Genomic DNA, 144,179 nt, shown 5'->3' on the forward strand with positions numbered 1-144,179 from the left:
TTCATTGAAATAATTGAATTAAATATAAAAAGTTAGTTTACAATAATTTTGCAACATCTAGCTAAAGATTGAGGGTACTTGTAAAATCATATATTCTCCTATCTGGGAACCTAAAACATACTTTTATATATTGTTGGCAATGCTCTACATCTAATTCTGGAAATTTCCTCAAGAAGCAACTAAAACTGACCAACAATATTGTACGTGGTCATTTAAACATCAATTATGGTAAAACACAAAAAGGCAAAAGATATAATGGCACCATTTTATGCTCTTAAGCCAGAAAATCATCTTTCTAATTACTAAGTTGACCTTGGCTACCCCAAGAATCTTTATCCATTGAAGATTCTTTGCACCTGTAAAATGAAGATAGTAATGGTTCTTAGGCATGCAGTATTCTTGTGGAGAAATAATCCGGAAAATTCATTTAAAGAGGTTAGTATGTTGCCAGCATGACCATATGTATCACCTATACTAAACTATGTCAAATCACACTATTTGAAAATTAAAGTAGGAAAATGGATGCAAAAATCCTCAACAAGCCAAACAGATCCAACGATACATTAAAAGAATGACTCACCACAACCAAGTGGTATTTATACCTGGGATGCAGGGCTAATTCAATATCCACAAAACAATCAATGTGATACACTACATCAATAAAAGAAAGGACAAGAACCACATGATCCTCTAAATAGATGCAGAGAGGGGCTCCTGGGTGGCTCAGTCGGTTGAGCATCCGACTTCAGCTCAGTTCACGATCTCGCGGTCTGTGAGTTCGAGCCCCGCGTCGGGCTCTGGGCTGATGGCTCGAAGCCTGGAGCCTGCTTCTGATTCTGTGTCTCCCTCTCTCTCTGCCCCTCCCCCGTTCATGCTCTGTCTCTCTCTCTGTCTCAAAAATAAATAAACGTTAAAAAAAAATTAAAAAAAAATAAATAGATGCAGAGAAAGCATTTAACAAAATACAGCATCTTTACTTGATAAAAGTCCTCAAGTAAGCAGGGATAGAAGGATCATAAATCAGGATCTTAAAAGCCATATATGAAAGACCCACCGCTAATATTATCCTCAATGGGGAAAAACTGAGAGCTTTCCCCCTAAGGTCTGAAACACAACAAGGATGTCCACTCTCACCACTGTTATTCAACATAGTATTGGAAGCCCTAGCCTTAGCAATCAGACAATATGAAGGAATAAAAGGCATCTAAATTGGGAAGGAGAAAATCAAACTTTTACTCTTTGCAGATGACATGATAATCTACATGGAAAACCCAAAGGATTCCACCAAAAAACTGGTAGAACTGATCCATGAATTCAGCAAAGTTGCAGGATATAAAATCAATGAACAGATATTGGCTGCATTTCTATACACCAATAATGAAGAAACAGAAAGAGAAATCAAGGAATCAATCCCATTTACAATTGTACCCCAAACCGTAAAATACCTAGGAATAAACCTAACCAAAGAGGTGAAAAATCTATACACTGAAAACTATAGACAGCTTATGAAAGAAATTGAAGACACACACAAAAAAAATGGAAAAACATTCCATGGTCATGGATTGGGAGAACAAATATTGTTAAAATGTCGATACTACCAAAAGCAATCTACATAATCAATGCAATCCCTATCAAAATAACACCAGCATTCTTCACTGAGCTAGAACAAACAATTCTATAATTTGTATGGAACCAGAAAAGACCTTGAATAATAAAGCAATCCTGAAAAAGAAAACAAAAGCTGGAGGTACTGGTACTGGTCCAAAATCGACACTCAGATCAATGGAACAGAATAGAGAACCCAGAAATATACCCACAAATATATGGCCAACTTATCTTTGACAAATAGGAAAGAATAGCCAATGGAATAAAGACAGTCTCTTCAGCAAGTGGTGATGGGAAAACTGGACATGCAGAAAAATCAACCAGGACCACTTTCTTACACCATACACAAAAATAAACTCAAAATGGATGAAAGCCCTAAAGATAAGACAGGAAGCCATCAAATTCCTCGAGGAGAAAGCAAGCAAAAACCTCTTTGACCTCAGCTGCAGCAACTTCTTACTCAGCATGTCCCTGGAGGCAAGGGAAACAAAAGCAAAAATGAACTCTTGGGACTTCATCAAGCTAAAAAGCTGCACAATGAAGGAAAAAATTAACAAAACTAAAAGGCAATCAACAGAATGGGAGAAGATATTTACAAATGACAGATCAGATAAAGGGTTAGTATCCAAAATCTATAAAGAACTCATCAAACTCAACACCCAAAAAACAAATAATCCAGTGAAGAAATGAGCCAAAGACATGAATAGACACTTTTTTCAAAGACAGCATCCAAATGGCTAACAGACACAAGAAAAAATGCTCAACATCACTCATCATCAGAGCAATACAAATTAAAACCACAATGAAATACCACCTCACACCTGTCAGAATGGCTAACATTAACAACTCAGGCAACAACAGATGTTGGTGAGAATGCGGAGAAAGAGGATCTCTTTTGCCCTGCTGGTAGAAATGCAAACTGTTGCAGTCACTCTGGAAAACAATAGGGAGGTTTCTCAAAAAATTAAAAATAGAACTACTCTATGACCCAGCAATTGCACTACCTGTATCCAAGGGATACAAATATGCTGTTTTGAAGGGGGACATGCACCCTAATGTTTATAGCAGCATTATCGACAATAGCCAAAGTATGCAAAGAGCTCAAATGTCCATTGACTGATGAATGGATAAAGAAGATGTGATATATATATATATATATATATATATATATATATATATATATACACACACACACACACATACATATACATATATATGCATACATACATATATACACATATACACGATGGAGTGTTACTTGGCAATCAAAAGAATAAATCTTGCCATTTGCAACTATGTGGATGGAACTAGAGGATATTATGCTAAGCAAAATTAGCCAGAGAAAGACAAATATATGACTTCACTCATATGAGGATTTTAAGATACAAACAGATGAACATAAGGGAAGGGAAGTAAAAATAATATAAAAACAGGGAGGGAGACAAAACATAAGAGACTCTTAAATACAGATAACAAACTGAGGGTTGCTGGAGGAGTTGTGGGAGGGGGGATAGGCTAAATGGGTAAGGGGCATTAAGGAAGACACTTGTTGGAATGAGCACTGGGTGTCATGCATGGGGGATGAATCACTGGAATCTACTCCTGAAATCATTATTATACTATATGTTAAATTTGATGTAAATTAAAAAATAAATAAGAAAATGAAAAAAAAAAGAAAATTAAGGTAGGTATTTCTATAGCTATTCATTTTGAACTTTGTATATCTTGGTGAGCACACTGAGATATGTTTTTTCTTGTCCAATAGAATTTTTTATAATATTTGTGATAATTTTATGTGTCAATTTGAGTGGGTTACAGGGTGCCCAAATATTTAAACACTTTTTTGGGGTGTGTCGGTAAGGGTGCTTCTGAATGAGATTAGGATTTGAATTGTTGGACTCAGGAAATCAGATTACCCTCCCCAATGTAGGTGGGTGTATCTTAACTGTTGATGAGCTGAATATAACATGGCAAAAAAAAAGGGGGTGGTGGTGGTCAGGAATTCATTCCTTTTGCTTAACTAAATGAGTTGGGGCATCAGTCTTCTCTTGCTGCAACTATTATTTATACCATTGGCATCCCTTGTTCCTAGGCCTTTGAACTAAGACTGGACTACACTAATGGGCCTCCAACTTGCAAATGGCAGATAATGGGACTTTTCTCTCCATAATCATATGAGCCAATTTGTTATGCTAAATCTATCTATGTGTCTGTCTATCTATCTGTCTCAGTCTTTTACTATTGGTTCTGTTTCTCTGTTTCTCTGGAGAGCTCTGACGCATACAATAATATAGTAATGTACTTACAATGCTTAAGTACCTGCTCTGCATTAGATGTTTCTATTAAGTGCTATATATACATTCAAACATTCTTTCATTCATTACTCACTAGAACACTCTGAGGTAGAGTTCACTATCATATTGCACAGGTAAGATAACTGCCTTGAGAGAGTATGGAAAAGATCCAAATTGAAATTCATGCAGTGGTCCATATAATATAAGATCTCACTCTCTTTCCAGGAGCCCTGGTGGTTTATTATACATATTTGCCCATAAACTTTTCTTGGTCATAGACCCATTATTACTATGCTTTCTGGTACAAACTTCAGGTCTTTAGCATGTTTTTCCATTAAAATCCTTGGACAGATTTCTGGTTCTTACCAGAATGGAAAAATTTTCCTACTGATTAAAACTAAACACTCTGGATAAAATACCAAAGTGAGTAATTCAAATCAAATCAGGATTCTGAGAAAGAAATAATAGCACTCAGAAGAGATAAATCAAAACTTGAATAACAGTGGTGATGGGTTGCCTGTTTTTTTTGTTTGTTTGTTTTGTTTTGTTTTTGTTTTTGTTTTTCATTTATCTCCCTACTTTTGCACTGAGAACAAGCCAAACCACCAATTTTGTAGAAATTGTGGCCAGCAAAACCTGACTGGAGGGCCAGGAAAAATAATGGTTTTGGTGAGCTTTTTTCTTTTTCTTCTTTCAGCACTGACCCCAAACCAGCCTCAGGGATATAGTTGTACTTATTTAGTCCAACAGGTGCAGGTGTGTAAGATCCAAGAGGAAACTCCTACCTTTAGGTCAAAGAACTAGGAAAAAGGTCTTCTGTTGGGCTAGCAGTATGGGGGAGGGAATCCATATTTTCCTTTCACTTGTCTCACTCTTTGGCTTCTAGTTGTCCAGATCTATGCAAGAGTCCAGAAGGCTAAATCTCTGAAAGAACTCTGTATTTTGGCCAGATGAATCACCAAAAGAGGACTCTGTAATCAGAGAGTGAGGAATAAATACACAAGAACAGAGAGCTGGAGAAGGGGATTCCTAATTTGGTGTATAAACTAACACAAGTCCCAAGGTTACCCACCCCCTGGGCTGTGCTTGGGCAGAACACACCCTAAGTAGCATAGCAAAGGCTTTGAGAACAAAAGGAATATATATAGTCCCATTCAAGTTTTAAGCCAACTCCTGAGTGGCTCCTGTGATAAGCACTCATAAACAACACAGCAAGAGCTTTGAAAACTAAACAGATATTCAAATCACTTTCCATAAAAAGCAAAACAGCTTTACAGCCTGGATTTAACCAGGTGATTTCTTGCTACAAAAAACAAACAAATTAATAATCTCCACATAATTTAACAGGACCCAGAGGCTAAAAACATATTTTAAATGTCCACATTACACTCCAAAATATTCAGTATTACTGACAACTAGGGGAAAAAAAATAACCAATTCTCTAGGGAAAAGACAATAAATAAATGTAAGCCTGAAATGATCCAGTTGTTGGAATTACCAGACAATGACTTTAAAGCAGCTCTTGTAACCATGCTTTATGAGGCAAAGGTAACCAATCACTTATGAAAAAAAAAAAAAAATAGAAATTCTCCACAAAAAAAACACCACATTTATTTTTAAAAATGGAAATTTTAGTATTGAAAAATACAGTATCTCAATTTTTAAGAATTTGTCAGGTGGCTTTAGGAGCAAAAGACAGTTGACAAAAAGAAAGGTCAATGAATCCTTCAACATGAATCAAAAGAAAGCATCAAGCAAAGGTAGGATGGCTGGACCTTAGTTAAGGAAATCATGCAATGTTTAATATTAGTGCATGCTGTCACTGAACCAACTATGTAGAATTCATGAAACACAAAAATTAGGACTGCATAGTGAAAAGGTGAGGAACTTTACATTAGAGACAATGTGATTTCAGTTTAAGCATAATTAGCTTTGAGATTATGTACAAGATAGAAAATTCTTTGAATCTCGGATTCTTCATCTTCACTACATAAGTTGTAAGATTTCAAAGAAATATGTCAGCTATTAGCTCACAGGGTCCTAGTATTTTGGTTTATATCTGCAGTCAATATAAGGAACAAGTTTATGTAAAATAAGTCTATATTTATGTGAAAATTCTGAAGGATGTTTTATTACCCAGAATACATTATGAAAATACCACCATCCCCCAGGAGTGTGCTGGGGGCAGATACCTGGTGTGGCTTCAGGCACTGTTCACCAATGAAACCTTCTCAAGATGACACAGGGAAGGCCCCCTGCCATATGGTAATAGTACATCTCTTGCAAATGGCTGATCTGACTCAACTCAAGCCCATGGCAGCCCCAGACTGAACCACTAACAACAAGGAGCAAACCCCGCTAACAGCAAGGACCAACAAGAACCACCACAGGCAAAGACAGCCTGTACAGACGACTGACCTGAAGGATAGAGTGTCTCAGGCACAATAGCGGGACACATGCAACACACATAAGTGACACCCCTGAAGCCCTCAGTTCTGGTGAACAGGGGACATTGCACTCTAAGGAACTATAGGACCTTTTCTTTATAAGGCCACTATTGTGAAGAGTAGGAGATGTAGGTGACTTTTATACTACACAGAAACAGACAGAGAGAGACAAAGTGAGGAGACGGAGGAATATGTCCCAAATGAAAGAATAGGGCAAAATCATAGCAAGAGACCTAAGTGAAACAGAGATAAGTAATACACCTGATAGAAAATTTAAAGTAATAGTCATAAAGGTACTCACTGGACTTAAGAAAAGAGTGGAGGACCTCACAAAGTGAGACCCTTCACAAAGAGATAGAAAACATAGAAAAGAATTACAGATGAATAACTCAATAACTAATAAAATATACACTAGATATAGATATACACTAGAAATAAAAAATACACTAGATGGAATAAATATCCAACTACAGGAAGGAGAAAAATGGATCAGCAATCTGGAAGACAGAGTAATGGAAAGCAATCAAGCTGAACAGGAGAGAAAGAATAATAATAATAATAATAATAATAATAATAATAATAATAAATGAAAATAAATTTAGAGAACTCAGCAACACCATCAAGCATAGTAACATTCACATTATAAAGATTCCAGAAGAAGAGCAAGAAAAGGGGGTGGAAAATTTATTTGAAGAAATAATAGCAGAAAACTTCCCAAATTGATGGAAGGAAACAGAAATCTAGACCTAGGAGGAACAGAGAGCCCCCAACAATATTACCCCAAGGAGGTCCACACCAAGACACATAATAATTAAAATGGCAAAAAGTACGGATAAAGAGCATTTTAAAATAGGCAAGAGTAAAGAAAACAGTTATATACAAGGGAACCCCTATAAGGCTTTCAGTTGATTTTTTTAGAAGAAACTTTGAAGGCCAGAAGAGGGTGGCATGATATATTCAAAGTGCTGAAAAAAAACCCCAAAAAACACACAAAAAACAAACAGGAATACTCTATCCAGCAAGGCTATTATTCAGAATAGGAGAGATAAAGAGTTTCCCAGAAAAACAAAAGTTAAAGAAATTCATGAGCATAAACCAGCCCTACAAGAACTGTTAAAGGGGAATCTTTGAGTGGAAAGGAAAGACTATAAGCAAGAGTAAGGAAAGTAGGAAGTACAAAAGCAATAAAAATAAGAATATCTGTAAACATCAGTAAAGGAACCTACAAAATAAAAGGAGGTAAAGTATGACACTGTATGCCTAAAAGGTGTGTAGTAAAGAGGAGTAAACAATGGATTCAAACTTCAGCAACCATCAACTTCATATAGACTGCTATATACAGAAGATGTTATATACAAACCGAATGGTAACCACAAATCATAAAGCAGTAATAGATCTGCAAAGAATAAACAGAAAGGAATCCAAGTATATCATTAAAGAAAGCCAACTTATCATGAGAGAAGACAGTAAAGGAAGAAAAGAACAGAGAAAACTACAAAAACTAACATAAAACAGATAACAAAATGGCAATGAATACATATCCATGAATATTTACATTGAATATAAATGAACAAAATGCTCCAATCAAAACACATAGCATGATGGAATGGATAAAAAGAAAACAAGACCGATATATATGCTGCCTACAAGAATCAAATTTTAGACCTAAAGACACATGCAGATTGAAAGTGAAGGGATGGAAAAGCATTTATCATGCAAATAGTAATGAAAAGAAAGCTAGGGTAGGGACACTTATATCAGATGCAATAGACTTTAAAACAGACTACAACAAGAGACAGAGACAGACACTCTATAATCATAAAGGGTACAATCTAATGAGAAAATATAACAATTGTAAATATTTATGCACCTGAATTGAAAGCACCCAAATAAATAAAATAGCTAATAACAGACATTAAGGAACTAATTAATAGTAATACAAAAATAGCAGGAAGCTTTAACACCTGACTTATATCAATGGATAGATCATTTATTTATTTTATTTTATTTTTTAAAAAAATTTTTAACGTTTATTTATTTTTCAGACAGAGAGAGACAGAGCATGAACGGGGGAGGGACAGAGAGAGAGGGAGACGCAGAATCAGAAGCAGGCTCCAGGCTCTGAGCCGTCAGCCCAGAGCCTGACGCGGGGCTCGAACTCATGGACCACAAGATTGTGACCTGAGCTGAAGTCGGACGCTTAACCGACTGAGTCACCCAGGTGCCCCCAATGGATAGATCATTTAAACTTCTCAGAAAATCAAAAGGAAACAGAGGCTTTGAATGACACATTGGACCAGATGGATCTAACAGATATATTCAGAAAATTCCATCCAAAAACAATAGAATAGAATACACATTATTATTATTAGAATACACATTCTTTTCAAGTGCATATGGAACATTCTCCAGAATAGATGACATTTTAGACTGCAAAACAAGTCTCAACAAATTCAAAAAGATTGAAGTCATGTCATATATCTTTTCTGACCACAACACTAAGAAACTAGAAATCACAAGAAAAAACCTGGAAAGAACACTAATATGTGGAGGTTAAATGACATGCTACAAAACAATTAATGTATCAACTAAGAACTCAAAGAGTAAATAAGAAAGTACATGAAGACAAATAAAAATGAAAACACAGGAGTGTCTGGGTGGCTCAGTTGGTTAAGCCTTTGATCTCAGCTCAGGTCATGATCTCACAGTTGTGAGATTGAGCCCTGCATTGGGCTCTGTGCTGTCTCTCTCTCTGCCCCTCCCCACCCTTAAAAAAATAAATATACTTTAGAAAAGGAAAAATAAAATAAAAACATACAATCCTAAATCTGTGGGATGCAGAAAAAGGTGTTCTAAGAAATTTATAGCAATACAGGCCTACCTTAAATGCAAGAAAAGTCTCAAATAAACAACCTAACATTACACCTAAAGGAGTGAAAAAAAAAAAAAAGAACAAAACCCAAAACCAATGGAATAAAGGACATAATAAAAAATAGAGCAAAAATAAACAAAATAGAAACTAAAAACAAAACAAAGCAGCAGCAGCAACAACAACAACAAACCACAGTAGAACAGGTCAATAAAGCCAGGAGCTGACTCTTTGAAAAGATCCACAAAATTGATAAACTTTTAACCAGACTGATTACAAAAAGAGAGAGAGAAAGAGAGGGAGAGAGAGAGAGAGAGAGGGAGGGAGAGAGAGGACTCAAACAAAATCAGAAATGAAAACAAGAAGTAATAACTGATACCACAGAAATATAAAGGATTATAAAAGAATATTGTGACAAATTATATGCCAACAATCTGGACAACCTAGAATAGATGGATAAATTCCTAGAAACACAGAACCTCCCAAAACTGATTCAGGAAGAAATAGAAAATTTGAACAGACTGATTACCAGCAATGAAATTAACTCAGTAATCAAAAACTCCCAACACACAAAAATCCAGGACCAGAGATCCTCAGGTGAATTCTACCAAACATTTAAAAAAGAGTTACACCGGGTCACCTGGGTGGCTCAGTAGGTTAAGCGGCCAACTTTGGCTCAGGTCATGATCTCGCGGTCCGTGGGTGTGAGCCCTGCGTCGGGCTCTGTGCTGACAGCTTGGAGCCTGGAGCCTGTTTCAGATTCTGTGTCCCCCTCTCTCTGACCCTCCCCCGTTCATGCTCTGTCTCTCTCTGTCTCAAAAATAAATAAACGTTAATTTTTTTTAAAAAAAGAGTTATACCTATTCTTCTAAAAACATTAAAAAAAATAGAAGAGAAAGGAAAACTTCCAAATTACTCTGATAAAAAATACTAGATGAAGACACTACACAAACAAACAAACAAACAAAACCACAGGCCAACATCTCTGATGAATATAGTTGCAAAAATCCACAACAAAACATTAGCAAACAGAATTCAGCAATATAATAAAAAACTCATGCATCACGATCAAGTGGGATTTATTCCTGGGATGCAAGGGTGGTTCAATATTCAGAAATCAATCAACATGATACATCATATCAATAAGAGAAAGGATAAAAACCACATACTCACTTTAATAGATACAGAAAAAGCTTTTGACAAAGTACAACATCCATTTGTGATAAAAATCCTCAACAAAGTAAGTTTGGAGGGAACATATTTATAATAATAAAGGTCATATATAAAAACCCACAGCTAGCATCATACTCAATGGTGAAGAACTGAAAGCTTTTCCCCTAAGGTCAGGAACAAGACAAGAGTGTTCAGTCTCACCACTTGCACTCAACATAGTACTGGAACTCCTAGCCACAAAAATCAAACAAGAAGGAAAAGAATAGAATGCATCCAAATTGGTAACGAAGAAGTAAAACTTTCACTATTTGCAGATGATGTGATGGTATATGTAGAAAACCTGAAAACCGAAAAAACACTAGAACTGATGAATGAATTCAGTAAGGTTGCAGAACATAAAATCAATGTTCATAAATCTGTTACATTTCTATACACTAATAATAAAGCAGCAGAAAGAAATAAAACAACCCCATTTACAATTGTACCAAATATAATAAAATACCTGGGAATAAACAACCAAGGAGGTGAATGACCTGTATTTTGAAAAGTATGAAATACTGAAGAAAGAAATTGAAGATTTCCACAAATGGAAATGCTCATAGATTGGAAGAACAAATATTGTTAAAATGGCCATGCTACTCAAAAGAATTTACAGATTTAATACAACCTGTATCCAAACACCAACATAATTTCTCACAGAACTAGAATAAACAATCCTAAAATTTATATGGCCTCCCAAGAAATCTTGAACAACCAAAGAAGTCTTGAAAAAGAAGAACAAAGCTGGAGGTATTACAATCCCTGATTTCAAGATATACTGCAAAGCTGTACTAATCAAAACAGTATGGTACTGGCACAAAGACTAGACATATAAATCAATAGAACAGAATAGTGAGCCCAGACCCATGGTTACCTGATCAATTAATCTTTAGCAAAGGAGGCAAGAGTATGCAATGGGAAAAAGATAGTTTCTTCAACAAATGATGATAGGAAAACTAGATAGCTACATGCAAAAGAATGAAACTGGACCATTTCCTTACACCATACACAAAAATAAATTCAAAATGGATTAAGGACCTAAATGTGACACCTGGAGCCATAAAAATCCTAGAAGAGAGCATAGACCGTAATTTCTCTGACATTGGTTATAGCAACATTTTTTATAGATATGTCTCCCGAGGCAAGGAAGATAAAACCAAAAAAAAAAAAAAAAAAAAAAAAAACTATTGAGACTATACCAAAATAAAAGGCTTCTGCATAAAAAAGGAAACAAGAAAATTAAAGACAACCTGTTGGGTGGCAGATCTTTGAAAATGACATATCTGAGAAAATGTGTGTATCCAAAATATGTAAAGAACTTAAAGAACTCAACACCAAAAAAGTGAATGATTCAAATGAAAACACGGGCATGGACAGATACTTCTCCAAAGAAGACTCCTCATGGCCAACGGACACAAGTAAAGTTGTTCATCATCAGTCATCATCAGGGAAATGGAAATCAAATCGACAATGAGATATCACCTCACACCTGTCAGAATGGCTAAAATGAAAATCCAAGAAACAAGTGTTGGCAAGGATGTGGAGAAAAAGGAACTCTCTCGTACTGTTAGTGGGAATGCCAACTGGTGCAGCCACTGTGGAAAACAGTATGATGTTTCCTTTAAAAATAAAAATAGAGCTACCATATGATCCAGTAATTCCACTACTGGATATATTTTTTAAATGTTTATTTATTTATTTATCTATTTATTTATTTTGAGAGAGAGAGTGAGAGAGAAAGTGAGAGTGAACGTGGGAGAGGAGCAGAGAGCGAGGAACAGAGAGAATCCCAATTAGGTTCTCAGTCTCACAAACCATGGGATCATGACTAGAGCCAAAATCAAGTCAAATGCTTAACAAACTGAGCCACCCAGGTGCCCCTCCACTACTGGAAATTTACCCAAAGAATGCAAACACTAATTTGAAGGGATATATGCATCCTTATGTTTATTGCAGCATTATTTACAATAGCCAAATTATGGAAGCAGCCCAAGTGTCCATCAACAGATGAATAAAGTTGTATATTTATACAAGGTAATATTATTCAGTCATAAAAAAAGAATGAAATCTTGCCATTTGCAACAACATGGATGGATCCAGAGAGTATAATGTTAAGGAAAATAAGTCAGAAAAAGACAAATACAATATTATTTCACTCATTATGTGGAATTTAAGGAACAAAACACAGACAAAAAGAGACAAACCTAGAAACAGACTCTTAACTATAGAGAACAAACTGATGGTTACCAGAGGGGAGGTGGGTGGGAGGATGGGTGAAATAGGTGAAAGGAATTAAGAGTGCACTTACCTTGGGAAGCACGGTAATGTATAGAATTTTAATCACTATATTGTACACGTGAAACTAATAAAGCACTGCTGTATATTAACTACACAGGAATTAAAAATCAATATAATAAAATACCACCATAACTGATTGACCTCAAAAATCAGAGGCAAGAAAATGTGTTCCCTCATGAAATAGTGTGGTTTCTAGAAATGGAAAATTCTCTTACCACATTTTTTCTTTTTCAACTCCATATTAGAAAAAAACTCAGAGGTATTACATATCCTGAAATGTGAAAATCTCACTCAGCTAGAATTTTTTTTTCTTTTTTGTCTATGGTTTATAGTAGCTGCCTTTATATTGCAATGATTTTATTGTAATCTGTCAAGAATGCTTTCTGGAATTAATAAAAACAATGAGTCCTCTGTGACACATGTTGCGTCTCCAAAACGGTTTTTGTGTTATATATTCTTTTAATTTTTTTCTGCCTTCCTAGCATAACCCCTGATTGGTAACTTCTGGAAATCAACAGTATAGTTTAGTTTTCATTTCTTCTCTATGAAAGCCCCCTCTTTGTCACTATCACCAACCCTCACCCTTGTATCTAACAGGACTGATGATAAGTTGTTTCATATCTTGAGTAAATAGTGTGTAAAATCTCTGAACATTGGACAATTTGCATTATTATATAGCCAGCATATTTTCAACTGACTGGTATGTTCCAGGAGCTTTGTCAGGTACACGATACAAGGATCAATAAGACTATTTTATTACTTGTAAGTTGTTGATTCAATACTTTGTGGACAGGGACTAAAATTACAGTAGCATATGATAAACTTTTAAACTAAGTGAGGTTTGATGTGCAAGAACACAGATGGTGCATTTTTATATTGATTTGAAACTGAATTAAAAATACTGATATATGTGGAAAACAGATTAGAAATAGCTATATCTGAAATCTGAAATCTGAAAAATGGATCCACTAGGAAGAAGGTATTAGATTTCTTAGAATTCTATGTTATCTGGGAGACAAATCAAAATACTTTGCTTTTTGCATTTCTGCTTTTGTAATGAAGTCTTCTTTGCATGTTTATTATTTCATTTTTTAAATTATTTCTTGTTAATGTTTATGTTTGAGAGAAAGAGACAGAGCGCAAGTGGGGGAGGGGCAGAGAGAGAGGAAGACACAGAATCTGAAGCAGGCTCCATGTTCTGAGCTGAGCCCAACATGGGGCTGGAACCCATGAACTGTGAGATCATGACCTGAACTGAAGTTGGACACTCAACTGACTGAACCACCCAGGCACCCCTATTTATTCATTTCTGAGAGAGAGAGAGAGCGAGAGCGAGAGCGAGCGCAGAGGAGGGGCAGAGAAAGAAAGGGAGAGAGAGAATCCTAAGCAGGCTCTGAACTGTTGACGCGGGTCTCAGTCTGATGAACCCTGAAATCATGACCTGAGCCAACATTAAGACTTGGACTAAGCCACCCAGGCATTTCTGTTCTTAATGTGTACGTACATTTTTACCTTATTTCTTTTTACCAAATAAGCATAGTAAAATGTCATTCAATAAAATTTCACAAAAATATATTTCACTGTTATTACTCTCATTAAATGTTTATAGTCACCCAATAACATCTATTTATTATTCCCATTTTATAGAAGAGTAATCAAAGAGGAGCACTAGGGTGGCTCAGTCCATTAAGCGTCTGACTCTTGATCTCAGCTCAGGTTATGATTCATGAGTTTGTGAGTTCAAGCCCCACATAAGGCTCTGCGCTGATGGGGCTGTGTACTTGAGACTCTGTCTTTCCTTCTCTCTTCCCCTCACCTGCTTGTGATCTTTCTCTCTCTCTCTCAAAATAAATAAATAAGCTAAAAAAAAAGAGCAATCAAAGATAAGTTAAATGAATCGTGTACGTAAACCTATACAGCTAGTAAAGGGGGAAAGCTGAAATCTGAGTCATGCTCCCCTGATTTAAAAAAAACTTTCTTCTCAGTGCTTTATATTATTATAATTGCTCATCATTTTAGTATTTGCCACAGTCTCCAAATCTTTTCAAAAAACAAAATAAATATTTCTTCAGTAGAAGCAATTTTAGCTACAAATGTCTGTATTCTTCTCAGGGTGCATTCCTAGTTGTTCTGGCTGGTTGCTGCCTTCTGTATCTAATTTTATAAAATGTTACCTAATTGATAAAAATTTTAATGAAATGATCTTTTATTACATAATGGGTACTTTTTCCCCCTTGGAAGGAGATGAGAAGTATGTTACATTGGGAAGGATAAACATTTAAAATTACTGTGTAGTTTATTTATACTACAATAAATAAATAAATAGAGAAAATAAAATGCAAGTTACATTTTGGTACCTAGCAATAACCTGTGTTTTCAAGAACAACTGTACTTAATTCTATCTGTTCAAATTTCTACTCAGTTGAAAGAATCTAGTCCTAACTCACTGGAAGTTAAGTGCTGAAGTAATATGATGCAGTAGTGTTGACTTGCTTGGGCTAACTAGCTGTCGATGACATTTTGTGAATATCTTGTTTATGAAAACGTTGATTGGAAAATACAAGGCTTGCTCACCCTGCTGGATCATCTGGAGGGAGTGTAATTTATTTCACGTTTCGTCTTAATGTTTCTTTCTATTTTTGTTTTGGGCTTATCACCTTTTTCTCCTAGCCGACTAAGGAGGTGTTCCAGTCTACATGCTAATTGTAAATGCCCCCTCTCTCCGAAGTCAGCCGATTTCTTTTATATCTTCCCTGCCAGATGCAAGAGAAAGACAGACAAGATGAAGCCTTTCTACTGTCAGACACTGACAGAGCAGAGAAATATAGACAGATGGATAACAGATAGTAGGGTTCTAAGTACCCTACAATTTATTGAGGCAAATAGAGGAGAGTTGAGTGGCAAATTACCTACACTGTTCACAAACCAGCAGGCAGCCCTGTTTGCCAGCTACCCAAATTGTTTCTGGGTAATTTGGCACATTTCTACTTTGTTGTGCTGTATCTAAAGGTATGACTTTGAGTTTTGAAAATCCCCTGTTGTGAAAGATCTGCCCAATAACAAGCAATATTTGGAATGTGATATTTAGGGAAATACGTACACCTTTATTTGATAATCCCAAAAAGAAGATTAAAGGTATGACCTTTTAAAGTATTAAAAGGAAGACATTATTTTAATTAATATTTATAGAGTTTTTGTTTCCATTTTAAAACATCATCATGTACAATATTCCCACATCTTGGAAATTTGAATTTGATGATGATATTGATAGATCTCAGATGTGGAAGTTACTTGTTTCTTTTCAAACCAGTGTGTGTGTGTGTGTGTGTGTGTGTGTGTGTGTGTGTGTGTGTGTGTAGCCTTGCAGCAGATATAGTGGGAATCATGTAGAGCAATGCTATAGGCTAGTGAATAAAAAATTGGTGTTCTACAGAAATAGTTTAACAAGATACTCTGGGGAGAAAAAAGGAGAGGGTAATGAGCAAATCTGGAAATTAAGTTATTATAGGAAAAAACAATGTTAAGCAGGTGTTTATGCTATACAGATTTTGTAGAGCCTATTACATATTATTTTTCATCATGAATCTCATGGAAAATCACTGATTCTATCAGACATCATAATGCATGGAACATTCTTGAATAAGTGCCACAGACAGTAATGTGGCTCAGTCATTTTAGTAGTTTAGTCTTGTTTCTTTTTTTCATAAAGGACCCTTACCCTTCAGAGCTTTGTGTTCACACTGAAAAATTTTATTCAAACATAAAGTATATTTTAAAGTGGAAAGTTATTATTATTATTTGCATGATAGGTCTTTCAAACGAAATGCTCCCTAAAGTATTGCAAAGCAGCTCATGCAGAACTAATAAAACATAGCTTTGACGGTCTGTCACCTATCAAATGGTATAATAGGCATTTGGGATGTAATGTTGAACAACAAGGAAGTGATCATTAGGTTCATGGTATCTCCTGCCTAGTTAATACATTATTACAGTTTATCTACTGACTTCAAAAATAAATGCCCCAAACTCAAGTAATCCTCTTTCCAACCGCAAACCCACTCCTCTCCCAGTGTTCCATATTTCAGTTAATGTCATCATCTAATGAGTTACTCAAGTCAGAAAGCTCAAGTAATCCTGACTTTTTCGTCCACCTCACCTCCCACTGTCAGTCAATCATTAAGCCTTATTAGTTTTAATTCCTTAGTATCTTTCAATTTCTGGTACTTCTTTCAGTCATCACTGCCTCCATTCTAGTACATCATCTTTTATTTAAACCGTTTTCTGTAGTCCCATATTCAATCCCCTCCTTCCCATTAAGTCTTCCAGTTCTAACCCGGGTTGTATTCTGATATTATCTTCTTTTCTTTGTAGCTAACACTTGGTCATTTTACAGTTTTCATCTGATACTTTACTTCCTCAGAGCTGTAATACCCAAACTTCAGAATAGCTTGATTTTTCCTACATTACCCTCCACACACTACCTCAAATGTTTGTAACAGTGGTTACACTTCTCATAAACTGGTGCATACCTGTCTGTGTCACTAAATTTTAAGCTCCTTGAAGACAGGAAAGAGGTCTACCTTTGTCCACAACTCTAAACCTAGTGTCTGGCCTAGTTACTGATCTACAGAAGTGCCGAGAGGTTATTTATTCATTCCATGGCATTGCTTCTGCTTCTCCAGCAGGGTGGAATGTCCATAAACCTCTCCTATCAATACCTTCTCCCAAGTTAAATATCCATCCTTCAAGATTCAGATCAATTTTACTTCCTTAGTGAATTCTTCCATTATTATTGATGCCCCTAACATGGTCAGAACAATCACCCAACAGAATATTTTACTTCCATTTGCCATCAGTAAAAACATATATCCCCGACCACAAACACATACAATAGCTATCTTGTTTAAAACAAATGCCTTGCAGGGGCGCCGCCTGTGTGGCTCAGTCAGTTAAGCCTCTGACTCTTGATTTCACCTCAGGCCATGATCACAGGGTTTGTGAGATCTCTCCCTTTCTCTCTGCCCCCCCCCACCCCCCCCCCCATGCGCACATGCATAGGCATTCTCTGTCTCTCAAATTAAATAAATAAACATTAAAAAATAAATTTAAAAAAATGCCTTGCAGAGCACCTTGCCTAAAGAGAACTTTCAGTGAGAACTTACTCAACTGAAATTGTTTATGCTGATTCTAACTTTATGCTATTATTTAGAAACTGATCTTTCTCTGTCCTGAAGACACACACATCCCATTGTCTACTTTGATCCCACCAACCAGAGTCTCACTTCAAATATTCAAAAGAGAGTTCTTTACTCACCCCAATTCTATGCCTCCTTAATCTTCCTTCTCTAATTAAATGGTACCACCATCCATTTTCTCAAGTGGAAGCTTTGGCATTAACTCTGGATCCTCTTTTTCTCACCATCCCTATCCCTTCTGTGAAATCTAACAGCAAGCTCAGTTATTACCCTCTCCAATCATTTGATTCAATGTGCTTTCTGTATCCACTGCAAATATATTATTTACACCACCATCATTTTTCCCCTGGCTCTTCACAGTAGTTTCCTAAATGGTTTTCCTGAATTTGTTTTCACCCTTCACCAATCCACTCACTATATAGAGCAAATGAAATATTCTTTCTTTTTTCTTTAAAACAAGTTTTTTTTAAGTTTAGTTATTTATTTTGAGGAGACAGAGAGCACAAGTCGGGGAGGAACAGAGAGAAGGAAAGACAGAATCCCATGCAGGCTCCACATCATCATCACAGAGCTCAAAGAGGGGCTGGAACCCACCAGCCATGAGATCATGACCTGAGCTGAGATCAAGAGTGAGATGCTTAACCAACTGTGCCACCAAGGTGTCCCCAAGCAAATTAAATATTCTTAAAACATAAATTAGGGGCATCTGGGTGGCACAGTTGGTGAAGCTTCTGACTATAGGCCATGATCTCGCATTTCTTGGGTTCAGGCCCGGCAAGGAGTTCTGCGCTAACAGCTTGGAGACTAGAGCCTGCTTCAGATTCCATGTCTCCCTGTCTCACTCTGCCCCTCCCCGACTTGTGCACTTGCAGGTGCCCACAGTCTCTCTCTCTCTTTTTCAAAAAGAAATACTTAAAAAAAAAAACAAAAACATAAATTAGATCATAAGGCTCAATTGCTTCAAAACTTTCAGTGATTTTCCTTATCACAATAAAAAGAAAACATCTTACCATGCTCCAAGGCCTTGTATTATAAGATCTGTAGCAGCCTGTAAACCTCCTCTCAGCCCCCTGACCCCATCCTACATCTAGTTCACTGAATTTCTTTCAGCTCTTGGCACAGGTCAACCTTTTTCAGCCTTTGTTCCTGCCACTCCTGGAAGGTACCTTCCCTATATTCTACAGTGACCAGCAACTTCACTTCCTTCAGGGCTCAGCTGAAATGTCAACCTCCCTGGATTGCTCTGACAATACTCCCTGAAATAGGTCACCTTCTTCATTTCAATATCGAATATTTGGTTTTCTCCTTAGCCATTATTACAATTTGCAATTACTTCTATTTAACACATACTTGTTTTTTGCATGGATTAACTCATGAGATGTAAGATTATGGAGTGCAGGATCAATGATTTCTATGAGAAACTATGAGAAAATTTTAGTTATTCTGGACATTCAGTAAATAAAGTTGAATGGATTAAGGGATTTGGTTGAAATAATTAAGATCATTATATGCAATATAAGTAAAATGACGTTTAATGGAGAATGGGTTTAGAGACTGATTTAGGAACTTAATAACCTGTGCTCTGGGCAAGTTATGATAACATTTGGAGCCATACATATTTTTTAAATGTTAGATTAGAGTTTATTATTTTTTGTATTTGCTGTGTGTTAAAATCACATGGCAATATTCCTAAGAATATATTTACTTTTAAGAACAATGAAAAGAAATTCAAATGAGTACACTCAGTAAATTCTGCCATGATTTCTGAAATATGACTTTTTGCTCTAATGGGAAATTAGAGCTCTATAACTCTCTACCAACTTTCATGCTTTTAAAATGCGACCCAAGCATCCCTGAAATATGATAAGTAGTGCACATTCCCCAAGATGTGTTCCTTAGTGTGTGTTAATTATATTTGAGATAATTCCCATGCTTCAAATAAAATATTTCTACTACTTTTCTTTCAAATAATCACTTCAGTTCCACTGCACTATTTTAAAAAGGTTAAAAACTTTCTTTCCCTCTTTAATAGTCATTTCCTCATTCTCAAGCTAGCTTTTAACCTCAGTGCTATTTTGACACAGAGATTAAAAATATCCTGCACCAATCATAATATGTTTGACCTTTTATGTCCTAAAAGAAAAGGATATAGAAAGAGATGATATCATCTGCAGGGGGAATATGTTCGACTCCATAAAAAATCTCTGTGTGCCACATTTTTATTATTTAGCTTTGTTCCCAGACCGTTTCCCCCCCTGTGTATTTGTGTCATGAAGATGTTTGATTCAATTTTATGTATTTGTATGTCTCTTTTTACTTCTGGCAGAAATAACTAATAAGCAGGAAAGATTAAGAGTGAGTTTTTTATTTTGGCATATGAGAACTAGGACATGTGTGGCATACTTAGTTTGAAATGAAGAAGGGTCAGGATCATTAGATGGTGAGATAATTGAGTCATAGTAGCCTAAACCCTGAATTAATATATTTGCAAGGAAAAAAGAGCAATGGCATTTCTTGTGAACTCTCTGCAGCTCATAACCAGTTCACGTTGCCTTTTTTTCTGAGGCAATTTGTTTGTGTAATGGTTTATTTAGCCATTGCAATCTGTCTTTTACGCTTTGTGATAACCTTCCTGAACACATCCATCCTTTAATTCATGATCCAAAAACCTGAGATTCATTTTTCTCCATATTTCTTTCTCAAACAGCAGAAAGAAAACTATTGGCTCAATTCAGGGATTATGCTCAACCGCTGTTTTCTGGATCTGGAATGTGATGGGCTGAGACAACATGGGAATAGGCTCAATTCAGGATTAGGTTTTGTTATCCTATTTAGTGATTATAACTTCTAGGCCCTGCTAAAATATTGATTAACCCCTGTGTCCTCCAGTAAGCCTTCTAAATGCTCTGCAAGCTGATGGTTCCATATAGACTATATTGTGTGCCATAAGACTTCTCACTTGTCAGCTTGCTTACCACTCTGTGAACAACTGCTGCCCTTTGAATAACTATAGTAAACCTAAATGTAGGGACCATGCAGTGGAGATTCAAAGCTAATATTTTTGGGGCACTAGGTGGGTCAGTGGGTTAAGCATCTGACTCTTGGTCTCTGCCCAGGTCTCCATCTCAGGGTTGTGAGTTCAAGCCCTGTGTTGGGTTCCATGCTGGGCCTAAAGCCTATGTAAAAAACAAAATGAAAGAAAACAAAACAAAAAACAACTTGCTTGGATTATACACTATTCCTTTTGGAGATAGGGCACATATCCTAAAATTATTTCAGTCTTTCAGCGGTTTAAACAAAAAGTGATTTTACAATTTTAACTACCACTTAAGTTGGAGACAGTTATTACCTTTGGAAAAATTTCCCACCTGTTCTTGGTATCTGTAGCTGTATAACAAATTCTGGAAACTCTGCAGCTAAACATACTGACCATTTTATTATCTTATAATTTTGTGGGTCAGGAATTTTGGCGAGAGCTCAATTTGGGTGAGTTTTCTGTTTCAAGTGATGTCAATTGTTTCCTGTTCAAGAGAGTCTGAGAGGTGTCACTCATGGATGTAGCGCTTTTGCTTTTTACCTAAAGCCGGGCAGGTTCAGCAGGGACTGTCCATCAGAGTGCCTGCAAGTGGAATCTTTAGAACAGCAGTCTCAGGCCCTTCCAACCTCTTACATGATGGCTTAGAGCTCCTCCAGTGTTTGAAATGGTCTGGATGAAGTTGTGAGGCTTCTTATGACCCAGCCTGAAACTCCTAGAATATCACTTTTACTCCATTCTGCTGATCAAGTCACCAAGGCCAGCCCAAATTCAAGAAAGAGGAATAGGACTCCACCTCTCAGTGGGAGTAATAGATAGCAAAGAATTTGTGGTTACCTTTAATCTCTCACATTGCCCAACTCTCTGTTAGCTAACACATACATCAGATCAGTTCTACCATACTTTACTTTTTGTAAAGTTTATTTATTTTGAGAGACAGAAACAGTGCAAGTGGGGGAGAGCAGAGAGAGAGAGAGGGAGAGCAAGAATCCCAAGCAGGCTCCCCGCTGCCAGCACAGAGCCTGAAGCAGGGCTCGAACTCACAAAACTGTGAGATCGTGACCTGAGCCAAAAACCAAGGGTCAGATGCTTAACCGACTGAGCGACCCAGATGCCCCTACCATACTTTAGAACCATTACAGTGGCAAGATAATAATATTAAATTATTATTTAATAATTAAAAATTCATCTTCCTCACCATTTCTCCCTTGTTCATCTGTTTGTTTGTTCAGTCAATAAAAAAAAAAAAAAAACACAAAACTAATTGATGACTATCATATTCAGGTTTTGTCCCAGGTGGTGGAGAAACCAATAAATCCCTTATAAAACTGAAATTCTAGTGAAGGCAAACAGGACATTTACAGAGACAATCTACTTTAAGTACTCTGTTGGCTGATTTTTGAAATCTTCTTTGTAGCCCTATGAGGTAGATGTTTAGAATTAATGCTTATAAATCAAATTAGAAAAATAAAGTTCGTAAAGGTTAATCTTGCTCAAGTTCACACAGCTCATAATCAGGTCAGTCTGACTTCAGATTTCGTGTTTGTGTATTAGGAAGATTAATTTGATCTTAAGAGCAAATAACTTTTGTTTTCTAATTATAAAATTACAAGTTGTTTCTGGAATAATTTAGAAAATACAGTAAAACAAAAAGTGGTATTAAAAACCACAGACCTGTATTTCTACAGCTCAGATATATTCAATGTGATCACTTGGGTGTATCTCTATATCTGTTCACTATTGCTGTGAAAACAATTATTCCCAATACTTGGCAGCTTAAAATAAAAGCCATTTATTTGGCTCATTGTTGTATGGGTTGTTAATTTAGACTGGGCTCAGCTGAGCTCTTCCTGGCTCTACAGACGGCGTTACGTGCTTCTGTGTCCAGCTATGAGTTATAATGCCAACTCTGCTTCCGGGTGTTGACTAGCTGATTGCTGCCATGCCACACATGGTCTCTCTTGCTTGTCAGCGTACAAATGATGGCATTGAAAGACAGAAGGCAGAAGTATGCAATCCTCTTGGGGTCAGGATTGGCATATTGACACAAAGCAAGTTACGAAACCAGCCCTGATTTCAGGTAGGGAAATTAACCCCAACTCTTGATGAAGGGAGATGCCAAGTTGTATTTCAAAGGACATAGACTCAGAAAATGTTAAATAAATAAATAAATAAATAAATAAATAAATAAATAAATAAATAAATTGTGGCCATTTTTTCAGTCAACCTGATACAACTCTTCCATGTATCTTCCTGATACAACCCTAAGCTTCTATAAGTAAACACAAATATAAACATAAACACATATGTTTTATTTATGCATATTTATATATATTAGGTATACTCCCAATAATGGCTTGCTTAAAAATTACTTGCTACTTTAAATTTTTAAGCAAAATGATCTATTACCATTGCTTTAACTTGCATTTGTTTGATTACATGTGAAATTAAGTATGTAGCATGTTTTTTGGTTACCTGTTAGCAGAATTTAGAGTGATTTGGTGGGATGAGAGAAAAGAGGCAAGGAATTATTGGGGAAAATTTTACAATTATACATTAGGAAGAAAACAAACAATAGAGCACTACTAGTGGGGAATATAGGAACAGAGAAGAAAATCATCATGAGCAGAGAATGTAGATGGCATGGCTCCTGCTTGAATGTGAAGGGGAAGAAGAATTAAGCATCAAAGACACTCTGGCAAGACTGAAGGAATGAAGGTGCCAGTAACAGAGATTGTGAAATGTGGAGAACAAAGTAATTTCATGAAATATGTTCACTCTTGAAGATTCTGACAATAAGATACAAGAAGAACATCAAATGAAGATATTACACATGCATTTGAAAAACTATGGAGATGAGTTAAGCTTTTTATTTTTTTTTAATAAAAGTGATGGTAAGAAAATATTTTATTTTCAAAGGGGATAAATATTATTTCCTAAGCAAGAGAAACACAGATGTTTGATAATAACACTAAGCATACTGCATTTAAAGGACAGAAGAAGTAAGCGGGATGAGCAAAAGATATGCTAAGGATTAAGCAATATCATAGACTAATTTCTTTCTCACCCCCTTCCCCCAAAGCCATTATTTCATTCCCTTTCTTATATCAACCACCTATTGTACTTGCTTCTCAACAGATGATCATTTCTCACACTTGGTTATTAACAGTAAAATTTCTCAGAGGATCTTTAGGATCATGAAAATATTCTGTGTGAATCTATAATGGTAGATATATGTCATTATACATTTTTCCAAACCCACAAAATGTACAACACCAAAAGTGAACTCTAATGTAAACTGTGGACTTTGGGTGATAACAATGCATCAATGTAGGTTCATCAACTGTAACAAATGTCCTGCTTAGGTGACGGATGTTGATAACGCATATATATATAGGTGAGGGGTATATGGAAAATCTCTGTACCTTCCCCTAAATTTTGCTGTCAACCCAAAACTGCCCTCTAAACAATAATATCTGAATAAAGAAAAAATAAGTAGTTCCATATAACAATCTAAAATCTGGGTATGGTTCATTGGAAAAAAAAAAAAAACACATTATGGCTAAAACATTAAAAAAATAAAAAGTAAAAAAAGAAAAAGGTAAAACAAAACGCCTCAGCTACCTTTATGTTCCACCCCCCAACACCAAACACACCTGGTCTTGCACCCATCTTGTCTTTGTTCTATCCTTTACAATGAAGAGAGAAGCCCTTTTTCTCTCTGAAGCATTGTCCAAGGGATTCCATCCCTTCTTAACTTCCTCAATGACTCACCCTTCCCCTTGCCCTCCCTCTTTGGTACCATTTGCCTCTCTTTCTTCCAAATCATTTCCATTGGGAAAGAAATACTCTCCAGTATATCCCATCTGAAATAATGAAATCATCTTTTGCTCTCATCTGTCTCCATATAGCAACAAAAAATGGATTCCCAAAAGCTTAATTATTTCACATCAATATCCTGCATAATTTCTAACCCGTTCTAGTGCTACTGTTCTTATCTCTGAGGATAATCTCAGCATTGAGTTTTCTAACTGGTTTTCTAGAGGAATTCTCTAGGCCTCTCTTTGTGTCTACAATGAAGTTTTCCATCCTTCTTGCTATCTACATGGCTGTTTCTTATATATGTTTTGTAATTGTCATATCCTCAGAGGGCCTATTATGAGTTGTATTTTTTTAAGTTTATTTAGTTTATTTATTTATTTTGATAGAAACAGAGAATGTGAGTGGGGGAGGGACACAGAGAAAGGAAGAGATAGCTGTTAGCTAGAGCCTTATGCAGGGCTCAATCTCACAAACCATGAGATCATGACCTGAGTCTAAACCAAGAGTCAGACACTTAACTGACTGAACCATCCAGGCACCCCTTAAGTCGTTTTCTATTAACAGAAGACCTCGTATGAATTGTGTGCTTATTCTATGCCAGGATCTGTCCTAAGGTTTTTAAATATACTTTATCACTTTTCCTTTGAAATAACACAAACAGATGTATTTTGTATCTCTATACAGATGGAGAAACTGAGGTTTAGAGAGATCACTTATCTAAAGCCACACAAAGAAGTTGCAGAAATTATAAGCCTGCCTGTCTGCAGAGCCTCTGGCCTTAACTTCTGCATTATTGCAAAAATAGATAAATAAAACAATTGTCCAAAAGAAAAATTTAGTTGTTTATGAAGCTGTATTTTTCATTTTATTTCCTGTTAAAATACTGTTTCCTGTAAGAGTAGTAATAAGCTGTGTCACTACTGACTTTGAAACTGGCTGATGACTGGCTGTATAATTTATCCCACAATGTCCTATCTATACTGACAATTTCCCATTTTGTTGATTTTTTAAAAATAATGAATGTCAAATTTAGTATCAATAAAACAAAATGATTGACAAAAGTATTCTAAGCAATAAAATCTCCAATTTCCTTGTTTCCGGTATCTCTTCCAAAGAGATTCTTGGCAATAGTGAATATCTTTTAAATAAATATTGATGTGTCCATTTGGAAACTAATAAAACCTAACGCCTTGCACACTTGGTAGCGATAAAAACAAAGTGTATATTGTTCAAGGTGGCCTTAATAGCTAACACTGAGGCTGGCTAAGATTTTATAAGCATTTTAAATTATATCACTCAGCAATTATTGTTAGCATGGGCATTGGTGTGTGCAATTATCGCATTATTTAAATGATCCAAAATCAATATGTTGGTAATAACAGTTTAGACATACAACTTCACAATGCTACACATGAACTCGTTTAACACTATGTTAATGTATCTGTCCTATTTAGCCTATGTTTCCACCTTATAAACCAGGTTAATTTAAAAGTTTAAGATACAGACTGCTATAACATTACAAAATGCATGAATGCTGCCACTACAGGTAATGTTATGGGTAATAGAATCTCTAAGGTTGTTGCATGCTTTCCATTGCTGTCTCTGTTGTTTGCCCTTCTTAAATTCCATGTCATCCAAATGATTGCAGAAAGGAGCTATGTTTGTGCAGTCATTAGGTAGCAAATGCAATGGTTCTTTTCACATAGTCCAAACTGGATTACTTTTTATTTTTTTATCCTTTTTTTAGGCATACAAAGATTTTGCACGCTTAACGTGAAACAGTCCATATTCTGTTTCTAAGGAATTTTCTTTGTATGGGTTTATAGCAGCACATTGAGAGCAATTAACATTGAAATTACAGTTGTGTCCAGACAGCAACAAGTGAATACGCTATTTGACAACTGTTAAGTGGTGCTAGTGGGCGGGTTTAGACCACAGGCCAAGGAGAATCTATAAGTGCAAATACAAATCTTGTTACATATGATTAAGTAAAATGTGTTGGGTAATTAAGAAATAATTCTAGGCTTAGATATTATATACTACAATCTTAATATGCATGTAGTACCTAAAAAGATCATTTCACAGCCTCATATCTTCCACATGTGAAACTCCCTTTGTGGTCAATAGGAGTTTCAGGTTTATTCATAATGACAGCTGACTTGCAGAGGGTAAATAGCTTTGTAAAGTATACCTGGACTGAGAAGGCCATTGATAGGTTATTTTGACTATCTGCTCTCCAGCAAGACCAGACTTAAATCATTGGAGTAACTCAGATATCTTGACTGTTAAAAGCTTGTCAGGAAAAATATTTTTTAGCCTTTTTTATTTAATCATATAATATTTAACATCTCTCATTAGTATAATTCATTCATCCATCCACTCTCTTTAGTTCTATTTTGTATGATAAAGTCCATCTCCTAATTTTTATTTCTGCAGGAGACGAGACCTGTTATCTGCAAATTATTTTCTTCCCTCTTACTTCCTTCATCAGGATCCAGAGCCTGCTAAAATAAGAATTTAGGTGTTTTTGTTTTTTGAACTAAGCATATGCGTCATTCCTTTTGATATAAATATTTCTCTCTGTAATGTTTCTCACACCCTCCTAGATGTTCAGAATAGTTTTCGTATCTGTCAAACCTTCTTCCTTTATTTCTTTTCCAATGAACTTAAATGCAATTGTTGGTTACTCCAGCTTTCTCATGCTGATAACTCCAATTCTTCCTGCCTTTGTGTGTCCAGTGTGTGCGTGGGGAACAACTTCAGTGCAGAATTTATCCCTTTTTCACCTTCTTTAGGCGTGATACTGGAATGGTGTTTGCCACTCTGGAAAAATTCTTGGTTTCCAACAGTAATTTGACCTTCAATATTGCTTGGAAATTGTACCATTTCTCTAGATCGCACTCTCTTGTTTTCTAAGGTAACTATTTCAACCTTCTCACTCTTCTCAAATCTCCTTTCCTAGAGCCACCCTCTTTGCTACCAGGTGAATGAGCTTAATTTCTACACCACACAGAAAAAGTCCTCAGCAACTCTTTGAACTTCATGTCCATTTCCTACCCCTACCGCTAAAACTGCTCCTTCCCTTCTGTTTCATAGAAGTTATTCTTCCTCCTTACGGCTAATTTCTCCACATCTGGATGTCATTCCTTCCCACAAGATAAATGATCTCTGTATTGTTTGTAATTCCAACTTCTGTTGGTGCCATCCTGTCACCATTTATTAGTCATGTTGAAGTTTTTCCAATTTAGCAAATCAAACAAATAATAAAAATGTTCAGACCATCTCTCTTCAGCTCTGCCTCCTTTTCTTTCCCTCACTTGACAGTAAAGCATGTATAAGAGCTGCCTACACTTGTCATTACTTTTCATCTTTCATTCATAGGTCGACTTGTGCTGTCTACCTTTAGCTCCCTACAAACAAATGGACTACCTTGTCAATTGTAACTTACAATTTGCTTGTTCGTAAATGCAATGAATACTTTATTTCTTGTCTTATTTCCTTTTCCAGTAGAGTTTCACACTGTATATAATTCTCTCATTGAAACCCATTCATTCACCTTTTGTAGCAACGTGGATGGAACTGGAGAGTGTGATGCTAAGTGAAATAAGCCATACAGAGAAAGACAGATACCATATGGTTTCACTCTTATGTGGATCCTGAGAAACTTAACAGAAACCCATGGGGGAGGGGAAGGAAAAAAAAAAAAAGAGGTTAGAGTGGGAGAGAGCCAAAGCATAAGAGACTCTTAAAAACAGAACAAACTGAGGGTTGATGGGGGGTGGGAGGGAGAGGAGGGTGGGTGATGGGTATTGAAGAGGGCACCTTTCGGGATGAGCACTGGGTGTTGTATGGAAACCAATTTGACAATAAACTTCATATATTGAAACAAAAAAGAAAAAAAAAAAAAGAAACCCATTCATTCATTGGAATCTATAGTACCATGTACTCCAAATTTTTGGCCATTGCACTAAAACCTTGAAGAGGTTCTTCTTTCATTTTTTTTTAATTATAAACATTTTAATGTTTTTATTTATTTTTGAGACAGAGCATGAGCAGCGGAGGGGCAGAGAGGGAGGGAGACACAGAATCTGAAGCAGGCTCCAGGATCTGAGCTGTCAGCACAGAGCCCGACGTGGGGCTTGAACTCATGGAGTGTGAGATCATGACATGAGCTGAAGTCGGACGCTCAACCGACTGAGCCACCCAGGCGCCCCTAAGAAGTTCTTCTTTGTTAAATGTTAGTGTCTGTAAGAATTCTGTTCTACATACGCTTATGTGGGATTGCTCTTATCTTTTCGCATGGCTCCAGTTATTGCCTTTATAGTTCATGATATCCACTTTTTGTTATGTTTCTGCTCTTTCAATGCTTACATCCAGCATGTTATTGGATATTTTAGTTGATTATGCCTCAAACAGTTGAAATTTGGCGTGCAAAATTACTTGCAAGTGATTATCTTCTCTTGTGTTCATTCTGTCAAAGAATGGTGCCACTGTCATGCATTCAGTTGTCCAAGTCAAAAACCCAGGCATGACATAAATTCCTCAGTCACCAAATCCTGTTGTTTTAATCTCCCCAGTCTTTACCCCCTTCTAGTCTACAATTATTTCTTGCTTAGATGATAGTTTACTCATTCATTCTTCCAATTGATTCTCTATGTTATGAGTAATGTTTTTCTGATCTGATCATTTATTTTCCATTTTTTAAATCCATTAGTTGATGAAACTACACACTGAGTTGATGGTATAATCCCACAGAGAAAATTATCCATAAATTATTATTAATGAATGTAAAGATCAGCAATTTGTCAATGAGATATATTTTAAGCCTTCATATCACATCTGAAATGACTTCCTAGAAAATACCATGCAAGTCCAGGGCTACCCTTGTCTACCACTGATCTTTATTCAGATTGTGAATTGATTGTGTGATCTTTACTTCGCTTTTTCGGTATGATAGATACTATACTTTTTTTTTTTATTATTTTACTGTTTCCTGTTTTGTTTTTCTCTTGTTTTTAAGAGAGTACTAGAGAGAGGACATGAGAGCTGGAGAGGGGCAGAGATAGAGGGGGAGACTGAGGATCCAAAGCAGGCTCTGTGCAGACAACAGAGAGCCCTATGCAAGCCTTGAACTCATGAACAATGAGATTATGACCTGAGCCGAAGTTGGATGCTTAATTGACTGAGCCACCCAGGCACCCCAGTGCTTGTATAAATCTTTTGAGTATTGTTTTATTTGTTTCATTTCTCAGATAAGGAAATTGATACATAGAAAGTTTAGGTTACAGCTAAAAATTATTAGAGCAGATTATAAATGTATATCTTAAATAATACAAAATACAGCTACATGTTTTGAATAAAACATGCTCACTTTCCATGATAAACTCAGAGTTTAACTGACATTTAACAGATGTTTACAGAACAGTTTATAAGTGCAATTATAGTAGGACCAAACATGGAAGACTGACAATCTTTTACGTAAAAAGAGGTAGGATATTGACAATTTCATAGGAATAAACTTTTTAAAAATGCACAGTATACATAGTAGTGATTAGAGAAAAACATGATTAGTTGTGTCCAGTTGGGTCAGTGAACTCTTCAGAGAAAAGATGTTGAAAGGTAAGCCTGACAGAGTTCAGTAGATAGATAAATGATGAAGGATATGCTTAGTAGTTACACACCTGAAATGCCGAGACATAAAAAGAGTACTGTGTACCCAAAGAACTCCAAAAGGTTTGTAATGCTTGAAACATAGGAGAGGGTGCAAAGGGCCGTTGCATCTGGATTTAGTTGTCCAGCTTGGGCATGGCACAAGGGCTTGAGCTTTAATTTGGTGCCACCCACATAATAGGCATATATTGACTTTTATGATATTACCAAGGCAGACTTAGAGACTCCAGACTTTGTGGCTGGGACTTGAAGCAGCCAAAAGTCCCCTGAGGATTCTTCTCTTTCTCGCTGCTACTCTGAACCACCTGATTCTTATCTCCTGCTGATATCTACAAACAGCTAAAAAGTTTCAAGTAGAAGAAATGGTTAATGATGACGAAAGCTCCATAAGGATGACAATGTTGACTCATGATGATGATAAGATTGTCTGGCTGTAATTGAACACTTTGTATTTTCCAGGCACTATGCAAAAAAATGTGTGCCCATTATGACAATATGAGAATAGGTATTTATTATTTCCAACATATAGTTAGCTTTATCTTCAGTGAATCTTTTGGGTGCATGCGTGTGTGTGTGTGTGTGTGTGTGTGTGTGTGTGTGTGTGTGTGTACATGTAATCTCAAGAATTGCCACAGAAAATCTTCATTTGGGTTTTTTTTTTAGTTTTTATTTTTCCTAAGTGAACTGGTCATCGGAATCTCAAAGGGTTAGTCTAAGAAATGAAAAATAAAGCAGCATACTCCAAATGATATTTTTCTTCTAAAATTTATGTTTCCTACATGAGATTTCTCAAAGGTAACTGTAATTCATTCATTGCCTTATTCTTTTTTTGTTTTGTTTTGTTTTGTTTTACCTTTTTCCTTTTTTTTTCATGAAGAAATAGTAAATACTATAAGGAAAAACTTGCAAAGTTCAGGCAAGTCTTGAAAACTCAAGATAATCTAATTATGCATAAGACATAGAAACCATTGCCATTTACCTTATCCTGCTTACTTTCTAAGGGTCATATAACCAGAAACTACCGTTCTGAATAAGTTGATATGTAATATTAATTGGAGGAAACAATTTACTTCATTATATATAGTAACTAGGTATTAAGTAAACAAATAATCTTTTGTGACTTAAAATGATCTCCATGGTAGGCATCTAATTTAGTACAGATAAGTGATGGCTTGAAGCTGAATGATGCCATTACTTTGCACATGTTTTGGATGCCCCTGGTGTAAATTGAAATGTGAAATTGATAGTTGCACTGACATGCCCAGCTGAGTGACAGCCTGGCCTTCATCCTTTCCAGGAGTGAGGATTCACTGACTTAATTGATCTCTCTGTACATTTGGATCTAGAATTGGATATAATATATTTTAGGTATAAAATAACTTTATTATTGTAGTATTCTTAGGTTTTTCTATGCAGTGCAGCTACATTTTGCCATTTAATGCTGACAGCATGAGTGCAAGTTGTGGTTATCTGTAGCTCACAGACAACAAATGGAGAATCCACAAAGTTAAGTAAATTGACCAAGGCAATACAGTTGATGAATGGCAGAAACAGAATTTGCATTCACCTCTAATTAATTCTAAAGCTAGGGTAGTTTGAAATCTGCTGTTGCTCATGTATGTATGAACAATTGGTATGCCATTTACTTTTGCATGTTAGGGGATAAAAATCTTAAACCCTAAGTAGGACAAGTGTCTTAGTTTTTTCCTGTGATGACCATTGCAGTTTTGCTCTGTGCCACTCCTTACACTTCAGATTCTAGCAATCTCCAGCAATTCTTAATTCCTGAATTCTGCTCTTGCATGCCTCAGTGCCTTTGCACATGCTACTTCCTTTGTTTTGAATGCCCTATCCCCCATCCCCTGCTACCTAAGCATTCACAATCTTCTAATAACCCCCTACTCATCCTTTACATCTGTATTAGTTTTTTATTGGTACCATAACAGTTTAAACAACACGGAGCCCTTTCTTGGCTTTGAAGTTAAGAGGGCCTTGAGCTAAGAAATGCAGTGGCCTTTAGGAGCTGGGAACTACCCTTATTTTACAGCTAGCAAGAAAACTGGAATCTCAGACCTATAACCACAAGAAACTGAATTTGGCCAACTATCTAAGCAGGGAATGGATGCTTTACTAGAGCATTCAGATTGTAATATCCTTGGGGTGTCTGGGTGGCTCAGTGCGGTTGAGTGTCTGAGTCTTGATTTCAGCTCAGGTCAAGATCTTGTGGTTTGTGGATGCGAGCCCCTCATTGGGTTCTGCGCTGATGGTGTGGAGGCTGCTTGGGATTCTCTCTCCCTCTATCCCTGCCCCCCCCCTTTCTCTTTCTCAAAATAAATAAATCAACATTAAAAATAAGAATGCAACTTTATGACTGTTAGCTCTGAGACCCTTAACCCATAGAGTTGTGACACAATAACTTTGTATCACTGAAGCCATTAAGTTCACAGTAATTTTATGAGAGACTGAATATACAAATGGACAATAGCCACATCATATGTAAAAATAGAAATCTGACTCACAACCTCTATAGCAGCCAGTCCAGGAAGACGAACCACAACCCCTGCAGCAATTGGCTCAAGAGTAGCATCAATAACTTCCAGCTTCTCTAATTTTTTGCCCCATTGTCTGCTGAGGCTCAACCAGAAAAAGCCATATATGATTCTGTAACCAAACACATAGGATCCATTATTTCTGATTAGCCCTCCTCCAGCTTACCCTTGCCAATAGCCTCCAATCAGGACGCATGTTAATTAAGCTTTCTCTCTCTTCCACTGTAAAGCTTCTGTACTCACCTGCATGCCTCAGAGTCTCTGCCCAATGCAAGTTATGGCGGCTGATTATCTTACAGTGACAAACTCTGTAATAATAGCCTTTGTTTCTTTTCATGTGGATGGTCTTCTTTGGCTTCTATTTTTGCCATGGCAGTGATAGAAGACTAATAAATTAACCAGGAGGAACAACTTGGACAGGTTCAGTGGTCAGGGCAGGGATGAAGTCTATGAACAAAGGCTACAGTTGGCCTTAGAGAAACATGCACCACTGAGCATCTGTACAATGGAGGCTGACCTCACTGATAGTGCAGAGAGGGGCAGACTTCAACGAATCCCAGGGGGGAGTGGAAAAGTCACCATAGCACCAAACAGGGTTTGGACGAGCGTACTCTCTTCACATTGTGGATTGGTCATAACTGGGACTACTTAGCTCCTAAGAGTTATGGCAGTTTGGGGCCAGCCTCACAAGGTAGATATCAGGCTCATTATAAAACTAGCACGTGGGTTCTCGAGTAATTAATTGGAAAAATAAAAGTGATTTATTGATGTTTGTTCCTCAGGTTTGTGGAGCATGAAATCATGGCTGCCTTCCATTTCCACTTTATGCATTCTGTATAGTTTGAATTATTTATATCGAGCAAGCATTACTTTTATGACCAGAGATAGAAAACAACACAAATACATGCTAATTTTGTGAGGCAAAACAAAACCTTGAGGTCTTTAATTATTTTTTGCTGAATTAGTCTTCATAAAACAAAAAGCTCCTCAATTATTTGTGAATATGAAAAGGGCTAGTTCCTGAAGAATCCACACAGTTTGCTCTGGATTTCCTCTCAACGTCCAGTTTTTATACTTAATTTTATAAAAGTGCATTACAACCAACTTTAATTTCTTATTTAAAACACTGCCATTTCCAGTCTCAAAGGTATCTTTCCATTACCCCTCAGGATTGTCATATGTTTGAACCACATTTCATTATACCTTAATTATTTTGCTCTTTCATTGAGAGGATGAAGATTCACCTTAATGTGGAGTTTTAGAAATCATTAAGAAATACTCTCTTCAAACTATCCCTGAACAAAAACAAAGCATGTCACTGATGAGACATCATTGCTGAACTGTGTCCCTGTGGTCATTGCAAACAATTACCAGCAAAATGGCAGTATGTTAATTCAAAGGTTGCAGTTACCCTCTCCAGAGCTGAGGTTACAGCTCTTTCCCATCTGTTAATTTCATATTATTAGAATTTAGATTTCTTGAGGAAGCAGATGGCTATAAACTTTAACAGGTGTTTATGCCGCACTGCCTTAACTTTAAATGCTGAACAGGTACAGCTTGAAGTTTGCTGGGCTGCACAGGGAATTAGTACTTTAAATGATGTGTGGGTAGAGAATTAATTTGTTTTGAACTACCTGAAGAAAATTCAATACATTGTACACAGAGGTTCATGCTTACCTGACATGGCGAAATACAATGAGAAATGTCAAAGAAAAAAGAGAGAGAGAGAGAGATTTAAAGAAATCCTGAACTGTATTCTTCAAACCAGCCCACCACTTTTCCTGCTAATAAAGTACCAAACAAGAACATGGTCTGAGTTACTGCAGTGTATGAAAATGGAACAAGTAGGGAAGCATTCATGCATCGATAACTGTTTCAACAAATGTGTGTGTAGCACAGCTCATCTCAGCTACCCTGAAGTAAAAATAAAATGCAAATCTGCATTCCTATGCTGTACATCTTCACGAATATTTTAAACATTACATCATGTTGTGCTTCACTTGGCAGTGATCTATCTCACTTGAATGGAACACTGTCTCCTGCTTTAGAAATTCACACAATGACAATAAAAATAAAAATAAAAATGAGCAGAGCACGATATCATGCCTAGACTTGTATGTGTTCTCTGGGAAAATATAAATTCTTTTTTGTGATTTTTAAATTTTTTTTTGTATTTACTTTTTATTTTAGAGAGGGAGCACACATGGGCCAGGGGGAGGAGCAAAGGGAGAAGAGAAAGAATATTAAGCAGGCTCCAACACTCAGCATGGAGCCTGTCACAGGGTTTGATCCCATGACCCTGGATAATGATCTGAGCTGAAATCAGGAGTAGGACACTCAACTGACTGAGCCATCCAGGCACCCGTTGGGAAAACACATATTCTTTAAAACCAAAGATTATAGCTTTCCACATATATGAAATGAATACAAAACTCTGAACAATGACTATGTTATAGTTTTATTTGATCAGTTATTTAATGATAATTTTTACCAAAATCATACATTTTCTCTAAGTTGCCTGGTGTTTTGACTGCAAAAGTGCTTCACACTTTGACTCGTAAGTCCTGTGTGGATAGGACTTCACTTCAGTTGCTTTATCCTCAGAACACAGAACAATGCCATGCACATGTAATTACTTGATAAATATTTGTTAAATTTATTAAATGTGTCATAGATGCAAAAAGACTAGAGAACACCAAATATTTGTACTTTATAACTAGTGGTAAACTGCAGAAAAATTGAGACAATATGCAACTGTCTCAGGGATGGAAAGGTGCTGCTTTATGCAGAATTAATGCTGTGCTTAAGAAAAGAAACAATGTATAAATGTATAAATAATGAGGTTAAAACTTACCAGTGGTGAAGGTTATGGAAAAGACCGAACATTTCCATTATGCTTCTGTTTGTTCTGGAATAGGTTGGTGTTCTTTGTCAGTTATTCTTCCCAAAGTCTACCAGATGCTATGTTGGTCTATCTTCTCCGAGCTTTGTTGGATTTTCTAGACTGTCAAATTGGCATCGCTTTCATTTCTTACTGTGTTGTTGAAATACTTCGGTAGCCATGCATGGCTCACGAGTACAAACTGGATCATGTTATTCCTTCCTGAAATACAATTTAATTATAGAATGCCCTTAGTCCTAACACAAATGTATGTACTTTAAGAGCAGAGGTCAGCCAATGGCAATAACTGAAATGATTGCCTAAAAAAATGTCCCCCTAGATATATTCCATTTACCTCTCCAGATCCGTTCTATCCTTTTCCCAGTCACTGTACTCAAGGAGGATGACTGAGAACAGACAGCATTAATAGGCTCCCAGTTGCTTTGGTTAACAGGGAATACCACCCAAAAACTCAGAAAGAGGAACAAAAGAGAATCCAAGGTAGTAATTTTCTCTACTTGCTTGCTCAAGCTGAGTGCTTCCCTAAACTAAAGATCACTTCAACTAGATCACTGATCCCTCTCTTGGTCTCATTAGTCTTAGAATATACTGAGATGCCCTGCTGTTCCCATCCCCAGGGAACTAAACCATTCGTTGTAGTTTTCTTAAACAACAGCCTTCACTTTTATAAATAGCGCCTTTATTAAATTCTCCTCAATTTACCCATTTGGAATGTATGCCATCTGGATTTTTTTTTTTTTTTGCCTGGACCTTGACTGATACAGTCTCTAAGTGATAACTAAAACATTTTAAAGGATTCAAAGTTTTAAATTGCATCCAAATTACTTTAAGTTTCTTAAGTGATAGAAGATTGGAAGAAAGTGTGTAAGAAATTCCTCTTTACCTGTTTTCTTTTTCTTTTCAGTAGAGAAGCTCCCATTTACTTGCAACTATTTTAGAGTTAAGTAACTACTTAGAATTGAGGAGAAAATAATAAAGCTGTTCTTTTGAGAAATGGAAGCTGTCAAGGCTTTATTACCAAGAGGAAGCACCAAAAGTAATCAAGGCTCTTTTTGCAAAATGTGATGTGTACCTTCCTGTCAAACTCCATTAACTTAGAGGTTTGAATTATAGTTCTATTTCACAAAATAGTATCGTGGAATCAGACATAATATTAGAAGCTGAGAGTTCTGTTTAAAATTGCCTTTTCTTTGTTCTAGAGAGAAATAGAACATTCTGAAATGTATCCTCCTAATCAACTGTTAATAGCTAATTCAATAGCCACCTGCATCAAATTCTGCTGTTCTCAGAATAGAACACCTTGATATTCCAGAGGGAAATGTTTACTCTATTTGTGTGTAACTAAGCTACAAGGTGAATTCTAAATGAACCAATGGGGAAGGTGATATCTTTATATGTCCTGTAAATTGGGCGCTTTTGTCCTCTATTGGCTACATATCAGAATCTGAGTTCACCCCCACAGATACCCAGTTGTGTGCCACAGAATCAGGAGCATATTTTTAAAAAAGCTGAAAGATGTAATGTAAATACTGTGTATTATTATGGGTTTGTTTTCTTTAGACATTTTTTTCAAAAGACATAGAGAAATGACATTGTACAGGTCAGTTTAGTTGGATATTGGTTCAGTTAGCTCATTTTTACAAAATGTGAAAATAATTTTTAAAATATTTATTTGGAAATATTGCTTGTATAAAGTCATTCTTAGTTTTAATACCTTTGGTAAAAGTCTGGACAACTAGTATAATTAGTTTTTTTTAAGTCTTTTCTCCTAGTAAAATAGAGATAACCTAGTATTGTTTTCAGAGGGTAAGGTGCTTGGCATAAAACACTTAGCTTTTGTTATTTTGTACCCTTGTGTTCAACAAAAGTGATCCTTCTTCCTCTGCAAGTAGGAGTGGATTTTTGTAAAAAAGAATAAGCCTAGGATGGGGGTGGGGGAAGGCTATTAGAAATTTTGAGGCGAGAAATTTCAAGTGTGCAAGTAGAGCAGAGTAGAGGAACCTCCTAGATCAAGACACATCTCACTCTTGTTCCTGAGGGATAGGTGCCCTTGAGGTGAAAAAAGAAACCTCTAGACGTGTGCTACATGCCTGTGTTAGTTACAGCCCACCAATAGTAGCAATAGTAGTAGTATTCAGATTCCTTGTCTTTGGCCATCTAGCTCCTTCCAATGGAACAGTTTTATCACTGAAAAGAGAAGTTGAACTTTGCAAGTTCAGTTTCAGATATTCCCTCCCAACTTTTTGCCCCTTCATGCCTGGAGTATTATACTGTACCTGGGAGCTTGATAATTCTCTGCCCAAATTACCCCCTTTATCAAATTCTAAGTACCCCCATTGAAGATACCATGTTTCCTGACTGCTGACTGAGTGATGTAGGAAGCATTATGGGTGGGAATGGGCACACCAGCATCTGGCCAAACCAGGACTGAAGCTAACAGCTTTCTAGCCATGGACTGGGAGTCGAATTTGCACCATTCAACTCTTTACTGGTCCACTACTCCTGACTTCCAGGGTTGGATCTGGAAGCAGGGATGCAAAACAGACAGAGAAAGGAGTGGCTTCTTGAAACCCAGTTCAGATATTTTGCTGTTCTACTTCTCCAGATGGAGGTATACAGTTCTCTGCACTCAGACAGTTTACCATCACCTGCAACCTGCTAAGCAATGGGAGCTGCCCCAAAGGCACTCCAGGGGCAGTTTTCACTAGTTAAAACATCGCTTTGCGATGATATTGTCTAATAACTGTCCTCATTTATTATTATCTGAATAATTTAAAAGACTTATAATTTGGGGTGCCTGGGTGGTTCAGTCGGTTAAGGGTCTGATTTTGGCTCAGGTTGTGATCTCGCGGTTTGTGAGTTTGAGCCCCACTTCAGGCTCTGTGCTGACAGCTCAGAGCCTGGAGCCTACTTCAGATTCTGTGTCTCCCTCTCTCTCTCTTCCCCTCTCCTGCTCACACTCTGTCTCTCTCTCTCTCAGAAATAAACAAACATTAAAAAAATAATAAAAGACATAATTTTTCTGTTTGAAATTTTAATTAATATCTTTCTGCATTTTTGGTATTTGCCGTTTTATGTCACATTATATTAGGCTGATTTGAAGATTTCTATCCTTAACTAATGTCTTAATTATCATCAGCGCTTCTCAAATTTGAATATGCAAAACCAAAAAGGCAGTAAATCCTTTCATGATGTATTCTGAATTGCAACAAGCATATAGGCATTCTCTTGTGGCAAAAGTTCTAAGCACCTTTACCCCCTACTTGAGTATTAAGTCAGTCTTGGACTTTATCTTGGTTGGATATTCACTACCTGTTTTACCTTGGAAGATATACTGGATCTCTCAGAGTCTCACTTTTCTCATTTAGAAAAGAGAGCTCTTTACATCCCCATAGGATGTTGTGAGAATAGCATGTAATGATATGGAAAGCATTTCTATCCATGATAGTACATACTAAACATAGCATTAATGTTAGTCAACTCCTGTTAAACATCAGTATTAATTTGTACAGGTTCACACTCAGAGCAACATGATCCCAACATCTAAGAAAGAAAAGACTGGACATTATTTTCTTTTCTGAGAGCTTAGTTTAATACAAATTCTGGATATAACAACTAAAGCCATTAATATGCAAGATAACTTACCCTAATAATTCCCTTAATAATTATATTTAGCTCACAAACTCTACCAGATGCAGAGTTTGGGCAAAAAATAAACAGTAAGTTAAACAAGGATTTAAGCAGTTTTATTTTATGTAAGGAATCTTACAGCTAGGATAAGGGGACAGGTGGCTCATATAAAGTCAATGTAGAAAATACTTTATCTTCTAGTATTATTACTATAATATATCGAATATAGAATAACATAGAAGGTATATAATGTGTTTATTATTTTAAGTACTTTCCTGCAAGTTTAGCTTTATTATTAAATACTATTTATTTACAAATTCTTAGTAGTTCAAACCTATCTTAAAAAATATATTTACGACATGACCCAGATGACCCTGGAAATACAAGTAGGTACATATACTCAAGAATTTATGATACTTTTAGTATTTTCTCTGGTGTTTATCATCACTTAAGTTAATTTGATATATTAAGCTCCTTATTCAAAAACAAGAAAGAAGGCTTCAATTAATTTCATTTAAAAATGAATTTGTCAATTTTTTCAGTATTATCCCTTTTTGTAAGTTTATTTATTTTGAGAGAGACAGAGAGAGAGTAAGTGGGGAAAGGGGGATAGAGAGAGGGAAAGAGAGAGAAAGAGAGAGAATCCCAAGCAGGCTCTGTTAGTGCAGAGCCCGATGTGGGGCTTGAATTCACAAAACCCTGAGATAATGACCTGAGCTGAAATAAAAAATTAGACATTTAACCAACTGAGCCACCCAGGTGCCCCAGTATTATCTCTTTTTATTCAGGTTTTCACCAAATATTTTTGAAAATCATATATAGGATAAACAGATGAGATACTGGAAACACAGGGATGGATTAGATGCAGAGCTTGTGTCTAAAATGGTGAAATAGGTAACACACAGGGCATTAAGAGTGGATTCATGCTATCACAGCAGTGTCTGCAGAGACAGTGTGGACCACTTAGAAGGAAGGAATGAAGTCTCTCTTGCAGTTTGGGCTTTTTTAAAAAGATGATGCTGGAGTCAGATTTTGAAAGTGAATAATGTTCTTAAGAGTTCAGGATTAGGGTAAAATTCCTTGAGGAATTTACTACTTTAGTTTTTTTTTTGTTTTTTTTTTTTTTGAGAGAAAGCTCAAGTGGGAGAGGAGCCGAGAGAGAGAGAGAGAGAGAGAGAGAGAGAGAGAGAGAGAGAGAGAGAGAGAATTCCAAGCAGGCTTCATGCCCAGCTCAGAGCCCTGCTATGGGCTTGATCTCACAACTATGAGCTCAAAACCTGAGACAAAATCAAGAGTCGAATGCTTAATCGGCTGAGCCACCCAGCTGCCCCAGGAAATTTGCTACTTTTGATGGAAATGACCTGTTTTTTGCCATGTGTTGGCTTTGGAATTAATCATTTTAGGAATAAATTCACTAAACAATTTTTCCAAATAGCTCTTATGCTTGAGAAACATCCTTTTGGACATCTCAGAAATACTCAGTGAATAATTTCAAGGATTTCTCAGGTACTAGTAGAGCATAATTGCCCTATTTCTTTATCATTTTAATACATACTTTGTTGTAAAATGTAAGTTTTCTTCAAAGATTTTTTATTAATTCTCTTAGAAAAAATTGTGAAATACTTGAAAATGGGCAAAGAAAAATAATACATTACTGAATGTCTGTTCCCCTTTCCAGATTATCAACTCTCAAGATTATCAACTTGTCTTTGAACTGTTTTGACTTGTGCTATTAAATAACAATGCATAGGATCTTGTTCATAGATATGGAAAATTTATGTCCCCTCTGATTGAAAAAGTCAATTTTCTAACTGTTTGTAAATTCATTTTGCTCTGTTGAAAGACCTAAATATATATGGTACTTTGAATTCTCCTATGAGGCAGTAATAACATCTTAGTGATTCTTTCATTAATTAAGGAGTTAAGTAAAAATTTTGAAAAGTGTTCATTTGTATGAGTTTTGATTTTAACTGTTCTTGGAAATATCCTTTAACACTACTGTTATTTGTAGTGAGATTTTCTTTAGCCCTAACTGAGGCAATCAACACATAGTTGGTACAAATATCAAACATTCTGTAAGTGATATAGGCTACTCAAGGAGAAAAATATGTTAATATTTTTATATTTATATATGTATGTATGTATAGCATATGTTGTGTGAGCATATATTATATATATGTTATGTAATAAATATATTGGTATATGTAAAATATTAAGAGTTCCTAGGGAAGATGGGTCAGGAAGGGCAAAGGCATCTGTGTTTATATTTGAAGAGAGTTGAAATCAAACAAAATTTTAGGAATAGGACTTTATTCTTTTACAAAAATGTGATAAATAAAAGTGAAAAAACATGGCATGCCTGTGGAATTAGTTCATGACAGTTGTCAATTAAACTATATACCAACATAGGGAAGTAAAGTGATTAGTAGTGAGCCTCAGAAAATTAGCCTACTGAAAGATTATGAAGATCTTAATTATTGGATAATTTAGAATATATCCTCTATGCATTGCAGAGACATTTAAGAGGTGACATGATCAAAATTTTTTTTTTATAAATCAAGTAATTAATGAATTAAATCATGCAATATTGTAGTCAAAAAGAGACAGTATGGGCTGGAATTTAGTTAGTCAAGTTGATGAGACACTGTTTGGTCTAGACACTGGAGATAGAGCAGTGAGAGGATAATCTATTAGAAAGAAAAGTAATGATAAAGAATTTTGTCTTCTACTTTATGTAAATTTTGGATATGAAAATTACCCCCAAGTCAAAAACAGTAAAATTGGGTTACTCTACATTGGACAACAAAAAATAGTAGATTGTTTTTTTGTTTATTTTGATGCTTTCAAGATAAGCCATGTTTTAAAATTTTAATGTATATATTCCCAAAATAAATTTAAAACTATTTTAAAAATCATAGATTTTGGGAATCTTTTAATTTACTGTTTTCTAAGTGGGTTGCAGTTTGAGTAAGCTATACAAACTGCTAAAGTACTCATGAAGAAATGCTCAAAAAATCAGTGCATTTTTTAGTTATCTGAAAAATAATATTATGCACATGGTATTTTAAAATTATTGAATCATAGTTGATATCATTTTTGTCTACTAGGGCCAAATTATTTTCAAAAAGTTTGAGGACATATTGCCTTAAAAAACTTTCAATAGGTTACATTGGGCTTTGATTAGTAACTGTAAGAAAATTTATACCAAATACCAAATAAATACCAAATTTATTTTTAGTCTGATTAAGAGCTTCCTCTGTGTGCTATATTTAAATACAGTTAATAAATATAAATACTGTTTTGATTAAAAATTTCTACCTAGGTTTTAATATCTTTTTTTCTTCATTTCAAAAAAGGGCAAAGAGAAAAAAATACTGATTTTCAGTATACAGTATGATTATTCTCATAATCAAGTGTTTATAAAGTGCCTAATTATGCATATTGTGCAAAGAACTACCTAAACCTATTTTTTACCCTGTAGGATTCAAGATTCTTATTTATAGATATTCAGGGATAGCCCTAGATGAACTATCACAGTTATGATATCAAGTATTTGTGTATAATGTAAAGTTTTCTAATACTGTCTCTTGAACCTTCAAAATAAATTCTCTGCTCAACACCCTGAATTAGTCTTCTCAGAACTTGCTGATAAGAAAATTAACTCAGAGAAGTTAGAGCATTTTACCCAACATCATGCCATAAGTGGCAAAGAAAAAAAATTCACTTAAGCCTCCTGATATCAACTTGAATGCTTCTCCTAATTGTCCATCCAAAGTTACTTGCTTGTTAGTTCTATACATACTCTTGCAAACTCCAACACTCATCAGCAACACCAACAGTTTTTGCCCTTCTCTGAGGTGCTTCACAAGACATAATTACCTCTGCAACTTCTCCCCTTCTTACCATTCTTTTGGCAAGGCTGACTTGAGTTCACAACCTGCTAACTTAGAAGATTTCATTCCTAGGGGCACCTGGGTAGTTCAGTCAGTTGAGTGACTCTTGATTTCAGCTCAGGTCATGAACTCATGGTTTGTGGGATGGAGCCCCATATAGGGCTCTGCACTGACAGCACAGAGAGAGAACTCTTTCCCTCTTTCTCTGCCCCTCCCCAGTCCTGTGTGCGTGCGGTCTCTCTCTCTCTCTCTCAAAATAAATAAATAAACATTAAAAAAAAGGAAAAGATTTCACTCCCAGTTAAATATGTAGGATGAATAACTAATAGTTTTGTTTTTTTTTTTTTTTTACTCTTTACAGTGCGTCTGATTTTAATAAAAAATCTTACCTAACATAAACATGGAATTTTAGACAGAAAAATTTTAGATAATAGAGAATGAAATTTTATGACCAAAAAAAAAAAAAAAAACAAAAACTTTTCTTTTAGGGATGTGACCTACTGTTTTAGGATAAAAAATTTGACTTATAGGAATGATATATAGGAAAAAGAGATGTCAAAATAAAAAATGATTTGGTGAACAAATGATTGGGAAAAGAGGTACATTTTAGAAATCCCTTTGAAGCAATGCTTTTCCGTACTGTAGAAAAAGTAATAATTAGAAAGAATAATTAAGTGCCTATCTACAGAAGGTGTATGTCCAAATTGATGTACCATAGAGACTTTTGAGAGTACTTTAAAAATGTATTTCCTGAAGTGTGTAAATGTATTGGACACTGTTTCATTCCATAATAAAGATTTTTATCTGTCAGTATATAAAAGATTAGTCAGCTGTTTATGTGAATTCAAGATTATTCTTACCTTTTATTTGATATACTTCAGGGATACCAAGGTGAGTAGAAAGTAACTGCATTCAGGATTTTGTCTGGTTGATAAAAGGTAATGAATTGCTTTAGATACTTTCTTTTAATGTAAAGCAAGTGAAATGACTACAATTAAGTCAGTTAATAAGAAATTTCATACTTGATAGGTTTATGATTAATTTTAAGGTAGGTTTCTAGAAATGAAAGCATGCATTTCATGTTTCTGCAAATTACCTAGAATAACTATAATGAGTATATTTAATGAAATAACTATTGAATTTATTTCTATTCCTTTTATAAGTTACCCAGTTAACCTCTCTAACAGTATACAATATATGAGTTATACAAGATTCTTTAATTATTTCATTCAAACAGTTAATCAGATTAATTTTGTGTTCAGCATTTTACTAGTTAATGAGGACAGAAAAATAAATGAGGCATGGTCCTTCTTGATGGTTTTATAGTCTTATGGAGAAGACAGATGAGTAAATAGATAGATGTAAATATAAATGAATAGAACCTATTGTGATATTGGAGTTTCTATTTTGTTTATAAACAATAGGGAAGTGACAGAAAATGTAAGAAAGGATTATTACAGGCTAAAATAGGAATCTGAAAATATAATTAAAGTATATGTTGAAACTAAACTTCTAGTTCACAAGACAGACCTAAAGTCATTTATTAGAAGACAAGATCAAGATTAATCCCCGGGTAACTTGTAAGTTTACAAGTCTATTTACTTTCTAATTAAGTCTGATTCATTAACATCAGGTTTCTGCCACCTAAATTTTCTCTGTCCATTTAGTGCTTTGCTTTTGTTTCTCTGTAATCCTCTCTGCTAGGCTAAAATATCCCTGTGTTCTTTGAAGTAATCTCTTTGAGTTTCACATGCCCAGGCACGTTGGGACTCATCCATTATCCCTCTTCCCCCTCCATGTGACTACCTTGGACTTGCTCACATCATGGTGTTCCTAAGATAGTCAAACTTTTTAAGTAGTATTTAGTTTTCAAGAGAAAGCTTCCCAAGTGGTGATAGTGAATGCTACAGATCTCTTCAGGCCCATCTGTGTAAGTTAAACAGTGTCTCTCCTACCGCGTTTCTATATGTCAAAACAAATCACAAGGTGGACACATTTACTACTTGGTAGAAGGAGAGCAAAAGAATTTGCATCCTTCTGTGATCTAATTTTTTATTTTTTATTTTTTTTAACGTTTTATTTATTTTTGAGACAGAGAGAGACAGAGCATGAACGGGGGAGGGGCAGAGAGAGAGGGAGACACAGAATCAGAAGCAGGCTCCAGGCTCTGAGCCATCAGCCCAGAGCCTGACGCGGGGCTCGAACTCACGGACCACGAGATCGTGACCTGAGCCGAAGTCGGCCGCTTAACCAACTGAGCCACCCAGGTGCCCCTGTGATCTAATTTTTTAATGTTTATTTATTTTTGAAAGAGAACGACAGTGTGAGCAGAGGAGAGGTGGGAGAGGCAGAGAGACAGGGAAACACAGAATCTGAAGCAGGCTCCAGGCTCTGAGCCGTCAGCACAGAGCTTAATGCAGGGCTTGAACCTATGAACTGTGAGATAATGACCTGAGCCGAAGTCAGACTCTTAATTGACTGAGCTACCCAGGTGCCCCTTCTGTGATCTACCATGGGAGAGAATGTGGAAGACATGGGTAGAATTTCAGTGGATACGAAGTAGAAAGTTTTCTTGAGAGAAAGAATTTTGGTTAGCCATGGTATCCTTAAAACAAGCAAAACCTAGTACATTCAACAGGGATTAGGAGTAAAGATACCTACTTCCAGAGAAATAATCAGAATGAGACAGAAGAAAATTGAGAATAAGAGAAGGAAGGGAGAAAAAAATTAGAAGAAATGATCTGATACTATCTTAAACTGGGTTTTTAATGAAATAGGGTTAAGATAGTTAGAAACAAGGACATGGGAAGATACTTAAAGGATACAACTGTTTGACCAACACTAGACTATGTCTTTAGTGTTTATTTCTGAATTTTATATCATTAAAAGAAAACAGAGAATGAATCAAGAGAAAATATTACATCAAATAATTTTTTTTAAAAATACTACAATCTGTAGTCTAAGGAAATCACAATGTTGATTCACTTTCATACACTTTAAATAAAGCACAAAGGTATTTTCTTAATTTATGGAATAGTATTTTGCTTATATTTTGCCTTCCTCATAGTACTGACCAAAAATGTGGAAAATGATGCACATAAAAGTAGAAAACCAGCCTTAGGGATGTAATGGCAAAGAATGTTTACTCTTTAAATTTTGATTTTGAGTGCTAAGTCACTATTAGATGCATATTTTCAGGTTATTCATTTGACCATGTCCTGAGGATAAATTAAGTCACAGAATACAAAGACATAGACTACCAATATTGGCCTCTCCATAAGATGAACTTATGTCACCTAATTGATAGCTTTTTTTATGACTAAGTTCTGTTCATCCTCAAATTCTGAAGATCCCCAAACTAACACATTCCTGTTCTCGTTTCCTAGGCTCAGCTACTTCCCTTCTTCATTCCAATTATACTCTTTAGTCATCAGTACAAATACTTCAATCATCCTGGCATTTTTATTGGTTTGGTTTAAAACTTAGGCTGGTAATTAATGCAGTCTTGTTTCCTCCTTCCTCCTGTGACCAGGAGTGTCACAATATTAACTCCTGATGATCTTTTTTTAGAGTCAATAGTACATTTTATCCTACAAAAGATTAAAAGATTTGACAAACCTAAAAAAAATAGATTTGAAAAACTTCAGGCTCCATTGTAGTTTGTAAATTTTCTCACTTCCATCTAGCAGAAAGCAACTCTACTTCTTAATATAGCCATTTATATAACAATGATAACTAGTAAATATAAATTATTTCTTCAAGTCATTTTAATGTAAGTTTTTAATGAGAAATTAATTGGGTGTCATTCATTCAACAAATACTCATTAAAAGTCTATAATACAAATAGCCGGTGCTGAATATTCTACAATGCCAAGAAAATATCTAATTGAAGTCAGAGTTTTCAGTGGCCTCTCAATATTTTAGTATATTTCAAAGCAAAAGTAGATTTTAAACCAAGGTCAATGTCTTATGTTGTAGCCCATTGCCAAAAAAATATTACTTTTCCCCCTAAGGTGTTACTTTCCTAATACATTTAGTTATTTTCTTTCCTGCTCATTTAAAAAAAGAAGGAGATGATGATGATGATGAAGAAAGCAACCTTTATTTTTAGAGCAGTTTTAGGTTCATAGCAAAATTGAAAGGAAGATACAGAGATTTCCTATATACCACCTGCCCCACATATGTATTACCAACCCATTATCAACATGCATCAATCAGAGTGTTACATTTGTTACAATTGATAAACCTACATTGCCACATCATTATCACCCAAAGTCCATGGTTTACATGAGGGCATACCCTTGGTGTTGCATATTTTAAGGACTTGGAAAATGTATACAGACATGTAGCCATCATTATGGTTTCAAATAGAGTATTGTCCAAAAACTCCTCTGTGCTCCTGCTGTTCATTGCCCCTGTCTTCCCTGCTCATAGTTATTACCCCCCCTTTTTTAAATGTTTATTTATTTTTGAAGGAGAGAGACACAGAGTGTGAGTAGGAGAGGTGCAGAGAAAGAGGGAGACACAGAATCCCAAGCAGGCTCCAGGCTCAGAGCTGTCAGCACAGAGCCCAACGTGGGACTCGAACTCATGAGTTGTGAGATAACCAGAACCAAAGTAGGGAGCTTAACCAACTGAGCAATCCAGGTGCCCCTGTTATTTCTTAAAATTAAAACTGAATTTAAACTTACTATTTGAAATAGAGTCTCAGGATATCATTTGTTTCAAGCTTGTAATTTCAAATAGTGAGGACTACAAGTCTCATATATATATATATATATATATATATATATATATATATATATATATATATATTCTAAGATTTTTCTCCAAGTTGAAAATTTTATGATTATGGCAAATATGGATTGAGTACCAATTAGACATTTCTTCTAACCTTGAAGATGTGCTTAAAATTTTGAATGTACAGTTTGAATGTAAACCCTAAAATAAATAGCCCACCCTGAATATAAAGTTTTTAAAATGAATTCAGAAACCCTGAGATTCCTTTTAAAAGGTAACTTACTACTAAGAAATTCAATGGAGACTATCAAAGCATTAATTTTTTCTACTTGTAAAATAGGTCTGAAAATCTGTTTAGTATCAGATGGGAACAAATAAGTGTCACTAATACTAAAGATATACTTGGAATAATTTAGGGAAGATGGAGACTCTAGATGTGATACATTAATTTTGAGAAAATAATGAAATTTTAGCATCACATGATTTTTCTGAGTCCTGAGGTCTTTGTGTGTGTGTGTGTGTGTGTGTGTGTGTGTGTGTGTGTGTGTGTGTGAGCTCTGTGTCTTGAGAATTGTGGTAAACAGATGGGGGGTGTTCTTGTCAGAATTGTCATGTATTTCTAAATACCTTTTACTCACTTAAAAATTGAATAAAGTGAACTACATGCTCTCTAAGGCTTCTTACAGTTGTAATAAGTCTATTAAAAGTTTGAACCAGTTTTTTAAAAAATCAACTGCCGTATATCTCCTCTTCTCTCAAATCAGTTCAGTATCTGAATCCTCACTTAGCCCAGACAAGGGAAAATATGTCCCTTTAGTGGTCACTAATAGAAAACTAGCTTCAATTCAGCTATCTTCATGTGTCTCCTTTACTTTTTACTTATTTTCATTCAGTCATTTTCTTCTCTCTAGAGATGAGCAAACCACTTGCCCCAGGCTTTGATAACTTTTAAAAGCAATCTGAGCTTAAAAATCAATTTAATGACATGTTCCTATAGCATTAAGCTCCATTGCTTGCCTACATTTGGCTGAGTTAAATGAGAAGGTGATGTGTTATAACACCTATAAAAATAAATCTACTTGCAGCAATGAACGCCCAGTGACAGTCCAGAAGGCATCGCTATCCATCTCAGGTCTAAACATTTGTGCATCACCTGACTCCACAATCCACAAGAGATTAAAGAGGCCTGGGAGTCAGTGTTCACCAGCATTGCTATTTTCTTCTGCATTTGGTGTTTGGTAATTTTGTTTACTACTTCATTAGAATGTATCTGGAATGGCTTAGAGGCTTGATTTCACGCAATATGATCATGCTTTTCTCTTTCTGGAAGTTATATTTGGTGAATGTAAAGCAAATCTGAGACTTTGGGGGGAATTCTGGGCTGTTGAAACTGCCGTCACATCACTGGTCTGTGTGTCCTTGCTTCCATTCATCTTTCTGTTTTGCCATTAATGTAAAGAGCACTGAATATAAGAGCACAAAGGCAGGATAAGTAAATTCCTGTTTTTCAAAATTGTGACCCATATGTCACTAGTCCTTCATTCACTGTTTTTCTGAGAAGACAGAAATGTTTGTCTCTTTTAAAAAAGTATTTGTATTTAATTTTGACTCAGCTTTTACATTCCTTGCACCTGAAATAAATCACAATGGCGAATAAAATACTCTATTTTTAAGGACAGTTTTTTTTTTCTTATGTAAGTGTCAGAATCAGCCTTAGTATTTTTTATTTCGTTTTTAATAATATCTATGATGTTTTGATTTTTAAAACCATATTTGTTCCTGAATAGTTGTGAAAATAAACTTATCATTTTCAAGGAATGTGTACATCTAGTCCAAAGATGAAAGGAATCTCTCCTACTTTGCTGCCTCATGTGGTATATTCAGAGGGCAAGAATCAGCTCTATGTTAGAGCTTGTAATACCTAGAATCTCAGGCTCCACCCCACGCCTTCACTTTATCACATCCCCTGGTGATTCTTCACATGAATATTTGAGAAGCACTGCTCTGACAATTCTTTGACTACACACATAATAATTTTTTTGATGCCAAGCTTTTATTTTTATCTCCAAATCCTTACCTAGGTGGTTTTTAGATGTTGTTTAAAGATATGGTCTATCCAAAAAAAAAAAAAAAAAGATATGGTCTATCCTTTTGATAATATGCTAACTATACACTATACAAAAAAAAAAAAAAAAAGTAAGGATTATTTTTTTAAAGAATACCTTGCATTTCTTTAAAGTACTAACAATCTTGAATAACTTCAAGACTGTTTATGTAGCAGTCTTGCCATGGTAAGGACCTGTGGATGAGCTCAAATTCTCAAATGTATCTGAATTTGAAAAAAAAAAAGTGTGAATGTGGACAATATGCAAAGTATCAGGTGCTAATTTTGTGAACAGCTTATCAGTCTACCAAAGGATTCTCCATAATATCTCCTGTTTCCTTTATAATAATTCAATTTATAAAGACTTAATTTATACACAATTGCAGAAGCTTATATTCAGCAGCAAATGGGTAATGACAGCAACAACTGGTTAGGGGTTATGACACCAAGTACGGTTCTATAAATAGACTACCCAGGGATCCTGCCATGTCTTCCTCCAGGGTCAGCCTGAAGCTTGAAGCATTTCTCCTCATAGATCATTAAATCTGAGGTACTTTCATCTTAGTTTTACTAACAGAAATTTATAATAATTTTTACATGTACATTATTGACATTTTTCTGGGAAGAAAGTCCATAATATTTGAAGAAAGGTATACACTAAATACATTTAATGTTGAGTTCCTATAAAACTAATGATTTCATCTTTATGAAAGATTGACTATTTATTCTTATATCCTTATATTGTAGCAAACCAGAATTTTATTGGTCCCTTTCAGTTTTTGCAATATTTTATTTTAAGTAAGTTTTACCCATGCCTCAGAAAATCTAAAGACTCTGATCTAAACCAGTTTACAAACATCAATGAAATTTTGATGAAAATTTCCACACTTTAACACTGAACTAAATAACTCACAGTATCCATAAGTGAATAAATGAATGTTGAATTCACTTTTGGAAATGGAGAAATATCTAGCCATTTGAAAATATTTTAAATTAAATCTATTTTTTCTTCAAACTAAAATTACTCAGTGACTCATGTAGTTGATTTTATATCCGTAGGTGTCATTGTTTCAAAAGCAGAACAGGGGCGCCTGGGTGGCTCAGTCGGTTAAGCCGCCGACTTTGGCCCAGGTCGTGATCTCGCGGTCCGTGAGTTTGAGCCCCGCGTCGGGCTCTGTGCTAAGAGCCTGGAGCCTGTTTCAGATTCTGTGTCTCCCTCTCTCTGACCCTCCCCCGTTCATGCTTTGTCTCTCTCTGTCTCAAAAATAAATAAACGCTAAAAAAAAAAAAAAAAAAAAAAAAAAAAAAAATTTAAAAATTCAAAAGCAGAACAAATGATGGACAAAGAACACTTTATATTATTTTGTAAATTACATAACCATCATGATATATATTTAATTCATTTTCTTACTTATTCAACTAATGCCAATCAAATGGAAGGATTACATAAATGTTTCTATATATATTACAAAATTAAAATTTTACGTAAAATTGATAGGAATTATGTAGGCTAAAATGAAATATAGATACAAAAATATCTGCCTTAAAGCCATTTACTTTAGGGCGCCTGGGTGACTCAGTCAGTTAAGCAAGTGTCCAGCTTTGGCTCAGGTCATGATCTCATGGTTCATGAGTTTGAGCCGTGTTTTGGGCTCTGTGCTGAGAGCTTGGAGCCAGGAGCCTGCTTTTGCTTCCGTGTCTCCCTCTCTCTCTGCCCCTCCCTTGTTCATTCTCTCTCTCCCCACCTCTCTCTCTCTCTCTCTCGCTCTCCCTGCCCTCTCTCTCTCTCAAAAATAAATAAACATTCTTTCTCTACATTCACATCAGGACTAGCAGTTATTCTTTTTATCCTAGTTTCACATTATAAAAGCAGTAGGAAGTATTTTGTTTTTTAAATGTTTATTTATTTTTGAGAGTGAGAGAGAGACACAGCACAAGAAGGAGAGGGGAAGAGAGAGAGAGAGGGAGACACAGAATCCAAAGCAGGCTCCAGGCTCTGAGCTGTCAGCCCAGAGCCCCACATGGGGATCAAAACCAGGAACCGTGAGTTCATGACCTGAGCTGAAGTCAGACACTTAACCAACTTAAACACCCAGGTGCCCCAGGAGGATGTATTTTAATATAAGTTTCTAGAAGCCTTGTTTATAAATTCATGTTTATGGAGAAATAACACCTAGAAACATTGACCAAAGGTATTTCTATGGTAACTTTAGGTAACAGAAGTTAATGAAACTGACTCTTCTGAGAGGAAGAGGAAACATCCCAGCAGCTCTGGTGGCTCTTTGTGCTGAGATATAAATAGCCCCTACCTGTGCCAGCATCTCAGGAGGCTCCAGCCTTAAGTGACCTCAGAGTTGGATGGCAGGACGGTGAGGAGACTGTGAGACACTGCCTAACCTTTCCAGACCTTTCTCTAACAGATTTAAGGAGCAAATAATGAGGGTTTTAGGTGTCCATTCCCCCCAACTCTTCACTCTTCCTCCAGTAGCTAATTTATCTTAATACTCACACATAGTTACATCTTCCCCTCCAAATACAAATGGGGCACTTCTTCCTGATGGAGACCAATGCTCTCAATCCACTATCCCATAGTATCAAGGGCTCTGTCTTCTATAAATATGCATTGTCTTGTGTCTCACATTCTATAAATGCCTTTTCTTAACACAGCACCTCCTTCCAAAGTTACTACCGTGATGGTCTACTGAAGGCCAAAGACCTTAAATGGCCCATTAATTGTGAGACTAATGACTATTTCAGTCTTTTCTCCTCAGTCCTCTATGTTTTGTTTCATAAGCATTAGCCAATATCAGCTTCTCCCCACTTAAGATGCATTAGGTCTCTGTCCCAGTTCTCTTCCTCTGTATTCCTCTGTATACCCATGAATGTGCTTTCCATGTCCTTCTTCCTTCCTCTTCTCATTTAAAAACTTTCCTCTGTAATCTCACCTTTTGCTGTGTTTTTAACTGCTGTATTTAATTATCTACTGCCCTTAGAAGGAATTAACACTGTTGACATCCTGATTCCAGACTTGTAGCTTCCAGAACTGTGATGCAATATTTCTGTTGTTTGAGGCTGCTCAGTTGGTGTTTTGTTATGACAACCCTAAAAGTCTAATAGGCACTCACCCTCCTCCACTAAGAAATGGGGGAACTAAGTGCAGCATAAACTTCTCAGCATGATACTTAAAGACCACTTGTAACCGTTCCTTGCTTTCTTTCATTGATTAACATTTCTTTTTTTTTAATTTTTAATGCTTATTTGTATTGAGAGAGAGAGAGAGAGAGAAAGAGAGAGAGAGAGAGAGAGCACAAGGGAGAAGGGAAGAGGCAAAGAGAGAGGGAGACAGAATCGGAGGCAGGCTCCAAGATCCAAGCTGTCAGCGCGTAGCCCCATGCGGGGCTGAAACTCATGAGACCAGGAGATCACGACTTGAGCCAAAGTCGGACACTTAACCTACTGAGCCACCCAGGCACTCCATTGATTACCACTTCTACTGCATTTTTCCCACTTTATGTACCAGAAGGAAATCCTATGAATCTTTCCCTTGGCACCCCCTGCTCTCTCACCCTCCTGCAGCTTGGTATATACCATTCACTTTGTCCTTAACGCCCACTACCTCTTGCTTGAGAAATGAATGACTTTCTGTTCTACAAAAGCCAGTTGAGATTTCATTTCTTCTTTATTGACTTCTGTATCCCCTCTTCTGCAACTGCCCATCCATCTGTAGTTTCATTTACTATTGTCTGCCTGTGCCTGTTATGAGATTGGGGTTTGGGAAGGTGTTTATTTATCTCTGTATCCTTCACCTTTAACACATAGGCTGGCCTAGAGCAGTTAGTGACTTTATCATTCAATTGAATTCAACAAACATTTGTGTACTTACATGTTCAAGCAATCTGATTTCAGGCCTAAGAAACAAGAGTGAGACCGTCTTCTATAGAAGAGTTTGATGTTTAGTAACAGGCTAAGGCTTATTGTAATGTATAAACAAGTATGTAACATAGTGCATAGTATTCAAGCAGTGACAAGTAGAGAAACAGATTAATTCTACATCAAAGCCAGTGTCCTTACACACAGTACTAAAATGTATTGACTCAATCAAGGTACTTGGCAATTTTAATGTGTTGTTAGCTCTTGTCTATGCAGGATGTTTTTTTAAAATAATTGTGAGTCTTCATTAATAAAATAAACGTATAGATTTAAGTGCTAACTTGGTCAATATAGACTGCTAACATCGTAAATATTTTATCCAACATCGATCCGGTTGCTGCCAAATATCAGTCAGTGAGGTCGTGGTCTGAGTGATCAGCTGAAGGTACAGAATTCTCAGAAGCAGTACTAAGAAGAGAAGAACCTTTTGAAGTTTTTACATTTTTTTTTTAGATTTTTAAAATAGTAACAATCCTCAAGAATTTCATCATAGTTATTAGAATTTTAGGCATCTCCATGGTACATGGCTCATAAAGACTAGCAGACTTGAGAGTGAGAGGATGAGAAGTCCACAGTTAGGGATATTTTGGATGTATCTTGTCCTTGTTCCAGACTTCAGAAATTTCATTTCCTGAAGGCATGCTCAGTGCGGATCAACTAACTGGACACCTCCTGCAGTACAGTAACAATGTATTTGGACCTGTGTTCATTTATACGAATGAGATATTTTGTTTGAAATTTTCATCCAGGAGAAGAAGATATATTTGAATATAAATGTTTGAATGAGGGCAAGTTTGAAGCAGAATTGCACTCAGGGCATGGATTACAGATATAAACAGCAGTGGCACATCAGAAACAATCATTGTATCTGAATTGTTTCTTATTCAAAGGTCACACACAGATCACTTAAACAGTGACTCCATTTTAATTGTGGCTGCTGTTAACATATATCAATGCTGTTTAATCCTTCTTACATATTTCATGATCATAGATTTCTACAAGGCTTTTCCAATACTGCTTGTCAATCCTACTACTTTCCTCTCGTGGGTTCTACTTTTGATGTTCTACCTGCCCCCTACCATTTAGTATATAGACCAGCCTTTTATTTCACAAATAAAGATAACACTATGCTTCGCTACCATCTACAAAATTGGCTAATCTACTTGTATCTCTACTAGGAAGAACTCCTCTAAGGAAGAACTGTCTACCTTTCCAAGCCTTCCTGAAAATCTTGTGTCTTCTTTCCTCCCTTCCTTCCTTCCTTCCTTCCTTCCTTCCTTCCTTCCTTCCATTGAAAATTCACTTGTGAGTATTATTCTATTATTGATACAAGGTTGGAGATGAGGGTCCCTACCCCCCAGGTAGCTGGCAACCCAGTGGAGTTCTCTGGAATATAATATCTACTGGATCCTTCCCATCAGCCTGTACACATGCTTTAGCCTCTTTTATTTGAAAATAAAACAGGCATGCGTTGGTGGCTCAGTTGGTTGAGTGTCTGACTCTTGATTTCAGCTCAAGTCATAATCCCAGGGTCGTGGGCTTGAGCCACATGTCAGGCTCTGTGCTGAGTGTGGAGCCTGCTTGAGATATTCTCTCTCTCTCTCTCTGTCTCTCTCTCTCTCTCTCCCTCCCTCCCTCCCCCTCTCCCCCACTGACAGGTTCTCTCACTCTCTCTCATAAATAAATAAATAAATAAATAAATAAATAAATAAATAAAAAACACAACCTATACATCACTCTACATTTTCCTCTAGTAATGTCTTATCTCTTTTCTCCAATTCAAGAGTAAACTTTCTTAAGTTTATTAAATTCATTAACTTCCTTTTCTCACTCCCCAGCTGTGATGTTTAAGTTTATGTGTCAACTTGACTGGGCTAATTGTCCAGATAGTTTGTAAAACATTATTTTGGGTGTGTTTGTGAGGGTGCTTCCAGAAAAAATAAGCATTTGAATCTGTAGACTGAGTAAAGAAAATTGCCCTGGCCAGTGTGGGTGGGCACCATCCAATCTGTCGAAGTCCTGAATAAAATTAAAAAGTGGAGGAAAGGGGTGGCTGGGTGGCTCAGTCGGTTAAGCGTCCAAACTCAACTCAGGTCATGATTTCGTGGTTGTGAGTTTGAGCCCTGCGTTGGTCTTTGTGTCTCCTTCTCTCTCTGACCTTCTCCTGCTCATGCTCTGTCTCTTTCTCTCTCAAAAATAAATAAACATTAAAAAATTAAAAAAATAAATGGGACGCCTGGTTGGCTTAGTTGGTTGAGAATCCGACTTCAGCTCAGGGCATGATCTCACAGTTCTTGAGTTTGAGCCCCGCATCAGGCTCTGTGCTGACAGCTCAGTGCCTGGAGCCTGCTTTGGATTCTGTGTCTCCCTCTCTCTCTACGCCTCCCCAACTCATGCTTTGTCTCTGTCTCTAAAAAATGAATAAACCTTAAAAAAATTAAAAATAAATAAAAAATAAAAAGTGGAGGAATGACAAATTTCCTTTTTCCTTGTTTTTGGACATCCATCTTTTCCTGCCCTTCTAAATTGCTTCTCCTCATTCTTGGGCCTTCACATTCAGACCAGTACTTACACTGTTGGTTTTCCTGGGTTTTAGGTGTTTAGGTTTGGACTAGAAATATACCACCAGCTTTCATGGGTCTCCAGCTAGAAGACAGCAGACTGTGGGACTTCTCAGTGTCCATAAGTACATAAGCCAATCCCCCATAATTAATGTCTTTTTATATAACTCTCTATATATCCTATTGATTCTGTTTCTCTGGAGAACTCTAACTAATATGCCTACTTACACTTTAGCTCATTTCAACCTGATTTTTATGTTCAGCATGTTACCAAAAGTACTTAAACTATAAACAAACAATCCTTACTTTGCAAATGTAAGTAAATGAACAAAAGTACTTTTCTATGTCTCTGGACATTTTACATGAATTCTTTAATGCCTGGATCTTCTTACTAGTTCTTTGGTATTTCTAAATTCTCTCAAGTCCTATTTTTTAAGTTACATTCTCTCTGTTTATATTCCTTCACCAATGACTTTAATTAATACCTTGAATCACTGACCTTCAAGCCTCTTCCCTCCAATCCAATCTTGAAGGTCAAATTAAATACCCATTACCTATACTTGGGTGTCGCACAGACACTTCACACTTACTCATTCGATGTTTAGTGTGTAATCTTTCCTACCAACATTGGTTACTTCAAGAGCCTTTCTATTTAACCATAAACATGACCTCAATCCATCCTTTCCCTTTATCCATAAATTTAAGCATGACTTTTAAAATGCCCTCATGTTCACTTTCTGTATTGAATCAGGTATATCAAATCATTTTCTTATCTTCATTTTTTTTGTGTTATACCAGTTGAGCAAGCCACTGTAATGTCAAGGGATTATGATCTATTTAATCTTCTCTCATTAAATGTGTTTGACTTTCTTCATTTTGCTCTCCACAAGGAATATACCAGACTGATAAGTCAGATGAAAATATCTGAGCATGTTAGTGCCATGGTAAATACTCCTTTGGAATCTTCCCATCGCTTATAAGTTCCTACATTTTCTGGACTCTTTTATTCAGCAAGCCTTAGCTCCCATCATTTCTTCCATCTCCTTCATTATACACCAGCCGCACTGGCCTTCCTATCCACAACTTTCCTCTCTACTGCGAACTCTCTTCTCCATTCTGCCTCTACTTATTTGTCTATATAACCACACTCATTTTTAGTTCTCAGCTTCAGTCTTTAATTTACACTCAGCTTCAGTCTTTAATTTACACAACATTGGTGAGTGCCGTGTGCAGGCAGTTGTCCATCTTGACCCTCCAAAAGAAGAGAAGCCCTCCTGCATGTTCTCAAGCCATGCATCTTAAAAGCACAGATTATGTCACTTATCTTCTAGAGTATAAATTCCCTAAGAGCAGGCATCCTTGCCAATTTTCTTATGAGTATTTTTTTATAGCAACATGTGAAATGTTTGGTACATCAGAAGTGTTCACAATAAATGTATAATGACTGAGCAGAAAATAAAATAATGTCATCAGAGAAAATGTGATAAAAACTTTATTATGAGAACTGAGTTATTCCTAATGCTAGAGGAAAATATATTTACTTAAAACTTCTCACTGGATTGCATAATAGATGGATAGTTATATATGTATATTTTTTTAATTTTTAATTATTTTTTTATCTTTGAGAACAGAAAGAGACAGATCATGAGTGGGGAAGAAGCAGAGAGACAGGGAGACACAGAATCCGAAGCCAGGCTCCAGGCTCTGAGCTTCAGCACAGAGCGCTCTCAGCACAGAGCGCCATGTGAGGCTCAAACCCATGAACGGTGTGATCATGACCTGAGCTGAAGTCAGGTGCTTAACCATCTGAGCCACCCAGGTGCCCTAGGTGTATACTTATTTTTTAATACAAAAGTGACTAAAGGAGCACTTGGGTGGCTCAGTTGGTTAATTGTCTGACTCTTGGTTTAGGCTCAGCTCATGATCTCACAGGTTGTGAGATGGAGCCCTGTGTCGGGCTCTGCACTGAGAGCACAGAACCTGAATTGGACTCTCTCTCTCTCTTTCACACATGCGCGCGCACACACACACACACACACACACGAAAAATAAATAAATAAACTTTAAAAAAAAAGTGACTAAAGCAGTCTAGAGATAGTTTTCCATTCCCCAGCATCTGATTTATTGGCTCAATTATTTATTACTGGAATAATTAAGATCAATTAATGAAACCACCTAGATGTAAAAATATCTCAGTAATGTTTTGTACCAATTTACTGAATTAATTTTCATTCTTATAAACAATAGCAGGCAGCAGCTTTTCAGATATTGCTCATAGTCTACAGTATTTAAGTATTTTAATTTCCTACATGACAAAGTCAGTATATGAGAAACTTCTGACATTCAATAGCAGTGACCCAAATTGAACTCAACTGCTATTATAGCTTTTCTTATTTTAGTCATATTAAAAATATTTCTGTCGCTCTAATAATTAAAAGCATGTCTGGAAGTGTCCAGCAGGAAATTCAGGGTACATTTCCAGAAGCGGTTCAGCAGCAACTCAGTGTCAGGGTCCTGGGCCTGTTGTCTCAGGTGTCACATTTCATAAAACTCCATCCAAGACAGAGAGTAGAGAAAGCCAGACAGCACAGAAGCCCCTACCTTTTCTGTCCTCTCTCTGCTTCTCAGGAAGACAGTATTTTGAAAAAGTACTTAGCATATTTTCCCTTATTTCTCGTTGAGATAACTCGTTCACACTGACAGAGTCTAACTACAGGAGGCAGGACAAGTGGAACTGAAGTTAAGACTTTTACAACCTTTATAATAAGAGACCAGTGAATGGGCTGGCAAAGGCCATTAAGGGGACATCCACAATTATCTTTCCCTATGGAAAATACATAATTATGTTTACCAATTTCAAAATATAAAAATCTTAATACAGAAAATTTAAATTACTTATATTCTCATAACCTAGGGATAAACCTTATACATATGTACTTAGATGTCTGTTTCATCTTGTCTAAATTTATCTTATCTATCATTTTCTCATGTTGTTCAATGATATTTTTTTTTAATTTTTTTTTAACGTTTATTTATTTTTGAGACAGAGAGAGACAGAGCATGAACGGGGGAGGGGCAGAGAGAGAGAGGGAGACACAGAATCAGAAGCAGGCTCCAGGCTCTGAGCCATTAGCCCAGAGCCCGACACGGGGCTCGAACTCACGGACCGCGAGATCGTGACCCGAGTTGAAGTCGGAGGCTTAACCGACTGAGCCACCCAGGTGCCCCGTTCAATGATATTTAAAGGCTGCATATTCTTCCATTTTACAGACATGTAATTCAATGAACTATTAATATATTACCATTTATTTGCTGGTGCATATTCAATTTTGTATTTTGCTTACTAGTTTTACCAGGAATATATAAATAACAGTAGATATTGACTTAAAAAGATGCACAATATTAAATATTAACATTCTAATAAATAAACTTAAAATATGTTTAAGACAGTGCCAGGGTGGCTCAGTCAGTTATGTGACTGACTTGATTTCTCCTCAGATCCTGGTCTCATGGTTTGTGAGATCAGGCCTTGTGTCAGGCTCTGCACTGACAGCACAGAGCCTGCTTGGGATTCTCTATTTCTCCCTCTGTCTCTGCCCCTCCCCTACTTCCATCTCTCTCTTTTTCCCTCAAAATAAATAAACTTAAAAAATTAAAATTCCATGATGCTATGCATAAATATGTATATTAATTACATTAATGTACAATAATTTTAAGTCTGAAATTACTTTGTTTAAAGGAATATTCAAGATAACTACACTTTTTTTTGGGTAATATTCTGTCACCATGGACCTAGAGAGTAGGACTGTCACTGTGGAGGACGGAGAAGTGGGAATATTGAGCCACAGATGATTATTCTCAGGCCCAGAAACCTAATGGGATTTACCCCACTAAGTTTTGAACTTACTTGGGATAAGGGTCTCCTTTTTTCCTGACAGTATTCTCTTCTGGAATGGTAATATCTATCCAATGCCTATTCTACCATTATATTTTGGAAGCAGATAATTTATTTCCAATTTTACAGGTGCACAGATAGAGAAGAATTTCTCCTCAGGTTGGATAATTCTGAGTCTCACTATACCTGATTCACATGGTTTAGAAGATGAGATTTTTAGTCTTTAGAGTTGATGCTGAAATGAGTTAAGATTTTTGGGATGTAACAATGTTACAAAGGCATTTTGCATTGGGAAAGACATAAATTAGGGGGTAGAGGGTGGTGGGGTTTAATTATGTTCCCAAAAATTAATGTTCAAGTCCTAACGCCCAGTTCCTGTGAATGTGACCTTATTTGGAAGTTAGGTGGTAGTAGATGTAATCAAGTCAACGTGAGATGATACAGGATTAATTTGAGTGGGCACTAATTCAGTGACTTGTGTCTTTGTAAGAGGGGAGATTTGACACAGAGACACACAGACACACAGAGAAGATAGTCATGTGACAATGGAGGCCAAGATTGGCATGTTGCAAACTGAGAGATGTTCGAGATTGCCAATGACCAGGAGAAACTAGAAAAATCAAGGAAACCTTCCTCCCTAGAGCTTTCAGAGGGAGCACAGCCCTGCTGACACTTTTATTTCAGACTTCTGGCCTCCATAACTGTGAGAGAATAAATTTATGTTGTCTGAAGTCACTCAGTTTGTGGGAATTTGTTATGGCAGCACTAAGAAATGAATACAGATGTTGGTAGTTCATTCAAAGTGAACAAACATACCATAAAAATAAAAGTCACCTTAAAAAGATATATAAAAATTTAAAGCAACCCTCAGGATATCTTTCTAAATTTGGAGTGCTTGAACCTGTAGCTTTTTATGTGTTTATAACTTGTCACATTTGTTTAGAGAGAAAATTCAGAAAATTAACCATGTCTTTCTTAATGTCAACTTGTATGAGCTCTTTTATAGAACTTAATGATATGGTTGTTGGTGTTTGTATTTTTAGGACTATTAATTGCATTGTAGGTGTTGAAAAGCATGGCAAGGTAGAGTATAGAAACAAGAGGGAAAAGATCGATATAAACTGAATAGCCAGTGAAGGTTGTTTTTATAGGCTTGAGATAGAGGATTAAAAAAATGGAAGAATAGAGGGGAGAATAAAGACAGCAGGGAAGATATCATAATTTACTTGTAAGAAATTGTATGAACAAAGATAGATGGACTGGACATTTCATCTTATGTCAGTGGACATTAACAAAATCAACCTAGGATTAAAAAAATCTACCTAGTATAGTTAATTTTCTGCACTATTTGATTAATGTTAATTACCAATTCAGATAATTCAAGTTCTCAATTATTTTTTGTTCTAGTTAATTGGAGTTCACTCTTAATTATAAAGGGGGATAGATAAATCATTTAATTTTAGTTCTTTACCTATATTCAATTTTTTCTAGGTATATATTTATTTATACTTAATATGGATAAAATGCTTCAGAATGTAAAAAGCCTGACATATGCGTTGTAATAATTAATCCATTATACTCTCCTATGCTTAAAAATATCTACTTTTTTAAGTGTATATAATTATGCCAAGTGTTGGCCTCATCTTGATTTTTCTTATATAATCTCACCTTTTTCTATAAAAATGTATGCCCAAAGTACACAGTGAAATAAGTGTGGTAGGTCTATTCCCACATACTGTTACGTACACAAGTCATATTTTAGCAAGGTAGATGATACTCTCAAAGAGCAGACTCTCAAAGCTTCTTGCAAAAGGAACCAAGGAGGTTTGAATGGTGTTTAAGTGCTTTTCGACTTACCTGGTGTGAGCTGTTGTCTTCTGTGTTTCTTAATAACCTTTAAAAGGCTTGCAAATGACAGCACTATATGATTGTGTAGAGTTTATATTTGTGAATATTGTAAGTATTCACAATACTTACAGTACAAAGATGGAATCACATATTTCCTTATCAAAATTGTTCAAAATGGAAGGTTATTTAAAGGACAAAAACACACGATTAAAAGTTTTCTGATTTACACATGTTATTATTGGAGTAGATAATTAAGTCAGTAAGAAATAGCGAATGACTAGATAATGTATGATTTGATAGAGAAAACATGCCCACAGTGCACATAATGTATGTCTCCACTATATCCAACATTTTATGAAATTTAAATTATCAAATTTAATATCTTAGTTGTCACATACATTTGTTAGTAGAATAGCACTTCGGTAATTTGAAATTGAACATATTATTGTCCTTTTAAGGTTTATACAATTAATAATTAGCAAGCAGTAACATTTACAGTATTTTAAATCTGTAACTGGATGAATGATAGTGAAATTTAATTAATCTCTTTAATTAAAGGAGCCATTAGTTGTGCCTTTTTAAAGCAAGTGAATTAAACCTCCCACACTTAAGCAATATAAAATTAACTATCCAGAAACTTTGTTTTTAAAGTCACTTTGTTACTGAAATTATGAAAGGATTCAATCACTGAACCTATCAACAAGCCAAACTATAATTGTCATTGTTTTTTGTTGTTGTTTTGTTTTTTGGGGTTTGGTTTTGTTTTTGTTTTGTTTTGTTTTGTTTTTGCTTTTGCTTTACATGCTTTACCTAAACATCATATTTTAAATCATTCAATAGAAATTGAATTTCTACAGAACAAGTTCCAAACGAGCCAAGTTATAGCATCCCTCCCTTTGAAGATTCATGTATTGTACACTTTTAAACTTTATATTTTCCTGAAGCCTCAACATGCCCACAAATAGGCTGCAAACACTTTGCTCAGGTGACTCGGTGTGCTAGTGTGATGAGGCTGATTCCTGTCATAGTTTTCTTTCTTGCCCTCACCAGTTTGTGACCTAGTGACATTCCCATGCACCTATGAAGTCCATCATGCCTTTTGCTTATGTCTTCCACTCCGATCTCCACAGAGACACTTGCCCGCTGGCCTTCCTTCTCTCAACTCTCCAGTTGCTTGTTTGAGCCCAATCCCTGGGCACTGCTCCCATATAACCCATTGCATGGTGTACCGTGTTTCCCTTTTCTTTTTTGTTTTTTCCTTTTTTTTTTTTTGAAGTTTATTCATTTTTGAGAGAGAGAGAGAGAGAGCAGGGGAGGGGGAGAGAGTGAGGTAGACACAGAATTCGAAGCAGGCTCCAAGTTCTGAGCTGTCAGCACAGAGCTAGACACAGGGCTAGAACCCATGAGTCATGAAATCATGACCTGACCTAAGCCGGAGTCAGATGCTCAACTGACCGAGCCACCCAGGCACCCTTTTGCCTTTCTTCTAGAAACTGTTAATATAAAAAAATCTTTTGCACTGTGTTGTTATTCTACATTGGCACCAGAGTGATCATCAAAACTTCCATTGTTTTAAACTTCCATTTTTAAGTAATACAATTATTCCTTACAATACAATACACCTGAAAATTTCATATGAATCTTGGATGAATAGGACATTTGCCATGGCAAATAGGAAATTAAACATCATCTTTTATGCCTCTCTACCATTACATTTACTTCCTTACCATTATTTTCTAGGAGTGACTTAAAGATGTACCTCAAATGTATTTATTTGCCATTTAAAAAATAAATGGCTGATAAATAAATAAATGTATTGGCCGCTTAATAAATGAATAACTATTGAGCATCTTTTTCATGTTAGCATGGTTGTAAGAGGGTACAGGAATAAATGAAAGAGATAAGATTACTGATGTATCACCAAGCCTCGTATCCCCCAGATACAGAAAGAAACAGAAACAGGAAGATAGGTAATGTGTCTGGAGAAAAGAATATGAAGAAAAGGGATGAGATTAGAGGGGTAAGTAGAGCTAAATTTAGGTATTTCCAGTTCGGTGCTAGAGACAGTTTACAGATGTTCTGAGAGACCCCTCACCCAACCCTTGGGAATGAAATGAGATTAAAGGCATACCTACCACGCATTCTATCAGTCCTGTGTAGACTGTAGGGACCTGGGTGACCTGGAGACTTGAGTCTGGTTTCCTTTGATCTCAAGAGCCTCCATTTTACTATAGGATCTTATATAAATATATCATTTTTTATGTATACTCTGACAAAATGATCTGAGAAGCATCAAATAGACTTTCTGACCAATTTAAGGAGTATAGATATTATTCTCACTCTAGTGTAAAGCCAAAGAAAGGTTGTAACCAATAGAATAAAATAATCTGGTTGATGTTTTCAAAAGATCTCACTTTCTGCTTTTAGAGAAGAGTTTAAAAAAATCGAAGTTAGGAAACCAATTAGGACATTTTGAAGTAGTCTATTCCATGGTTTCTCAAAAAGTGGTCTGAGGACTGTTAGCATCAATGGTTTAACAAGACCTCCAGATAATTCAATTGCTCAAAAGTTAGTAAATTTTGAAAACTACTGTTCTAATCTAGGAATGATGGCTTGGATGAAAGGGTAGCTGTAGAGATGGAGAGAATTAAATTGATTTGATGGCTTTTTTTGAAATGAGGCCAGCAATATTGTGATATCAAAGTGTTAACCATAACAATGCTCTGATTCCAATAGATACTATTAAATAATTTTTAGCATAAAAAATCCAAAGGATATGGCATGACTTTACATAATATACATGTTTATATATACATATTTGCACATGTGCGTGTAGAATATATAGAATATATATCTACCTAATGTATATTCATAGGTGTGTACACACACAAATATGTTCCTTTTGTTTGTTTGTTTTAAGGGAAGTCATGTTGATTAATCTATTTGAGTATAGACCCAAACAAACCAAGCACTTACTCAGCAGGAATGATTCCACTATGTAGAGATGGACAGATATTGAGGTCGACACCAAAATTCTCTTTCATGGTCACATCTACTATGCTTGAGAGTACATAATTTGTGGTTTCATTTAAGTACTAATGGAAGCACACTATTTCAAAGGAACTTTTTGGGAAGACATCTGATAGTATCTACCTGATGAAGAGTACAAATTAAATTATTTGATTTTCATAACAAAACTTAAACTTTACGGACTATATGTCTTGTAAAAAGTGACAAATGAATGGGTCAGTTAGAAAATGCTGCAAATTATTGAGAAAGTGAGGTAACAGACTGGTTGCAGATTGGCAGAGAAAACATTCTGGTTATGAGAGATGTGGGCAGGGATTTGAAGAAATCTGGAGTGAATAGGCTTAAGGAAGACATGGTTCACAGGGAGAACAGCAGTGAAAAGTGGGGAGGTGAGTATATACACGGTACATTCGTATAGAGCACACAAACTGTTCTAGACTGAGCCACCAAGTTTCTGTGGGGGAGTGATAGCAACAAGATTGGGTTGTTAGTCTAGAAATACAGTTTCAAAGAAAGTGCTAGGTTAAAGAGATGTTCTGGGAAGCTTTTAAAATTGTTTCAGTGGGGATTTTCATAATAAAACTATTATATTGAGTATATCATTTGACAGTGACATCCAGGATTGATTAAAACAGAGAGAGATACTAAAGAGTGTTTTCTGGAGACACCTGGAATAATCTAGGTGTTTTATGATTGCAGTGAAATGGAAAACACAGGATAGATGCAGGCTGTTTGCAGTTCAGTAGAAAGCCTCACATTGGGAAACAGTAACTCCTGGAGGAGTTATCTTGATCTTTTTTATACACTTCACCTAAACCAGCCTTATTTACATACATAAAAGGGTTAATAATTAATCAATACATGGAATTTTAGTTATGGAATTATCAAAAATTATTTGTATAATCATAAGCATTGGTATTTCTGGGTCACATCAATGAAGACTATATAATTCTTACATGCTTTGACATAAATGGCAAAGATATTTCCTCTTTATGAGGTAAGAAAAGCTGTTTAATATGTAGGTAATTCTGTTTTTTTTCAAATGTTTATTTTATTTTGAGAAAAAGAAAGAGCATTAGCAGGGGAGGGGTAGAGAGAGAGAGAAGGAGAGAGAGAATCCCAAGCAGGCTTCATGCTGTCAGTGTAAAGCCCACGATGGGGTTCAAACTCATGAACCGTGAAACCATGACCTGAGCCGAAATCAAGAGTTAGAAGCTTAAGTGACTGAGCCACCCTGGGGCCCCCTAGGCAATTCTGCTTTTTAAGGAAAGCTGAGCCTTTATGGAGACAGTGGATTTGGAAGATATTTCTATAAAAGGGCAAATCTTTCTTCATCCAACCAGCTTTGGTTAATGAGATTTTTAAAGGAAGAAGCATACTAATGGCACATAATTTACATTTTAGTTATGGGCATCTCTTAGCAATGTGTATCTCTAGAGTGATAGCAAATTTCTGTTCCCTACTCATGGGTATTGCTTATCTTATTGTATTTCCTAGAAGTTTTACTTTGTTATCTACACACACATCAGAGGCTTCTCAGAATATTCAAGATATGGGACAAATAAAAATATGAGAAGGAGAAACAAATCAACAAGAAAAGACTAGGAATTGTACACACAAAAGATATCAGAAACCATTAGTAAACACATTCACACATATCACACAAGTACTTATCAAGTAGTCAGTTACTATGTGCGAGGTACTATTCTGGTGTAAAAGATGCGACACAAAACACAACTGAGAGAAATCCCTGCCCTCATGGAGTTTAAATGCTTGTATATTAGAAGTTTAATAAAAATAAGCTTCATTGGCACAAACTCTTGATTTGCATTAAGCTTCATTGGCACAAACTCTTTTGCATTAATTTCATGCCTAGTTACATTACTAAGTGAACTGAATAGTCCATTTAACACCTTACCCTTCAAATCTAGAAGATGAAAAATGTTTCTGCACAAAACGTTCAAATGTATTCCTGAAACAAATGGTGTATGATAAAAAAGCTCATTTGCAGATTGTTGCTAATTGTGTCTCTTACATATACTTTTGCTTCATTCAGTGTGAATTACAGTGGTAAAAAAATGACTATATGTTTCAGAGAAGAAAAAATTTCCGCCTGGATGCTATAAAATTTAATCGTTTTCCTTTTATAATGTTTTATCATTGGCTCCAATGGATTAAGACAACTTTCCTGGTGGAATTGTGAATAATTAAACATTCACATGTGAAGCAAAGTGCAAGATATCAGAATCCTACTTAAAGGATACTTCATCAGATATTATGAATCATGTTGAGTAAAGAGCCAAAAAAATACTGATTACCAATCTGAAATATTATTATGCTAGTCACTGAATATTTTTTTCTCTTTTGTAAATGTCTCTGAAAAGACTGAGCCACTCCTTTTTCTTCCTTTATTGGGTGGTTAGAAAATGGATCTTGGTTGACACATTTCCTTACTGCTAAAAATAGGGATTATTTTATGAAAGTGCTTTCTAAAATCGTTCTTCAATAGCCATGTTTCAGCCAGTTGCATTATGAATGTTATGGACTACATGTTTGTGCCCTTCCAAAATTCTTATTTGGAAACTCTAACCTTCAATTAGATGGTCTTGGGAGGTGGAGCTTATCAGAAGCGATTAGGTCATAAAAGTGGGGCTCCCAAAATGGAATTAGTGTCTTTACAAAGAGAAGAAGAGTACCAAATCCCTCTCTACCACATGAAGATACAAGGAGAAGATGACCATCAATAAACCGGGAACAGGACTTTCAACAAGAACTTCACAATGCTGGCACCTTGATCTTAGATTTCCCAACCTCCAGAACTGAACGATGAGAAATCAATTTCTTTTGTTACAGCAGCCTGAATTAAGACAAGGGGCCCATGCATACTGTTCAGGTGCTGCGTGTTGGCTGCTAAAAACTCACAACTTCTCCTTTCTTCATTCAGATACTTGCCATTGGTCAAATGACAGCCCGAGAGCTGCCCTGGGAGGCTGGCAGCTCTCCCCCAACCGCGATCATTTTCTAGTATAAGGCACAGAAGGCTGGCCTACTTGCCTCAGTGTAGGATGAATTTTGTGATAAAACTTAGGCACCAGAGCTTCCTGAAGGTGGAATGAGACAGAAGCAAGTCTCCAGCTGAAGACTGTATGTTGTTTAGCTTCTCTGCCCTGTCCCTCCTGCATCTTCCCTACCTCTCTCCTGAGAGCACACCCTCAAATAAATTGCTGGAGCAAGAATTGCTACCTCACACTCTGCTTCTGTGGACCCCAACATTAGACATATATATATATATATGCTTCTGTGGACCCCAACATTAGATATATATATATATATATATATATATATATATATATATATATATACATGGAATTAAGTTGTTGCCTGAGAAGACTACCGCTGCTAGACCTTTACTGGCTCTTTAAGTCTGCAAACACAACCTACCCCTAACTCACCTCAAACAAAAGGCAATTAATTCCTGGGGCACCTGGGTGACTCAGTCAGTTAAACATCCAACTTCGGCTCAGGTCATGATCTCTCTGTTCCTGGGGTTGAAACCCCACATCAGTCTTTCTGCTGTCAGTACACTTTTCACATGCTCTTTCTCTCTCAAAAGTAAATTCACTTTTTTTTTTTTAAAGGCAGTGCCTGGATGTTTCTCATTCCCTTAATTTCCAATTTGTTTCTGAGTCACTTGCTCAACCTTTTTCATTTGGACCTTTGGTGCCAGACTACAAAGTCTTCCATATCCTTTCTGGTCCCTTTAGTCCATTACATTTTCCTTCTGGTACATTGAACTCCACTACAGCTTTCCGCTGCCTCTGCACAGCCAGGCTTTGTGTTTTCCTTAGTGTTCTGCTGAGGGTGCACCTATCTCACAACCCTGCCTTAACTTTCTAGGGGAATGTCAGGTGGAGAAGGAGGGGATGGAGGTCACATACTGTCTCATTTTGTTTTGGTAAAGTGTAAGGAAAGAAAAAATAAGGAAATAGATCTTGCATTACCATTTCCAGAATAGGTGAGAAATTAATGTTTAGGAGCCAAATAGAAAATACAGCAGTACCCCAGGTCTGGGAAGCAGCAGGGATACCTCTGAAAATTTGTCAAGGAAGCCCCTTCACTTGGAACATTAAGCCATGGATCAAGAAGATAAAAACTGCAGGAGCTCAGGGAACAGTGAAAACCACAGTCATCAGCAGAAGGCTGCAGTTCCAGTCAGGATGCTTTGTAGGTGACGAAAGTGGTGTTTACTATTCCCTTACTGCTTATCTCCCTATAGCCTAGTTAGTAAGATTTTTTTTTATTATTACTTGGGGAAATTTATTTCGAGAACAAGGATAACAATATTATCTTCCAGTTAAACAGATAAAAAAGCCCTTAAAAGTACTGAGTACAATGAAGCAGGTACCAACATCTTATGTGTCTATCCATATCCATATCTGTCCATATCTTGTCTATCAGCAAGCCAGACAACAAGATTTTTTCTTTTTAATTTGGGAGGAAGGAGGCTTGGGGGAGGGGTTAGGGGAGGAGGCTGATTGTATTATCATGTTATAACAGTAACAGTAAATAGTAGCTGATAATTACGACATATTTATTCTGCCAGACATTCTTTTAAGCATTTTACATATCATATCTTATTGACCCCATATAAAAAAAACTATGAAATGAGAGTTATTATATTTTATATTTAGGAACAAGACAAACGAAGCACTGAGAGAATAAGTTTATACAGTTATTAAGAGGTAAGGCCTGGGGCACCTGGGTGTCTCAGTCAGTTATGCATCCAACTCTTGGTTTCCCCTCAGGTCATGATCTTGTAGTTTCATGGGTTCACCCACATAGGGCTTAGCACTGTCAGTGCTTAGGATTCTTGTCTCCCCCTCTCTCTCTGCCTCCCCGACTTGTGCTGTCTCTGTCTCAATCAAAATAAATAAATAAATAAACTTAAAAAAAATTTAAAGCCAGGGATGGAACTTGAGAGACTGATCAGATTACGTAGCAAACACTAACTAGCTGGCCTGAGCATCACTTTTCTATTTCTCCTGATAAGAGAAATTTTAGTTGACTATGAGTGGTCACGTTACTAGGATCTAGCTTATGGGAAGTGCTGTGTACAGATTCAGAGTTATGGGATGGAAGGGAAGGAGCGCATACTATTCATGTTTTCCACCCACTTCCCGTTGCCTGGAATGTGGATAGGATAATTGAGCTGAAATACTTGGCTTGAACCATAAGGTAGAAACAGCATATGAGGATGGCAGAGTGAAATAAAGGAAGCCCAGGTCCCTGCATATTGTAGACCTCAATTACCAGCCCTGGACTCTCCACACTTTTAGATGAAAGAAACACAAACTTCTATTTTTCTTGAGTCATCTTCTTTTGGGACTCTTGTTTAGGCAGCCTAATTTATATAGTATGTATTAATTCAGAGAAGCAGCATACTATATTGAAAAAGCATTGGACAGGGCATCAGGAGACCAGAAATTGAAAAAATTATGCTGAGGCAAAAAGTATGATTGTAGACAAATTATGGAATTATGAGTAAAATGAGTGAATTATAATAAATATAGTGTAAGATTCCTTCTAATTGCAAAACACTATAAAAACAATTTAAAGAGGTTAATAAAATAGACAATATCATTTAATCAGTTTGGGAAACATTAATGCATTACAGGACATTTATATCTAGATAAGTTTGAGACTAAATGTCCTCAAAAATTGCTTAAACAAAATTTATTCTGTTTCTACAAATTTGATAAATGAATAGTTTCAAATTTCTTTATGTAACTACCAATGAATTAAAGATACTATATAAATATTGTCACTCACATGATAAAGCATCTTCTTGAAAAGCTCTTAATTTTAAATTTACCTTTATAAAAATGGAAAAAGAATCAATTACTAGAATATTTTTAATAGGTATCTGTCCATATCTTGTCTACTAACAAGCCAGACAAGATTTTGCCTATGTTCTCAACCTTACGTAATATTTTTTTACATTCAAACATCGACCTGAGTATTTGAAAGGTTTCAAATACTTTGATCCAGTGTGAAAACCCATCAGAGTGTAAGCCCCAGAGGGCAGGGCCCAACCCCTGTTTCAGTCACTGCTTTATTTTCTGTGTGCATGGACAAACCTGGCATGTTGTAGAAATTCCATAGGTATTTTTTTGAATGAATGGAGGAATAAATGTAACTAGCCCTCTGATAGGTGATTAACATCAACTACTGATGAAATCCACCCACAGTGAAAGTTTTTGGGAAAATGATTCTAAAATATATATAACACAATAGGCCCCAACTTGCAATAGTTCGGCTTATGATTTTTTGACTTCATGATGGTCTGAAAGAGATGCACATTCAGTAGGAACCGTGCTTGAATTTTGATCTTTTCCCAGGCTAGTAACAGGCCCTATGATGTGATGCTGGGTGGTGACAGTGAGCCCAGTGCCCAGGAAGCTATGTGATCAGGAGGGCAAACCACCGAAACACTTACAAGCATTCTTTCACTTTCCATACAGTATTCAATAAATTACACGAGATACTCAACAATTTATTATAAAATAGGCTTTGGGTTAGATAATTTTCCCCAACTAGAGGCTAACGTAAGTGTTCTGAGAACATTTAAGGTACGCTAGGCTAAGCTATGATATTCTGTAGGTTTTGCAAATTAAAATGCATTTTTCACTTACAGTATTTCCCAATTACAATGGGTTTATTGTGACATCGCCCCATCACAAATCAAGGATGATCTGTACTCATCTCATTAGAAAAGAGTTTCCATTTAGTCATACAAAATTTAATTCACTAAAAATTTTTACTTTGGCCTTTTTTTTCTGTGTTAGTTTTTATTTCCTATAATAACTGTTGAGCTTGGTAGTCTATTCTCACCTTCTTATATCATTTTGGATTTAAAATGTTTCTCTAGGGGCGCCTGGGTGGCTCAGTCAGTTGAGTGTCCGACTTCGGCTCAGGTCATGATCTCACAGTCTGTGAGTTCCAGCCCCGCATCGGGCTCTGTGCTGATGGCTCAGAGCCTGGAGCCTGCTTCCAATTCTGTGTCTCCCTCTCTCTCTGCCCCTTCCCTGCTCATGCTCTGTCTCTCTCTGTCTCAAAAATAAATAAAAACATTAAGAAAAAAAATAAAAAAATAAAATGTTTCTCGATTCAGAAACCGTTCAGGAATTCATGCTAATTCCTAAATCTACTGCCCAATGTATCAAATTTTCTAAATTACTCTCCACAGCCATCCCTCAGAGTAAGAAGTTCAAGTATCTCCTTTGCTCTTCTGAATGATTCTTGCTCCCTAGGACTCACAGGTAAGGTACACTTCAAGAGTCTGCTACTGCTGTGACCCATCTCTGTCCCATCAGCCATGCTAAGTTGTTAAATTCCTAAGGGTTTTCCTCTTTCTAAAAGAAATAGAGAATTAGGATAGTCCCAAGAGATTTTAATACCCATATCAAGTAAAGGGAAGGGCTTAATTTTATGAAAGGTACATGTACATTTTTTTAAATTTCCTATGTGTATTGTATATTCCATAATTATATGTCAGCAATATGAAAAGACTGATTAAAAAAAAACAAAAAAAAATAATATGTGGTATATGTATTTTGTTAATGGAGAACTTTTCTCAAACTGGAAAAAAATGTTTTTAAATGATAGAATGGTCAGGTTGACTCATATTTCCTGCATATCAGCTTACAAGAGTAACTCTTTCAATAGCTGTGAAGTAGCAAATGAAATATTGAGTCAGTTACTTGTCATTTAATTTGCAACGATTTCAGTGCCTTTCAACTGCTCTGCAAGGCACAGGGTATAATTCATTTGTATCCTTTCTTGTAATTTGAAGACACAACACAAGTCACAAGTTAACTGGACCACAGGACAGTTAATGCAGGTTATGAAAACTAATTAGTAAATAAATATCATGGCATGGACTATCACTTTTTCATCATTTCCTGCTTACCATTTTTTTCTACATTTTAGTTAAAATTCAGTATTAAATTTTTCACAAGTTTTTTTTTTTTTTTTCCATTTTGGTTTATAGTCTTTGCATGGACACTTTGTAATCATTACTGAATTGTGTACTTTACCACTAGAGTCATGTTTAGGGAGTGGTCTGTTTTAGTATTATTCCCTGGAAGCTTAGAAAAATTCTAATTTTATTCCCTGCTGTGCATATTATTTTCCCATCCAATTAAGAAAGGTTCATTTTGAGAAAAATTTTGGGGAATGCTAAACTTTAGACTAAAGCATCCATTTATTTAATCAAACTTAATTAACTGCTACACAGAAGTTTTAATGACTTTATTTTATGAACTTTATTAACTTTATTTCTTTATATTAACTTTCTTTTCACGAAGCTGAATTTTGCAACTTTATTAGAGTTGAACTGGTTTCTGAGACACATCAGAAATTAATTTCGTTTTATTTCAATTCAAACTTTTTGGATTAGGAAGACAGGATGAGACGGATGGCCCTGGAAAGTCTTACTGTTCCATTTTAGTAAATCTCCAGGCCTGGAACATGACTATGATACTGAAGGGTTGCCTTGAGAATAGGTGAAAGGAAATTATTTTACATCATCAGAGAGAGATTATCAAGTGCATCAAATTCCAGTTTCTGATGGGCTATCATGTCACTTTGATTTATAGGCACATTATATATATTTCTATATATCCATCCTGTCAGTTGCTCAAACACACAAGAAATATTCTTTTCCCCCTACTTTCTTCTTAGTGGCCATGTCCACTCTATTGCCACATCCTGTTGGTTTTAACAATAAAATCTACTGGGAGTGAGTGCTTCTGTTTCATTCTGTCTTCATGGCCACAGTTGCAATCAAAACCACCATGTTGTCTTCCCAGAACAATTCCAGTAGCCTCCTACTTGATCTCCTCACATACCTTCTTCACTTTCTAAAATTCATTCTCCACCTAATAACTACACTTTGCTGTTGAAACCATAGATCATGTTAACCTGTTAAATATCACCAAAATTTTACTATTATACAGAGAATAAAATCCCAATTTCTAACCGTTCCTTATGTCTCCCACAACTGTGCAACTGTCCATCTATGTTCTGTGCCTAGATATACCTTGGCTTTCTTTTGGTTCCTTAAATACAGAAGGGGTTTTATGTTGTTATTTGTTTTTAAATCTCAGAAGCTCTACACATACTATTTTATTTGCTGTAATACTCCCCTCCAGGCTTGATATGACTACTCCTAATTATTCTCAAATCTTATCTTAAAGTTTATTTCCTTAAGGGAATTCTTCCCAGACTCCCACAATTGAATGGTATCTTACAATCATTCTTTTTCCTATTTTTTCTGATTGGTTGATACATTTATGTCACTCTAAGTGTATTTGTTTCCCTTCAGAAAGTCAGTCATTCAGCCAACTTCTAGGATCCATGAAGGCATGGACCATGTATATGTAGTTACCCAGGGATTAGCACCAATATGTATTCAATTTCTAACTTGATTGATTTTCCAAACTGTAAATATATACTTTTTGAGGCTAAAATAGCTTGAAATGAGTGCAAAAACTAGAAACTCTTTGAAATTTTTGGTGATTTACACGTGCACATCTTTGATTATGTCCTTTATTTTATAAGTAATTGATAAGTATACTTAAGCTCTGCAGAACTTCCCAAAATATTACCAGATGCCTTCTTAATCAAACAAAGCTAAATGTAGTAGAACTTATTGAAGTCAGAGAAAGAACACCATAATGACAGTCTGAACAGTATCTTTAGAAGTGGAAAATCAAAATTGATATTTAATTAATATTTAAAGTTTGGGTGTCTGGACTTAGTGGTTTAAGGTGAATTTTTCAAGGCAGGCAACTAATTGGGAATGGAAAGTTTATGATAGAGTAGTGTAGCAATGGTGAGCAAAGAAAAGCAAATGTTTTAAAGAGAGAATCTTAGTAGTTAAATTGTTTGTGATAACTGAACTGTTTACCCAGGTGAGCAGAATGCTGTCTTTGATAAATCTGTAGGAATTGCCTAAAGCAAAGAATAAAGTTATTTTACGATCTTAGCTTTCATGGGCAAAACTTTCCTGATATAAGTAACTAGGTCATGTTGACACAGGTGGTTGCAATTACTAATACTATTAACTATGTCCTGTTTGATGAGGGTGGTCACAGTTTCTCTATAGAATAATGCTAATACACTACTGAAAATTATTTTACTATATCTTCTGAAAGATAGACAAAAAAGAAATAACAATTCCAGAATGTATTTGACTAACAGAAATGTAGAATGAAACAGAGAGCATAGTTGATAAAATTGTCTTTTTCCAATCTAGGTCACTGGTTCTCAAAGAATGGTTTGAAGACTATTGCTTCTAAAGGAAGCTTCCAGATATTATTCTAGGGTCTATCTTCAAATACCATTGGAGAACAATGAATGATATGCTGTCATAAGTTAATCAAATTGCATCATATTAAGAAATTATATAATTACACTTGTTTTTACCTTCAAAATTATGTACGGATAAAAATCTACAACCAGGAATATTTGAAGTTGCATATCAGGACATAAATAATACTTTATAAAGATTACTTGATCTTTTGGGAAACAACTTGAATACCTCATTTTGAATAATTTTCTCATTTTGTATGTTTATTGTACTCTGAAATAAGATTTATATAAACTTGATTATTTTTCATTATACAACAAAATTCATATGACTGAATGAAATTTCAAATACATCATATTTTCAAGGAAATTTCAGTGCATAAGGAGTTAATAAGTAGTTTTGCATATAAAAGAGGTTTAGTTTACATTTTTTCATAACATTCACAATAGAACCAGTCTGACATATTCTGACTTTGCCTTTCCTAAGGAGTCTGCCTTGGGCAAGTTAACATATGATACTTCAAACTACACATGGACAAAATGAATGATGTAGGGATGCTCTGAGAATAAAATGAGGTAGCAAATCTGGTAGAGTGCTTGAGACAATGCTTTGCAAGTTGTAAATGTGAAACAAATGCTAACTGGTATTACTAAAAACATAGAAAAGCTTTAAAAATTTACTTTTTAACTTCTTTCCATTTTATCCAATGAATTTTGATATTCATTATTTAAGCATGTTGCAGGAGTCAAAGTCCTCATATTCATATCCTCATATTGTATATTATTTTTAAAATTTGACTCTGGGGATAAAAATAGAGACAAACTTTCATTCTTATAATTCACCTGGATTATCAGAGCTATGTAAATCTGAGCAAGTAGTGAGGGTACTTCTGCTCCTATCCAACTGTTTTAGCCTTCGGAATGTATTCTTTTCTGACCCACTGTCACTGAGCACCATATGATGACTGAAGAAAAAAGTTCTTATCAGTGGCACCTGTCCTACTCCCACAGCCTTTTGATTAAGTTGCTGAGGTCTAAACACCGTCTATTATTGTATTCTGGTAACTGAAGATAGATGACCAAATTTGTCATCAGGCTGAAAGAGTTATTAACTGGTGTTGTGCTCATAATTTCCAATGTGTTGTTAAAAAGGAAAAAAAAAAAGCTACTTCCAGATAGTTGAGGGAGGGTGTGAGGGAGACTCGAAATGGAAAAGGCAGGTGCCAAGCAAGAGATGAGGTGGTTTCCTTTATCAGTGAACAGCTGTAGATCTAAGCAAGAAGGGGAAAAAAGTGCATTTATGCCCTGGATGAAATTAATATAAATCTACAGTTATACCCAGATGGTGTGATTTCACAACTTTCATATTATAGCACTTGGTTTGGTGGTAAAATGGTCAATTTCTGTACCAGATCATACTTGTAAATTCTCTAGCAAAGTGTCATATTTTTCATGTAAATACTTCCAAAGCAAAACTTATTTTTAGTATCAATTATAGGAAAGAAGTCATGAGCATCCTCTTTTGGAGTCACTTATATAACTGTTTTCTATAAGAACTGCAGAAGAAAAAGAAGTGAAAAGGAACAGTCAAAGGTATGGATAAGGAACATTCACTGAGGATGATTGAATTGGTTTGAAGGTAGAATAAAATTATCAAAGGGTGCTATAAACATTCGACTTGAATTTAAATTCTGACACCTTAAAGATGTTGCTGGTTGCAATTCTTTCATTCATCAAAAGCAAATGTCTACTGGGTGTCCTCTACATAGCAGGCGCCATTATCAACCCTACTGAAATGGCAGTGAACATGATGAAGATTACGTATTATGTGGAAGAAGGACAAAAACGTAACAATGCTATGATATTACTAATGAGAAGCAGGTTATGGAGACTGAGAGAGCCAGTGGACTGATGCTTTATAGTACTTTTATGTAAGGGAGTGGAATGTCACCTATCAGGTGACATATGAGAAGGCTTGAAGCAAGTAAATGAGTAAGTTGTAAGATATTGGCTATATTTTAATGTGGAACTGGATCATTAGAAAATGGCCAGGTTAAAATGAGCTAACTCATCCCATCACCATTCCTATAGTGAATATAGTGAATATGAGTGCTGATGGCACACTGTGATTATGCTCATTGGTTTGGACTTGATCCAAGCCTAATTATGGAACCAAGGGTAGATTCATCTCCAACTGATAAACCAAACTATTGGATGCTACTTGATGAAGGAAGGATGAATGTATCAAGGGAGACAATCATCACTGTCCATTAAAATGATTAGGGTGTTTGGGGGCACCTGGGTGGCTTAGTTGGTTAAGCCTCTGACTCCTGATTTCAGTTCAGGTCATTGTGTCATGGTCAGAAGATCAAGCCCTGCATCAGGCTTTGTGCTAAACATGGAACTTGTTTGGGATTCTCTCTCCCTCTCTCTCTGCCCCTCCCTGGATCATACGTGCGCGTGCTCTCTCTCTCTCTCCCTCTCTCTCTTTCTCTTTCTCTCTCAAAACAAATAAATAAACTTAAAAAACTATTAGGATGGTTTTGATATACTGTGAATGTGAATATTTCATTAGTCAATACTGTTTGTATCATTAATCAGCATGATTTATATTAGTATTCTCTAGAGAAACAAAAAAACAATAGGAAATTATCAATATATCTATATCTAAATCTATCTACCCATCCATAGAGTGAGAAAAGAGATTTACTTTAAGGAATTGGCTCATGGGATTTTGGGGTTTGCAAGTCTGAAATGTGTAGGGCAGGCCTAAAGGCTAGAAACTCGGGAATTCTTGAGGTAGAATTCCTTCTTCTGTAGGAAATTTGGGTTTGTTCTTAAGGCATCAACTGAATGAGACTCAATTACTTTATCAAGGGTAATCTGCTTTACTTAAAGCCAACTGATTACAAATGTTGATCACATCTATAAAATACCTTCAAAACAACATTTAGATCAGTATTTAAAGCCTTGGGTAATCTAGCCTGACCAAGTTGATATGTAGGACTAATCATCACAATATTTTAAGAGATCAGACTCTTTGCCAAACACAGATGTTTTCATTAGAAATTTGTAAGAATTATAAAGGCAAGTATGTTAATGTATATAATGTGGCTAAGTACAATGTAATGAATAATGTCTAAAATAAAAACTAATTTCAGGGCACCTGGGTGGCTCAGTCGGTTAGTCATTTGACTTGATTTTGCCTCACTTCACGATCTCTGGTCACAATCTCATGTGATTGTGATAGTTCATGGGATCGAGCCACATGTTGCACTCTGCACTAACAGCACAGAGCCTGCTTGGGATTCTCTCTCTCTCTCTCTCTCTCTCTCTCTCTCTCTCTCTCTCTCTCTCTCAAAATAAATAAAATAATAAGATAAAATAAAATAAAATAAAAACTAGTTGCCATTCTTTATAAGTATTAAGAGTCATACTACTAGAAAATGAGAGGAGACCTAAAAGAGTCTGACAAGTTTTTGTTGCCTTTCTTACAGAACTAGGTGAGTACTAGCTCACATGAGCATCAGTATTATATAATGTCTACTTTAATTTGCATGTAGAAAATTGGGAAGGCTCATCCATTCTCATAATTTAGTAATGTGTCTCAGGATGAAATGCTACAAAATTCTCTTTGGGTAGGAAGTAGTTGGATAAATTTCTAGTAAGTTGCATTCTTAACTCTCAGGAGAACACTTATCTTGAGAGAAGAAAAATGGAGAGGAGTCAACAAATTTCTAGAAACCATAAGACAAATTATTTATAGCAAAGTAGCATACTTTCCAAAGTAATGTGATATGTTATGGTAGTCAATATATAAATCATTAATAGCAGTCTATAGCTGTCTGCAAAATAAATTGGTAATTTTAGGAGCAGTTTCAAGAAATTCATCTTTAGTAGCAGTAATTTTACTTTTGGAAATCTATCTCATTGGCTTTTTTTCCTTGGTTGCCATGCTGTGACTAGAGTAATATAAATCTGAAAAGCAAGAGCTGATAGGCCATTTGGATCAATATTTCTAACTATAAAAATAAAGTTGGCATATAGTTCCTATCAATTTCTTACAGAATTTTTCAGCTGAGAGACTATGGGGGCCACCAAATCCATAGTAAGACTCTGGATTGTCCTGAATATTGTATTAAGAGGACAGGCAGCAAAAATTACTTGATTTCTTCTTTCTAGAACTAACAAGCTATACCAGTAACTCTTGGTTCAAATTTTATATTTTAGTAATATGCAGAATTTTTCCAGTGTGTAAATTAGGAATAAGTCAGAGACTTAGGGAATTGCCTTCCTTGGTAGTTGCCTAGACCAGTGACATAATCAGATTTGCATGTTATAAATACATTGCAAAAGATACACTGGAAGAACTGCAAGTCTAGAGTCAGAAGTGCCTGCAAGAAGGCAATTTAAATACGGGAGATGAGTGGTTGGAAAGGAAAGAAAAAGAAGAGAAATCAAGAATTAAAAAAAATAGCAAAACTCTTGGCAGGATCTTAGTGGTGATGTAACTATTTCATATCTTTACTTTGGAAGTAAATACATGAACCCATGTGATAAAATTGTACAGACCTAAATACACACACACACACACACACACACACACACACACACACACACACACAGAGAGAGAGAGAGAGAGAGGGAGAGAGAGAGAGAGAGAGAGAGAGAGAGAGAGAGAGAGAGAGAGAACAGCAACAATAAAAACTGAGAAAACATGAATAAGATCTGTGAATTGAATCAATGTCAGTCAATATCCCTTTTGTGATATTATACATGTTTATGCAAATTGTTACTGTTGGGAGTAACTGAGTAAAATATACCTAGGATCTCTCCTTATTATTTCTTACAACTACATGTGAATCTGCAATTATATCAATAAATATTTCAATTAATAGAATAGGCAGGATTTGGTATTTGGTGAGCTATTAGAGCACCAGAGATAGAAAGTTTTAAGTTGACAATTTGGACAAACGGTAATGATGCCAATTAGTTGGATAAAAAGACGAGGAGAGGAAAAATTTGAGGAAAATCTTTGGTGCCTACAGGAGCTATTCATTATGCACTTAAATTATTAAATAAATAAACTGGCCTAGAGCTAGAAGGAGAATCTTTACCTGGTGATATAGAGTTTAGAGTCATCAGTAAAAGTTAGTAGTGTTTGCAGACATGAGAACACATAAGATTACCTGCTACTATTTATATAAAATCTTCTAGGGTTCCAGCCATATCTGGAAAAGATTGAAAGCATAGTCTGTGAAAATTCACAAAGGTCTGAAAATGACATAAAATTTTTCCTTAGTATTCTCATTGAATTACACATTAGTCCATCATGAGATTACTCATGATGGATGACAGTTACTCGCCTGTTCTCTACCAAGACCCTCTTGGGATGAGTTCTTTCTATAAAACTTAATTTTCAGGGACTGGGCTCTAAAACTGAGAAGGGCTGAAAAATTTAAGTTCTAACCATTGATTCTGAATTTATGAATTTAAAAGATTTCTCTGCAGCCAGTATTTTGTGATATCAAAAAAAAAAAAAAACAAACAAAAAACCAGTTTGAATTCTTAAAGGCCAAAGAAGATGTTGTTGGCTTAAAGATATAATATCGAGAAAATATTTATAGATTTATTTTTTTAAGTTTATTTATTTTGAGAGAAGACAGTGAAAGAGAGAATGTGAGCAGAAGAGGGGCAGAGAGAGAGGGAAAGAGAGAATCCCAAGCAGGCTCTGTGCTGTCAGCCCTGGGCTCAAACCCACAAACCATGAGATCATGACCAGAGCCTAAATCAAGAGTTGGAAGCTTAAACAACTGGCCACCCATGTGCCCCAGGTTTATAGATTTACATTGAAGTGTTCGAGTAAAAATCACAGAGATTACTATTTAACTCTGTTCTGATTAATAAGATATTTATTATTGTATAGTAAATCTGGATGCAATTAAAAGCAACTTCCTGGAATAATAGAGTTAATCGTTTTTCCACATTGTTGACATTTAGGTTCAGATCAATGGCAATAAAATGAAACAATAGAAGATCTTATAAAAGAAACGTTTCTGAGATGTGGGAGAGATTTTTAAAATGTGTTTAAAAAACCTTTTAAATTTATGCCTGTATCATTGGAAAACAAAGAAAAATGTTTTCTCAAATCTCAACTCTTGGCATATTTTATTATTAACCCTGATAAGATTTTTCTGGAAAGGCACATTTTCTATATTTTTCTCATCATCTGTTGATCTGGTGGACTTGATAGACTTAAAACTGGACACTTTCATTTTTTTTTAATGCTTATTTACTTTTGAGAGAAAGAGCATGAATGGGGGAGGGGCGGAGAGACAGGGAGGGGTAGAGAATCCCAAGCAGGCTCCTCACTGTCAGTGCAGAACTTGAAGCAGAGCTCGAATCCACGAACCTTGAAATAATGACCTGAGCTCAAGTTGGCTGCTCAACAGACAGAGCCACCCAGGTGCCCCTCATTTTTTCCTTTTAATCTTAGAATACAACTTTAATAAAAAGTTTCTTATTCTTTTTTCTTAAGCTTTTTATGCAAGTGAAACACTTACCTTCTTTTTTCTTCAGAATAGAAGTTCCTATGATTTATGGTAACTTTGTAGTATATTAGCATGGTTTTGATTTGGATCAATTTTAATATACTTTAAGCTGTATATTTGATATTTTATGTTAACATTAATGTTTATTTTAGGTTCTTTATTGTTATTATCACTAATCCTCAAAAAGCAATACATTTTTATCACACTTCTTATTAAAAGGCAACTGTTTTAAGGAAGTTTTGATTTTAAAAATCAAAGCAATGTTATATTCTTACAATTTTTAAAATCAATTTCAATATAAATCTACTCTAAGAACCAAAAGTAATTTAGGCTTTCAACTATCAAAATACGTTATACAAGTTCTCTTAAATAAAGAAAACGTTTCATTGAAAACTACAAATGTGAGATATAGCATTCTGTGATTACGCAGGGTATTATTTGTATATATTCCTTTCATTGTTCTATTATTGTATTGATTTTGCTCTGCTCTTTGACCTTTGCTTTATCTCCTTTAAAAAAAAATCACATATTTTCCTAAAGAGTGGAGCTTACTTTAGCTTTTCTGTTTCACTCTGTCTTCCTCATCACAGATTTTTTCCAGATATCAATGGATACATCTTTAAAAGTCATTTTTCTATGCATTTCTACTTAATCTGAGTGACCTACTTTGATTTCTTTCTTCCTTACTGTTTTCTACTAATAAATCCCTAACTTTAATTGAATGTAAGGCATAATGTAGGCTTGAAATTTAAATGATGACTAATACTTTTTTTTTTTTTTTTTTGGAAAGGAGAATCATCACATTTCCAACTTTTCTTCCTAATGATCATCATCCAGTTAAGGGGCTTGGGGCATCATTTCAGGCACATTAACCTTCTGTTGACTAAGGTTAAACAGATTTATTTAATAGTTAAACACTATTTTTGGAAAGTTGAATAGCTATGATTGTATTCTTATGCAGGGTACACTAATCTCATTGTCTTTTGTTTTCTGGTGATGTTAGTTTTCTTTGTGAAATATCTCCTCCTTTCAGGAAAAATAGCAGGGAGAGTGTGCTATAAAATCTAACTAAAATAACATGGATCAGAAACTATAATGAATTAATTCTCATCTCTACATCTTCACCAGTGTGATAGTCATTAATCATTTATTTAGTTCTCTACACTTAGTCTCTTATGTATGATGTGTGAAGTTTATTCACTTCATGCTCTGAGACAGACACAGTGCTAAAGAAATAAGGTGAGGACCAGTTTCTGCAGGCTCACAATTGCTTATTTGAGGATTTTTTGGCTTCATTTGTTTGACAGTCAACTCTACATAGGTTTCTCATATTTCTGGACTTCTTATAAGCAGAGGTACTGATGACTTTTGCTCTGGGTTATTTTCCAGATAGTGAAAAACCTTGGAAGTTAGCAATAGTGTCTCTCTGCTGACACTAAACAATTTGTTTATTGTTCAATGAATAAAGACAGTATCTCTTTCTCAGACGAATGTTTGGCTCTCAGCCTTAGATAAGCTTGAAGTTCCTTAGCAGTGATGCACTGTGTGCATAACAAGTTGGGCCTACAGCCATGTTTCTTCCCATGGAATTTGGGGAAGAAGGAGAATCCATATGAATACAAAGCTCATGCTGCCTGCTAAGCAATGAGTAATAAAATCTTTTGTTTCTGACGAAGGAGTCTTGTGTCTTTTGCCAACATCCATGCATCTGTGTCTAACATCTTTGCTTGCAGGAAGAGTAAGATATTTCACAGTTCTTGACAATCTTCTAGGCAATGGTGGGCAATAGGGATCCTTAATGATGGACATAAATGATCACATTACTTTGGGATCCTGGAAAAGCTCAGAGTTAGAAAGCTTATTTGTCAGTTTTCTGTATGTAGTTCAAACCGTAAAGAAGAATTTCTCTGCAGAATATAGCTGTGGTGGTCTTGATGAGGGCCAAGGATAAGTACATGTGGAACACCAATACTGATGAGTGAAATTTACATGACCTGGGAGAGGGGAAGATATATGCAGGTCGTTTAATAAATCCAAAAAGTGAACATAACCTCCAATTTCTACAAATCATACAGGGCTGATGCTATTTGAGAAATCAATGACCATGAAGTAGAAGAGAAAACAGGAAAGAATGATGTTCTAGAGGTCAGAACAATAAAGAGACTCTAGAATGATTGCTGAGAATGTCAGAATCCCTAGGGTTCAAACTGGAAAATTAGGAACAGGCCTTTGTTTTGATTACTAGGAGAAAATTAGAACTATTTTAAAAACAATTCCAGTTGAGAGGGGAGGGTGGAGGCTGAATGGATTACATGGAAGAAAGAATGGTTTCAAAGCACATTTTAAAAGATAAATTCAGGGGTGCCTGGGTGGCTCAGTCAGTTAAACATCCAACTTCAGCTCAGGTCATGATCTCGCTGTTTGTGGGTTTGAGCCCTGTGTTGGGCTCTGTGCTGACAGTTCAGAGCCTAGAGCCTGCTTCAAATTCTGTGTCTCCCTTTCTCTCTGCCCCTCCCTTGCTCATATTCTGTCTCTCTGTCTTTCAAAAGTAAATAAATGTTAAAAAAATTTTTAAAAAAGATAAATTCATGATTCCTGCAAGTACGAAAGGCACATATCACAACTTTCATTTAATGTATTAATGGATGAAGGAGCCAGTAAAAAGGCACATTTTGTTCAAAGGGAATTTCAAAGGACCACATAAGAATGCTGAAATGAATTTACAGACAGATGCAAAGCTGGTCAATATCCACAGGACAGTAGTCAAGTGCGTATCCTCCAGATACAATTTGCATTTCTATTAGTATCATATAACTTACAAAGTTATAAAATAGCTCAAAAGCAGTGCACAGCAGAGATAAACCTGGAGGGAACACTAGGAAGAAATCTTAGTAATTCTTTTCTACTTCATATTTTTTGTCACAGTTTTTCTTATGATAGGATATACGGAAACAGTGAGCATGAATACAAAAAAGGATGTAGGACACTGAGACTAATTTTGCAATGGATTATACTAGGAAAGTTACTGAAATGGGAATCTGGAAAGAGCAGCTAAATAATCATATGATCTTGATATTTAATTCCATTTTCAGTCTGATTTCTTATCAAAAATAAAAGGAAACCCACAATTCGATGTTCAAATAATCTTTGACAAAGCAGGAAAGAATACCCTGTGGGAAAAAGACAGTCTCTTCAACAATGGTGTTTGCAAAACTAGACAGCAACACGCAAAAAATTGAAACTGGGCCACTTTCTTACACTCTACACAAAAAATAAATTCAAAGTGGATTAAAGAGCTAAATGTGAGACCTGAAATAATAAAAATCCTAGAAGAGAACATAGACAGTAACTTCTCTGATAATTAGCCATAGAAACTTCTCTCTAGATATGTCTCCTGAGGCAAGGGAAACAAAAGCAAAAATAAACTATTGGGACTCTACAAAATAAAATGCTTCTTCTGCACAGCAAAGGAAAAATCAAAAAAACTAAAAGATAACCTATGGAATGGAAGAAGATATTTGCAAATAACATATCTGATAAAGAGTTAGTACCCAAAATCTATAAATAACTTCTAAAACTCAACATCTAAAAAAAGAATAATCCAATGAAAAAATGGGCAGAAGACATGAATAGACATTTTTCCAAAGAAGACATACAGATGGCCAACAGACTCATTCAAAGATGCTCAGTGTTACTGATCATCAGGGAAATGTAAATCAAAACTATAATGAGATATCATCTCACACCTGTCAGAATGGCTAAAATCAACATCACAAGAAAGAACAGGTGTTGGTAAGGATGTAGGGAACCCTCTGCACTTTTGGTGGGAATGCAAATCAGTGTAGCCACTCTGAAAAACAGGATAGAGGTTCCTCAAAAGGTTAAAATAAAACTATCCTACCATGCAGAAATTTTACTACCAAGTATTTACCTGAAATAAAAAAAAAAAATTCAAAAGTATGTATGCACCCCAGTGCTTATAGCAACATTATCTACACAATAGCCAACCTATGGAAACAGCCCAAGTGTCCATCAACTGATGAATGGATAAAGAAAATGTGGTATATATACAATGGAATATGTTTTTTAAGTTTATTATTTATTGTGAGAGAGAGGGAGGTAGGGAGAGAGAAAGAGAGAGAATCCCAGGCAGGGCCTGCACTTCCAGTGCAGAACCTGATGCGGGACTCAAACTCACAAACCATGAGATCATGACCTGAGCTGAAGTCAGTCGCTTAACTGACTCAACCACCCAGGCACGCCATACATAGTGGAATATTATTCAGCCATAAAAAAGAATGAAATCTTGTCATTTGCAACTATGTGGATGGAGCTAGAGAGTGTTATGTAATCCAAATGATTCAGTTACAGAAGTTATACAGAATATAACTTCACTCATGCAGAATTTAAGAAACAAAACAAATGAGCATAGAAAAGAGAGAGAGAGAGAGAGAGAGAGAGAGAGAGAGAGAGAGAGAGGCAAACTGAGAAACAGACTCTTAACTGTAGGGTACAAACTGATGGTTACCAGAGGGGAGGTGGGGAGGTGGGTGGGGAGATGGGTTAAATAGGGGATTAAGAAACTCACTTGTTGGGGCGCCTGGGTGACTTAGTTGCTTAAGCATCCAACTCTTGATTTCAGTTCAGGTCTTGTGTTAGGCTCTGTGTTAAGCATGAAGCCTACCTAAAAAAAAAAAAAAAAAAAAAAAAAAAAAAAAAAAAAAAGCACTTGTGATGAGCACCAGGTGTTAGGTGTTGTATGGAAGTTTTGAATCACTAAATTGTACACATGAAACTAATATTACACTGTATGCTAACTGGAATTTAAATGAAAACTTCAAAAAAAGTGAGTTTGGGTTCAAGTTTAATTATGCTCACACTTAACTTTTAACCACAATAATCTTTTTACGTTTACAGATTAATGTTTCCTGTGAATTTTGATATAGAGAGCTATTCTCTTTGAAGTAATGGTAGCGATCCTGTTTATTTGTGTATTTATTTATTTTTGTGGCTATTCTGTTTAAAGCTAAGATACCCCTCCTTGACCTCATTTACCTGCAGAGCCCTGAGGCATCTTTCAGATCTCTTATATAATTTTAAGGTTGGTGTAAATTCCTATTTTCATCAGATCATAACATATACAGTTATTCCTGAGTTATACTTGCTTGTAGATTTTGAAGTTATGTTCAAAATTTGGATTTATTATATTATTTTATTATTTCATTGTATAACCCAACACATGGTCACTTACAGCAATTTAACTTTAATATATAAAGGGTTGAAATATAAATTAAAATATAAATAATGATGCCTTATTAAAATTAATATGTTAAATAAGTTCTTACCTCATAGAAAAGTATTATGTGTATCCATTTGGTTGGTTGTATATATTAGAATGTGTTTTTCATGTATGGTTAAATTGACATATTCTAGTTAAAAATGTGGCTCCTGGGGCACCTGGGTGGCTCAGTCAATTAAGTATCTGACTTCAGCTCAGGTCATGTTCTCATGGTTCATGAGTTTGAGCTGCTCAGAGCCTGGAACCTGCTTCAGATTCTGTGTCTCCTTCTCTTTTTCTCTATGCCCCTCCCCTGCTTATGCTCTCTCTGTCTCTCTCTTTCTCCCTCTCTCAAAAATAAACATACAATAACTTTTTTTGATATGTTTACTGGAATACTTTATAATTTATGTTTTATGAATGTAGCAGGTAACAGTTGGGAAAGACCATTATAGAACTGGTAAAGAAAAGAACACAAAAATATTTTATAGATCACTGTATTATACACCTGAAATTAATGTAACACCGTAACTTAATTACGCTGGAATTTATAATTAATTTTTTAAAAAATAATAATAAATAGCTAAAATATATATTTATAGAAAAGGTGGCTTCCTTTTGGATCCACTTTACTATTATTGGAGGAAATATAGAGTTATGGCCCTTTGAAATGCAAGGTAATCTTAGACATTGTTTGTATTCAGTTGGCTTTATGCAGCACATGCCTATCGTCACATTTGGAAGTGTGTCACATGGAAGAGAATCTTCGTCTAGTATTAATTATCAGAGCTGTGGCAAATGGAGTAACTTTGCATCTACCACCCCCAGATACATTTTATTGTGCTTTATACTACAGTAAACTGGACTACTCAATTTAAAAGTTAAGATCAAAATATTTAATGCTTTTAAATGTTATAATTTAGTCTGTATTAAAGAATATGAACATATCATGACTTGAATAAAAGTACCTACCTTAGAGCACCTGGCTCCGTTGGTTAAGCAACCAATTCTTGATTTTAGCTCAGGTCATGATCTCATGGTTCCTGGGGTTGAGCTCTGCATTGAGCTCTGTGCTGATGAAGAAAGACTGCTTGGGATTCTCTCCAGCTCTCTTTGCCCCTCCCCTACTAGCTCTCTATCTGTCTCTCTCAAAATAAATCAATGAACATTTTTTTTTTTAATTTTCCTGCCTGTTTTTTTTTTTTTTTTTTTTTTTTTTTTTTTTTTTTTTACTTCAGTTCATTGAATAAGTGATGTACTGTGAGATAATGGTTAAAGGTTTATTTATAAAAGTTTCTTTTAATGTTAGTGAACTCACTACTTTTTCAAAGGACATAGAATGGAAAAGTTGTTTTTACTGACTTTGACATAGTTGACTGTCTGGCTTTGGTAGAGAACACTGTTTTGTTTCGTTTTGTTTTGTTTTTTCATGATCGCCCTTTTCCTCTCTGTAAACTTTCTCTGTTTATAAATTTGGGGTTGCCCCTAATGCAGGATGTTGCTTTTCTTTTTTTTTTTAATTTTTTAATGTTTATTTATTTTTGAGAGAGAGAGAGAGAGACAGGGAGAGAGAGAGGGAGACACAGAGCATGGGCAGGGGAGGGGCAGAGAGAGAGGGAGACACATAATCTGAAGCAGACTCCAGGCTCCAAGCTATCAGCGCAGACCCTGACCCGGGGTTCAAACTCACAAACTGTTGAGATCATGACTTGTGCCAACATGGATACTTAACCGAGTCACCCAGTGCCCCAGGATATTGCTTTCCTAATCTTCCCCCACCTGTAATACTTTAGAAAACTCAGGACAGACAAAGGGTAAAAGGAAACTTATATTTTTCAAGAATCTCAACTCTAAACCAATCTTGCAAACCCAGAAACCCCTAAGGGTTAGAAAAGTAATAGAGATGTATGAAGTAGGTCAACATTAAGGAATAGCTGGTATGATTGACACACAAAAAGTTACGTATTTAATGTATACAACTTGATGAGTCTGGAAATGTGTGTATATGTGAAACTTTCACTACAATTTATGCTGTAAATATTATACTTTACCTCCAAAAGTGTTCTCCTGATCTCTTTACTTCTTATTTTTAAATAAGAACACTTAGCATAAGATCTACACTCTTAGAAAAAAAATTAAGTATAGCGCAGTATTGTTAACTCTAGGCTCTATAGAGTGTTGTTATTTTATGGAAAAGAAGCAATAGGAAGTAGTTAGAACTTTGGACAAACTAGAGATCCGTTGTACTTGGTAGAGCACAGCTACTGCCTACTCCCAGCAAATTGGTGCCAGATCTGAAAATTTTAAAAGTTGAAAGTTCAAACTTTTGTGTAAAATCTCTTGACTGTTAAATGTTGGTAGCTAACTCAGAGTTAACATCAACAGCAGCAGGGATCCATTTCACAAGCTAAATCTCTGCATGCCAAACTTGACATGCCTTAGGTCCCAACCAGGGTCCAAGAAATCTCCTGAACCTTATATTTATCAACCTTGCAGCTCCACATTCCTGGCTCTGTTTACATTGATCTCTTGATTACCATATAACTGCAACAGCAAACTTACTTTTTCTCCCCAAAGTTAGCTTCATTCACATTGCTGCAGAAATCATCAACAAGTAGGGCTCAATCACAGCATAATATTTCTTACCTGCAGTGCTTGCTGATCACCTTTGAGGAAGACTACCAGGTTGGGATCCCAGAGATCTTTTTTCCATGAATTTGAACAAATAGTAAAAAATTTCATGTGATAAGTATTGCTTTGCAGGTTTAATGTGATGATGAAATGGGATAATGCATGGTAAAGTACCTTGTAAATTAGAAAGAATTAAATACTGGGGGCACCTTGGTGGCTCAGTCAGTTCAGCATCTGACTTCGGCTCAGGTCATGATCTTCAGGTTTGTGAGTTTGAGCCCAGCATCAGGCTCTTTGCTGTCAGCATGAGCCTCTGTCAGATCCTCTGTCTGCCTCTCTCTCTGCCCCTCCCCCCTCAGGCCTGCTTTCTCTCTCTCTCTCTCTTTCTCTCTCTCTAAAAATAAATAAACATTTATTAAAAAAAGAGAGAAATACTAGCTTTGGTCATATTCCAAATTAGTATTACAAAACAGTATCTTTTAAATCTTTATGTTATCTCTTCACTTGCTTTTTCTTGCTGGTTTTCTATCTTCCTGTAATACAATATAAATTTTTTTTGCAGCTTTATCCATTTACCTCTCCCCATGATTCTAATTCTGACTTTCTCCTTGCCTACAGAATGTAACATGACTCAATTAAAATGCATGCCCCATGTTTTTAAAAAATAATCCAAGAATTAAATTTATGTTTTTTGAGCTCCCTTTCCTATGAAATGGATATAGAGTCTTCATTCCAAGTTCTCTTCTGTTTTGTTCTCTTGTCATGACTGAATGAAATAGTTGCAGATTCATCATGGTAGAAATATCTATTATCATCACTTTCAGAGGTGAAAACCAACACCTAATGAGGGTGTGCTACTAGCCTGAGGTTTTACGGCAAGTGAGGATCAGACCTGGAATAGACTTTCATGTTCTTGCCTCTTTCTAGTCCTCTCTCTAGCCTTCTCAGTGCTTCAAGAATCATTCACTGGTTCCTCCTTTTCATAAGAGCTCTGATCTCTAGGTTTAAAACCTAGAACTCTCACCACATTTGTTCGTATATACTTGTCCTACAAAATGATACTTTAATGTCGTCTCTATGTACTTTCCTCCCTAGGCAGGTTCCTTTCATATATTTCTTTATTCTAGGGGAGCAAATGCCACCTTGGGATGAAATACTAGACAAGTACTCTAAATAAAGGAAAAAGTTTTCAAAATGTTGTATTTTCTAGTGAGCAATTACGGCCTTACATAGGAATTCTCTTGCTGATGCTACCCAGGATCACGTCTCACTAAAGGTTGAGGTCTGGAGTCAAGTCGGTCCCTGGGCACTTTCTCTGCTTTAGGGCCTTTTGCTGAATGACAGCCTTCTTAGTCGGTCCTTAACACCAACATTCTACCAGTGAAAACTATGTCCTCCTTCAGGATCTTGTATAAAACTCATCATCTTCATTTAGGTTTCCTCAGTCTTCTGTGATTGATCTACTTCGTGTCCATTTAACATTTAAATATCAACCTGTGACAAAATGCTTATTTCTGTTGTACCATGGAATATTTTATATTTTATACATTTATTTGTTCCCTTCCTTCAACTATACCTAACTTATTCCAAGGTCTGGGATATATGATAATTTTAATAAATCTAATTATAATAACAATGGCTACTATCAATTGTATACTCTCCATGTTTTCAGCATCTGCAAAGTGTTATATATCCACTAGCTCGCTTAAGCTTTAAACAATCTTGTGAGGTAATATGACCATGAGGCCCATCATAAGAAAAGAAAATGAAGACATAGAGCCTAAAGTTAACCCTGCAAAGAAGGGCCAGAGCTAGAATTTGAACCAGGAAGTACCAAATGAAGTGTTACCTGCATTAATAATAATAATAATAATAATAATAATAATAATACTTTTTACTATAATGAGTGGAATGTTTGCTGTTCAAATGCTTTAACCTGTGGAATTTTCTGTCTTATCACTTACGAAGATAAACAAAAAGCCTTATAAATGGTATGTAAGTTCATGTAATGATCAAAAGTAAAGGTAAATGTGCATCTCAATAAGAGTATTTTTTTTCCAATAAGAAAACCAAATATAAAATGTGGGATATCGATTGTTTTCAAAGTATATGTTTAAAGGAATTATTAAGAGAAAATAGAGAAAGCAGGAGTAGGGAGAGGGAGAGAGAGAAAGAGAGAGAGAAAGAGAGAGAGAAAGAGAGAGAGGGGAGGAGTCTTAAGCAGCCTCCACACCTAGTGAAGCTTGACACAGGGCTCAATCCTGAGACCCTGGGATCACGACTTGAGCTGAAATCAAGAATCCAAAGTCAACCACTTAGGCTCCTCAAAACGTTTTTATTTAAATGCTTTCTTTAAAATGTAAATGCTTGTCAAATTATGGCCCATTGACCAATTCAGGCCCCCTGTCCATTTTTGTAAATAAGAGTTTTCTTGGAACACACTCACACCCAGTCATTGATGCACAGTCTATTGTAACTGTTCTCACATTACAATGGTAAAGTTGAGTCCTGTAAGCAAAAGTTTGCTGACCCTGCACTAGATAAATGAGGTTTTATAACGTGCATGTCCTCTCTCTTTATACAGCATTATATTTGGAGAAAATACACACATCTAAGTGTTCTTAAAATTCTACACTGCAGATTATATTTGCATTTTCAAGGGACATGCAGAGGAACACAGAAGATCCTCATGAACATTCTAAAGAGCACGAAAAGGCTAAGTGTCTGGCCTAAGCTCATTATGACAGCTGGAGCTTGTGTGATTCTTGTACCATCCCTCTAGTTATTTTAAACAGTGTATGACTGCTGTCTTCCATGCTTCCATTAAGCTTATCTGAAATTTCAAGGAACAGTTTATTAAACACCACATAGGTTTATATTTCTGAGTATCTGTAAAATGCCATGCAATAAATAATACTTCCTTCCCTTTCATTTCTCAAACAAATAAACAACTTCTAATCCTTAGGGAATAGTTGTGCATTCAATTGGAGATTTAAAAAATCCACATTCTTTTGGTACTTAAATTGAAATATTTTTAATTGTTTCCAAAAATGGAACACATGAACACAATTTTCTCTGTGTGCATGTTTTTTTACATTGATGGTTAACAATATCGATTTGCGTTTCAGATAATATAGAAAGTATCCCTGCTGTTTCATTCACAGGTAGCATGTTTTTGGGTGATGTATCCATTGTCACAGCATCCTGTACATTTCCTGACATACTTCTTATAATGCTCTATTAGTCAAACTATCTCTTTGTCCGTATATTCAAATGAACTGTAGAGGTTATTAACTTGCCCTTGGCAAATAGATTTATTTTTCTAAGATAAATGCTTTTATAAATTCAGTGTGTGACAGTTTTATTACAAATTGTAAATAGAATGCCCTGCCAGATTTTTATGACAGCCATCACTAACTCATTTGGGTCCTTATTACATTTCAAGTCTTCATGTTCGTGGATATATATTTTTTTAATCACTAGGAAGTCTATTTTGAAATGGTGTAGATTTTAAATTTTAGTGTCAGGTTCATGTAATTGGCCTTTTCAATAGTAACCAAGTTTTTGCAATTTGGTTATGCTAACATTAAATGTAATATTTACATTTATAAGTTTTATAAGAAAATGCAATATAGTGACAATAACCTTTGTCCTTTTTCTGTTCTAATATGTTTCATGTTTCTTTCCAAATATGGAGTTGTAGCAAGTGATGCAGTTCATAAATTTACTTTTATGAAATCCCATTTTTGTTAAAGCACATTTGATCAGTATTTTTGTTTGCTTGTATAATATGATAAATATGGAACTACAATATAACATTAAAATATTTTAATGATTCTTATTGTTCAAGCTAATATGTGCTAGATGCAAAAATGAAAGCTGTATTAATAATGGTCACTCTGGACTCTACTGTAAGAACAAAAGCTTACTCACTGGTTAGCTAACCTTTGGCAAGTCTTTCTCTCCATGAGTCACATCTATAAAATGGCATGACAGAAGTACCTAATCTTCTCAGACTGTCCTGAGGATTGGATGAGATTATACTCCTAAAATTCTAAATACATGACTTGAAATCCGGCTGGGGCCTAACACGTTTTACCAATTACCATTAAGAAAATGCTATCAGCTACTTGTTGGAATTTTTTTTTTAATGTTTACTTGTTTATCTTTGTGAGAGAGAGAGAGAGAGTGCCAGCTCGGGAGGGGCAGAGAGAGAGAGAGAGGAGACAGAGAATCTGAAGCAGGCTCTGCCCTGTCAATGCAAAGCTCCATGTGGAGCTTGAACCCACGGACTGTGAGGCCATGACCTGAGCCAAAGTCAGGCACTCAACTGACTGAGCCACCCAGGTGCCCTGAACAATTTTTTTTTTTAAACAAAGTTTATTAGTCACCTCAGGCCACAATAACAAAATACCACTGACTGTGTAGCTTAAACAACAGATGGCTATTTTCTCACAGGCTGTTTCTCTATTGGAGGCTGGAAATCCAAGGTCAAAGTGCCATCAGGGTTGATTTCTGGTAAGACTTCTCTTCCTGGCGTGCAGATAGCTACCCTCTTGTGTCCTCATGTGGTCTTCTGTCTCTTCTTCCTTTTATAAGATCACCCGTCCTGTTGGGTTAATGTCTCCCCTTAGAGTCTCATTTTACCTTAATTACTTCCTTAAAGATCCTGTCTCCAAATACAGTCACATTAGGAGTTAAAGCTTCAACATCTGAATTTGAGGAGAACTTAATTCAGTCCATATTCCAAACTAATATTACTTATTATAATTTCATTCTCCATTCAATGTAACAATTTTTTAAAAGCATAAATACCACAAGTTCTGGTTATTCAGTTTATTTACTGATAAGGTAACATGAAACCCTGAATCTTCATGGCAAATAAAAAAAAGTGAAAGGGAATAATGTATTGAAATATACACACATATAAAGAGTTTTACACAGCTCTACTTAGACTCTTACTCCCACAGGCTATAGTGTTAACCTGTCAGTCATCTGTTGGTAGGAATTCAAATCAGAAATTTGTTTTAACATTATTTGCTTCACAGAAACATTGAAACACTTTTTATCCTATTTTCAAAATGAAGCTTTACAACATTGACTTCTCGCTTCTTGAAACTCTTTCTGCCCTTGATTCGATGCCACACACTTGATGGGTTACTTGTCCCTTCTGAAAGATCTAACACAAGCCTGTGTAAACTAAAGTCTCCCAGTAGTCTGTGCTTTTTTTTTTAATGTTCATTTGTTTATTTTGAGATAGAGAGATAGAGAGTGAGTGAGGGAGGGGCAGAGAGAGAGGGAGACGGAGAATCCCATGCAGGGATTGAGAGCACAGAGCCAGATGTGGGGCTTGAGCTCATACACCATGAGATCATGACCTCAGTCAAAATTAAGGGTTGGATACTAAACTGACTGAGCCACCCAGGTGCCCTGACCATACACTTTTGAAGGAATGGTCATGGCTTGTTTACCTTTTGTTATCACTAATACATAGTACTTTTTCTAGCACATACATACACTCAATGAGTTATGATTGAATGGAAAAAAAAACCCTAAATAAATAAATAAATGATTAATGAATCCACTCAAGTAACAAGGCACTTGTCTTTCAAATGTCCTAAAAACCAATGCTTGCAGTTTTCTTACATATTTGGAAAGTCCAATGTTTCCAAGTTTTCATGCAGAGGTAAGATCTATTTAGTGTTGCCTGTATTCAAAATATGAAAATCAACACCAACCTGTAGGTCTTTCCATATTGGAAAATTGACATAGAATATTAACCTAACTATAATTGTTCAAATTGGAGCTTCTATGAGAGTGATTGATCTTCTATTCTCTATTCACACTGTGATTAAAAGGAAAGAAATCAGAGTCTGGGTGAAGTTAGATGATTAAAGATAGTAATAAGGATGTTGTAAGAAATTCTTTGTACTACAAGTGGGAAAGGCTAGTATTGGAATTTATAAAATCCCTTTCTTTAGATGTCATTAAAAAAATGGAAGTGACTGTCAAATTGCTGAAAGAGTTTAAGAATAGTATGTATTGAAGTCTGGATACATCCAGGTGATTTCTCAAAGGTCATTTCCACTTCACTTGTATAAACATTGGAGTAGTGGTTCAAGGGAACCTCAGTGGCATATAAGTGCCTCACCTCTGTCGGCTGCTGAAGGGAAGACGCAGGACAACCCAACCTTTTAAACACACATTTCTCCTCTGTCTAAAACTGTGATTCTCATCATTTTTTTTCATTACCACAGATATAAAATACACTGCTCAGAACTATGACACATTTCCATAGATAACCTCGGTTTATATGCTGCAACAAAGATAAATTATGTCCTACAACATGGTACATTTTCCCGCACTCCAGTTGCGAGAACATGAGCTCACAATATGTGATGTAATGAGGTGGCATCACACTGTGACTGAGACCATTATCCTAGATGATGACTTCTTTCTCCCCCTCCCCCGGTTTATTTTTAAGATTTTCTACCGATAGTATTGGACACAGCTTAGGTTTACACTTTCTTCGGCATGTTACCTGAGCATTTTTTGTACTAGCTGACACATAATAAATGTTGAATAAATAAGTTTGGGAGCCTGAGTGACTCCGTCAGTTGAGCATCTGACTCAATTTTGGCTCAGGTTACGATCCCAGGGTTGTGGGATTGAGCCCTACACTGGGCTGCGTGGTGAACATGAAGCAGGCTTCCAATTCTCTCTCTCTCTCCCACTCTCCTCCTCCCCCTGCTCCCTCTGTCTCTCTCTCAAATTAAAAAAAAAAAAAAAGTAAAATAAATAATGAATATATGATACTGGATATATTCTTTAAGAATATGGAAAGAAGTAAGGAGGAAGGGCAGAGGGAGGGAAGAGGAAGAAAAATAGCATTAATTTCATTACTAGTTTATAGTATTGTGGAATAATAAAAAAAAATAGCCAACACAGAGTACAGAAACTTGGATTCTACTATGAGATGTGATGCTTGAAAGCTTGGAGACCTTAGCCAATCAGTTGTCTTTATAGCCAAGAGCCTTGGTTTCATTAATAGTGGAATACAGATAATAGCAACTCCTCTACCTGCTTAAAGTGGTTTTTATTATGTTGACTCCAGGATGTACTTTGAAACACGCAGTGGATTTTTCTACTTATGTACATAGTTAGAATGCTTTATTATTAGCATCTTGAATAGCCACTGCTACTGGTAGATAGCTATCAGACTAATTATTTAAAACAAGTCATACAGAGAAGGGCAGATTCCCTATGTTTTCACTCCTATGTGGATCCTGAGAAACTTAACAGAAGACCATGGGGGAGGGGAAGAAAAAAAAATTGTTAGAGAGGGAGGGAGCCAAAACATAAGAGACTTCTAAAAACTGAAAACAAACTGAGGGTTGATGGGAGGTGGGAGGGAGGGGAGGGTGGGTGATGGGCATTGAGGAAGGCACCTGTTGGGATGAGCACTGGGTGTTGTATAGAAACCAATTTGACAATAAATTTCATAATTAAAAAAAAATAAAAATAATAAAACAAGCTTACTTATGTTTATATCAATATGGAAATGAACCAATTATTTGAGTGCAAAAAACAACAACAAAAAAACCCTGAATATGACGATATAGTACTTTTTAAATTGTGTTCTTTGACTCTAAGAATTGTTACCTAAAACAAGATGTAATTTATTAACTTACGTATTTGTATGTATTTGTATTGTATGTATTATGTATTATGATTGTGTAAGCATGGCTCCTTTGTGAGTGCTATTGCATATGGCAAATAAGAGCTTAGGTACTAAGAGGAAAGAAAAATGCTTGAGAGACAATCAACCAGGGAAAGCATGTGATTCCTGAATGTAATATCCTTCTTTCTAGTAGGGATCTAGCCTCCCATTGCAGATTGCACATGTTTAAAGCCAAAGTATCTAGTAAATGTAAGTGAATAAATAGTTACCTCTCACTACAGAAATTAGACAGCCTAATCAGTGAAATCAGTAAATAGATGGATTTATATTGCCTAATATGGGCAGGAGGACCTCCAATCCCCTCTTTATAATTTGTTCAGTAAGCCTATGCGTCTGTACATATGAGCATCCGTTAAAATACATCAGCTTCTTAGCACAGGGGACAGCACACACACAGCACGCTTTCTCCCTCTTGCCCCTTGTCCTTTTTCTCTGTTATTTCTCTTCCTCTCTGTCTCTCTCTGTCTCTCTCTGTCTCTCTCTGTCTCTCTTTTCCAACCCCGCCATTACACACAAACCCTTTATTCCACTGAGATGAACTACATAGTGTTTGCATTTAATGATAAAATCAGCCTCAATAAATATTGGCTCTTAAAATTTTTCTGAAGTGACTAACTTGTCACTTTGTCTCCAGAGAGACAAAAACCTATCCGGAATTGTTTTGTTTTTTTTTTTAATGCTGCCATTCCAGTTATCTCTTTTTCTGATACTTGCCATTTAAAGTTAAAATGCATCCATATTCTAATAATTGTGTTGAGCTTTATTTTTAAAAATCTACAAAGCTGTATAAATATAATTTTTTTCAACATAAAAGATGAATGTAAGGTATTTGCTCTAAAGCCTGAGGAGAATGTTGACTCTCAGGGACAGAGATTTTCAAGTTAAAATGTGTCCTGAGCACTTATCAAACCTATGATTCCCTGGCATAACCTCTTAATTTTTTATGCTTTGGTATGACCATCTCTTTACCTCAGCTTAGTAGCCCATATAATAAATGTGGAGCAAGAAGAGGTAAAGTCATGGACCACCAGAGGTTATTAAAACCAAGCAATTTTTAAAATTTTTGTTCTGTTTTGAAACTCAACATAAAAGAAATCACATAAATAACTATTAGAGCTCTCTGCTATTTAGAGTGCAACCCTTACGGTGGGACTCAATATCAACAAGGTAGCAACAGTTACAGATCATGTTTTTTTTTCAGGTTACTGTGCTTAGAATCAAGGAGAAACTGCCTCACAGTAATAGCTCATTTTACTTGTATTTTTAGCAGTGATATGCATAGGTAAATTTTTCTTGGACTTTACCTTGGTAATAGATATAAAAGAGTTTTCAAAAGCAGATCTGAAATTAAGAGACCTATTTGTTATACTTTCGCAATTGTGACTTTTTGAAGAAACTTGACTATATGTTGTAGATTTGTCTGTAAAATATGTTGTGGTTTTAGTATATTTGCCGTGAACTAAAGGTTATTACTCAATCTGTCCTGGAACAAGCAACCTACGCTTAAAGAAACATATCAGTATTATTTAGATATATTATCAGGAAAGGTACTATTTTGTCTAGTTAGCTCACATGCGTTCAGGAAACATAATAGTAATATTAAATATTATATTTTATATAATACATATAAATATATATACACACAAAGACCTGTGTCATTGAAATTTACAAAACAGTTATAACATATACCCTTCTCTTTTTATATGTGACTGAGTAGTTACTTAATATAATAAATAACTGCCCTAACTTACTGCATTTTAATTGCACAATAATACATGTAACAACAATAATTGTACTAATTGAGCAAGTACCATATGAGATTTCCCATGCTAAGTATTATACTTACATTAATATGAGGTGAATTCAAATACTATTACCATTTTGCAGGTGAGTAAAATGAGATTTTGCATATCTACAGTTATAATTCAAATAAGTGATCGAGCCAGAATTCAAGGCCAGATCAGTCTCAATTCAGAAACTTTACTTCTAACCACTAACTTACTATTATGTGATTTGCTATGTGAAAAAATGTAGAAACACATTTCCAGTCCTTAATCTATTTTATAAGTACCTCATGACCATTGATTGTTTCTAGTCATTTTATGTTGACCAAAAAAATGATCAGAACGTCAAGTTCTTTAAGTACCATGTTTTTTTTTTCCCCATGCACAATTTCTTTGAAACTAAATTCATAGTCTTTTTTTTTTTTTAGGACAGTCTACCTATAACACCAGAAACATTATTTGACAACTACAAAGCTCAATCAACAGTTATTTGGCTCCATAGAGAACGTTTATACAAATTTAAAGTGAAGAACAAAAAAAATATATGAATTTGTTTGGTAGCATGACTATTAAGAGATCTAAATTAAATTAATTTAGTTTTAAAACCATCATATTTTAATAGGGACAAGAAGTATTAAGTCCTAAAAGAAATAAATGAATGAACTGTTGTTAATTAGGTAACAAAAGTCTTCTAAACATATTTCCAAAAAGTCATGTTGGCTTAAACTTTTCTGCTCTTCTGAATCAGACAACATTATAAAATATAGTTGCTGTGGTGCCTGGGTGGCTGAATCAGTTGACTGTCCGAATTCACCTCAGGTCATGACCTCGTGGTTCATCGGTTCAAGCCCTACTTCGGCTCTGTGCTGACAGCTCAGAGCCTGGAGTCTGCTTTAGATTCTGTGTCTCCCTCTCTCTCTGCCCCTCCCCTGCTTGTGCTTGGTCTCTCTCAGTCTCTCTCTCTCTCTCTCTCTCTCTCTCTCTCTCTCTCTCTCTCTCTTTCTCTCTCAAAAATAAATAAACATTAAAAATAAATGAATAAAAATTAAAAAATAAAATAAAATATCTGAGTTTTTTAGAAGAATCAATGTGATATGGAAGTAAAGGCATAGACTTCATGAGGAGAATAATGTGGACATGATTCTTGCTTCCCTCACCCCCAATACACACCCATCAGGTTTTGTTTTGTTTTCTTTTGTTTTGTTTTGTTTACCAGGAACAAATTTCCTCTATGATGAGAGACTTTATTTCTTCACCTGCCCCCTACAGGTGATATAAGGATGACATGAAGTGACAGATCATGGAAATATGGAGCATGTTGTCCAGTCCAGAGTAAATGCTCAGGAAAAATTAAGTTTCCTTCCTTTCTATTATGGCCTAACAGATGTGGGATATTTTTGAACACAGATATGTTACATAAATGGTTTTCGAATGAAATGACATTTGAGAGGACAATAGCTATTCTACCAGTTTCTAAAAATCAGATGAGTCTCCATCTCTGCTACGTATCTATGACTTTCACTGTCATTTTATTCTGTGACTATTATTTCTAAGCTACAAAATTAAAAATTTGGACAAGAACTCTGCCAGCTCCCAGATTCTATGATTCCCTGGGTGAAAACCACAGGCAGAAATGTTATCTGCTCAATCAGATATTAGCTCATAATTAAAGCACATAAAGTTGAATGTTAATTACACCTTGTTCTTTAAAGACCTATTTTCTGGACATTTTGCAGGAGACAAATTGGAAGAATGAGGTTTGGAATTTTAAATACACAACTCCTTTTGCATATTCTCAAACCAGAAATTGTTTTTACACAATAAAGCCCTCCTGTAAATGGCTTCCAGAGGTTTAGGTTATCTGGAATCAATCACTCACAGAGTTTCAAAAGCACTGTGCTTATAAAGTGGAAAAACAAACAAATACACAAAAACTTGGGAGGAATACTTTTTAGTTGTTTTTTATGGATATTCTCATCTTAATTAAAAATCAAACACGTATAATTTAACAACATGAAGGGATGCTGATATCAGATAATTAACATTATAAGGAGATCTTGCTGTTAACTTAAATATACATGTCTTTGTTTCATAAGAAAAAAACTTCTTAAAAACCCAATACACACAGTCTTTCTAAAGTGTTTGGACCATTTTATGTTTACATTTTACTCACTCATGATTTAGATGAGATAGAAATAATCTCAATATGGTATTCAAGATAAATTTACTTGAAAGTTAATATTGCTAGCGATAGGGCAGAAATTGCCTTTCTATCTGGAGGTGCAATGTCCAATGCAATAGGTATTGGCTACAGGAGGCTATTTAAATTAATTAAGAATTAATTTTGTCAGTGATGCTAACCACATTTCGTGTGCTCAACCATACGCATGTGGTTAGTGGCTACCATTGAATAGCACAGATATAGAATATTCCCATTCATGCCGAATTTCCTATCAGATCATGCTGGTGTCGAGTCATTTTTTGTTTTGAACTCTGAACTCTAAAATAAGAACATATCCTGAATGTCCCCCCATTGGAAATGTTGTAATCTTAATACGTTTAAAACTCTTTTATATAGATTATTAGTATCATTGCAATAATATAATTGTAATTAAAGGCAACAGTGTCGAGTAATCAAAGTACTTAAATTAAGGAAGACTGACTGATACAATTTAAAATATGACTGGGTTTTAATCTTACTGACGATGGGACAATGCCTTACCTGACACTGAATGACTAGAAGTCTATAATAATGGGATGATTATGTTCTTGTGTCTGGAGTCTGTGTGATTTATACCAGTGCTAGCCAGTAGAAATACACCAGGAGCCATGAATGTGAGCCATACTCTTAATTTAAAAATTTCAAGTAGCCCTATTAAAGCAATAAGAACAAGTAAAATTAAATTTGATAATATATTTTATTTAATCCGATATATAAAAAAAAAGTTATTGAAGGGCTCCTGGGTGGTACAGTATGTTGAGCATCAAACTCTTACTTCGGATCCAGTCACAATCTCACAGTTCGTGGGATTGAGCCCCACGTCAGGCTCTGCGCTGACTGTGCAAAGGCTGCTTGGGATTCTCTCTCTCCCTCTGTCTCTGACCCTTCAGCATTCTATCTCTCTCAAAATAAATAAATAAGAATTTTTAAATGTTATTTAAACATGTAATCCATATAAAATTATTAATCAGATATTTACCTTTTTTCATACTAAGATTTCAAAATCTAGTGTGTATTTTACACTTTCAGTACCTCTCATTTTGGACTAGTCACATTTTTAGTATTCAATAATACACATGGCTCATGGCTACCATGTTAGACAGCACCAGTATGTACAGTCCAAATCAGTAGACATTCATTTGTTCACTTATTTAACAATATCTGTTAAGCACATGTTAAGTGCTGAGTATCGCCCCTGATGCTAGGGTGCAGTTAGAGGACATTGCATACACACTTAGAGAAGTTCCAGTCTGGTGAGAGACATAACAACAGACAGAAATGCAGTATTGTATTTTTGGCAATTGACTGAAATACTTCTATGTCAAAAATCCCATTCTGGCTCCTTAGCAAATGCAGAAAAGGGAAAATTAATCCAGGATTTAGAAAGTTGATAAAGGCATCCAGAGGAAATATCTAACTTAATACTTTTATAATCTATGAATTAAGCAGAAAATCCAGAGTGAAGACCCAGGAATGAGAGAACAGAATGTCTCAGAAGACAAGGCATATAGAAAGGAAGTTTGCATGAAGATGAGTCTGTGTGTGTGTGTGTGTGTGTGTATGTGTGTGTGCAAGTGTATGTGCATGCGCATGTGCACGTGTGTGTGTGTATGTTTGTAATAAAAAGAGCCAGCATGAAAGTAAGAGATGGTTGAGGAAATTAAAGAAGTTGTTCCATAAAGTTGGAGGTTCCACTCTGGATGACAAAAATTGATACAAAGGAAGCAAGACAGTTTTATACCCTTAATGTGATTACTGTCTATATTATGCTTAAATTAATATCTACCCATATATCGGTTGATAAGGCGTAGAAATAAAGAGCCAGCCATATGAAACAAAAGAAGCAGGGGATGGATAAGGGATGGTGATAGTGTTTAGGGAGAATGTGAGAGGATTACAAAGCCCTCAAGCAATTGTCCTTGAACTTCCCTTGGATTGCTGCTAAGTAATAAATAACCAATATTCTTGGTATATAGAATGATGGTTCTTACCCTATAAACAAATAACCATCATCAAATAATGAATATTTGAGATATATTTTATTTTATTTTATTTTATTTCAAAGATTATTTATTTATTTTGAGAGAGAGAGAGAGAACATGCATGTGTGCATATGAGTGGGGGAGGGACAGAGAGATAGGGAGAGAGAATCCCAAGCAGGTTCCATCCCAAGCATGCCAAGCATGGAGGCTGACACAGGGCTTGATCCCAAAATTGCAAGATCATGACCTGAGCTGATATCAAGAGTTGGTCGCTTAACCAACTGAGCCACCAAGGCACCCTAAGAAATTTTATTTTATAGGATTATTTCTATTGTCACATATAAGTCCATTAATAGTTACATAAGTAAAAGCTAAGACCACTTTCTTGGGATGAATATTCCATACCCCCAACCACAGGAAAGAGTAAATACATAATAAGACCAAAAAGCATTTCATATTCTTTCAGATTTAAAGTTATAATTTGTAGCAAGAAACTCATTGGATTCTAATGATTATCACTCAGTCACCTAGTTTTGTACAGTAATTTGTTGGTACAGAGATTGCTGCATCAAAGCATAGCTTGTCTTAATCATCATTAAGAGGTAAAGAGTAAAATGTAATATTGTCAGGCTCTCCATTCTAATTAATGATAAAGTTAAATTTTTATGGTTTAATAAAATCTGCCACAGAGCAAGAGTTATTGGGTGAAGAAAGTAGGAATTGAAATCAAACAGAATTGAGCCTCAAAACTGAGGAAAAACATTGCAGTTGACTTGAGACTTATCCAAAGATCAAGTTCTAAAAGTTCTTCATTTATACTAAAGGATAGATTCTAGTATTTCTGTCACAAAACTCATAACCTTATAGATACCGTGAATAATTGCAGTTTTGCATTCTAATGAACTAGAAAAACACAAGTACATTTCTAACTTGTTGTATTGGATATTGTTATGGTAGCAATTAACTTGTGGAAATTGTTGTTCCTCAAACAGGATTTTAATAGGTTTGCCCGCAAATAAGTATCTTCAGCTTCTCTTTGAAACTACTAAGCTTCATCTCATCTTGTCAAGTCAGTAGACACGGGGACAGAGGTTTTGAGAAGTCAATAAAAATAACAGTGAGACAAAAAAACAAGTTTGTCCTGGCATTTATTTTGAAAGATTTCCCCCTAAGTAAAAGTTAGAAAGCATCTGGAGCCTGTCATTCTGAGATGATAGATCTGAACAAGGAGACACATGTACGTGTCAGAAGCAGAAATAGTTCTGTGTTGATGATGTGGCTGTCATCAGGCATTTTGGGAGGAGAAAGGGGAAGAGAGGTAAGGGGTTTGAGAATTAAGAGAGAAATCTGCTGATTTATTTTGGAGAAAATGTGAATGCCACTAATCCTCCTTTTATAGGTTTACTGATTGAGCTGCTACCCTTATAACCTCTTCCTCCCTGCAAGCCACTATCCCATTCCTACCCAATGCCTTGGAGGTGAAGATGATGCCACAGGGTATCTGGTAACCTATGGGCTAACTGAAAAAAAGTGCAAAAAAAGTTTTCACATTCTTTTCCAATAGCATCTAAATATTAATGTTATTGGGGCACGTGGGTGGCTCAATCGGTTAAGTGTCCGACTTCAGCTCAGGTCACGATCTCACGGTCCGCGAGTTCGAGCCCTGCGTCGGGCTCTGGGCTGATGGCTCAGAGCCTGGAGCCTGCTTCCGATTCTGTGCCTCCCTCTCTCTCTGCACCTGCCCCGTTCATGCTCTGTCTCTCTCTGTCTCAAAAATAAATAAACGTTAAAAAAATTAAATATTAATGTTATTGCAGCTAACACATATAGAAAATATAACTATATTTTAATTATATGCATATATATGCATTTATTTGTATATCTCTATATAGATAGATGGATGTGGATATATATAAGTGTATATAACGCACATGTGTATTTGTGTGTGTGTGTGTGTGTGTGTGTGTGTGTGTGTGTGTGTGTGTGTGTCTGGGTGGGGTGACCATCATAAGCTTACCTTATTTTGTTTTTTTGTGTGTGTGTGTTTGTAAGTTTATTTATTGATTTTAAGAGAGAGAACAAGGGAGAGCGGGGAGGGGCAGAGAGAGGGAGAGACAAAATCTTAAGTAGGCTCCACACCGTCAGCGAGGAGCCCAATGTGGGGCTAGAACTTACAAACGTTGAGATCTTGACCTGAGCCCAGATCAAGAGTTGGATGCTTAACGGACTGTGCCATTCATGCACCCTAAGGCTTATCTTATTTTGGAAAATTTCTTGCAAGTCTCTAATAACTGGATAGACTGACTTTAGGGAAGATTTCAAAATAAAAGTTGACCTTATATGGATCAGTTATCCAAATGCAGTTTTAGTATTTATCTCTCCATTTTAATATGCTTTTCTTCTTACAAGAGCCAAATCCCTTGTATCACCTTAAAACACGCTACTGTTACATTACTCAGGCTTTAACTTCTTGGACCATGTTCTAAAAATATACCTCCAAGTTATTCTACATACCAGCATTCTTTACTCAGACTTTCTTACTGAAATAGGTCTCCAGTTGATCTCTGGCAACAGAGGTCTATAAATTTGGCATTTTAATCTTGGCTTTGAACCCTACTACAGTGTGCATCCTTTCTTCTGACCATAATTTCAGGATTCACTTTAGCAACACATTCGGTAATTGTCTGACTGTGTCAGCTCCCCAGAGCTTAATCTTAGACCATCATTTATCTCTCCCTGCTACTGCTTTGGGTATCTCATCTAACCTTAGGATTTAAAATAGCATCTCTTAGTTGTTCAGTCACAACTCTTCTGTCCCACTTTTAAGGTTCCCTCATATTATATCCCCACCGCTTTTGTGATGCATAAAAGCTCCTTTCCTAGTATGTAATAGAACATTACAAAATGAGCCTGAGTTACTGAAAAGAGCAGTCTGCATTGCCTATTGAAAGTGGTAATCTTCCTGTTTATGCTCATCCAGGTAGTAATGAAATTTCCCCTGTATGGTTTTAATGAGAAGTATCTTTCTGCTACAGACTGAATTTTGTCCCTCCCCCTAACCCAAATCCATATGTTTAAGCCCTAACCACCCACAGTGCCACTGTTTCTGGAGGTAGGGCCCTTATGAAGGAATTAAGGTTAAAAAGTTTCTAAGGGTGAAGCCCTAATGTAATAGGACTATGGCTCCATAAGAAAAGAAAGAGATCAATTTCTTTCTCTCTACCATGTGAGAGAATCCAGCAAGAAGGCAGGAAGAGTCTGCCAGGCAGGAAGAGAGCTCTCACCAGACATTGAATCAGTCAGAACCTTGATCTTGGATTTCTAGTCTCCAGAACTAAGAGAAATCAATTTTTGTTGTTTAAGCCATCCAGTCTATGGTATTTTGTTATGGCACCCTGAGCTGACTAAGACATTTTCAAGTGTAGATTCAAACCCTTCTCTAGATTTACTCCAATAATCTGTTGTTTAATTTTAATTTCTTTTCAGAAAGTTTTATCTCTCAAAGATCTGTACAGGTTTCACTAAAACAGCAGGCACTTGTATTTACTTTGAGCTCTTCCCCAAATTGTCTCTCTTTCCTTCAGTGTCGGCTTCAAAGTCCTTTCAAGTCAGTGCACATTTAAACAGATGTCATATTCCACCATCAATCTAGCAAAGATTCTTTAATGACAAGTTCCAGCACATCCCAGTGTGGTACAGGGGATATTTTTAACATTCTGTTTGTATGAATATTTACTGGAGTAGCCCTCTGGAAAGGTTTGACAGTTTGTGCTAGAAAGCTCAAAAACACTTTTGTCTTTTGATACTATAGCTATACTTCTAGGAAACTGTGCTGAGTCAATGATACCAAGAGGGTTTTCTAGACAAGAATATTAGTCATACCAAAAATGACAAATCAGGCTACGTATCCATCCATTGAGAAAAACCAGTGGAGTTAGGGCAGTCCACATGTTGGGATACTATGGAACTACTAAGAGCATATTTACAAAAAGGTTGTTAATGATCTGGGTACATTCTAATTTTTTTAACATTTATTTATTTTTGAGGGAGATACAGAACATGAGCAGGGGAGGGACAGAGAAAGAGGGAGACACAGAATCCAAAGCAAGCTCTAGGCTCTGAGCTGTCAGCACAGAGTCTGATGCGGGACTCGAACCCACTAACCGTGAGATCATGACCTGAGCCGAAATCTGATGCTTAACCGACTGAGCCACCCAGGTGCCCCATGATCTGGGTAAATCCTTTTTTTTTTTTTTTAAACTAGGCCAAAGAGTAGCCAAGTGTCAATTTTCTTTTCTTTTCCTTTTCTTTTCTTTTCTTTTCTTTTCTTTTCTTTTCTTTTCTTTTCTTTTCTTTTAATTTGTAACATCTATTTATTTTTTGAGAGACAGAGCGTGAACAGGGGAGGGGCAGAGCGAGAGAGGTTGACAGAGAATCCAAAGCAGGCTCCAGGCTCCGAGCTGTCAGAACAGAGCCTGATGCGGAATTCAAACTCACGAACTGTGAGATCATGACCTGAGCTGAAGTCAGACACTTAACCTACTGAGCCACCCAGGCACCTTATGATCTGGGTAAATTCTGATGATACATCCATAGTATGGATGCATACTATGTTTCCATAGTTCAGATTCTACAACTATGTAGATCTGCATGTGTGTTTGTATTTATAGGTAAAAGATAATAAAGAAATTTTAATAGTGATTATTTTAATTTTTATTATTTAAGCTTTTATCTCTTTTCCAACTAATTTACAATAAACAAATCTTACTTCCAGAGTTAGTAAATAGTTATGTTTTATACAGGATTTGAAATGACATGTCAGTATTTTTATGCACTGTCAGATTTATTGTCTTACTATAGCAGAGTGATCTACTAAACTGCCCAAGATTGCTCTGAGTTCTAGCTTATCACCTGTATGACTTTGCTTACATCACTTCTCATTGCTGGGAAATGAAATGTCTCCTTGTACACCAAACTATATTCCTCCTATTATCCAAATTGCAGACACAAGTAATGCTCTCAGTAAACAATTTTCTAATCTCAAAAAATATGGTTCCCTTTTATGACATTTTAGAAAGCCACTTTATTTTAGTGCCAAACATTGTTCACATACAATAAGGAGGATATGAAAAGATTGTTCCTGCTGTGTATGAGATTGTTAGCACAAAGAGTTGTTTCTTAGGCCAATCCCAAAATTCAAAGATTATGTGTTCTCTGGTATATACCCCTCTGGAGCTCACCTAATAGCTGAGTCCCTAGAGGGCACTCAATAAATATTTAATTGAATGGACTGTTTGAAAGCTCTTCAAGACCAGCCTTTAAAGTTACACTATGTAGTGAACATTCATGGATATAGCACTGACATCTTTATATCCTCATTTCAGTTGCACTGAATTTATAGTAAGAAGAGTGTTATGAATTCTTCATAAGTGCTTCAAAAGCAATCTTGGCATATTGATTAGAGACTATTGCCTGTACAGGAACTACAGTTGCATTTCAACTGTTGTTTAGTTGTAATTTTATTCCCAAGTGTATAACCAACCTGTTCTGTATTTTATAATAATATGTAATAATAGAGTCCTGTAATTTTGCTCTTTAGAAAACATATTTGCTATTTAAAATGTCGGTCAAGAAGATATAAATGAGAAGTAATAAGGTTTGTGTTGTTAGACTATTATTCTCAATTTCTGAGAGTGGCCTAGTCAAGTACACTGATTCACTTTAAGGATCATAGCAAATTGTCACAATTCTCCTGGATGAATTCAGTGAAATGTGATATCCAGTAATGCTAGGAAATTGTCTGTTTTCTTTAAAAAATGGTCATTACAAATGTGTAATGTTTATAAATGTGATTGGCTTAGGGTTATTTCACTTTTTTATGATTATTACTATGCATATTTTCTTGCTTGCCCACTGGAAGTTTAATACTCTTGCTGACTAAATCATATTTGAACCCTTTCATGTAAAACAATTTTTAAAGCAACCTGAGAAGCTGCCCACATTTTTTATTTTTTTTTAATACCAAGTAATGGGCCTGCCTTGATGAGTGGTAATTCTTGCTGGCTACTGAATCCCATGTTTAGTTTCAAGCCTCATGGCAGTAGTGGTGAGCAATCACATCGTAGATTATTTCGCATCTCCACTTCAAGTGCACCCTGTGCTGTGCAGAAATCTCAGGAAGAAAACATATGTACTAACACACCTAAACCCACCTTTATTGTCAGCCTTAGGGCGAGAAGATATTAAGGTAGAAGCCTATCTTTTATGGTTTTATTTTATTGGAAATAATCCTGATTGAGACATGTGTATGGAAAAAAAAAAAAAAACAACCACTCTGAGCCAAGTTGTTTCATTATAAAATGAAAGCAGCCTTTTAAATCTAAAACCTAAATATATACATAAAATTGTCTCTGTCAGTGTACTGTTGTTAAGAGGTGGTAACAGATTCCAGTTATTCATTCAGACATATTCAGCATGTTTTATTAGTAGATGGAATTAGAGGTGCATTAAGGAACCAATGGAATTTCTTACCTGCCTTTTTAAGAATTATCCTGGGAAACAAGTATTTGTCCTAACAGCCTCATATGCAGCAGCCTACCTTTGAAACTCTAGTTTAGTATAAATATTAACAAATTGCTTGCTTTCTCTAGATGTCTCTTAGGCCCTGACAGGAGTTTGATATCCCAGCTTCAATTAAAAAAAAATTAACTTTCTTAAATAAACTCAGCCTTAACACATATATATATTAACTTATATGAATCTTCACTCATCTAGCGGCATAGGATAGCTACATTTGAGATGCTTTCAAATGAGTGCATTTCTAAATTTCTTGTCACCAAAACCATATTTAAAATTTAATAGACAGGAGCAGCATTTATGACAGAGTTCCGGAGGATATGCAGTTCACTTACTCCTCAAAAAAATGCTAAAATGCAGAATGCTAAAATGTACTCTTGGCCTCGGTATCACCAAAACACGGTTTTTTACAATGCCATCAACCCCTGTTCCAGTTATTTTAAGATAAGAAACAGTCCTATGAAACTTGACTGTGTTGTTTTTAAGGATGTTGAGAGGTTTTTTTTTTTTTTTTTTTTTTTTTTTTTCATTTTATTACACAGGGTGGTCGTCTTATGCAAATCTTATGCAGAGGTACTTTTTTGTCTTAGGATCAGTTCTTCTGAGCAATTGCTCAGCTTTTATTTTATGGAACCTGAATTTTGCAATGACAATTTCCCACTTTTCACATTGACTGTTAGAAAGGTTAAAACCAAATGAGTGGCTCAGTCATTCTAATTGTATCTATCAGTATCATTCCAGATTCAATTTTATATTCTTGCCCTTATTTTTCTTTTACTGTATATTTTCACCTTTTAAAAATTTTATACATTTGTAGATATCTGAGGATATCTTATTAATATACTTTCAAATAGTATTAGAGGAAGATGACCTATAAATATAGAACACTCTTCCTAAGACCAACCCTTAATGCTATTTCTGGGATTAGAGATTCTTTTCTTTTGAGAAATTTGCCTTTTTCACCTTTAATTATCTTGATGAGATTCCGGTCTTTCCCTGATGTTTGTAGTATTCCTGCTCATTCCGTTAAACTGTAGAGCACTCCAGGGAACACAACCGCTATAAAGAATTCTGAGATAAATTTAATCATCTTAACCTGCTGAAGGCATCTGCCATTGTCTTCTTTCAGTATATTTGATAGATACAATCCACTCGTTTTATGAAGTAACTGAGAGGATTATCCATTCATTTTCCACCTTCTTGAGTCATTGATTCACAGCATCTCTCTGTGTGCAATAACACACTGGTCTGACTTTATACAATTTTTTCAATTGTTCTCTCAAAAATATAATTTGGTCATCAGATCCTGTAGGTGAAAAAAATCCTGAAAACTCCTGATCATTTTAAATGTAGCTTCAAAATTTAATTTTGTCCAAAGGAGCCTGACCCCTTTCTTCATTTAGTCCTCCATATGATTCCAGCACGTCGTGCACATGGGCATTTCCCTGGAGTGAGTTTCGCCTAGCACATTTTCCCACCTGCCACCATTGCTTGCAGGGATATAACTGAATTATTTTTTTGGAGGCTTAAACTCTTTCTAGCCACATCAAACCACAATCCAATCTCACTGTTGAGCCCGGTCCTTTATTTTATTTTATTTATTTATTTATTTATTTATTTATTTTTTGTTGCTCTTTTCAAAGGCTTTTAGCAAATTGGTTTTGTCCCACAAGCCTATCCATCCCATCATGCTTTCTGCACGAGCATGTTTGGAGAAATAATATTTCAGTCTAGAGGCATATCTGAAAAATAACAACCAGGTTTAATAAGAGATCATTTCACCTCTGGTGGGACAAGGAGAAATTTCCTTGTTTAGAACATATTCTTTTTATTATTTCCTGCTCAGGAATGTAGTGGAACAATCCAGGTAGCCCTTCACTAGATAAATGCTATACACATGCAATGTATTATATTTTTTATGTTGTAGCCCTTTTTTTCCCTCACTTATCCTAGTTTCTGTATAAAAATAATTTTATATCAATATATAATTATAAGCAATTTAAATAACTTAATTACAGTGGTGGTGCTCCAGTAACAGATTAAATTAAGAGCAGTGATTTTTTTTTATGTTTGTATAAGAAGACCACATCAAAGCTCTTTATCACCAGCAGAATAGGAGTTAGAGAAATTGAAGTCCCAAAGTCAAAATTTTAATATATTTTATAATTATAAATATGTATCATTTAACATATAAACATTTAAATGCTTTTATAAACATTTAATATTTTGATGCTAAAGATCTCAGGAGCTTGAAGGAAATACAATTCCAAAGACACAGTCTATTTTCATATATTTTTCAATTTTTTTAATGCTTATTTTTAGTTTTTGAGAGAGAGAGACACACAGAGTGCGAGTGGGGGGGGGGGGCGGTGGTCGGAGAGAGAGGAAGGCACAGAATCCAAAGCAGGCTCCAGGTTCTGAGCTGTCAGCCACTGAGCCCTGTCACGGGGCTTGAACTCACAAATGGTGAGATCAGACCTGAGCTAAGGTTGGACGCTTAACCGACTGAGCCACCCAGGTGGTTCCACAGACCATTTTCATATTAAATCAAACATTAATTCCCTTTATATCAGCTTAATTTTAAGAGGAAGAACATGGAAATAAGAGATTACCTTTTCTTTTATATTTCCAATCTTTTTTTAAAGTTATTTATTTATTTATTTTTTGGGGGGAGTGGCAAAGAGAGACGGAGAGACAGAGGATTCCAAGGAGGCTTTGCAGAACCCAACAACACAGGGCTCAAACTCAGGAACCATGAGATCATGACCTAAGCCAAAATAAGAGTTGGACACTTAACCGACTGAGGCACCCAGGTGTCCCAAGAGATTATCTTTTCTAAATAACAGAGAAACTAATTGTCATATAATATGAGAGGGTTAAAGTTAGAATGTAAACTTGTTGACTGTTACAACTTAAACTCTACTCCAGTCAAACATTTGAGAATTTAAGCTTTCTCTCAAATTCCCTTTTCTTTCATCTTTTATTGTTTGCATGTCTTAAACAGAATCTTTTCTATTTTCTTATTCCCTGCCTCATTAAGCCCACTTCCTGTCATGTTTTCTATAGTCTTGTGTACAATCAGCTCCAATTTTAAACATGATCTTTACCCACATTTTCAATTATTTCCCATTACTATTTAATGAGAACTTATAATCGTTCAGGATTTACTATGGAGTTTTTATATTCTGGGCACTGCGGTAGGTGGAGCAGATACAAAAATGAATAACCAATAAACATTTCCCTTAAAAAGTTTACAGGCAGTAGAAGTCATAGGCATTCAAATAAATAATTATTATATAAAAATATATATGAAATAATGAAAAGACATAATTAATGTCACTTCCCATCCAGAGTGCACTGTAGTACAGAGTTGGATACAACCATTGGAAGAAGAGAGAAACCCTTTCACACACACATACAAAAATATATTTATTAAAGTAGATTTTTGCCTGGCAGAGAGATGTAGGCAACTCTATAAGTAAAATAGCCTAAGTTGAGGATCAAAAACATGAGATGCCATGATGTGTTCAATGGATTGCAAAGAATTTGATAAAGGGCTAGTTGGGAACTGGCAACGTGTTATAGAAACAGTCTTGACAGGAAGATATTTTTTTTAAGTATCATTTGTGTAGTAGATGGAAAATCATTAAAGATTTATAATCAAGAAAAATAAATTGTTTTATTTTATAAACATCACTTTGGTGAGAGTGTGGAAGATGACCAAAAGGGATGAGACTGAATAGGGGTTGAGGAATCAATGAAGAAACCAGTGCCAAGTCTGGGAGAAAGCTTTTAGATCTCATATGGAGCACAGGAAAGGGAGAGAATGGTTGAGAGAAATGTTTGTAATGAGAGCTATATATGTCTTGAGTATGGTTTGCTTGTGGAAAATTGATGAAAAAATATAATTTAAGAATAAATTCTAGGTTTCCAGCTTATGTGCGAGGTGATGTTAATAAATTAAGATGGAGACTTTAGCTGAATACATCATGGCTTACTACAATTTGCTCCTTTCTCAGTAGTAAATTTATGTCCCTGACCTGTTGATTCACTTGTGGACATGCGACTTCCTTTGGGTAATGAAACATGACAAGAAATGAGATCTAAGAGCTAGCACTTGATTCACAATGTTTTTCTTTTCTCTCCACCATGAGACTGGCAATGTCCCAAGTGGACATTACTCTTTCTACCTGGATCCCAAAATCAAGGGGACATGAAACAGTGCCATGGCTGACCAAAAATATAGTTTCTTTCTTTAAGCCACTGAGCTATCAGGGTCATTTGTTATTGTGCCTAACCTAATCTATCCTGACTGATACAGAGGAAGGTAACATAAAGAAAGGAAGCTTTGGAGAGAAGAAGATTAAGTCAGTTTTGAATAGGTTTTCAGACCAGGCCTTAAGAAGGCCTTTATATTTATGGCATTGGAGAAGTCACTAGACATATTTCCATTTCACTGCTTTCTCTATTAATGGATTACTTTTTCCTTAGTGATTTACTTGTTGAGAGGCAGCATTACACAGTGGTTCTCTAAAACCACACTGCCCATGTTTGAAAACCAGATCTCATCATTTGTATACTTAAGTTTCCTCATCTGTAAAATAAGCATGATCAAACAATGTACCTCATAAGATTACTTTAAGAATTAAATGACATAAAATATATATCTTCACTTAGAAGAATGTCTGGCTCATAGTAAATGCTATGTAATGTTACTATTACTACTTTTTGTGCATAATTAGATCCTTTCATAAAGTAGGTGAAATATGAAGGTAGGCATGCTTGTAACACATTTCACTTTCCATGAGGCTGTAAGAAAAAATAGTGAAGAGAAAGATTTTTGGAGGCACCTAGGTGGCTTAGTTGGTTAAGCATCCAACTCTTGATTTTGGTTCAGGTCATTTTCTCACAGTGAGTTCATGGTTCAAGCCCTGCATTGAGCTCTATGCTGAGAGTGTGGAGCCTGCTTGAGATTCTCTCTCTGTGCCCCTACTTGTTCGCACTCTCTCTCTCAAAATAAATAAACTTAAAAAAAAATTTTTTTAAAGATTTCAAGGCTTATCTTTCAAGGAAAGCTGTTCTATTAAAAATAATTTCTATCATTTACTTTAAAGTGAGATTGCCTTGGGGTGCCTGAGTGGCTCAGTCGGTTAAGCATCTGACTTCAGCTCAGGTCATGATCTCGCAGTTCATGAGTTCGAGTCCCGCATGAGGTTCTGTGCTGACAGTTTGGAGCCTATTTTGGATTCTGTGTCTCCCTCTCTCTTGCTCTCTGCCCCTCCCCTGCTTGCACTCTGTCTCTGCCTCTCTCAAAAACAAATAAACATTAAAAAAATTTTAGTGAGATTGCCGTATCTAAGTATAAAAAAATGCGTCTTAAAATTTGATTTATTCATTGCCCCTTGTAATGTTTTTATGGGATGTGGATGAATTATTTCAAGGCTAAACAATTCTTTGAAAATGAAGTTTCATCAAAGAAACATAAAAATGTCAAATGACTGGTTAAAATAAGGAAGAACTTATTGATGTAGCATGCTCTGGGAAAATACTGAAAATTATTTGTTATTTTTGGATACAGATATTGTATTGTATATTGAAGATCCCAGTATTCTAAATTTCTGGAATTACCCATTGGCTGCTCACATGTTTCTGCAACACTGCTTGTCCTTGGAAAGCCCTATGGTTTTGTCTAGAGCAAGTTATCAATTCAGCTCTGCTAAGTTTGAGGCTTCCGTACAGAGAGTGGACACAGCTCTAGGCCTGATATCTTTTATTTCTACCTGTAAAGTTCTGCCTTTTTGTACATATATTCCATGTAAGATGCAATATGGCAGAGTAGTTAAGAGGATCAGAGCCAAGTCAGCCAGAGTCAAATTCCACCCCACTTAATTAGCTGGGTGCCCTGAATTTTTTGCATACGTAAAATGGAATAGTAATAGCATCTACTTCTTAGATGTGGGGATTAAGTGAGTTACTAGGTAAAAAGCAGTTAAAACAGTCCCTGCCATAACAAAAGTACTCAAGGGTTAGCTGTTGCTATTTGAAAGTGGTTCTGCTAAAAATAATAATAATTTATTAAAAAGTTTCAAAACCACAGGAGTTAAGTTGCTTTCTATATTTCTCTTCTTTTTCCAAAATCCAAATTTAGAACCACAGTAAACACTTCATACGTATTTTTTAATTGGTCTGCTCTTAAAAACAGTCCAGTTAAATATGTTTGTTAAAGGGATTGGGAAGAAAGCAGGCTGGTGAAGGTGATATTAGCAGGCAGGTGATGTTGCCAGCACCACCCAAATCGACTCAGGAAAGTGGCTCCTCCGCCGCCTACCTAAATGCCGTCATCAACCATCAGAAAGGTACGTACTTTTCCTTACCTTTCTCTGTTAAAGAAACATTTCAATTATTTATTCAGAGAGTATTTGAATGGGGTATCCTGTCAAACATGATAAAGAAAAAATGGCTAGGGTGCAACCTTTGCCCTTAAAAATGTTGTCCCTTTGGTGCACCTATTTTCTCCTACCAGTTCCCACGGTGTTTTGGAAGGACCTGTGAGGTATTGTCAGTGGCTGTGGATGAAGTGGACAGTGTGCTTTAGCCACATGAATTATCTGAATATTAAGTTTAAAGTGAAAGCATGGGATGGAGTGCCTAGGTGGCTCAGCCGGTTAAGCGTCTGACTTCAGCTCAGGTCATGATCTCGCGGTATGTGAATTCGAACCCTGTGTCGGGTTCTGTGCTGACAGCTCGGAGCCTGGAGCCTGCTTTGGATTCTGTGTGTCTCTCTCTCTGCCCCTCCCCTGCTCATGTTCTGTCTCTCTCCCTCTCTGTCAAAAATAAGTAAACATTAAAAAAATTTTTTTTTAAATAAAGTGAAAGCATGAGGGATAAATAATCACACTTTCTATACAAGAAAGAAAACATGTTTCATTATATTTTGAGAAATTTTAACTGGATAGAAGAAGATAATTTCTAATTATTTTAAAATATAATAGGGCATATGATTCCCTCAATTTCTCTCCTTCTTTCTCTCTTTTTTCTCATTTTAATTTTCAAGCTAAGCTTAGCTTCATGTTTTTCTTTTTTTTTTTAATTTAAATTCCAGTTGTTTAATATACATGTTTTTATTTCAATTTAAATCATTGTAGTGAACTGGTTAGCCTACCTTGTTACATATAACCACAGTGAAGAACAACACTATTTAATGAGTTTTTGAAGATGAACTTTCTAAATATTATATATCTGTTCTTGAATTTCTTTTCAGATTGTTTTGTTTGGGGGTTTGTTATGACACACATTTTTAAAAGACATCTTTAGATTACAATTTTTTAAAAGAGGAAAACAAAACCCCAATGTATTATAGTTCTCTCACCAGAGAAAAACAAACTGTACAGTGGTATTAAACTGCAGGCAATCAGGAATGGCAATAACATATAAACTAGAATACAGAGACCCTAAAGGTCTCAGTAGTCAAGCTGGCTTTTTGGCCGTTAGCATGTGTTAGTATGAGAATTAGAAAGGGTGCCCTTCTAAAGGGCAAAATAAATGTTCATAAAAATCAAACATTTTCATCAAGTAACTGAATCTAATCCCTCAAATGACCGAGAATCACAGGCAGGGAGTCCTTCCCTTGCTAGGCAGAAATGACACTAGAGGCCAAAGGGGCCAGATTGAACCAGAAACTCTGCAGGCCCATATGCCAGGAGGTGAGTCAGAAAAGGTGTTACATACTAGAGGGAATAGAAGTAACAATTCAAGCTGGTGTGCAGGAATAGGGTTTTGAATCCAAAAAGAAGAGGAAGAACAAAAAAGCAGGTTAAAATCAGGAGGGCAAGAAAAGGGTGCGCAGAGGCATTCTGATTGATTGATTGATTGATGATTGATTGGCTAGAATATCATCAGATAGCAGTTGTTGCTTTTATGAACTATAGCGATATGAACATATGCTGGGGTGGCCCTGCTAAAAGGACCAGACTTAACACCTTTTAACCTTTGGTGAGGTTACAATTTCCCTGGAATTGCAAAGTCAAGGACACATTTCTTTTAGACCATATTCTTTCCATTACTCCCAGTTTTTCTTTTACCATAACCTGGCTTCTTTTTCACATGTTCAATTCAAATACTCTAGTAGAAAAGCCCTTATAATCTCAGTGACTTCTAACAAAAGTATATTTCGTACTTATGTTGCACAGGTAAGGGATGGATAGGGGTGTACAGATGACTTCGTTTCCTAAAGCACTCAGAGATCCAATATGGCTGAAACCTCATCACCCTGTAGCTATACTCTCTGGAACACCAGGCCTCTACTTGCCCTGTGCTGACTGCTAAGTCCAGAATTGATACACATCACTTCAGCTCACATTTCATTGACCATTTTCAGTCATGTGATTCCACTCAACTTCCAAAAGTCTAGGAGACATAGAAAACGTGTGAAATATTTGGTAACATTATTGTCTTTGCCTTTGGGGAAAGACTAGCTGTTGTCTGGTAGAGATTATAAAAGAATCATATGTGATGGGGTGAATCTGTTTGATTGAGTAGCTCCAAGAGGGCTATCACCAGGATGATGGCTTTACTTGCTTTAAATGGTCCAATTAGCCATTGTACAGTTTTTAGCCAGATGTCACTTTCCATCCATATCATTTCCCCTGATGCCATTTTGTGATTTTTTGAAATTTCCTTTTGCACACCAGGGTCAGTAATTCCAAGCACCTGTTCTAACACATGAGGTTATGATGCTTCTTCATATTGCATAGCAAATGCAGAGGTAGAATCTGTTTCATTTTGTTGTTTTTTTTTTAAGTAGCATATTGTGACGGAATATTTGTAAGTGTATGTAGATTTAGAAATGCTTTTCTTGAATTTTCACCTGGTTATTAGCTTTGCAGGTAATAGCCAATGGTCAGGTGGATCTAGACAAAAGTATTTGCACCCTAATTATGAATTTGGTGCTTCAGTAAAGAATCCCATAAAGGTGAAAAATGGTCTTTTTTAAGTATTTATTTTGAGTGAGAGAAAGAGCTGGGAAGGGGCACAAAGAGAGGAAGAGAGAATCCCACCAGGCTCTGCACTATCAGCGCAAAGCCAGACACGGGGCTCAAACTCACAAACCATGAGATCATAAGCTGAAACCAAGAGTGGGACACTAAACCAACTGAGCCACCCAGGCACCCCAAGGTGAAAAATGGTTTTGATGAAAAGTATTTTTTGACCTCTTTTCCAAATGAGGGATGCAGAAGTGCTTCAAAGACCTATAATGTATAAGTCAGTTAATATTTCCCAAATGTCTCTGTTACTAAAGATTAGAGGTAGAATTCAGGAGACCATTGATCCAGATGGGATATTCTCGTTCAGCACAGGGAGAGATGCTCTATCAAAAGGTCAAATTTAACTTACTAGCTGAGGTTGAGGCACTTCGGAAGGATATTTGGGGAACTCATAGGGTCTCAACACAATAATTAATTGACTTTGACTCATGTACTTTACCAATAATGTGAAGCAGACACAATAACTTAGACTCTAATGTCTTAATTTAAGTTGATTTTGAAAAATATGTGTATCTCAACTCAGAGATTAATTTCCCTTCCCCTGATCCAGCCAGTGGTGATGTTGGTATGGAGGTGTGGGCATATCAATAGTCATCCATGTTTCTAATAACCTGTAATTTGTACTTGTTCAATAACTGGAGGGAAAAGGGGAAATATAGTTAAAATAACTCTCGAGAAGATATTAAAAGTTAAACATCTTGTATTTGGATTCTGAGCTTGGCACTTATGATGCCTGTAATTGCTGATGTGACTGAGTAAATTATCTAACCTTCCTGAGCCTGTTACCTCTTTTTAAAGAAGGGGAAGGGATGAGAGTTGAGTTTAGTACATTAACTCAACATTTAGTAAATTTAGTAAATTTAGTAAATTAACTCAACATAATTGAGTTAAGTACATTAACCATACTTCTTTAGCTTAAAAATTTGGTGATTACATGATCAAAGTAAGGAATGCTAATGTAATACTGAACCCCAAAAGTCTTTCAAGGAATGTCTTGCCCTTACTGGCCTTGAACCCAACTCCATCCATCAAACCACAATACAAACACAGTCACATAACCACTCATAAAGTACATTCCCAAGTGTGGGAAGCTGAAAAATCCTCTACCAAAAGATATTTACCTTGAATAGGTAAAATTTTGGAACCTATGAATGCTACCTTCTTTGGGAAAGGGTCTTGGAAGATCTACGTTAAGTTAAAGAGCTTGAGAAGAGATGATCCTGGATTATCCAGGTGGGCCTTTTATCCAATAACAAGCATCCTTATGAGAGACATACTGAGGAGAACAGAAACGCTGAGGAAAAAATGATGTGACAATGAAAGCAAAGATTCAAGTGGTGTAGCCACAGACCAAGGAAGTCAAGAAATGCTGACAATCTCCAGAAGCTTTAAGAGACAAGGAAGGACCTCCCCCTAGAACCTCCAGAGGGAATATGGCCCTGTCCTACTAGCACTTGGATTTCAGATTTTTGGCCTCCCAAACTGTGAGAGAATACATTTCTGTTGTTTTAAGCCACCGAATTTATAGTAATTTGTTACGATAACTAACAAACCATTTCTATGTGTTTACTCAGCTAATTCCTGGCTCCCTTCCTCCATTAATGTGAATTAGAATCTACCTACCCTTAGAGTACTGTTTCACTTTCTTGGTTAGAATCTTTTGGTTATTCCCACCCCCAGAATAAGGATTAATCTTGCTACCCTCCTTTTCCTATGGTATTTTATTTATGTCTGTTAAAACACTATTTGGTTAAGTAGCCAACCCTTGATTTTGACGCAAGTTGTGATCTCATGGTTCCTGGGATTGAGCCCCACATTAGGCTCTGTGCTACCAGAACTGCTTGGGGTTCTCTCTCTTCCTCTCTCCTGGCCTTCCCACGCTCACACAAGGGCACATTTGCACTTTCTCTCTCTCTCAAAATAAATAACATAAACTTAAAAAATTTCTAATATTCTACTGTTTACCTTTTTATCTTGCCTCAGTGCCTACTTGATTACTGGAATAAGGTCAGCATTGCATACATATTTTCTGTGTAACTATGGGACGGTGACCCATTATTGCTGGAATAGGGCCATTCTTTGAGTAATTATATATAGTGCCAGTCTAACCTCCCGAATATGTGGCTTCTTTCTTGGAAATTGCTTTACAGATTCTGGGTCTTAAAAACTGGGTGAAGGGAAGGCTTAATGGAATAAGAGTTACAAAAAAAGAGAGAAGATTAAAAAGCAACTTTAAATATTATAGTTATATTAATATCTCATTAATTAACTAAAAGCCTCTAAAATCACAATTGCCACATTATTGTTACTTATTTGCACCATACCTTGTTTAAAAAAAAAGGGTCTGGCCTATCTAATGTATGATTCCAACTATGTGACATTCTGGAAGAGGCTGGGGACAATAAAAATATTGGTTGCCAGGGTTTAGGAGTGGGGGGTGAAGAATGGGTGGAGCACAGAGGACTTTGAAGGGTAGTGAAAATAATCTGTCCAATACTACAATGATGGATATGTCATTATAAGTTCGTCCAAACCCTTGGAATGTACAACACTAAGTGTGAACTCTTATGTAGTCTATGGACTTTGGGTGATTATAATGTGTCAGTGTAGGTTCATGATTGTATCTAACCACTCTGGTGATGATAATGAGAGAGTCTATGCATGTGTGAGGCAGAAGGTATATGGAAGATATCTGTATCTTCTATTCAGTTTGGCTGTGACCTAAAACTTCTCTAAAAAATAATTAATAATGGGTGCTTGGGTGGCTCAATCGGTGAAGCATCTAACTCTTGGTTTTGTTTTTTTTTTTAATTTTTTTTTCAACGTTTTTAATTTATTTTTGGGACAGAGAGAGACAGAGCATGAGCGGGGGAGGGGCAGAGAGAGAGGGAGACACAGAATCTGAAACAGGCTCCAGGCTCCGAGCCATCAGCCCAGAGCCTGACGCGGGGCTCGAACTCACGGACCGCGAGATTGTGACCTGGCTGAAGTCGGACGCTTAACCGACTGCGTCACCCAGGCGCCCCTCTAACTCTTGGTTTTGACTCAGATCATGATCTCACAGTTCATGAGTTTGAGCCCCATGTCAGGCCTGTGCTGACAGTGCAGAGCCTGCTTGGAATTCTCTCTGCACCCCCCCACCCCCCACCATGACTCTGTGCTCACTTGCTCGCTCTCTCTCTCCCTCAAAATAAATAAACTTAAAACATAAAAAAATAATAGTAATAATAGTAAAGAGGAGAGATGTGAGGAGATGTGAAATATTAAAGAATATGTCTTCTGTAGCAAAATTTGGGGTACCAGAATGAGTCATTCAGTAGCATATCTCCTTGAGCCCAGTAGTCAGTTCACAGAGGCCATTGTCTAACATACTGGGCATGTAGGATGGTATATGGGATGGTCTTAAGTTCAAGAACCCAAGACTTCATGTTTTCTAGTGCTATGGAAAAAAACACAGACAACACTCCTTTTATAGGTGAGGAAATTAAGGCTACAGACAGCAACATATGCTTTGAGAGGAAATTACGTTGCCTTTCTGAAACTGGATTTTGTCATCTGTAAAAGGAAGAGTTGATGCACATATTTGGGGAGGCTGCCCACCCTAAATCCTTTTTTTTAAAAAAAATGGCTCCCATTACTACATTATGCTTATACTATAACACTCTATCTCCCCACTTACTATCACTTTTAAGTAAACCAGGAATGAAAGCACCCAAATGTTAATTTTTATCATGTGGAAATTACTCATTGTACAGTTATGCTGAAGCAGAGTTCTTCCTATCTATAACTATGCCCATGTTTCAAGGTATGTCACTTATTAGCTTGTGCTTAAATACCTCCTTTAAAACTCACTTTTTAAGATGGTGTCTAATTACTTTTTCCAGAGAAGAAAATGATGTTTATAGCTTCAGGTTTAGGAATTATATTTAGAAAAAAAGGAAAAAGAAATCAAAGTGCTTTGGAAAGAAGAAAGCTTATTTCTTACCTTTAAAAATATCCTACTTGAGACAGGCATTTAAAAATGTATTTAATTCCCAAAGGAAGCTTTTGAGAAAAACATAAGCAAATGAAGAAGTATGCTTAGAAGAGAAATTGTGTTTCAATCTAGTGCTCTAGTTTCTTTCTGAACACTATGACATATATATTTTAAAAGGATAACAGCCATTAAAAAAAAAAAAAGAGTAGATACAAGGGACTGTGATGGTCATATGGATTGGTAACTATTTACACACAGAATATGTTGTTTAAGATATATCTAAAGTGATAACCCCAGATACATCCCATCAGGGACTAGAATTAGTGCTCTCTGGGAAAATCCTCATGCCCAGGCCTGAAACATAGGAATAAGACCTTTGAGATAGTTCGGGCTAATTCAGATACACCATCATGGAGGAACTATAAGCTTGAATTACTTTCTAGTCATTTGTTTAGCAAAATACAGTGAAAAATACTCTGTGCAAAGACCTGTTCTAGATTCTGTAGGAGTTAAAAAGATGAGTTATATTGGATCATACAAGGGTGAAGGAAGGAGCAAAGAGGGAGAGGGAAAATGGAGAGTGACTGAGTCAATGGAGATCAGAGTGAGGTGTGTAGTATAAGTCTGAATCATGAAGAACTTAAGGAGCTTGAGGTTCCAACTTAAGAGACTGGTGTTAGAGGTGAGGTCTCCGAATTATGTTTCTAGAAACTTTATTTTAGTTCCATTCTGGAACCAGGGAAGAGAAAGAGTATTTGAAAAATGTCCCCAGATAAATGACATGGGTTCAGTCGGTATCACTAAAGATGGATTCAACCCCTTGGCACAGAAGGATGCACAGAAGGGGAGAAGCCTAACATTCTTGGAGTACATGCTCTATGCCAGACACTTTTAATCTGTTATCTCATTTAACTCCAAAATAAATCCATGAAATAGAAATTGTTTCCTCCATTTTTAAAGATGAAAAATGTGAGACACAGAATGGTTAAATAAATTAATCAGTGTCCCACTTCTGGAGAAGTAGAGCTGGCATTCCATATTCTTTTTACCCCATCATGCAAATTTCCAAAGACCGATGCAGTATCAAACTTTGTTGTTGTGGCTAGATTAATGTGTTTCAGGTAACTGTAGTTTCTCTATACCTTTTCCAGGGAAACCCAGAGCCTCAGCTCTGTAGGTGTTGTTCTTTAATTCGTGTCCCTAAGTGCCTGGCTGCACTCATTCCTTTGTTTAACAAATATTTACTGAGCTTCTTCTGTACTCCAGGCAAATATCCAGATGTTTTAGACATACACAACAGTGAACAAAACTCACAAAATGTCTGTTCTCATGGAGCCTACATTCTATTTTGAGGGAGACAGGAAATTAATAAAAAGCACAATAAAGAAGTAAATTATATAGCATGTTAAACATTAATAAATGTGAAAAAAAAATGAAAAATAAAAACTAAACTAAACCTAGCAGGAGAAGGGAGATCTGGAACAGTAAAAGTGAGGGTGGGGATCATGGTGTCATTGAGGAGATGAAAAGTGAGCAGAAATCTGAAGCAAGTGAAGGATTTAATGATGCTGAAGTCAGAAATAAAGGGGCCATCAGAACAAACATTCTAAGGCTAACGTGTCTGGATTCATTGAATGTTAAGGAAGCCAGTATGGCTGGTGCAGAGTGATTGAAGGTGAGAATAGGATAAGATAAAGTCAAACTGGATTGGAGAGGGTCAGGTCATGAAAGACATTATAGGTTATTACCTGAGCTTTGGCTTTTACTCTGAGTTAAATGGGGGAGGTGATGAAGAATTTTTAGAAAAGATGTGATATGACCTTAGTTTTGAGAAAATTATTCTTTCTACTGTATTGGTAAAATGTGTAGGAAGGAGGTAGAGTAGGAAGTCGGAAGTCCTGTAAGTTGACTCTTGCAATAAAGATGAGAGATGTTAGTGGATCCAATCAGGGTGGGTATAGTGGAAGAAGGAGAACAGATTGGAGTCTGGATATTTCATAGATATCAATACAACAGGTTTGAGATGGATTTCATGTATGAATTTGAGAGAAATAGAGGATTTTAGAATGTCTCCAGGATTTTTTGCCTGAATAACTAGAAAACTGAAATTATCATTAAATAAAAGGAAAAGGCTGTAGAAACATGACTGGGAGGAAAGTCCAGGAGTTTTTTCGGATGTTTGTTTGTTTGTTTGTTATTAAACAGATATTCTAGATACTTATAAGACTTCTGTATTCATTGTCTATTGATGCATGACAAATCATCACAAAATTAACAGTTTAAAATAACACCCACATTTTTAACTCACATTTCCCTAGGTCAGAAGTCCAGATGTGTTCTCTGTTTAGGGTTTCACAAAGGCAAAATCAAGACCTCATCCAAACTAGGCTCTTAGCTGTAGGTTCTGCAAAAGAATCCATTTCCAGGTTCATTCAGGTTGCTGGCAAAATTAAATCCTTGTGGTTGTAAGACTGAGGTCCCTCTCCTTGCTGGCTCTTGTCAGAGGAGTTGCTCCCAAGTCATTGTTTACGGTCCCTTCATCTTCAAAGACAGTAATGTTTCATCAAATCACTTTCTTGCCTCAAATCTCTCTGACTTCCTCATATACTTTCCTCTTCTACTGCCACCATGGAAAAGCTCTCAGCTTTTAAAGATCTATTGTGATTATATTAGATAATTTTTCTTTTTACAATATAATAACATAATCAATAGAAGAGTAACAAGGATAGTGAGAGAGGATGAAATAGTGAAGGCTACAGGAGTTATCTTAAAATTCTCACTACCATTACATCTGAGTATAGATGTTAAATAAGAAGTTAGATATATGAGCCTGGAGTTCGGGGACAAAATGTAGGCTAGATTTGGAAGTTTGTGTTTAAAGTCTTAATTTTTATCTTCCCTACATCCTCCTTCAGTAGTTGGGAGTGAGTTGCTAAATAACACTCAGCCATAGGTACAGTTGGAGCTATTGACACAAGGTCAGACATTTCTATTACCTAAAAATTACCTAAAAGAAACATTGCAGTGACTCACTTCATTGGGCGGGTCTGATTGGAATGTCATGCTTGCAGTGATAGTGACTTTTCTGCCTAGAATATGTGGCTGCCATTATTTATGAGAAACCTACTTCAATCTCAATGGAAGACTGTGGCTGCTCCCTAAATTGTTCATTTGCTCAATCCTAAATAGTGCCCACTGTTTCACCCACTTTAAATAGGTCTATGTCAAAGAAGAATTGGATTCAATATTTTTTATTCCAAGAAAATGGTTATCAGATGTAGTTCTAAAATTCAGCACCCATAGAAGCAGAAACCAAGCTGCTCTGTGTGAGATATATTGAGCTTGTTCTCTGAATGGAATAGTAAGTAGTTAGGAAGAAAGCACTAGGACTTTTATCACTCATCATCTGGTGAATTAATTAACCTGAGGCTTGACTAATGGGAAGCTATTTTGCTGTTAAGGGTGATTAATTAACAAATTCTCCTACTTAGGAATTAGTGCTTCTATATGCACATACGCATATATATATGTATATTTATATATCAGTGTGTGTATATATATTGCACTATTAGCCATGATTATTTAAAATATTATTTTCAGATTCTTTTAAAATAGTGTAAATAATTTAAAATAAAAGCAAAGGAGGTGCCTCTTCCTGGAAGTTTCAAAAGCTAATGAATAGTCCCCATGGTCATATTAAATTGACATCCAACAGAAAAGGAAATAGAGCCAGGTGACTCTTTTCTTGTCAAAATCATTAGCTTAATGGTAGAGGACACAGGACAAATGAACTGTAGAAGCAATTGTGAGCCATACTTTTGTTATATGACAAACTCTCCATCTAAGTGATGGGAACTAGGTGGGTGGGGATAAGAAGGGGGAAGGTATTGCGAACAGCTGCCAGATCATTTCTGTTATGTTTAGTTCAGCTTGAATTAGGAAGAAAGCAAAAAATGAAGAATGTCTTCTGCTTTAGGATGAATAAATATTGTTGAATCAGATGTTAAGATTGACTGTAACAAACTTAACAGCATCCAGAAATCCAAAGGAGGGAGATTACTTAGATGATAATGAATCTGAAATTTGTGTTCAAGAAAAGCAAATTATTTGGACTGAGGGGAATTGTGGGGGTGAGACTCAATGGGGAAAAATAGCTATTTCCTAACATTCAAAGTATTGTCCTGATAAAGAAAGAAAATATTTGTTCAGCATTACATTAAAGAGTAGGGTTAGAATGAATAATTGCACATTAAGAGCATCTAAAACATGAGATCAATGCAAGAATGGTCTTTCTAAGAAAAAACAATCAGATTCTTTTACTTGAATCATTTAAGCAAAAGCTAAGACACCACTGCTGAGGAATGTTTGTATTCTGTTCTTTATAAGCTAGATGATCTTTCATCCTGAACTGACTCTTAGATTCTATGAGCCTATAAAGAAAGCTAGTTTTATTATAGACTTGAACTTATTACATGTGATGATTCAAGCTTCTAAAGTAGTAAGGGTTACTGTATTAGATAATAATAACTACTATTTTTTTACACATCTATTATCAATCTATCATGATGTCCATGTGAGAGACTGCCAGTTTTCCCCCAAAACCTGTTCTCCCTTTTCCTCCCAGAAATGGTACCCCGATATTTTCGCTAGCCAAATGGCTACCCAGAATAAAGACTTCACTTTGCAGTTTCCTTTATCTGGATTAAACAAAAATATGACCAACATATTGAAGGAAAAGTGACACGTAGCAATTTTCCTAAAACTTTCTAAGAAAGAACTGCTTCCATCTGGGTCATTCCCCTCTCCTCCTTTATCTTGTCCTCCTTCCTGCTGACATGATGTCTGCTGACGAATAGGACCTATTGGATCCTGAGTTGTCTGAAATATGGAAACCATTCCTGATGAAGAAATTAGAGAGTGCGTTAAGTATTAAGCTTAAGCATTTGAACTACACACACATACACAGGTAACTATGTGAGGTGATGGATATGTTAATTAGCTTGTTGTGATGAACATTTTACAGCATATATGTATATCAAGTCATCACGTTGGACACCTTAAAACCATACAATTTTTTTGATATTATTTTTTAACTTGTTTTATTTTTTATTTTTTTTTTAAATTTACATCCAAATTAGTTAGCATATAGCGCAACAATGATTTCAGGAATAGATTCCTTAGTGCCCCTTACCCATTTAGCCCATCCCCCCTCCCACAACTCCTCCAGTAACCCTTAGTTTGTTCTCCATATTTAAGAGTCTCTTCTGTTTTGTCCCCCTCCCTGTTTTTATATATATATATATTTTAAATTTCAACTGTACCTCAATAAAATTGGGCAGAGAAAAAAAAAAGAAAGGAGCCTGAATGCCACAGAACTTTATGGTACAAAACTCATTTTCTTGTATCCAGACTTTCTCATGAGAGAGAAATAAATTATTTTTTATACTGCTGCCATTTTTTTGTCAAAGACACTTAATAGTTAATTCTAATATAGCTGTACAATAGGCCTATAGCTATTTCTATAGCAATTTGTAATTGGTAATAGGAATTCATCATTGCATGTAAAGACATTGCAAAAATACTGTTATATATTTCTTAAATGTTACTTTTAATTTGTTTAAAATTTACACTATTTTTAAGTTGATAAATAATCTGAAAATTGTAATTTATTTGCTTTTTTCAAAAAAGCAAAGTTAGCTATGTAACAATTGTATCTTGCATCTTCAACATTCACAGTATAGACACTTATCCTAAGAAAGTCCACCATTTAACTAGAAACTGAATCAACATTATAGTATTCCTGTGATCTCAAGGATACTCTGGGGAGAGCTGAAGCAGATTCAATCATATGTATTAATACACACTCTATAGACCTTCTCATGGAACTCTGCAAACCTGATTTAGTGACTTTCTACCTATTCAGATAGAAAACTATTTAGAGTTTGTATTTTTATGGGGACCAATATCCAGTGTTAGAACAAATTTATTATAAAATATTAGAAATAATATTTTTTGATAAACATTCTATTGATATCTCCTATAGATATGAAATGTTTTATGTAAATGATGTAGCATAACCAATAGACCATGGCAAGCTTTCTTGCACTGTCCTTTAAATGAACTTTACATAAGCCCAAGGATATACCTCATGTGAAAAAAAAATTACATTTTATGGCTCAGACATGTTGAAGTAGATTCCAAGGCTCGTTCTCTAGAAAATCACTAGGATGTCTCTTCAGGACCCATATTCGGCAAGTCACGTAATTACTTGCCGGTTAGGTTAAATATGAGTTAGCATGTTATAAATAAATTTAATTTTCTCATGAATTCCCTAAATATACTAAATTTCTTTCAAATTATTTTAGACTTGACTCTAATTTTATTTTTTTAATATGTATATAAACATAAAGGATTAGGTGTTATATAGCAAACCTAGGTAAACTTTTCCTTTAAAGATCGTTACTGAGCAATGGAATAGGGTTGCAGATCATACATACCTGGGGCAGATTTTTTTTTTTTTTTAAGTAGTCTCTATGCCCAACGTGGGTCTCAAACTCATAACCCTAAGGTCAAGAGAAACATGCTCTACCAACTGAGCCAGCCAGGCATCCCAGAGGAGATATTTTTAAAACACACGACTGCCGAATCAATACCACAGAGTTGTCTCCTAATAAACTCCTTTTTTTCTCAAAGGAATGGAACCCTCAAATTTTAGCTGGTCACATGGCTCTCTGGAATGAAAACATTCTGCACCTTCCTTTGTAGCTAGCTTTGCCCATGTAATTTCACTGTGCAAGTGGACTCACCAAAATTTGGAATCAATCTTCATGGCTTCCCATTAGCCTGAATCTAGGTGCTGACCGAAATCCTCCTCTTTGGGGCACTGACAGGTCTTGGCACACCCTCAATTACTGCAAGCTATTAAAAAATAAAAATAGAATCACTCTTCAAAACAAGCTTATGTGGAACAAAACATCAAGCTGCCTTTCTCAGTAGAAGTTTCTAAAAGCATATTATGAAGTAGAACCACAAGTAGAAACCTCAAATAAAGACATATAAGGCTCGACTGGGTTTTTTATTTTATTTTTTTATGAAAAGGGAACAGGGAACAATGACAAAAATAAAATGCAATATTAGGAGTTCATTTGAAAGTTCAACTTACCCGTTTGCACTGATCTCTTTACAGATTCAGCCCTACTTGTCGTCTCTTATAACTATAGACTATAGGATGAGAACTAGTGTGCCTGCAGCCCAGTGATCCCTGGGAACTGCAGGGTCTTAAATCAGAGGAAATCAGAGATGTCCACTCTGTACAAATCACTGGTAAAAGAAAAAAGAATGAAAATATTCCTAAGGATTTCTCAACAGTGAAAACAAATGATTTTCTTTTCTTTTGGTTAACTACATATTTCAATTTACCAGAGTTAATTTTACTACCATTCTGCAACTGAAATATTTATACATTATACATTTGACCTGGTGCATATGTAAGGGTACTAATTTGACCTTGGAAATTATATATATATATATATATATATATATATATATATATATATATATATATATATATGGTGTTTCTCTTATTTAGCCTATACAATGATTTCAATTTATAGTAGACTGTAATGTATCATGCTGTATTACATACAATACCTCATTGTTTCTGTTTAAGTAAAACATAATATGGCATTGAAGCATCCAGATCTGTATTTTGACTAGCATAGTCAAAATAGAACGCTAAAGAATTAGAGAGTAATACCAGTGTAATTAATGACGGCTATGAATGTATGTATGCATATATTAATGAACTTATCTCTGGTCTTTCAAGTTATCAAGCTAATACTATAGCTAATTTATAATTCTCTCCTTGATTAAATTCCTGCTAAAATTTTATTCTGATGGCTTATTAATGGAGTATATAAAATGTATTAATAATGGTGCAACCTGTAGTTAGTAGAGGATAATCATTGCAATCTTTTTAAGAGAGGAAGTATTTGGAGAGGCAGACAGCTAAGTTTGCCTCAGTGATGTTCTTTGGTATTTTGAGTAACAAAGGGACACCGAGAATTTTCTACCTAAGAATGATTTTTACTGATATACACATGTGTCACTGATCCCCTTCCAGCACTCTAAAGAAATTCTACCACTTCTTTGGCCTTATGTAAGGTGTTCAGGGAGAGGAGTTATTCTTTGTAGGTGAATTATAGTAGGATAATTGTGAAGCTTCCTTTGAACCATAAGAATATAAATACGAAATGTTTGGTTTTAGTGGCATAGGAGAATGCACTGATAATAAGTATTCTGTGATTATCTTGCAAGCTTCAGTCAAGCAGAGCATTTGTTCTGGCCTTACTTAAGTGAAACAATGGCTAGAGGAACCATCATCATATGGTCAGACAAGCAGAAGATACCTTGGGGTTTCTCGGCTTTGGTACTATTGACAATTTTGGCCATGTTTTTCTTTGTTGCAGGCATTGTCCTGTGCATTATAAGACATTTGATAGCACCACTGGTCTCTAGCCACTATATATAGTAGTAGCATCCACCCCCCCCCCAACTATGGCAACCAAAGAGTATCTCAGAACATTGCCAAATATCCCCTAAGGAAAGGGTATAATTGCCCCTGATTAAGAACCACCTAATTACCAAATGACTAAAGTCACAGAATTTTCAGGAAAGAGGATTGACTCAGTCTTCAACCACATGTGATGAAGTGACTATAATTTATGAAATTAAAACTATATAGATATAGATATAGATATAAGAAGAAACTATTTTTTTCAAATGCTTGGTAACATATTTTGGCTGTACACTCACTAGGAGATGTTTTATCTTGTGTATTTTCAATTATTAAAAGCATAGCAGAATAGCTTACATTGTACCATTGTTACCTAGTATCAGAGATTAGTGAGATTTTTTGTTGAGGAAGTAAAAGATTGTTTTTATTTCACATAAATAGTAAGATGTTAGGGAGTGTCATTAGGATAGAATAAATAGTGGCATTAGAATAAAAATGAATATAATTGCTAAGGTATCCAAATCTTGCTTAATGGTGTTGAAAACATATATTAACAGGTCAGACAAAATCTAATTTATAAAAAAAAAAATATTTAAAGAAGAGAGCTGAAGCACTAGGGCAAATTTCATTCCTTCCTGTATATATTTTGTCAAAAAATTCTTAAAGATAAATATCTTGATGATACGTTCTTATTAAGCTTTGTCTTAATTAATCTTAAAATACCTAGAGTTTTGTGTGGCTCAAAATATGTAGTTATTAAATATTTGTTGAATTAATGAATTTTGATACTTAAAATTATCTCCTATTTATTTATACTGTTTTAGTTCAGTTTGCAAATACATCTTGCTTGGAATATTGCTATCTTTCTAAATAATGTTGGTTTTTTTTTTTGTTTTTTTTTTTTTTGCTTCTAATTTTATTCTCCACCATACAGCAGCCAAATATTTTTTAAAACTCATTTTAGAACATGATTTAAAGTCATAATTGACTCCCTATCACTAAGGAAAAGCCTAAGACCTTTGGCAGTAAGCATATTTAAAATTTTAATCTAGCCCCGGCCTACCATTGCTACCTCATCTCCCACTACTCACCCGTGTGCTCAGATACCTCAGTCATGCTATATTCCTTGTAGTTCTTGGAAGGAGTCAGGCTTTCTTGCATCCCTGTGACTATGTTCATGCAATTCTCTCAGCCTGGATTCTTCTCTGCCTCTTGCTGATTTGCCCTAGTCTTAAAATATATATTCATGACTTGATTCTTAGTCAAAAGGTCATCTTCTCTGCCTGGAGTGTCCTAGCTGAACCAAGTCTTTTACTGCACTTCGTTTTAATATATACTACCTTTTAGTACTTCCTTTCTGCAGTCTTCCTAACAATTTTTTATGACCTATACTAAAGCATTATTATGTTGTATTATAACTGCCCATAAGTCAGGTCTGGCTGAGGTTTAATCTTTCCTTGTGTTTTACTTTGAGAACATACAGGTGGTGAAAAAGTCTATTCTGATTGCCTCTCAGGGGGCCTTCTCGGGTAACTTCACAGCTTAGACCTCTCTGCAGCTGCCAACAGCCTATAGAAGATTCCATGTTACAGATACCATTAGAACTCCCCTCCCCCTCCCCACCATTTACTTACTTTTCCAGCCCCTTTGTAGTCCTATATGGTTATCTCAGACCCATGCACCAGACTCTGGAAAACAGAGGTAGAATGACAAACTCTAAGTCCATACAGGGTTCAAATCCTGGCTCTGTCATTTACTCACCATGTGATATTGAACAAGTAATCATCTATAAAGTATGAATAGTAATGGATTCATCTCACAAAGTTGTTGTGGAAATGATATAACTAAAATATGTAAAACTCTTGATAAGAACTAGTCACATACTCAGTGTGCCTTTGTTATTTGCTATTCTTTTATATACAGATGTTAACTTATGAGCAAGCTAGCTCATAAAGGTTAAAAGAACAGTTTGGTAGAGGGCTTGGTACAGTGATTTGCAAAGGCTCAGAGCTGAGCTATTTAGGTTCAAAAAAGCTCTATGGACTTGAATAAGTGACTTAAACTCTATGTGCCTCAGTTTTGTAATGTACTAAATGGAGACCATTATGTATGATCATTGGGTTTTTATAAGGATTAAATGAATAATTACATATAAAGAACTTAGAATTTGTAATAAGTTAGCAAATTTATTATTAATATTCATAACTTAGGTGAGAAAGCATTCCTACACATATGTATTCAAAATTCGTCTCATGTAGACTGTCCCCCCACTCAATATTTCCATTGTTTCAAATTCCACCTTTATTCATTCTCTATGGTACTGCCACCCATTTGAGGTTTCTCCTTATCTTTCTAGTAGCTAGAAAACTTAAATAGTACTTTACACTTCAGCCAGATGAGTTCTAAGGGAGAATGGCCTTCCCTCCATGAGCAAAGGTGATTTGATTCCTCTGGTTTCAGTTCAGTTTCCCCACTACAGCAAGTTGAGGGCTGGTGTTTACCAGGGCTCACCAACAAGGAAGCAAATCTTGAAAATCTAAAGTTGAAATTTCCTTACAGTCAACCTGGCCAACTGTATCACCTGTTGAGGAAAGAGTATTTTTCCTGTTAACTTCATTCAGGTCAGGTCCTTGGAAATGTTTGACATTTCTACCAATATCCTTTCACCATGTTTAAACCCACTTCACGTTCTCTTGTTCCACCCAAAGCCCAGGTAATTAAAAACAACAACAACAACAAAAAAAAAAAACAGAACTCACTAATTATGAAAAGTTGTGTTCTTTTTTTTGAGATGAATTGAGCCAATAGACAGTAAAAAAGTTTGAATCTAGAATCTTCTTGAGAAGGTGATGTTGAGGGAGGCCAATTCATTTTACCAACTTCTGTTTACATGCATCTGAAGAGAGAGGAAAGGTTGAGGTAAACAAGATGAAAAATAATAGGTACAGAGAAAATAGAATACTGAGTTAAATTTTAACTTACCCTTAAAAAGTATATAGAGACATAGAATTTTAAATTTCCTATTTATAAAATAAGAACGATATGAACTTTTCTAATATCCCTCAGAAGTTTTTCAATGAAAAGTGCCTGGGTCACTCAGTTAGTTGAGAATCCAACTCTTGATTTCATGACCTCATGGTTTAGGAGATCAAGCCCCACATTGGGCTCTGTGCTGACAGTGTGGAGACTGCTTGGGATTCTGTCTCCCTCGCTCTGTCACTCCCCCACTTGCTCCGTACCTCAATCTCAAAATAAATAGAAAATAAACTTTAAAAAAACTATTTAAAAAAGTTGAATACAAATTGATTATTGTTTCTAAACTAAAGGATAACCTGAGAATTTGTTTTGTGTATCTCATAATATCTTTGACAAACATTGCTTCATTTTAAAGCCAATTTGAATAATTGTATTTTTAAATTTAGTGTACTTTATCTTAAAAATATTATTCTTTTAAGAGTACCTCTCCCACTAACATGATTTGAAAAGGGCAATTTATCCCATGTTGAAAGCGGTAACATCATAAATTGGCGGTTATCATCATATAGCAATTGATTACTTTAAAGTACATAAATGCATAATGCATGCATTGCGGTTCACTGATTAAAGGAATAAGTGACCATATAGATAATACTAAGATGTAGACAGTTTTCAAATATTGGCCAGAATATTTCGATCATGCTAATTCACTTCAGGCAGTAGAGACTAAATTACTTTTATTTCATTTGCTTTCTCCCACCTCTTCTTCTTCTGGGAGCATAGTCATGTGCCCGGATGGTAATTATAACCACACCTTGTGATCAGTAATATTTTCATAAATATAATTTAAAAAGCCTGAGAGACTTAGAGAGATTTTTGTATTTCCATGGTAATGTACACAAACAAGGAAAAAATGTGCTTGCCTGAATGTATGATTAGCACAGCCCTGGTAGTCTGTGTTGATATTTCCAAAAGTTTGCTCACAGTATTCCCAGTTGGTTCATTCAGGTGACACAGAAATGCCCAAAGAGACTGACTTTAATACAGAAGAGCACTGAGACTATGAGAACTTGCCCTGCCTGTTTTATTGTTGGAGATAAAAATCATACACTTATTGTTGTTCTTCAAATAAATATTTCAGACCCTTTTATGAATAATTAGTGCACATGCAATCCCCTTTGAATGGCACGAGGTGAAGTAAAGGAAGAATAAAATACATCTTAAGTTCTGCGTCTTTCCCTACTATACCACTGGAATCCTCGTGTATCCACACAATAGATTAACTACCCTCTGTGCATACTATATTTTGCTCAGCCCTTAATATTCTGAGGCGGAACTGAAACAGTCGTTATCTGTGGCCGTTCCTGGGTGATTTTCAAGCCCAGCACTACCCACCCAAGTGGCAGTGACACCGGCTTTCACTGAAGCCTTATTACTCTTAAAAGAGCAATTTGGTTGGTTGCACGGCTATTAGGATCACACAGCAGCCTGAAAGCTGTCAGTACAACTGCTTCTCATCTTTTTCACACAATCCTGACATCTTTTCTTTTTGCTGCTGGACACAGACATTACTGTTTTTATCATTTTCAATCAAGCTCACCCAGAACACTGAGGAATACATTCCCACTGAAAGCAAAGTGAAGATCAGAAATTATTTTATAGCTCCTGGAGCAGGAGCAGAGAGCTGCGTGCTGAGAGGAGCCGGATCCGTGAGAAATGTAGCTTGGCTCAGGGCTACATCAGGGAGCTGCTACTTCAGCTGTTAAAGATGGCAAAACAACACCTACCTCAGGGTTTTCAATGATTAATGCTATTTTAATAACCGGGAGGGAAGAGGATGTGAGAAATTTTGTGAAATTAACTTGTGGAAATGTTATCATTAGAGAAAGTGGGGAAAATTACTAGACTTGAACTTTTCTTCGTTTTGATGCTCTTTTTCTCTGGACCAACTCTGAGCAAGCTGACTCGGACCCCCTGGAAAGGAAAACCTTGGAAAGGGGGTAAGTGATGAAAGTTGTGTGTTAAACATCTAAATGGAGTTAGCAAGGCTGATCAACGGCAACTTGAGGACAGCTAAAGGTAGAGGAACTGCGTCTGCTTGAAATCAGATTTTTATTTCAGGCAAGAGGGTCTGTGTTGTAGGTGGCTGGGAAGAAGAGCTTTTCTCTGTTGTTGATAGGAATGTATTTTTGCAATTTTGGGTTTTGGGGCTATCAAAGCATTACAAGGATTGTTTCCAGCAGGAAGGATGTAGAGCCAGATGCATACTGCTCTACCGCAAGGATATGTGTGGTATCCTTAGGAAGCTGCATTATTTTTAAAAAAGAAATGGGTCCTGAATATGTTAGATCCCTGAATTGTTTGGCAGATTTTGTGAAACGGTCAGAGGGATGCCTTAGGAGGGGCACGTTATGAAATGCAGTGCTACCAACACTAATTTTCTGGCTGACTCTATCAGTGTTGATGTGTTAATAAAGATAAATTGCATTAACTTTATTGAGGAAAAAAAATCTGCTGAACAAGAGCAAGCCTTTCAGTACTTTGGAGTGTGGAAATCCATTTTCTCCTGCTGTCGAGAAATTATGATGAGATGAGAGAGAATTGATGATACTTTGACCCTGCCTTTTTGTAAAGTTCAGTGGATTCTGTTTTTCCTGAATGCCATTTGTTTATACTAAACACAAGTTATCAGGGTATCTGTTCTGTGAATGCTATAAGCCAAAATGATGCTGCAGAAATATCCCATAAAAGACTTTGTGAACTGTGTTTGCATGTTTGGGGGAGAAATCTTGATGGAAGATAGCTGAGGATTTTGCTTTGCAGGAGAATTCTTTTCACCTAATATTTTGTCTCAGCTCTGGAAATGTTTTCTGGGTTTCCCCACCTTTGCTTTACTATTAACGGTATGATGTGAGGTTAAAAAGAAGCATGAACATTAACAAGAAGTTTTAATAATTTATCACGACATCTCAGCAGGATTTTCTAAATACATGAGCCTTCTCAGTTTGATCTTTCTGTGTCTCCTTTGGTTGCATTAAAGATATTACAAATCTTCCGTCTACAGTACCTTGGAGGGAAAAGTTCCAACAGGCACTTAGCTTAGATGGTTGGTGCAGATGTACTCTTGAGGAGTTGAACTGCAAATGATCTTTGGGCATTGTAAATTATATCACCACATTACTGTATTTCCTAGTGGTATCACTGTGTGTGTGCGTGTTGGGGGGTATCTTGAAAACTGCAAGCTGTTATTTATGTTAGCCAGCATGGCAGCTTTTTTGTGGCTTGGGATCTAGAGATGTATGGTGTTATCAACTCTAGGGGATGTCAGAAGTGTTAACTTCTACTTCCTATATAATTTTTTCAAAGACAGTCTGCACCTCTAGCATGTAAAAGCACCATTTCCTGTGATAAACTTTAGCAGTAGACTTTGGAGTTCTAGCTACCCGGTGAGAAAGTTAGATTGCTACAAGGTTTAGGAAAAACTGTTAACCTAGTCAGAAAGGTTCATTTCAAAGTGTTTGCATGTGTTCCTAGGCATTCATTCATTCCACACAGCTTTAAATACAGATGCATTGGGTTTCATTTGTAAATTAGGTCTGAAATGTTTCGTCTTTGAACATATGACTACTTTTTCCAATGTGCTCTAACTAGCTCAGCTAGAAATTTGCTAGCTCTGCTGTATGATGATGATATGAGTCAGTCAGGTTCAGGAATAGGCAATCATAGCAACATATTTCATTTATTGTTAACAGAGTTTTGTGTATTTTAGAAAGGTCAAGCCAGTTGCTGGAAAACTTTAAACATGTTGACCTTTTTTTAATTATTTTCTTTTTAGTGCCTCTTTTTGTCACTGAATATGTATTGCATAAATATATTCCACAGATTCTGTGTTCCTGTACAGTAGCTTTACCTTGATATGCATATGTACTGTTGTAAACATTTATTTATTCATGAGCTTGGCTATTGATGGCTGTGTGTTATCTTTTGATGGGTTATAAAATTCTGTTACTTGTCCCTTGGCATATTATGCAGTCTTTTAAAACATATTTTTACAATTTTTCAACATTATTTTCTTTTTCGGGAGGAAGCAGGCTTTATTATTTTGTAGGATACCTACCAGAAGTATAGGTATTTATGGGGTAGGTTGAAGGGAGAGAAGGAGGGCTCTTAAACACTGTGGCCAGAGGCAAAAGGAATCAAGGTTCAAAACACAAAATAAATTTAAAAGAAGGTCATTTTAACTACTTAAAGAAAAAATTGCTTCATATCAATACTGATTCAAGCTTATCTGCTTTACAGAAAGATCTTCAAAACAGATGCTTTTTTTTTTTTTTTGTCAAAAATCCTGGAAAAAGTAACAACAACAAAACAGCAGAGTTTTCTTCTGAAAAAAAAAAAATCGAACTCACATTGGTTCTGTGCATTTGTCTTAATCTGATTGAGCAGCTGTCAACCTCCATATGGCAACCTGCCCACACTGACAATTTCCATTTTTGTTGTATTAGCAGGAACCACCATTCTGAGAGAGGGGGTTACTGGGGCAGAGCCAGGGAGTGGTGGCTTCACAGATCGGTGAACAGCTATGGCCTGTGAGGGGTAGTACAAACAGCACGTGGCCAGGCAGCTCAAAACAGGTATCTATAAACTGACTTGTTAGAACATTTGGAAAAAATGTGGATTATTGTTGGCTACCAAGGGATTTTTAAGCTCATCAATGAACATGAATCTCAAATATAGGTTAATAGGCCAGCAACTTTTCCCTCAGGCACATGCTTTTCTATTTAATCACAATATATGGAACTCCTTAAGGGAAAGCAGGTGTCTCATCTGATTAGTTCAGAGCATAGCATAAGTGATCATAAGTTTGCATTCATGATAAACTAACCAGAAATCCTAACTACAGTGCTGACATCATCTCATTAGGATTAAAGGACCTAATTATTTTGCATTCAATTACTCTCACTGGAAAGACAGTTTCAAAGATGTAAAGAGCTCCATTCCAATGAGCAGACTTCACAGAGAAGTTTACATTGTAGATGGTCAATATGTGTAACAAAAAGGGAATTTAAAAACTGCGTGTTTTTTTTTTTTTAATTTTTAATGTTTATTTATTTTTGAGAGAGAGAAGCGAGAACAGAGGAGGGGCAGAGAGAGAGGGAGACACAGAATCAGAAGTAGGATCCGGGCTCCGAGCTGTCAACACAGAGCCCCATGAGGGCTTGAACTCACAAGCTGTGAGATCATGACCTGAGCTGAAGTCTGACACTTAACCAACTTGAGCCACCCAGGCGCCCCAAAACTGCATGGTTTTTAACAAAAAAATCTGCTATTGGAATTTAGAATTTAAGCCATTTTAATATTTATAGTTACTTTGAAAGGTGAAAATCGGAGGTAAATAAGAATAGTAGGGATATAAATAGGTAAAGCTAGACCAATGTGATAGTTACATTAAACACCTGGTGCAACACAAACATTGACCAATCAGAACAATCCTTGATCCAACAAAGGGGAGGGTCCAATCCTGACCTCAATTTTGCCCCACCCACTCTTCCACTTGACCTGAACTCCATTTGAATCTCCTACAAGACTCTGTTAAGTTCATTCAAGCTTCTCAGTTATGACATAGGAGTTAAATTCTGACAACAGAGCATAAAGTTGTCAAAACTTTTGGTGATTCAAAAGATTCTTTCACAAAACACTCATACTTGTTTCCTTTTACAAATTATGGCAGTCAGTTGCCCATGTTTGTCTTCACCAAACAAAGAAAACCTCTCTGGCAGTTATAACCCCTCTCTCTGTGAAGGGTTAGAATGGATAATAAGCACATATTATGCCATTATATCAATTCATAGTATATTGAAGCACTGATGGGATATTCTGAGTGTCCTTTTAGATTTTATAAAGTTATTTACATGGTCCTGTATAATATATTGATGGTTATTTAGGGATTTGGGGGAATGTACTGAAGTTCTTTTGACCTTAAAAGGGTTTTTTTTGTTCTTGTTGTTTGTTTTGGGGGTTTTTGTTTTGTTTTGTTTGTTTGTTTGTTTTTAAATCTTGACTATGTGCTGCTGTCTACTATGGACAAGATCATTTTTATGATTCTGCCTGATATCTTTTCCAGTTATATGAGCTGATAAAAAAATCTACTTTGTTTGAGCAAGTACCTCACACAATCCAGTGGTCTAATGTTTCTTGTTGTAATGTAAGAAATAAAGGTTTTCATTTCTAAAATTTTCATACTGATGGTTTGCTCTTTCATAAACACCAAAATAATTTAAGTTTTCCTGATTTGAAGAAACAGAAACAGATCACTTTATCTTTGAAGTTTTTCCTGGAATGTCCTTTTACTACTACAGTAGCCCTGACTGCCAGATCAAAGGCCCCTCAACCACATACTGAAAGTAATATTCCATCTTTTAAATGACTAGGGTATTTTATTTAGGTCAGAGGACGTTTGTCAGTTTTTACAATACTTTATTGTTACATGTCTCTGTGTTTTGTTTACCATTTGTAAGTTATCTGAAGAGAAATTTTGTCTTTGACTCATATTAGCAGGCAGTCGTATGTACTAGATGCCCAAAAATTTGATGAGTGAGCAAAGTATATGAGATATTAGACTGGTAATAAAATAAACTATGGCTTTAGTGTTAATTACACATTTCTTTTAACTATGTGCTATATCTTACCTTTCTAATGTTGGGAAATCATTTTTATCACTATCCTTTTACTACATCATTTAAATTTCAGTTTTAATTATAGAAAAATATGAATATATTTATAGTATTATAAAACTTAGATAATTCTGGAAGACTCATGTAGAAAGTAGTGCAGTAAGGAAAAAGAAAGCAACGTTGTTGTTCAAAAGTAATTTATAATGTGAGACTGAATCGGGAAACCGAACTGTATGAATATTCATGGAAAATGTAGAGTGTTTTTTGCACTGTGTATAATCACCACTTCTGTTTTCCATTTGTTTAAATTATTTAATCTCCATCTGTATGCAATAAATAGATTTAATACCTTATCTTTCCCACAACTGAAGAGTAAATTCCAAAGCCAACTCTGAAATGATTATTTTTTCTTCTATATGTTCAAAAGATTATCAGAATATTTTTTAGATATAGAAATTAAAGAGTATGCTTGACAACTTGATGAAGATCTGTTGTAAAATTTGTTTATGTTTTCTGATATTATTTGAAAAATAGCATTTGATAATTCAGCAAAATGCATGTGAGAGTTTGGTAAGAAAAAATTGTTCTTGACAATAATTGACTTTTGTCTTACAAATTATGACTTGAATATATTGTACCTACAACCATTTTTGTTTAACTTCTATTCAAATTTACTATTTCACTTTTAACCTCAAAATTTTGTTTTAGTTATCTATTTATTATTAATGTAATGTGTTTTTTTTTTGCCATGTGATTAAAACGCCCCAAGAGTTCAAGTGATATTTACCTAAAATACATTTTTCATTGGATGACAGAGGAAAAATTGGAAAGAGTTTTGAAATATTTCTTTATGTTATAAAATAGGTGCTGAAAGCAATATTTGACTGTATGCTAAAGTTTAAATTAAAAAATACATGAAAAGAAGTTCTCAGAACTTAACTTACAAATAGAATACAGACTTTTATCAAAAGGAGGGAAAACCTTCCCAGGAAGCAGAGTGCTGATTATTTTGAAATATATAGTTTTGGGATCTGTGCATCCTTTATAAAGTCAGATTATGTCTGTGAAAGAATATGATCTGAAAATAAATGAATGCATACCACCCTTATTAGGTATGTGTGCAAGTTCCTAAATGTGTGTTACCATCAGTCCCCAGCCTGCTCTACTCCAGATAGGGGGTTCATCATCGAAATTCTAGAAAGGAAACTTTGTTCAAGAAATAAAAGGCAGATAAAGATTTTTAAAGAGGTTATTTAATTCACAAGTAAGACAAACTGACAGTAATGAAATGCCTTGGATATATTAGTGTTGGGGTTCATGAATCCATAGTTAAGATTGTGTCAGCACTTACATTATAAGCTACATTTTCCAAGGGTTTACAACTAGGCCATAAAATTTTTGCTCCAGGATGAATCATGGCTACATTAGGCCTTAGTCAGAGAGCAATTTCATTTTCTCAGTTTCCAAAAGCAAACCTTCAACCTTCAAAGTTATTTGAATGTAAAAATTTTAAAAGGAAAGAAAAAAGAAAGTAAAATAAAGCTATGCTTATAGGCTTTATTACTTGAAAAATAATTAAAAGTTCAAAATAGAAATTCCAAAAGTGGTGAGAGTTTATAATAGCCAATTAAATATTGTGTCTATCAAATAGTGATCTTGATCAGTCATGGCTGGGGATCTTCGTTAGAGACTTTTGTTTGATTAAGAAAGCAAGATCATCCAAACCACAGATCATTCCTCTGAAAAGAAAAGAAAATAAGCACATTATATCTAAAAGCCATTGCATTTTCAGAGGACAGAGCGTCCATCAGAGCTCATGGCCTCATCCAAAGTTGCCTTTCAGTCACTTAGCCACACTAGTCCATAGGATTACTTTTATCCAAGAGTAGAATTTAAGAAAAATAACTGAAGGATCACAGTTCCAGAGTTACAATGTGAAAATCAAATCAAAGTTTCAAAATCCTTAACTGGTACCTAAAAATGATATACAACTTCATAAAAGAAAGGAATTTCTTTACTGATTCCACATAGGGTTTTTAAAGCCATTTATTTAGTATGTATTCCAAGCTTTATCTACCCTCTTGGAACCTGTAATTTATAATTCTTAGGACTTTTTGTGGGGGGAGGGTTGGGGGGATGGAGAAGAAAGAGGATTTATCCCCCCCCTTTACTTAGCATGTCTCCAACTAAGTTAAGTGACTGCAATGTTAAAAACAAAACTAAAGTGGGCTTGGTACTATTTCAGGAGGGGGGAGGTGCGTAAAATACCCAAATTATATTCTGAAGTCATCTTTTCTTTATATCATACCAAAACCTTGATGCAGGGTGAAA

Source organism: Panthera pardus, unplaced genomic scaffold (genome assembly GCF_024362965.1).
Source record: "Panthera pardus isolate Hobbes unplaced genomic scaffold, ASM2436296v1 HiC_scaffold_16, whole genome shotgun sequence".
Taxonomy (NCBI): domain Eukaryota; kingdom Metazoa; phylum Chordata; class Mammalia; order Carnivora; family Felidae; genus Panthera; species Panthera pardus.